A 144,179-nucleotide genomic window follows, 5' to 3' on the forward strand; every position below is an offset into this window, starting at 1 on the left:
GTGGCCAGACACCTCTTGTTTCATTTGTTTTCCCTGAATTGGTTGACAAACTTCAAGTATTTGATTAATAGACACTGTGCCAGCTTTCACTGGAGACTGGGCGCAGTTCTTCTAGTTTCCCATTCTGGGAAGCCATCCCTGTCACTCTGGGCAATCTCCTTCCAAGACCAAAAATTCCCATCTTCATTTCTTTAGGCATGAAGCTAAAGTCTCCATCCATTGCTTCAAGGCAGATTGGAAGTGTTTTAATCCAAAGGAGACAGTAGTCCCCAGGGGTAACAAAAGCCAAACAACTCAGAAGTTCCTTCCTGAGCCAAGTACCTTGTCATTCAACAGAGGAAAACTCAGCGAAATGGGGAGGAGTCTGTCACCTCCCCACCCCCATCCCACTTTGGTGCCACCCTCACAGATGAAATGTGAGCCTGGGTGGTCAAGGACGCCAGAGAAGCTGCTTTTTGCTTGCCAGAGCCAGCACCTTTGGGCGGGACAAAGAGCCCCTGCCGCAGCTCTGTTGCCAGGCAAGGACCACTGGCGCCCAGCTCCCCGCAGCCAGCCGGCTTCTTCAGGGCTCTGGTTAGGGTCATGGCCAGACCTGCTCTGGACCCTGCTCTCGACAGCACAGCCCTGTACACCTAACCACCCTGTATCCTCCTAATCGCTGCAGGGTTTCCTGGCCGTCCCTTTACTCCACCCTCTGCCAGGTCTACCCGTCCGTCCTACAGAGCAGCTTGGTGCCACCGGCTTGGATGGACGTGCTGAGGCTGCCCCAGCGTCCTGGGGTCTTGCTTCCGAAGTTGGTTCTGCTCTTTGTCTACGCAGGTCAGTGGTAGCGGGAACAGGAAGAGAGGGTGGTGGGGCTGGGGGCCATAGAAGTAAGTAAGAGTGGAGATCCCCTAGGAGGCAACTCCAGCCGCCCTCATGCTGGAACCCCCTTCTCTCCTTTAACATTACTGTTTTGCTTTCTTTTCTGTTTGCTAAACAACTCAGAAACTCTCTTTTAAGGGGATTTAATCTGACTACTATAAAAACACATCTTAAGTGAACCCTGGTGGAGGGCCTGCAGAGACTTTTTAAAATACTTGAAATTTAAAGGCGAGGTTATTAGAAAAAAACGCACTAGTGAATTTTGCATTTCATGTCAGGCTGCTCCCGTTCTGAATAATCCAGTTTTACCTCTCAGATACTTTAGACACTTCCCGGTATTCTTTAGAAGATCCACAAGGACTTGAGTCTAGACTTGTGTCTGAGCAATCAGATGCTCTGAGCTATTTCGCCAGAGTTTCTTTCGTGTTTGGTGTGATTAGGCAGGCACCTGTTTGAGAGAAGCCCCTCATCTCCTTCCTTATAATTATTCTTAGTGGCAGTTGCTAATAATTAATGAAGCAGAGTGGTATTCTTGTTCTGTGATTGATGGGGAGCCTTCCGTGGCCTTTCGCTGCTTGCTCAAGTATAGAGCTAATTACAAGCACCCTCCTTGCAACCACCTATTCGCAGAGTATAAGCTTAAAACATCTTGTGTTTCTTACTTTCTATGGCAAAGGATCACAGGCTGAATGATAAAACCGCAGAGCTGTTTACGTCGCCATACCTACGAAGACATTGCAACTAGAGCAATGTTCTTCAACCTTGTGAGTTGCAGCCAAAGAACTGAATTTCAGCATTGCAGCAAAATAATTGAATTCCTCACCCCCACCCCACCCCACACCCACTCCAGTTCTGCCAGAAAGGAGTCCTTACTTGTAGAAAATTTTAATCTATTAAGATGCAAACTAGGGCCTGAGGTTGAGTACAGGCTTTTGTAGGGCATTAACCAACTGTGGTGGCCCTTGTCAGATATCCCAGCTCTGGGGAGGTGAAGGCAGGAGAATCAGAAGTTCCAGGTCGTTGTCAGCTACATGATTGGTTTGAGACCTCTCCCCACGTCCCCGGGGATGTATGAGACTCTATTTCAAAAGTAAGCAGATTTTGAACAACAAATTACTGTCTAAAAGTTATCATATTAAAGATTCTGTAGGGGAAATGCTGACCTTCTAATATAAGAAATAAGTAGGAAGAGTGCCTCTTGATGAATATAGTTCCAATTCTAGTGATGGCAGTGTTCCTGCTGTTTAGATTGTATATAGCTTCCCCATTGGGAAGAATCAACTGCATTCCTGAAGTTTACATCAGCATCTCCCCCCTAGCTTCTTGAAATCAACGATTCGATTCTTCCCACCTCTTCAGCTTATCCATGTAACACAAACACAAGAAAATAACAAGAAGCAAATGGAGTTTAATGACCTGGTTGCCTTGACTCAGTCACTTCATGGAGCCACAGTTTCTGTGCTCGCAGTCGCTCCCCTGTGACAGGCTGAAAGGCTGGGTTCTTTCCACTTCTGCTCTTGCCCTCTCCAGTTCTCGGACTACCCACGACTCCTCCATGGTTCGGGGAACCGACATCAATGGACAGCAGTTAGCTGGCTGGTTTCTATCAGCAGTTTCCACATTAAAATGTTCTCTCCTAAGTTCCTACCTAATAAGCTACAGAGTAGTTGCAAGCCAACACTAACCTATCCTGTTATCACCTGTAAGGAATGCTGAATTGATGAGTTCTTTGGTGGAACCTGAACCTCAGAAGCCAGAGGCTGTCTTAAAGCTGCCATACTCACTTAATACTAGCCCAAAGGCCATGCTCTGAGTTTTCGGAGGGGATAAGGTGAGCTCCTAGGTCAGTTTAACATGGGAAAGCGTGTATCACAGACCAGGTACAATCTTGTACTAGCACTATCAAAGAAGGCGGCCATAATGCTATTTCAAACGAGTAAGCCCCTTCTGCTAATGCTTATTTTATTCAGCAAAACAGCCTCACACACAAGCAAGGCTAAGGGCTCAGTCAATGTGCACATAGGAAAGGTTACATGGTAAAATGTAAAATCCCAACAGTGGATAGCTCAGTTAGGTTGGAATTAAGAGATGCAATTGGATGCATGTGGTTAGATGCCTGAATATTCAATAAGTGATTTGCTAGTTTCACAACACACACACACACACACACACACATATGCACACACAAAACCTAAGTGGATACTTTGACTATGGCCTAGTTACATTGCACAAAGCAAGCATAATACATTAATGGTCTATTTGGTTAAGCAAATGAGAGTAAATTCTTCTACATTTAACACATTGTGCTTTTTCGTGGAGGGGTTTTGGAAAGAGATCCTGATGAAGTGTTTATGTTATTGTCCAACCCCCACTGCAGGTTACAAAGACAGGATTCTATCAAGGTTTTACCTTCCGGGCCTCAGCCTGTGCTTTCTGCCCCTCCTTTTCCTTCCTGTCTTAGTCTCGCAGAAGCCATTTCTAAGCAAAGACTTCTAGCCAGATAATGCTATCCTGTACTACACATTCCTGAAGGTGGGGTGGGCAAATATTCTGGGGGAGCTTTCCAGATCACACCTTTCATTAAAAACTGCTTGAAGACAGTTTGAACTGACTTTCAGGAATATTTGGATATTAGGAATGATGTTATTTTGTCTTCAGAGGGCAACTGGACTGCTCCATTATTTTACAAAGGAGAGAGAGCCAGCCTTGTGTAGTCCAAACTATAATCTTCATCATATTATCCTGAGAATATGAGAAAAAGTAACCATGATAATACAGTAAGCTTTGAAGTCTGATTGAAGCCTCCGTTAGGAGGGCTATGGTTGTTAGAAAATTCCATAAAAATAGTGTGTGACATGACATGGATGTTTGCTGTAGGAATTATCCAGTTTCTTGGCCAGAAAATCTGGGGCTTGGCTTCCTGTAAAGTTGGCTCACGGTGTTTTGATAACACTGTGTCCTTATTGCAGCAGTACCTAGTGCAATGGGGGCAACTGAATCGTTTAATTCCCGGGCAGCTTGATTGTAAGTCACTGCTACCAACACCATGAATTCATGATCTGAGTAGTTTTAAAAAAATAAAAACAGTGACACATCTCCTCTAAACTCTGAAGGTAGATGACTTGGCTAAATACTTGAATCAATTCAACAACAACAAAAAAATTGAGCGGAGAAATTCAGTAAGAACACTGTAGAATAGGAAGGCTAAAAAAAAATTATGATGTCCTAGATGGGAGAGGTGTCATAGACCTCGAATCTAATCTCCTTGTTCAGAAGGTGAAGCCAAGACATCTAGAGATAAATGTCATCTTCAGCATTCATGTAGCCAGTCAAGCCTGGGCTACATTACCAAGGTATATCTGAAAAACAAACCAAAGAAATTTTCAAAAATGGTGCATTTTTTTAAAACACTATTATTCATACAGAAGCTCCTCTCTTGGAGCTATATGATTTATTACGTTTCTTGTGTGGATTTAAGTAGAATAGCAAAAATAATTTCCCTCTCCAGTCAAGTGGAAACCTTTAAAGTTCATTTTGTTGATCTGTGATATAGAAATAAAATGAATAAGAAGAAAATATGACCTTTCTCACTTGCTCCACAAAACCCACATTAATTAACGAAGTCAGACAGGATGTACTCCATTTGGATCACATCTTAGGAAAACCTAACATAAAAACTCGCTCAAGTTTCCTTTGTAAGAGACAGCAATAAAAGAACATGGGACCATAAATATAATACCTAGTATTTTCACTATTTCAACCTTGACAGGAAACCAAAAACTTCATTTAATTTATCCCGTACAATTGGCATTGCTTTCTGTAGCCCCGTTGAAAATGACGTATTTTGAAATTCTTGAGCATAGACTGTAAACTGGGGATCTATAGTGTTTTTTAAATGTGTACCTGAAACCCAGCCACCATAGTTTATCCTGTTTGTTAAAGCTCAATGGTAAATCTATACTGAAAAATATATCATTTACGTGGAACAGAAAGCTGCTGAAGGTCAGTTAAATATTTTTATATAAATTTTCTTGTTGAAAAGTACTTAAGGAAAAAGCAATGTGGTCATATTAGGTCCAACATATCCTTTTAATCAGAAATTTCCTGCTTAGCATTATACTGTTTTATAGCTTATTGATTCTTCAATATGGCATTAAGTAAACTGTCAATTTAAAAGTTATTTATGTGAACATCTTCGGTACCCAAGTCATTATCTTCCAAGCCTAATGGACCAACAGCATGCATACTAAACTATGTAATTGTATGTATAGGAAATATGATTGTGGAGGTAAAAAAATAACAACATAAAAGGAAGCATATTAATAAATTACCGTGGCAAATGTACACATTAGTTTTCAATGGTTACTATTGGTAATTACCTATGTCAATAATAGTTTCTAATAATTGAAGTTAACAGAGAATCAACACTCTAAAGCCATGAAACTGTGTTTTTAGAAACTAGAAGAACTCTATTGGCAACTTTATTGACTGATGGGTTGATGCATTCGTTTCATCTCAATCTTGTTCACCCAAAGTAAGCTACAGTTACAGTGTTCAGAGCAAGGACTTGGGAGGAAGGTTTTATTTCTAAAAGCTAAGTTTACTGGGGAGAAAAACCAACTGAGACCCTTGGGAACATTTTGGAATTTAGAGTGTGAAAATGAACATCGATGTGCTAAAAACTGGTTGACTGACTCAGACATGAACAGAATCATTTTTCTTTAAGCTGTGACTTCACAACTCAACTGCTCTCCTTTTTCCTTTGTAGAGGATTGCCTTGCTCAGTGTGGCAAAGACTGCAGGTCTTACTGCTGCGATGGAAGTACCCCCTACTGTTGCTCCTACTATGCCTACATTGGGAACATTCTCTCGTGAGTAGCGCTCCAAATGGACAGTGTTCTTCTTCCTTTGGTCAAGTCACACTTTCAAGTAACACCAGGTTACAGGTGCAGAGAGGAGAGTGAAGGTTGATGCAGAAGATGGTGTCTCACACCTGTAATTCCAACACTGGGGAGGCTAACCCAGAAGAATTGCCACGGGTTTGAAGCCAGCCTGCATAACATAGTTAGTTCCAGTCCAGTCTCGGCTTCATTTGTTATTGATTTAAAATCTTTACTAGAGGTTGAAACATGTGTTAAAAACTTGTGTATCCTCTTACATGACAGATGTGTAAATTAATAAAAAAATTGTCTCTATTAGTAGGGAGTTTTAAAAGGATCCTTTCTCTGTTTCTCATGCGTATTATAGTAATGAGCTAAGTAGTCTTATTTTGATAATGCTTTCGTGATATGGTTTTGTCTCCTGTGTTGAAGGATGTATAAACTAACATTTGTTGTTTAATGATGGTCAACTTCTTTTACCAACCATGCCCTAATTGTCTAATACATCCACTAGTTAAGGAAAAGGAGAGGTTGTGAATAAATGAAACAGTTGTAATAGAAAATCTTAGTTATTTCCATAATATATATAAGACAACTCAGAGGAACAAATTTAGAACCTAAATGAAGGCAGGTGTGAGTAATAATATAATCATACCTCACACACATGAAAAGTACAGGTAAGTAGCTCCCTGTATTGGATTCAAAATATATTTTAGTGCCACTACTGAGCAGAGGACAGTGAAGGTAAAGCCTGCCTTTGGATTGAAAGGCTAGGAAATTATTTCATGAGTGTGGGCTTGCGATTCCTCTGCCCATAAAGTTGGCGGTGAAAAATAAAGTGTTGGCAACAGAGCCCTTCCTGCAGTGAGACTCTCCTCTGGTGTGCTCTCACTCGGCTATGAGCAGGTCCTCTGCTGCTCTTCTTTCCCACGTGCACATGGATGGAGTGGGAGGAACTCTTCCATTCTCAAGTAATTCTGCTTAGCTTCTGCCTTCTGAAGGCTCAAGAGGAAGCAGGAAAAGTTGGGCTAGGTTCAGCAGGTCCAGCTTCTCTTGGAACATGCCCACTGAGATGCTGGCAACAAAATCCTCTGTTTCTCAAAAGGGAAACCTGACATAGACACTCTCTAGAATTCATGCTAGACCTGATATTAGAGATCTGTTTGACTATAGACCTCACTCCCCAAAAATCTGGTTTGGGGTATTATTGAAGACTGTTAGCTATGGAAGAAATTCTAGGATAAAATTTTAAAAATGAAAGATTTATTAATTTTCAGTAGTAATCAAATATTCAATAAAATATAAACTAGGTCAAATTTTTGAATTTTTCCTTATGGAAATTCATTGGGAAAGCAATTAACTGTCAATCAATAATTTTTTTTACAGAAATGGGGTAACTCAAATGTAAATTGGTAACAATTTTTATGATTATAGATCTCGTCACAGAATATAATATAACGTGAAGCTTCTGTTTAATAAATTACATGTTTTAGAATGATTTCTGAATGCCATGTAGATATGTGAGTGGAAGCAGTGACGGCAGAAGTGAGCGAGTCTGGGATTCTTTGGTCCAGTGGCCCTGAGGCCTTTATCTGTGCACTCACTACTTTCTGATACGCAGTGTGCCCAGTGTCCTAGCTCCCCACTCCCTCTTAGACAGAAATAAATACCGTGGACTCAACTATTCGCCAAAATCGCTTAACATTTTTTAATTTGAAGATATGCTTTCTGTGGCTTAGGTTCCAAAAGGTGCAATTTACACACCCTTTCTGATCAACACATTTGTCTGGGTTATTAGAACCATGCGCTTGCTCCACACAGAGAGGACAGAGAATTGTGTTTTAGAAGGGAAAAGTAAACACAGACGGAATTATATTTCAGGCAGTTAAAACGGAGCTTTCTGTCAAAAATAGAAACTTCTTAGTAAATCTCTTGCTAAACAATACTTCAGGGGAGGAAAAAAAAAAACCTTTAAAGTGTTTTTCCCAGTGGAAGAAGGAGGATACATTTTCAGGGTTTCCGGTCATTGTTTCACATTTGAAAAGAGTTCTCAACTCCACCCAAGCTTTTTTCTGTTATTTTGCGGTGGAGGAATGGGAGGGGGGAGTCAATTCTAAGAATGCTCACAAGAGTTCTTTCATGCACAGATTTCCCAATATTTCTGGTTTGGAATTCAAAAACTACACTTCTTCTCTTTTAAGCATCTGGGCACGTTTGGTTAAAAAATTTGGACCGTCTTAACAGAAAGTTAAACTTTTATGTTAGCAGAAAAGTAGAAAAGAAGAAAGCAATTGAGATAATAGAATATATCTTGAATAATTTTATAAATTGATTCTGCCTCATGGTTTATTTTCAAAATAAAGATGTTGGTTTAGTTTTAAATGAACTTTAGAAGCAATGAGGGAGAGCTCAGAAGATGACTTAGGGCATTCTGTAAAGTCTGTAAATAGGTTAAGGGAGGTCTGTGGGACCTTCTTCCTGGGGCTCCCTCTGCCAATGCAGCAATCACAGGTGAGGGGAGAGAGACTCGTTGCTTTTTTAAAAACTTGTGCTGTGATTGTGTGTGTGTGTGAGGGGGGGGGGTGAGACAGAGAGAGAGAGTCTGCAGTGAGATGTTTAGAGAAAGCTGCACAAATGGCAGTTGATAAGAGATTTGAAGGAAGGGTAGCATGTTTACACAAATGGACAGTGAAGGAAGGGAAATGCCTTCCAGACACAGAGACTCCTGCACATACAGCCAAAGATAGAAGCAAGGAAATGATCTCTTGTTCAAAGTCGCTGGGGTAGGGGCTGGGGAGTGGGGGAGAGTTTATCTTGGATTCAAAGATAGAAAAATGTGGGTCCAATAAAAGATGAATTGTTATTAATAGACTCGTATTGGCTATGTCTCCTCAAATTAAGATGAAATAATCCGTATTCCACGGTAAAAGTATACATATGACTTTATGCAGTGTGAACAGAGTCTTAGATAGCAATAAGAACACAGAGAGCAAGATAATCTCCATCATCCCTAAATGAAGATAAATATACGAGTATTCCATTGATGAAAGATCAGAATGTATACTCTGAGACTGGGCATTACGTGGGACACTTTGGATAAACTACATGAGAGTTTTTCTATATTTAAGAGATTTCTGATAATATGAGCACCGACTTGAATTTTAAAAGACTCTCTATGCTTAAAAAATACTGAAAAATTGGTTTAATTTGAGAAATAAGGAGTTTCCCATCAGATTTATTCACACATTTATTCACACAGCAACTCTCCTACAGAGAAGGCGGGGCAGACCCCATGATGGATAGGCAAAGAGGTGAAGAGGTGGCAGCACTCAGGCTGCTGATCAAACCCAGCTGACATTCCCTAGAAGTGAGTCCAGGGCAAAGCTGTGGTTTGCAGAGTGCTCCTTAAAACTGGCAAATTCCCAGAGAACACAGAGGGTTACCCAGTCACTGTTTACTGTGATCCACGGTAGCAAACTAAAAACTAAAATTTTGTTGCTGAAAATAACGACACCCTGCCATGCCAGAAAATTATGGTACAATCTTAAATGTGTACAATCTTAAATGTGAGCCAGACTGTTGGGAGGCAGTGTGAGCCAACCGTCAGATATAGGACTTAAATCTCTAACTCAAAAATAGGATTTTGCTTTTTCAGTCGACCACTGTAAGACCAGTCCCAAACACATCATCTAATAGCAGTAATAATAATAATAATAATAATAATAATTCCCACAGAAAGAACTAATAATGGAGATCCTGGTAGGATTCGGTTTCTCTTCTTCTCACTGAGACGTGAAAGATGTATTATCCACAGTTTTACAAAGACAGCCAATAAATGCCACGACTGTGGTTTTAGAGCCATGCTATGCGTGAGAGCAAGAGGAAGTTAACAGATAAAGGTATTACATTTTCAAATGGCATTTGTGGTCCTGTGATCACTAAGTAGTTGAGGATGTTAATTAAACTCAGGAGACTTGTGCATCTGTTAGGAACAGATGAAAAAGTGAACTAAAATGATCTTAGTTTCAGAAATGAGAAAACTAACTCTGAAAAGTAAGCACTGAGCAAATCGAAGTTTCTGAGGGTTCTAGTTTGTTTTCTGTTACTGTGATTAACCCCTCAATCAAAGCACATTTGCGGAGGAAAGGGTTGATTTGGCGTACACAGTCTGTCGTAGAGGGAAGTGAAGACAGGAATCTGGAGGCAGGTACTGCAACAGAGATGGTAAAGGAATGGCTTTGCTGCCCATGGCTTGTTCAGTTTGCCCTCTTACACAACACAGGAACGCCAGTCCAGAAGTGGCACCATTCCCAGTGGGCTTGACCTTCCCACATCAAGCACGGATCTATGAAATGCCCTACAGAGGTGCCCATGGCATCACTCTGTTGGGGGCAATTCTTCAGTTAAAGCTCCCTTTTGCTAGGTGATGCTACTTTTTGTTTAGTTGATAAAAAAAAAATACTAACGAAGACGGTGAAAGTCTTCATTTTTGTTTTAATAATAACACCATGATGAACAACAACAACAAAAGATAATGTTAAAATAAGATGAACCTGATTGAAAGTATAATAATACCAAAAAAGAAAGTAGATGTCTTCCAGAAGACATGATCATATATTTGGGATTATTATTATTATTATTATTATTATTATTTTGGTTTTTCGAGACAGGGTTTCTCTGCAGCTTTTTTTAGAGCCTGTCCTGGAACTAGCTCTTGTAGACCAGGCTGGCCTTGAACTCACAGAGATCTGCCTGCCTCTGCCTCCCGAGTGCTTGGATTAAAGGCGTGCGCCACCACCGCCCAGCTATTTGGGATTATTTTATTAACAGGAAATGTGAATACATTAATAAATGAAACTTTTCAGTCAAATTTATTATCTACTCAAGTTGCCTTTGTATATGAAATCTACTTATCATAAACATAATTTGCTTTAAGAAAAAATAAGTGTGGTTTCAAGGACACAGTGCCAATAAATTATTTCTACAAATGCACTCCCCGCTACCAGTGACCAGTACCGTGCTCTGGGATGAAGGTCTGGCAGAACCAAAGAAAAGCAGGCTTCACTTTGACTTGAGGGTGCCCTGAAGGCTTCATTTTTGTTTGTTTGTTTGTTTGTTTTTTCGAGACAGGGTTTCTCTGCGGCTTTAGAGCCTGTCCTGGAGCTAGCTCTTGTAGACCAGGCTGGTCTCGAACTCACAGAGATCCGCCTGCCTCTGCCTCCCGAGTGTTGGGATTAAAGGCGTGCGCCACCACCGCCCGGCTCCTGAAGGCTTCTTGAAGAGGAGTTATTGTGAAATAAACCTCAAGGGCTGGGAGTGTTGCACAGCTGCTAGAGAGCTTGACTAACATGGACAAGAGCCTCACTTGGATCTCCAGCACTGCCCAAATCAAGTGTGGTGGTACATTCCTGTAGGGCCAGGCTTTGGAAGGTGGAGGCAGAGTGGTCAGGAGTTCAAAGCCACCTTCAGCTATGAGGAGTTGAGAGCCACTCTACCTTCAGGACACTCTGTCATAAAGAAATTTCAAAAGTGAAAGAAACTGATAAAAATATATTCCATATTGTTAAAACACTAATAAAACTAAGGACAGAAGGGAATTTTTGATTAGATTATCTTCATAAGGTCAAATTACCTTGCCATAATACCCATATTTACTGGTATGATGCCTTCCTTTAAAGCCAACGGTAGACAAGCCTGTCAGTCACTATGGCCACTTGACATTGTACCAGAAATCTTAATCTGTATAACTCACAGATGCTATAAAAAAGATAAAATGACTGGAAGGACAAAAACTGTCGTCATTTTTAAATAATGTGACTGTCACTATGAAGACTTTCTAAACTAACAAGAAAATTTCACAATTGTACACCGAAGTCAGTGGACTGCTAAATGCCAGCAACATGTATTAGGAATCATAATGTGTATATAAACAAATACCCCAGACTGCTCTGGGACCATAAGAGAAAGGAGTTAAAGCTCAGCAGCAGAGTACTTGCCTTGCACGCAGAATGTCCTGCCTTCCATCCCATCATTCCTACTACACCACTCCCCCCTGCCACACACAATAGACTCGAAGTAAATAGTAAGCAACTCCATATATGCTTGACATTTCCCGAGCAACACAAACACAGAAAAGATCAATATTATTATTTATTTTCGTGTCACTGTGGCCAAAACACCTGATTGCATGGCTACCCTACTTGAACAGAATCTCTGGATTAGGAGAGGCAAGAGATCTTCACTGCTCCTTGGCAGGAGGAGACAGGAGGGAGTCGAGGATAACACACCTTCAAGGACCTGTTTCTAGTGGTCACCGTCCTCCAGCTAGGTCCCTCCTCAAGTTCCCAGAAATTGCCAAAGCAGCACCATCAGCTAGGTACCTAGGCTCTAACGCATGTGCCTATGAGGACATTTCTTATTCAGACCACATCCGGGTGAGTGGGGAAGAGAGGCAGCATTCCTCTGTGGGTAGAATATTGTAGTGATGTCAATAATACTCAACTCGGCCGGTACTTCCAGGGCTCTGTCAATTCCCCGTCATTTCAGGCAAAATCCTCAGAGCTGCTTTTTATTGAGCTTGGGAGACTGGCTCTCAGGTTTATGTGTGAATAAGATCTTAGAAAAGTGGAAGTGCTTGTCATAAAAGCAAGACAAACAGTCATTCCCTGTAGACATGAGAGATAGGAACATTTATCATACTCCTACAATCCTGGTTATTCAGGGGCTCAAGGCAGAATGACCATGAGGCCAAGGCTAGCCAGGGAAACATAGTGAGATCCTGTCTCTAGAGGAAAATAGTGCCTGTGAGATATCTCAGTGGATGAATGTGCTGCCTGAACAAGGCTGGCAACCTGAGTTTGAGCCCCACAACCCATGGTGTAAAGAGAGAATTAACTTCTTAGAGTTGTCCTTTGATCTCCATACATGCTATATAGCACACACATGGCTACCATCTCTCTCTCTCTGTCTTTCTCCCTTTCCTCTCTCTCTCCCTCCCTCCCTCCCTCCCTCCCTCTCTCTCTCTCTCTCTTTCTCTCTCTTTCACACACACACACACACACTAATAATAAAAATAGTAATAATAACAATAAATTTAAAAATAGAATACACTTACTAAAAACAAATGGAGTGTTATTAGTGATGGAAAAATCAGAAGAATGAAGGGCTTAGAAGTTTGCTGGTCTCAATTTGATAAACTGGAGAAGCATCACTGACAACAGCAGGGAAGAGGGAGGCTGGAGAGCAACTGGCCCCATGGACAAACATCGGAGAGGAGGAGCGCATTGCTATCTACCCAATCAGCTGCTCTTCCCAGGCTATGACACAAATGCAGGCATTTACAGGCTTTTCAAATGGGCAGAGAGCAACTTCATAACCTATGTTTTCAAATGCTGCAGTGCTTTCCCTAGGAAGAAATGAAAAGTTTGAGAATATGATGCGTTGAATGTGATATAAATGGACTAGGATGCACGCATCTACTCATGTGTGTAATCCTCATGTGTGTATGTGTCCTATAAGTTAAAAATAAACTTAATTTATTGTGGAATAATCACAGGAATTTAATATAAACAGCACTTGGAGTTTCTGATTTTGCTCATAAGCTCGCAATGAGCAGTACCTCACGACCTCATGGTGGTGACAGCGGCAGCAAGCACAGCTCCTAGTCAGGCCACCATCAAAGCAGAAGCACCTGGTATGGACAAGGCACTGTCCCAGCACTTCCTGGGTCTTCTGTGTTAGCCATTTTCATTACTGTAGCAAAAACCTGGATACATCCCACACAGTAAGAGAAAAGGCTTACCGTGATCTAGACTTTCAGAGGTTCCCATTCCAAAGTTACTTTCTCTGCTTGCTTTGGGCCCAAAGCAGCACTGTACATCATTACTAGAGTGTGTAGGCAAGAGGCCTGTTGTCTCACGGTACCTAGGAAGGAAAGAGAGAGTTCTGGGTCACAATATTGCCACCAAGGGCACAACCCCAACTTCCATTTATTGAATCTTACCTCTGAAATCTCACATGTCCAATTGCATCAAACAGATGAACACACTTTTAACACATGGGCTTCGGGGACATTCCACATCCGAACTGTAGTTTTGTGCTTTCATATCCCATCATGTCTTCAAAGTAACCATCTCTGTGTGTGTGTGTGTGCGCGTACGTGCGTGTGTGTGTGTGTGTGTGTGTGTGTGTGTGTGTGCACATGTGCGCGCGCTTGTGTGTTAAGGGAGTAGGACTTTGTCTAGATAATTTTAGCTAACTCTAGGTTAACGTAAGTCTACAGGGCTGACTTAAGATCAGCTCAGCTGAACTTGACTGTTCTCTAGGATATAGGCATTCAACTTTCCATTACCATGACAGAGCTTCCGAAGATATGAAAGTCACAAGATAGGGGTGAATGAAGAGGATCCATCACTATCATTAGGAGGACCTCAACAGTGTACTTGGGGAGGTTCCCTTTCTTGATCTCAATATCCAGATTAAAAGTTATCTTCTCTGCTACTTCTCTACCCTAATATCCTCTGCTACTATAACACTGTTCTTTCTCTACCCTATTATCCTCCAGTTCCTAGGGTCACTTGTTTGCCCTCTATCCTCCAGGCCTGCAAGGGTAAAAAGTCAGTTTGCCCACCCACCATCAAAGCTCTCGGCTCTAGGGAACAGATAACATACCCTTTTAATGCGAGTCAATCCTCTACTGAAGCACGACACCTTGAGAGTTTGTGGGCACTGAACTATTAATATGCCTCATCTGGATAAATATTTATTTAGAAAATTCAAATCATAATTTAAAGTTGTTATTGGCTTCTGAGACTATCTTTCTATGGAATATAGATTAGGTATCATCACAGCAAAGGGAATGAGAGTCACTCATCACTCCCTAATCACACTGTTTATGATAAATTAGAATTAGATGAGAGGAACCGGAGTTGAAATGCTGATTTGATTATAATGATTTAACGTCTGTATTTGCTGGTGAGTGTGCTCTGTCAATGAGGCAAAGGGATCCACCAGCCATGGTCTGTTAGGGCAAGGGGCTCCTATGTGTCTTTATGCACTTCCATAATTTGGGGAGATGAAATGTTTTATTGAGAAGGGAAAAATTACACACACTGAGTGATTTTCTTTGCTTCATTGTATCTGAAGAATTCTGGTAGGCAGCTGTAGGCCAGAACAGCATTTCCCAGCTGTTTCTCAAATCTTGAATGTTAGGAAGAACACAATTCATAACTAATGAAAATTTCAGCAGGCAAGGATAACCTCATAAAGTCTAATAGGATTTCATCTTGAAGTACCGCGGGTGGAAGTCTGGTCTATTTAACCCATGGAATCTCTGCAACTCACAACAAACAGAATTTGTGGTTTCTATATGTTTGTAATGGAAAAAGGCAGAAAGAAGTAGACCTTAGCTGCAACAAGAGGAATCCTTGTGCTGGTACACATCACACAAATTACAGAAAACATCACAAAGTACTTCAACCATATTTCTGTACACATTTGCACTGGTAAGAAGTCAGCAGAACAGTATCTCTCTATGTTACATTTTGCAAAAACAATAACTACCTGGGGTTGCAGAAGGCCAATTCTAAAATGTTAAAATGCATTCTTCCTCCACAGATGTCAGGAATAAAGCAAGATCAGTCTCCAAGATATTACACACAAAAAATTCTAGTGTTCCTACATTTTTATTTTTCTAAGTTTATTTTTGATGAAAATGTATTAATTGCACAAGTTTGTAGAGTCCAGTGATGGACAAAGGCAGAAGACATGCAGTGGTCAGACCCAGCTTACCTTTACCCATCCACCTCCCACTTCCCAACCTATGTAATTTCTCCTCTATTCAAAAGAAGGTATTTTTTTTTAGAGCTTTTACATACACATGTCATGTTTTCGTTTCTGGCTTATTTTGCTTAATGCTCCCATGTACTAGCTATTTTCTACATATGACAGCATTTTCTATTCTTTTCTGTTGCTAAACAGTGAGTATCATTATTCATTCCTCATCCATCCATCCACCCATCCATTCATTGATAGGAAACCAGACCCGTACACCATCCATTCATTGATAGGAAATTAGACCCATACACCATCCATTCATTGATAGGAAACTAGACTGATTTCACATCTTAGCCACAGCTAATGATTAGAACTAATTTAAGCATATGCTTTATATCTAAACCCTCTACGTTTTTATCTCAAAGAATATCCATTCTTACACTAGCTGGAGAGTATTCACCATTTGCAAGGTAAAACTGAACAGCAAACATTTTTGGAGGGTGCTTGTACTTCATAACAGCTGTAATGAAGTGAAGTTTAGAAGAAAGATCATAAATGTCTTTGGAATTTTCTTAGTTTTCATAACCCCATTGATCATCCTTTGAAAAAGGCTAAAAGGGGGAATAATGGGAATAATTTGCCTTTTTTGTCATAAAGGGGCTGGACTTTATTTATATATGAAAACAATCAGGAAGAATTTGTGCATTTTTTGTTGGTAAACCTATCAGGCTTTGTAAATATCTGGACTAAGAGAGAAAGGAAAACAAGTACAAACCAAAATGACTTCTCTGAGGTCATTCAGAATTCTGGAGGGTGTGCAGGCTGCCATTCCAGGTAAGGGCTTTCCATGGCCCACTGGACTACCAAGATCTGCTACAGCCACCTGCTGACACTGGAGCATTTCAGCCACAGAGAGCACGCTCGGCCTTCATGGAAAGCAATCCTCCCTTTCCATCAAATGTGGTTATAATCTGCTGACTGGAAGGCAGCTCAGTAAGTGCTGCATCCTTCAGGTCAGTGAAAGTCACACATTCTACATTTAAATGCCTGCCATGTTACCATAGGCTGACCAGGGAGTTAGAACACAGAGTCAGAAGCAGAAAGAGGTCTAAATAAAGATACATAACTCTTATTTATGGAAAAGAAATAGCCAAAGCCAAGAGGTAAAGATTTGCTTCACAAATAGATTTGTTATAGAATTCTAATTAATTTCCTTTTCAAAATTTAATTCACAAGTGCTCTGGCATCTATTTTGAACAATTCTGGCTCTTCTCTATTGGGACATGAATGATTAATGTACGCAACAGCATTCTGGCAGCTGTGCATTTCTGCAATATGATCATGTTGATCTATAGATACAAGTTGCCTTTGCATGTAGCAGTTTAGAATTGCCCAGATTAGGCTTTTCAAAGATTGCACTAATTAGCAGTTCTCTCAATAGAAGTAAGTGCTTATAAAACTTACAGGTGTTTTAAGGACAACGATTGCCATGAAGATGTTATATATATTCTATGATCACAGCAGTCCCCAGACAGAAACCATTTCCAGTGGTAGTAAATAAGAGCCAGATTGTATGCCAAATCAAAGATATTGATTAGTCCAAGGACTGAGATTTATCAAGACTAAAACAATTTTTTTATTCATCTTGTTGGCTTTATAATGACTTTGTACAGTCAACATATTACGCATGTCATAAAGTATGTGCCATATTTATGGTAACTTTTTCCTTTCTTTTCTTTCCTTTTCTTTCCTTTTTCTTTCTTTCTTTTTTTGTCTCCTTACTTTCTACTGTAAACCTTAGTTCTTATTCTGGGCAAGATGGAGGAAAACATACTCTGTCCCATGTCGACACCAGAACCAGCTCTCCACCCTTGACAAGGTATGTGCAGCAGCTACTTCAGGGCTATGGATACTTGGCAAATTCAAGCCAAATTCAAAGTTCTTTGTAACTGGCTATACCTTTGCCAGGTTTCTTCCTCTATTTAATCCACTATGGACCAAACATAGCCCTGACAAGTGGACCTCAGTGCCATACAGAACTGCAGGAGGAGCTCTCTGTCTCTAGCTGGGCAAGCAAAGTCTCTTTTTACTCAGGTCCTGGGGGACGTTCTGTGATGTTTTTCTTCTCTCTGATCCCTTGTACCCAAGACCCTGGATTATCCTTCAAACACTGAAGCAGCAGCAGCCACACTAACAACAATAAGATCCAGCGGGATTTAAAACTAAGGCAATTGTAATGTAGACCTGACTTTCTGATCAGAATGATACAGAACCAGAAGAGTAGAATATATCTCCAGTGTTTAAGGAGTAAGTCTCAATCTCTTCCCAATTAATGCTCCCTCTCCCTTTCTTCTTCCCTCCCTCTCTCCCTTTCCTCCTACATATGAGCCCATTGAGGATATATTGAAAGAGTTGGGTAAATAAAGCACAGTTTTTGGCAAGAGATCCAAAGGGGGTTATCTCAAGGAAGCAGAAAATACTATGAAGATCATGGCAATGGGGAAACTAAAAGGGGTCCCTATAATTATATATGGACTCCTGAACAAATGCCTAGTGACCCCAGCTAAGGAATTGACAACAGACAAAAGTAAAGATACCTAAGTCAAATTGAGTGAACCAATAAGTTTATTAGAATTACTTACAGTAATGGGAATAGGTTACTTAAGGGAGCAAAAGTGACTTAAAAGCAGTTGCATCACTGAACTGCTAATGTACAGCATGGGTGCTGGTTCATGGAAGAGAAGGAGGGGCTTAGTAAATCTGGTCATCCTCAGGAATTCTTGAAATTTCTGAGTTGTTGACACCCTGAGTTTTAAGGACTGTCATCTTAGAATGTCCTGAGTCTTAAAGAGATTCCCTGAAGTATAGAACATCGCAACTTAGAGGAAATTGCTGTACAAAACTGCTATTCACAGAAGCGAGATCTCTTCTCTCAATGGGACCTAAATTATAACATTTTCTAAGAGAATTCTGTCTCATGACATGGACTTAATAAAGTCCAAGATAAAAATTTACCATTACCCAATATACAGAGTACCACAAGAAAAGGACTCACAAGGAAGAATCCAAAGAAAATATGACAGGGATGTTGGGGTTATCTGCCAGAAAATGCAGAGAAGATACTGAAAATGTGGTATTAAAGGGAAAATACTACTTGCAATTAGTGAGGAGACTCAATCTTTTTTTTTAATTGACCAACTTTTTAATTTTTTCCTCATTCTTTTATTAAAAATTTTCATCTCCTCCCCTCCTCCTCCCCTTCCCTCCCCTTAGAGACTCAATCTTTTAAAGTGCTGAAAATACAATGAACAGAATAAAAAATAATTAGAACAAAAGGTACAGCCACCATTTTTAAATAAATTCTCTCGATGTGCTCTGTGACAAAATAGAGATGTCATAATAAAGAACATGTACACCTAAACACAAACCAATAGAAGTTATCCAGCCAGATAATTCCCACAAAAAAGAAGAAACATTGAAAAACAAATGAGCCAACCCTCAGGTGCTTGCAGGGTCACATCTCACATGAATGTATCATCAGATTCACTGAGGAAAATGGGACCAGTGTGATACACTGAAGCAATGTCCAATTTGGTGAAAGACTCTCCATACTGAAAAAAATCTCTGCCAACTCAAAATAGGAAAAACCCAAATAAACCTATACCCAAGCAAAGCAGAATTCTACAAGATTTTCAAAGAACTAATACCAATACTCCTCAAGTTGTTCCACACAATAGAAACAGAAAGAACATTGCCAAACTCTTTTTACAAGGCCACAATTACCCTGATATACACAAAACATTACTAAGAAATAGAATTACAGACAAATCTTTTTTTTTAAAATCTTACTCATGAACATTGATGCAAAAATGCTCAGTAAAATACTGGCAAATAGAATCCAAGAACACATCAGAAAAACCATCCACCATTACCAAGTAGGCTTCATCCCAGAGATGCAGAGATGGTTTAACATACATAAATCTGTCAATGTAATCCACCATATAAACAAACTGAAAAAACCCACATGATCATCTCATTAGATGGTTGAAAATGCCTTTGACAAAATACAACATTCCTTCATGATAAAGGACTTGGACAGAGCAGGGATACGAGGAACATACCTAAACATAATAAAGGTAGTATACAGCAAGCCAACAGACAATATCAAATTAAATGGAGAGAAACTCAAAGAGATTCCATTGAAATCAGAAACAAGACAAGGTTGTCCACTCTCTCCATATCTATTCAATATAGCACTTGAGGTTCTAGCTAGAGCAATAAGTCAACAAAGGGAGATCAAGGGGATACAAATCAGAAAAGAAGTCAAACCTTCACTATTTGCTGATGATATAACAGTTTAAAGAAGTGACCCCAAAAATTCTACCAAGGAGTTTTTACAGCTTATAAACACATTCAGTAATGTAGCAGGCTACAAGATCAAAAATATCAGTATCCCTCCTAATATAGATGATAAATGGGCTGAGAAAGAAAATCAGAGAAACAAAAAAATTACAAACTAAGGAAAATACTTTGAAAGAACACTACTATAGAGGACCCGTGGTTTGAATACTTCTTTGATGCATTTATCTAAATTGTTCTGTTAGTATTAAAATCTCAGAAGTCAGATACTTGGCTAACAACCTGATAGATCAACTAAGTATTGGAGGAACAATCAGTTTACCCTCTCTTTCCATGCTTCTCCAATCAAAAGGGTTGATGAATCTTTCTAAGGCCATCCCTACTCTTTCCTTTTCCTCTCTATCTATTGTATCCTGGTTCATTCAAAATCTCTATGATTCATCCCTAGTCAGCTAGTCATTGATTTTGTCCCAATTCAAAGTTAACTTTATTAACAGTCTCTGAGTATCACAGACAGATCAAATATCTCACAACATTTCTCCTTTTGTCTAAATAAAAAGGAAAGGCTTTTTGCCTCTATTACAGTAAAACTATATGTTTTATATTTGGCAAAATTAGAAGAAATTACCCTATTATTTGTTTTATCTTGATGAGTCCAAAGTTTTATACCTAAGCCACTTTCTGTGATAACCTGTATTACCATTCTAAAATAACTTTTTAGATCTTAAAACATTTTCTTAGATAAACAACTTAAGCTTTTATGCCTAACCTTATAAACTTTACATTTCTTTTTTAAGTTTCTTTCCTAAATTTGGTAAGAAGGAAAACAATAACTATAACCATCTAGTCTTTAACCCCATCAGAGACCTGAGAATAATGGAATATTAACTGAATAAACAGGAAGTGCAGAGCAACTAAATTCCAAAAGTATAGAAATGACAGAGACATCTGGCTGCCTGGACAGTCACACAATGTTACTCTGCAATGTTGGGACATCCACCTACAGGTCTAGAATTTCTGACAGACTTTTCTATGAAACAGGAATTTTGAGGGACTGTCCTACTTTGTCTTGGCACAGTTTGGTGACCACCTTCTTTTTCATCCAACTTTTCCATTTTGGACAGTATATGGTCATCAGTCAAGGCAAGGGCAAGGCCTTCCCTCAGTGGCTAACTGCCACAAATGAAAGCAAATGCCATACGGAGGTTCTTCACCACCTCTCATCTTCTTTGAAATAGATTGGCGCTGCCAGGAGCAGATGTATCGGTCGCACAGTCATGGAAGGTCTTATGCTACTAAAATATCTTAAATGCCATATTTTGTAGATCTCTGTAGTATTCAAAAGTATTCAAAGGCTATCTATATAAAATATATCTCTTGTTGACTTTGGAAACATATCTAATATGACTGCAAGCTAGATTGTTATAGATGACTAACTATTAACCTGCATTTATTAATTATCCTAAATAGTTTATAATAACAGCTCTCAAGGACTAGAATTTTTACATTACATTTTTAAATGAGCTGCATAGGTACAATACCTTAAACAAGAGGAGAGACATATACACAGTATGTTATAACAAAAATAACCTTAAATTTGTATCAATATGCAAAAATTCATACCAATGTAAAATATTTGAGGTTAATATTTGCTTTTTAGTTCAAAAGTAGATTCATTAATACACCCTTTTATTCTATCCTTCCCATCCTCCCCCTTTTTTATCTTTTCAGGAAGAGATCCCTGAACCTAACCTTCTTTTCTTAGTTTCTTCCCTGACCATGACCAATAACAATTTGCAACCAACCTTCCTAAATGATGACAAACATCCATAACTGACAAAATTACCAAAAAACCATTTATCACACATCTTTGGAAATTGGTCTGTAGACATTGTATTCTTAAACTTACTTCCTGTTGCTTGAGGGCAAAGGCATCTTTAGTGGACCCTGAAAAAATTAAGATAATGACCAAGTCCTGAGAGAGCTAGCTATTGTCCAGTCTCGGTGTGATAGGAAAATTCAGGGCTTATCTGAAGCCCTGGTTGGAGTAGTTAGTCAATGAGGCTAGACTATCTTAGCTAACCACTTTGAAGTTATCTATGGCTGTAACAACCTGAATATGCCCGATCTCATCTGATCTCACATGCTAAACAGTCATGCCTGATTAGATCACCTGAAAATACTAGGTGCTGTAGGGGAGTGGACAGGAGAAGCCCGCATGGTGGGAGAGGGTGTGGGGACCCCATGACTGACAGAGGTGTCTGTGAAGGACAACTTAGGCAGCTGCAGAGCTGGCAGTGAGCAGTTGTGATTCCTGTGGCTGAAGAGCTGGCTATTGCAGAAGACACCTTGTGATCCTGTGCCCCATGTGTGGTACCAGATGAAGAGTTTATCTGAATTGTTCCATTATTAATAAAAACTTGTATTTGTATAAAAATCTGATAGGTCAAGAAAGCACTGAAGGAACAACCAGCCTACCCCCTCTCTCTCTCCACATTTCTCAGATTGGAATGGCCTAGGAATCTTTCTAAATCCCTTGCAACTCTTTTCTATGTCCTCCAAAATCTCTATGTCTAATTCCAGTCAGCTAGTCATTGACTCTGCCCCTGACTTAATGTTAACGTTATTAACAGTCACAGTGTGATCAAATATCCCACATCACTTATTTTTTCTATCAGAAATCACGGGAGATAGAAATGTGACACTTTTTAAAGTTTTGGAATAGTAAAACTATATCTCTACCATTCAGTACCCAGGCAAAATATCCTTCAGCATTTAGAGCCATTTAGAGGTTAAGAAAATCTAAGGCTGCATTAGTAAGAAAAACTGACATTAGGCCAGAAGATCTGATCAAAAGGATTACTAGAAGAAGCTAAGAAATAAAGCAGATGATCCAAGAAAAAAGTTGAAATACGGGGAAGAAACTCAGATTAAGAAAATACGGTAATATTAGCCTGCTTTTTGTCTCCTTGTAGTCTTCAAAATGCAGTTGATTGTCACATGGAAAAGCATAATGTGCTATAATGAACTTAAAGTGAGCATTGTTACATTAAGGGCACAATATCCAATGCAGCAAAGGGGGAGAGTTGATGACAGGGTTTCCTGTGAAAGGGATAACCAAACTCGTTCAAAATGCAGAGAAGTCTGTCTTTTAGCATCCCTAAGAGTGCCCACTAAAAAGCAACAGTTTTGTTAATCTATAGAGTAATACATTGAAATTCACAATCTATAGAATAGAATGGAATGGCACTGATAATGAATAATTTTCACTGCCAACTTGACTTAAAAGCATGTAGCCGTACACCTCTGAGTCAGTCTTCTTTCCAGAGAGGTTATTACCGGGAAAGGTCTGCCCTGAATTTCATCATGTCTGTCCTTAGGACAGCGGTTCTGGACTGAGCAAAGAGGAAAGGAGTAAAGGAGCTGATAATGCCATCCATCTCTCCCTGTTTTCTGACTTCTGATGCAGCATGATTAGCTACCTCATTTCTTACTTGCCTCTATGCCTTCCCCACTATGATGGGCTGTGCCCTCAAGCCATGGGCCAAAATGAACTCTTCAATTGCTTTAGTCAGCAATTTTGTCACGGCAGTGAAAGGAAGTAACTCAGACATGTTTGCATGCCAAGAACGAAGGACTGAAAAGGAAGGAAATGAAGGAGAAATAGATGGAATTAACTATGTGAATTTTAAAATTATAGACAACTCCAGAAATACTAACAGTTATGTTAACAGTCTAAATATCCCAAATAAAAGACAACAAATGAATTTTTAAAAATGCAAAATACCAGCTCAAATCTATGCTGTCTATATGAAGCTAATCTGAATTATAATGATTTAAATTTTTTAAAAAAATCAAGAGGATTGAAAGTGATATACCATGGAGCCAGTAATTGAAAGAAAGTGCCGTGGCTACATTAACCTATGCAAAATGATGTTCAGAGCACAGGGTCTTACCAAAGATAAATTAAGGTGCTGCATGATAATGCAGTAGTCAATTAATCAAGGATATGTGGCCATCCCGAGTGTACATGCAGCTAATAATAAAGACCAAAAGTTTGTGAAACAGAAACTGGAAACGCTGGGATGTGCAAAAGACAAGTCTGTCTTATGGGCTCCCTTTTCAGAACACAGAATTCCTAGAATAAAAAACCAGTAAGATTTAGAAGACTTGACCTACATTGTGGAACTAATTGATATGTGCAGAACATTCGAGTCAACAGAAGCCAGAATTTTCTGCATGTGCTGTCATTAAATGTGTGTTCAGATAGACCATATCCGTGGTCACACACTTCAAATTGAAGAGGATGAAGTGCAAAATTTGCCAATAACATAAATATTCTGGAAATCAGGAAACAAATAGGTAATAGGAAATTTGATAAAGGAAATACTTGGGGTATTCCAATCAGCCTACCTACAAAATTAACACATGGTTCAAGAAGAAAACATAAGACCAATTTTAAAAAATAAAAGCTTTAAACTGAACATAAAAACTAAGGAATGATACTTACACAGTGTCTGAAAAGAAATACATAGCATTAAAGCTTATACTAGGAAATGCATTCTTTGACTAAATAATCTTCTTCCATCTTTGGAAGTCAGGGAAAGACAAAGAAAATGAACACAAAGCAAAAATCAATGAACATGAAGATAAAAGAACAGTAGGAAAAGCAATATTTGAAAATATCAATAGAATTGACAAGCTTCCAGGAACTCTGGGAAAGGGAGGGGAGAGACATAAATTACCAGTGTTAGGAAAGAGTGAAATATTTCAAAGTATTTTACTCCTGCAGTTAGGATAAATAACCATAAAATGGAGAAACGTCATGCTGCAAAATGAACTTAAATCAAGGGATACATTATTTCTCATTCTTAACAATTTTCTGTCCATCCAGACAATAAATAATCCTTTAATCCCTTTCTCAGTATTTTTCAAACAGTTTGCTCTCTCAACTCTTTTTTATTGCATGCCAGCTGAGATACCACTACTTGACTGAAAACTCCTAAGAGGAGCTACATGCTATATTTATTTTTATATCTCTTTTTTCATTATATGACCCAGTTCGGGTGTGATAAAAGACCATCCAATTAATAGACATTTACAGACTTTTTAAATTACAGACATTTACATCTTCCCTTATAAAATCCCCAAAGAAAGAGCTATGGAGACCAACAGAGTCAGGTCCCTTCCTGGCACTATGGTATCTGTTAAGTGGTCAAATTCATTTACTCCCCTAACTCTCAATTTCATATTACTTAAGAGGAGATCATATTATGAACTTGAAACTTCCTGTAAAGTCTGCACAGTGGCAGCGCTTGACTCTGTAGCTGTGTGGATCCATCAATGGTGGGTGCTGTCACCCATTGGCATATTTTTATGGGTGGTTCCCCAACTGTGTTCACCCAAGATCTGCAAAGATGAGTCACTGAGTTGTTAGTGGGAAACCATAGAATTTATGTTCATTTTTATCTCCTCACTATAAAATGTATACGTCTCTGTGTTATAATGAACATGTATAATATTATAATATATGTATATCAGTTACACATGAAAACATCTTGAAGTTGTACATAAAAAAGTGTTTCCTATATAAGATGAATGAATATAAAGTTAGGAGAAAGTGATTCACCAGTGGACTCTGGGTAAGATATACCAAGATGTATCACAGCAGTGAAATTAGATGGCTTTAAATGAAAAAAAAATTAAAATCCAGAAATATCTAAAGCAACGGTTCTCAACCAATGAGATTTTGCCCCTACAGTGGACAAACATCTTTAAAAAATATTTAAAAAAAGTGGTGTCACTGACATCCAGTAGGTTGAAGTCAGACATGCTGCTAAACATTCACTATAAACACATGGGCCAGTGTTCACAACAAAGAATGATTTGGTTCAAAATGTCAATAGTGGCAAAACTGAGAAACCCTGACCTGTAACTAGGACATGTCTAGGGTTCTTAGTAGCTCTGTTGTGTAGACGCATTTAGAAAAATTCTCTGAGCTTTTTATAATAGATAGTTCAGCGAACTTACAAAGAAAAGATAACAATAATTTACACTAAACTAAAATGTCGCTTTCATGGAATATTGAAATGCTGATAATGATGCCGATTAATTAGTTAATTAATTATTTTGATTATACAAGACAGGGTCTCTCTGTATAACAGTCCTGGCAATCCTAGTGCTCTCTTTGTAGATCAGGCTGGCCTCAGACTCACGGAGATAGCCTTGTCTCTGCCTCTGAGTGCTGGGATTTAAAAGCATGCACCACCATGCCTTGCTGAATGATTATTATATGACTCATAGTATAAGAACCATATGTCCTATGTTGGCATAAATCTACTCAAGAGGAATATCTAACAGTTGCTTATATTTGACCAAAATGTCACTCTTGGGAGTTACTGAAAATGTGTGTTATCATATGATATCATATCATATTTGTTTCTATTAACAAATTGCCCTATAATAGCATAAACGGACAAGAAGTTGGAACTGTTACATTTGACAGGTGGATAAAAAGAAGTGCCTGGACCCATTTTGTTAGCCCACAAGACATAGTACTTGAAAAAATTCAAAAGAGAATAAATGCTGAACTACCCACTGCCCACCAAGGACACCAGGCCTCTCAGGGTGCATTACTATGGGAGAGATCCTTAGGAAAAAAATCATGATTCTTTTTTAGTAAATCAAAAGCAGAAATGTACAGTTTGGACACTGGATTTATAAGCAGCAAATGAAAAACCTCATGTTTTGAAATCATCTTCCAAGGGGGGAAAAAAACCATCCTAGCTTTGCTGAAGTTCATGTGGGCCTGCATGTGACTAATTATCTCTCTAGAAAATAATTTTATATTGCTGTTATTTTTGGTTTTTGAGACAGAGTTTCCCTGTGTAGCCTTAGCTGTCTTGGAACTTTCTTCATAGAACAGACTGTCCTCAAACTTAGAGATTCTGCCTCTGCCTCTGCCTCTGCCTCTGCCTCTGCCTCTCTGCCTCTGCCTCTGCCTCTGCCTCTGCCTCTGCCTCAGCCTCTGCCTCTGCCTCTGCCTCTGCCTCTGCCTCTGCCTCTGCCTTCTGCCACCTCTACCTCTGCCTCTGCCTTTTTCTGTATGAGCCAGGACCTCAGTAAGTAACTGAGGTCTTTGGAAGATGACTCACTCCGTACATCCACAATTCATTGGAGACCCCATGTAGTAATAGTTGAAATATCGAATTTACATGCTTTTTTGGAAAGGGAGCCCATAGGTAACATGAAATAAAATGCTGATAATTAAATTTCAGGATGAAAACAAGTAAAAATGGCTTTAATAAATTTATTAAGAGAAAATGATGTTTTGTGAAAGGTTTTATTGCTATTTGGGAAGGAAGACTGCAACATTCAAATGAAGACATACTAAATCACTGGCAAGCTTTCCAAACTATGTTCATACATTTTTTAAAAAATTCATTAAATTAAAAAAATTCTTTTGACTCTTTTTCTTGTAGCCTAAATATTTAAGAGAAGAGAGTGCTCATATAGAGTCAAGAGACTCCTAAATTCATGCATTTCTGGATGAAGGAAAAATAGGGTTCTCAAGGGAAACTTACCCTGGAACGATATTTCCAAAGCCAGTATCATCTGTTCTGCTTTTCAGATTATGCCAGTGGGCACTCTAACATCCAGGTGTCTCAATTAATCAGTGGTCTGGTTTAAAGACCTAGAAAACCATGTAAGTTATTTTTGTTTCCTGCATTACAACACTTACTTCAAGTAATGCTTTCAAGTCAGTTTCCACATATAAGAACAAAAAACATTTATTAAATGTATCCATTTCTTAAATTATATGCAAGGTTTTTAAGTGTTTTGCATTCATAAACACCAGTCTTCACTGTGTTTATTCAGCAAAAACTAAATCAAAACTTTTTCAGTATTTAAGTTAGTTTAAAGTAGAAGTTCCCAATAGGTGATATTCAGGAAACTCTACTGGGAGTGTCTTCTAAAAGTGCATTTTTTCCAAGACTTAATCTAGACATTCAGACGCAGAAGGTAAAATGTGGGCTGAGCAGATCTGTTGCCACCACCTCTTCTCACAGGAAAATCCTAGAACAAATTGTCCTGGGAACATGCCAGTTTAAATAAACCATACCCCAAATCATTTCATTTCAGAGTCATAGTAATCTACTTCATTATCAAATATGATACATAATTAAACAGTGATTTAATAAACCATAGATTATTTCCAGTTAAGTAGATTGACCCTGAAGAGGTATCTCAAATCACTATAGCAACTATATTGAAGAGTACTTCAAATACAAAGATTCATTTCTCTTTGGTCAAGGTAGTTGAATAGAGTAAGGAAAGCAATGAATTCTCAGAACCTCTGGAAAAAAAAGAGCTCAATTTATAAAGCATTGCATCTACTAAACTGAGGGTCATAAAATGGTGATGTCATTAGAATCTGCCCATTAGTTCCTACAGGATTAAACGAGTCCAGAATAAGAGCTGGTATTCAGCCATTATAACTACCACATGGTCTTTCACACAGTAAGCTTCATGCATATCCACTAATACATGATGGGTGTTAAGGTTTAAATCTAAGATGTTCCCTGCAAACTTTTTGCTTTGAATGATCAGCTCCTGGCTTGTGGCACTAATTTGAAGGTTTTCGAACCTTCAGGAGATAGGACTTGGCTGGCAGGAGTAGATTAACAGAGGTGAGCCTTAAAGGATATGATCATTTCTATTTCTGACCTGTTTTCCCTATTCCTTGCCGATCATGATATAAGGATTAGGAGCTGCATGCTTTTGTGGCCACAGACGGAGCCGCTCCCACCATCATGCATTCTCTGCTTTGAGAGACTAAACTCTGTCTACAAAAATAAACCTTTCCTTTTTTGAGATGTAACATAATTTAGTCATGGTAACAAGAAAGCAACACATCTACTGAGTAAGTTGAGAATTGATACTAGAATAACTAATACTCAAGGGCTACTTCGGTTCTTAGTGTCCTGATGCCACAAAGTTGATGTTTCTACTGGATTTTATGTGCCATTTTAATCTCCTTTGAGACAGCTTTAAATCCTATGAGCTCCCTTCTAGCACCTGCCAAGTTACTTCCTGGGGTAGAAATTACTGTTGCTGTACTAATCTCAATGGACTGAGGCTGTTGTCATATAGATCTTTCTCTTCAGGTTTCCTCTCCACCCTAAGCCCTATCTTGCCTGTTGTATGTTGCTATAACAAAATATTGAAGAACTTAGTTCTGTGAGTATAGGAACAACCTCCTACTTATCTCACTTGTAATGAGAGTAAAACTAATTTCTCTTAAAGAACTAATCACCATCTTTTAGAGACACACCATGGCCTCGATACTTTTGCACTAACATTAGTTACTTCTTTGCTGCTGTGCCAAAAAAAAAAAAAAGCAAGATTAAAGCAATATGTGGCAGGAAGAGCTTAATGACATGTAATTCCAGAAGGAGAGTCCCAAATACTGGAGCATTTGTGACAGTAGGTGGGCTGAGAGATCGCATCCATTCACATGCAAGAAGAGAGTGACCTAGAACTGGAGCGAAGCTATAAATTTCCAGAACCTATTCCCAGTGACATACTTTCCAACAAAGATTCATGTCCCAAATGTTCCATAACCCATGCCAATTAACACCACCAACAAGACAGCAACTATTTCTATATATTCCCTAGGGGGTGTTTCTCATTGAAATTATTACAAGGGGAAACCAAGCTTCTACCACATTGTGTGTGACACTCTTCTTGGAAAGACAAGTAAAAATGTCTGTTCACCCTATCTAGAGAAAGGATGACAAGACCAAAGTGACAATATTACCAAAATCCAACTTTGTAACAATGAATTTATTAGAGTCAGTTACAGGAGTTTTAGTGAGAGGTTACTTGGAGAATCGCGGGACTCTCAAAGGCAGCTGCAACACTAAAACCCACCTCGGCATGGGTGACAAACCACAAAAGCTGTAAACTTGTAGCACTCTGGAAGACTTGCTGGCAGTTCGTCAGGTAAGAGATTCTCAAGGCTCTGTTGCTTTGAGTCTCTTCAGCAATTTAACTGCTTAAATAATCTTAAAGAGGAGAAGAACCCTTGTACTTCCAGTCACTTTCAGGGACTTCCTGAGATATATGAGTTGTTTATTTCCTGAATCGCAAGAAGTCTTTTTTAGAATTTCCTGAATCTTAGTGAGCTTTCCTCTGGAATGGAATGTTTCAGTTCAGAGAAAATTGCCACACAGCAAGCTGAAACTTTGTGGGACAAATCCATATCCCACTCATAACAGTGTTGTCCTCTGTGACTAAGACAGGACAAAGATTTTTATAGCAACTGAGAAAGAGGTATTTTTATATTTTTTTCAAAACCATTGTTCCATTTATCTTTAATTCCTCTTAGGATGATGGCATGATGTAGGGTATCCTACTTGGGGAAAAGGACTTGTGATTACATTTACTGTGTATTTGTATGGGTGATAATCACTTTCATGTGTAGCTAAGTTGCTGCTGGCCATTCCAGTTAAGGGTAGCTCCAAAAATTGATAATATTCTAAAATATTGACTTCTTGCTGCTGACAAACTTAAAAGCTTAAAACAAAGTTAAGATCAGCTAAAAGCAATTGGACACATGATTATAGCACAATACTGTTTTTTCTTCTCCCCTTAGATAAAGATACTTCAGTCACATGAAAACAAGTTCAAAATGTTTGTAGCTAAACATTGCAATAAAAACATGTAGGAATTTGTGGTTCCAGGATCTGACTGGTAGTTCACCTAATGTATTGTTTTCCTTAAAGAAAGCTTCCAAATTTCACAAGAGTCAGTCTTGAAACATACCTACTACTCAGATAAGCAAGTTTCATACCTTTTAAATATCTTGCCTCAACTCTGTTGTCTCAAATTCTTCCTTTTAAAACTAATGATGTCCTAAAATGTTGATATTTTGTGATGTGGTGTGTGTGTGTGTGTGTGTGTGTGTGTGTTATTTTTATAGTCAATAGAACTGAAGCTCATAGAAACACTACTCTTTTCAAAAACCTAAAATCATGCTGCGCGAGTTACTTTTCTCTTTGTTATAACAAAATGCCTCATAGGGACAGTGTAAAGGAAGGAGGATTTATTTTGACTCATGGCTTCATTTTTACTCATAATTCTTCACACCATGCAGAGCACCATGGAGGTGACAGCATGTGGCAGAGGGAGGAACTTCTTTACCTCACTGTGGACAGAAAAGAGAGAAAGGGACAATATAGTCCAAGACACTGGGTCCCCAGTGACTGCTCTCCTCCTGCTAGCTCCTACCTATTGAAATTTCTAGAATCTACCACAATCTGGTGACCAGGCTCCTAACACATGAGCATTTGAGAGGAAGTAGCTTTTCATATATTAACTAGTATACAAGTTATTGATTTCCTGAAACATTTACTTAATTCACATTCAATTTTAAAAACTATGAGAACACATTTTAAGAAATCTCTGATATCTAGCCTGGATAGTTAGATCCATTTCCTTAGAAAATCCATAATTTGCATGCCAAGTTATATTTGTTTTGACTCTCATTACTTACAACAAATAATATAAACTATCTTTAATTTTATTATATAGTAATATGTTATTTAATTATAAATGTAATTATAGATATTTTATTAAGTAAATATAAATAATAACCATTGTGTTAAACAGGAGTTAGAAACCATTACACAATGCACTGACGTATGTGTGCTGACATTTGTAAGCTCTGCCAACTTACACATAAACCTTTGAGTTGTTTATTAGTGTCTTTCTGTGAAGAAAGGACAGATTAATGGGACAAGTGCTGAGGAGGGGACTTAAGAGCAGAGAATGGAATGGAATGAGAATGTGGTCGATGGAACGCTTTGAAGAATACCATTGAACATGGAGGAAATACTTCCTAAGATTCAGGGCAGAAAATGCCATGGAGAAAACTGAATCTGGAATAATTGTGTTTTCTCGAAACACCTAGACCATTTTATAGTGGGAACAAAACTCATGATTTTATCATTAGTAGATGTGTTTGTCTAATTAAAATTTAAAGACAGACTATGATAGGCAGTAGATTCATTTTATCATTAAATGTGCTCTAATAACATTGATCTAGGGAGGTCCCTACCTATGCCCCAAGTCAGGTCTAGACACTGGTCCTCAAAAGCTAATAAAAAGAGGCAAATTGACAGTGGTATGCAGAAAAATAGATTTATTCAATGAGACATACAGGGAAGAGAGAAAAAGAAATGCAGAAAAGCCTCAAATCCATCTTGAGGGGGTCTAAATAGAGAAAGGACCAAGATGGGTGTCTTAGCAGTCACAGTCAAGGTATGGTCCCGACCACCTCAGGCCCATCTGTTTATGTTTCAGTCTCATACTGTAATGGTCTGACACGTTGTTAGAATTGTTTGAAATCTTTTTTAGGAGGACAAGTTCCCTTCTGGCTGGTACCTTCTTCCCAACATGAGACTCCTGGGGAAATACCCATTTCTATGGCATCCATTGTTGTTTCTGAAATCTGATAGTCAGGTTGAGAGACACAAATGTCTCTTTAGAATACTTTCATTTTTACAAGAATGGTTACCAAATTACTTTAAGCATTTTATATTCATTACAAAATGCGTTATGTTAATATTAGCAAATATATTTGCCTAATTAAAATTTAAATACACACCACAACATATAGTACACTTTAGCGTTTTACATTTAATGTGTTCTGAATCATTTAACATGCTTTCAGATGTTTTAGGCATTTAGTTCAACAATTACATGCCATTTCATGTTCAAATAATAATTTATCTTCATCAGTATATATCAAACAGATATGTTTTTATTATGAAATTACTCTTTAAAATATAGGTAGGTATTATTTTATTATAAAATGGTGAATATCATTAAATAGTGTAAGACAAATGACTTGCCTTCTGACATGGTCTTTTAGTCAGTGTGTCCCAAGTGTCACCAGAAAGCATTGATAAGTATCCTCAAGCAAGGTGTCTAAATTTACAAACATCTAGTTTTGTAAACTGAAAGGAGATTTGTAAACATAGCATCCCTCTGGTCATCACTTGGTCAGTAAATACCAAGTAAGCTTGGATTTATAAATGCTTCTGTTGCCCTTGGAATTTCAGGGGTTGATTTATGAGTCGGTGTACAAACATCTATTAATTTGATTAGGCACAAATCTTACTGTACAATTTCTGCTTTAGCATGTAATTCATAAATCATGTTCAGCATGTTTTTTTTTTCTAGATGATCAGCACTTAGAAGTGAGTCTCATGTGTTTTTACTTAAGGGGTTGAGTGAAGAAAACTGATTTTCTACTTGCAGTTTCAATGGTAAATAGAGACACCAGACAGAGGCAGGTATGGTGATTTAGGATTATCATTCCAGCCCTGGAAAAGGCAAGTCAGCACAGTGATCATAAGACCAAATTGGATAAGATATAGGGTTTTTATCCTAACTAACTTCAGCTGCAGTATGAGATCTCAACAATAGAAAACAAAACAACAGAAGAAAAAAATTAACAGAATAGAACTTTCTATGTGTTCTGGTAGGTTAGTAAAGATGAGCTACAAATGCACTGATAATGCTGATGTGTCAAATTATTTCTAAGTATTCACAAGTTTAAATTGCAATTAAACATCTTCCTAATTGTATCTTTCAGTCAGTCAGCACTTGTGGCAGAGTAACCATTGGTTGATTTCTAATCTTCAGTCAACATCCTTGATAAATTTGAGTTGTAATAGAGTGTCTTGCTGTCCCAGGATAGACATCCCACTGTCTATCTTGAAGGGTATGTGACTGCCCAACTCTCAGCCAATCAACTGGTCACGTGCAGAATCGGTCCTTATTCTGTCTAGAGTGCAAAATGAGCTCAAGTCCAGCAATACAAAGAGAAGACCACAAGTCTCTGAAACAGTCGGAAATGTTTATTCGTGGACGAGTAAATGAGAGAGAATGCAATCTGGGGGTTGGGGTGGGGAAGGGAGAGAAAGTTCTTTTGGGTGCAAGTCTGCCCGTGCAATGTATGCATGTTTCTTAAGGACAGAAGCCAACCTTGTAAGCACTTTGCTGTTTGAGACAGGGACTCTCAGTGGCCCAGATTCTGCCAAGTAGTCTCCACCGACTGGAAGCATACCCCTGAGATCACCCTATCCCCACCTCACCAGCACTGGAATTACAGCCCACTCCATGATGGCTGCTTTTTTACTGGAGTCTTAGAAACCAAAATCAGGACCCCATCCTGCATGGCAGGCACTCTGCTGACTGAGCTATCTCTCAACCCAAAACTTCTAAATTTTTTAACAAACTATGAATTCCTTTGATAGCAAATAAACTGTATTTGATCTTTGAATAAATTAGTTGAATATGTTGTTTACACTCTGTCACTCATTATATAAGTAACTAAAACTTTGCCTTTTTAAAATACTGTTGTCATTTTCTTTTAAAAAATCCTTATTTTAAAATGTAATTATAAAGTTTAAAGTATAGCATAAAAACATAACATTATATGCATTACTAATTTGGTATATTAATTTGTTTCTTAACCTGCTAATACAGAAAACTGTAGTTCCTAATTGCTGATAGATTATAAAAGTGCAATGGTTTTGCATATTGTGGATGCAACAACCTTATTAAATTAACCTTGTGCTTTGATGAATGATTTGGCACATTGATAAGTTTCTCCGTGCATTATCTATATATTTTCCTACTATCTATTCTATGTAATATACATATATACCATATAAAATAGGTCTTTACTTTCCCCTTTCTAGCATATGTCTTTTCCTTCTTTGTCTTACCTTCATTACTTGGACATGTTGAATAGAACTCGTTGGTAAGACAGTCTGTCTTGTTATGGAACCTGGGGAAAGAGGTTCAGTTAAGTGTGACCTTAACCATTTAACTGAGTCTCTTTAGTGGGCAGAGGGAATTATCTGATGCATCTAGCTTCTGGATACGACGTCCGGGGCCTCTTAGAAAGGATGAAGAACTTCATCAAGTGCCGCTTTACATCGATCTGAGAGCTCACCTTTAGTTCTCTGGGAAAGTGCTTTAAATGATCGATGTTCAAAATTTACATCACTCTTGCTTTACTAGGAAAACATTCTTCCCCCGCTCTCTCTCTTCCTCCCTTTCCCTTCTTTCTCCTCTTTCTTTCCTGTACCCTCCTCTCTCCCTCGCCCATCTCCCACTCCCTCTCTCCCTCCTTCCCTTCCCCTCCTTCTCCTTTTTTCTCCTACTTTATCCAACTTTTGTGATAGGGAGTAGTATTTTATCTTCCCAGCTTCCAAATGAGTCTTTCTATTCAGAGTTCATTTCCCTGAGTTTCCATAAAGTACCAGGCATCTAGACAGCAAATAACTTGTGCTTTTAAAAGTTTCTCTGGCATTCCATACCTTTTAATTGATATTTGTCACTTCCAGTCAGTGTAATTATTGTTGTGGTTGGATCTACTGGCTCACTATGCATTTTATGTTTGCTTTGTGTTTCCTGGTTGCCTTTCTCCTGCCACATTTGAAATTATTGAAATTGCTTTTGGGATTCTATTTTATCTATTGGCTTTCTAGATTATTTCTTTCTGTGATTATTTCGGTAATGATCTATAGATTATAATATAGTATCATTAATTTTTCAGCATATTGAAAGTTAATGTTCCATGACTTCTTGTAAAGCATAATGGCTTTCTTATAAATCTTTTACACCCTCTCCGTAATTTATACAATGGTTTTCACATAATGTGTTACTCATGCTATCATTTAAATTTGAGCAGGCATAATTATTTTATTAAATGAATATCTAAATGTTGAGACTGTGAAGGTAGCCCAGTGGGTAAGCACTTTGCCAGACCAAGTCCCAGAGAACCAACAAAATTAATCTGAACTTTTATCTGGTATAATTTCCCTTCTTCTTGAAGAACTTGCATTCTTCTTTTAGGAATGATCTACTGTATAATTTCGTCTGTTTCTCATTTTAAAAATGGAACTGTGTCACACTCCGTCCCTTGGTTTAGTAGCCATTAAGGAAGAGGGAGCAGATAGCATGTAAGAGTCAGTAGTAGGGAAGACCAAGGCAAAATGGTGTCTGCAAGTTATGAACATGTGCTGCTCATGAACTGGAGCAGTTGTCTGCACAAGACCAGCAGAAGACCAAGCCAGTCAGAACCCCGGGGATGGATCATATGCACACACCAAGTTTTGAAAGAATTAATTAAAATATTTTAATTTTTTTAAAAAAGGAAACTCTTATGTATTACTTAGAAAATCTTGTTCCTGAGCATGTTTTTGTTCCATGTGAGTCTGGGTTGGTGGTTTGGCTCACCTCCAACTTCCTCTTGTGTTTGGTCTCCTATGATGCATTGTGCCTGTTTCCCTTTTAATTTTCTACTAAACCACAGAGGAAGAGATAAACTCTTACTTGGGACAGGAATACAATTCAGGTGTGATTTTTAAAAATAAGTTATTTATAAATGCACCAGGCTTCTGGTTACTTTGTGTCGACTGAATGCAAATGTCTACCTCTAATTCCCCCAGAATCTTCACCAAGCTCAGATGGCAAAATAATTAAACAAACAAGCACACTCAAGGACAAAATGAAGACAGCAGATGGAACAATAACATTTGGAAATCAGGAAAGCAGTGCAACTCCTTGTGTCTGTTTCAGACTAGAGAAGGCAGAATGCCAAAACGCTGAATACAATGAGACAAAAAGCTAAAGACCTGAATATCTGTGTGTAAAATCCCAGAATTATGTAGGTTAGAATCCACTGGTTCTTTGCAGGCAGTTATACCTGCACTTTCAGAAATTGGAGCTAGAAACTTAAGTGTTGCTGAAGGATCAAAGAGAAGTTGGATTCTCCAGGTCCCCTCTGAACCTCTGCTGCACCAGGAAGACATTTGGAGTCCTAGAGGGCTTTGGTCAGTCTCTGAACTTGGACATGGCTAATGTATTGGAGATGGAGTGCGGTGTAAGGGTCATTAGAAAAGCCTTTCCAATGAGAAGAAGTTTATTTTCTGCATGGTTCTTGAGAGGCTGGAGGTTGATGAGCTGTCTCCTGGAAAAATCGATCCACTCTGAAGAAAGATCCTACAGCAGGGATTTTAACCAGTGAGTCTGTGAACCTAAAGGAGAACAGTAATCCAATCCTGTTCTCACAGCCTTTAAAAGTTACCATTTCTCTCATTTCTCATGCAAGCAGCATGCCATCACAATGTAATCACACCTGAGGACTCTTTGACGAGCAAGAATCAGCTAGCTTTTTATACAGGACTCTTTCTGCATTTCTCAAAATCACATCATTACTGTATAAATTACAGCAATCTGAATACATCGTTTTGTAAGAGCCCATGAGCTTCCCCAGAGTGCCATAGCACCAAAGACTCTTTGAACAATAGGCATGCTATTAGAGTCTCCCTTATCAAAACAATGATCTCATGGTAACAAACACACAGGGAGGCTGATAAACTGATAACCTCACTCAGGCTTCCCCATAGAGTTCTTATGACCCATCTCCCTTTTCTTCCTCCTATACTCAGGACTGAACACAAAGCCTTTTACAGGCTATACAAGCAATCCACCTTGGAACCATGCCACTATCTTTGCTCCTATTTCTGTGTTCATCTACGTATTTATTGAGACACAGCCTTACTAAATTTCCCATGTGGACCTTGAACTTGCGATGCCCCTGCCTCAACCAAGCAAGTAGGTGGGATAAGAGGAATGCACAAACAGGTCCAACTTGGGGCTCATTTTTAATTATAATTTGACACCTAAGAAAGAGCTGGCATTTGAGGAAAGCCTTGCTATGAAACTTAGAAGAAGAACAGATAAAGAAACAAACAAGGACAAAGAGGAGACAGACAAAGTGGTAGAAGAGTAAAGTACCAACAGAAACTTAATAATTAATATCCTAAGAAAAATACAAATGATATTGCATCCATAAAAGAAAGCCAGGATAATACACACAAACGAACAAAGAGCCGTAAGTAGCTCTTGGAATTAAAGCCAATAGTTTCAGCTAAAACTTCAGCAAATGACTAGAATATCAAACAAGATTGTTCTTGACCTAGAAAGTAGAGCAAAGGGGTGGAATGGTATTGTATATGTTATGCTTATTTTACATCATTATGCACCCCCGTAAACACCTTCTGATCTCTTCTGTATGAAACCCCCTGCCTGCAAGTATTTTTAAAAACATACTATCAGAAGTAAAGAGAGGTCCCCAAATGGCTTAGATACGTGCAGGGTATAAGTATCAGTGATTCATTCTGTATCAGAACATCAATGTCTGACAAAGGAAATGCTCATCTCTGTGGACGTTGCTACTGTTCCTCGATGATTCAGTCCATTCAGACAATAATAATGAGGACCATCAACTGGATATCATGCAAACAACAGAAATTGATTTAGCGTAGCTTTGGGAGTTGGGAGATCCAAGATCAAGGCATTGGTAGATACAGTGTCTAAAAACAGCTTCATTTCACACACGTGTTATCTTTTCCCTATGCCTACATGGTGCAAGGGGTTCGCTACATGGCTTCCTGGAGCCTCTTCTATGGGAGTGCTAGTTCTGTTCTTGATGACTTAACCTTCAGAAACTAATCACCTCCACAGAGGTTACCTTCCTTTTGGCACCATCAGAGACTCACTTTCAGTAAGAATCCAGGGGGTGGATAAGCACTGGATCTAGAAGTATTGTCATATAGTCCCAGTTTTCTATTTAACAGACTCATTGTGGGATTGCTCCACCCTTCTCTAATTTGAACATTGCTCTTGGTTTGCTTGTGGCATTACTTACTTTTCTCATTGCGGTGACCAAAGACTTGATAAGAAAAAAGTTACGGGAGAAAGAATTAAAATTTTCTGACAGACCGTGCAGGGTATAGGCCATTAAGGTGGGGCGGGCATGGTTAAGAAGCATTAAGTGGCTAATCACATGGCATCCACTGGCAGGAAACATGAGGAGGACTAAAAGCAGGGCTAAGCTAAGAAACCTCAAGGGCCACTCTCAGTGACCCATTTCCAACAGTGAGGCTCTTCCCTGGGGTCCTCCCTCATCTGGGGACCACATGTGTAAACAAATAAGTCTATGAACATCACATTCAAACCCCAGCAGCCAGCAAATGCACACTGCTCCTGAGGAAAGACGGGCTCCCAATTTGGTCTGGTACCATTTGTGAGGTCTCCACCACAGTGAAGGAGCCTCCTCCAGGCTGAATAGCTGGGTGCGAACAGAGGACAAAGAACTCCTTCCTGCCAGCTCAGACTGCACATAAAGCTTGAACAATACTAGATAAACCTCCTTTCCACCCACGCTGGGAGCTTAAGGTAGTTTGTGTTTCACAAGAACAACCATCTATTCCAATGTATCCACTCTCTTTGTGTTGTTGGTTATGAATGTGCCTGCCCTTAGATTCTTTTTTTAAAAACCCAACACCCAAATCCATATGAAAATATTAGCATATGAGGCTTTTTGGAGACATTGAGATGAGATCAGTTCATACGGGTTTAGCTTCTAGAATAGCACTGGTGATTTTAAAACACAGGATGAGAGACATGAACTGCCTTGCTGAGCCTCGCTATGCTGTGCTATGATGTGATCCCTTATGGTATATTATGACACAGCAAGAAAGCCTCGGAAGATACTGGAAAGATGTGTTTTGACTTGCCAGATTCTAAACCAGAGCAAAATAAATTTCAATATAAATGTCATGGTCTTAAGGTCTTTTTTCTTTCTTATTTTAATAGCAACAGAAAATAGGTCAAAACATGAACCCAAGGGAATTGCTTCACACACACAAAAAAGGAGAGTAGGTGAAAGTAAACCCAGATTTTTTTTGCCTGGGCCTTTACCTTAGATATTTTTACTTGTAGTCCAGCACAGCAGATTTCAGCACCATTCCCTGAGTGAAAGGACTCTTTAGAAGCTACCTTTTCTCTCTGATAAGCTCTTGCCTAAAACGTCCTTCTCCTATGCCTCCCTGTTCTTCAGTTCTCTTCCGGACATCTCTTTCCATGAAATGCCTCTGAACTCTGTTCTTTTAAGGAAGCTTCCTTTATTTAGGCTCCTAAAATGTGGGGCTGGAGAGATAGCTCAGAAGTTAAGAGCACTGGCTGCTTTTCCAGAGGGTCTAGATTTGATTCCCAACACCCACATGGTGGCTTATGAACATCTGTAACTCCAGTCAATACCCTCCTCTGGTCTCCATGCATACTGCACACATTTGGTAAACATAAAAATAAAATGTTCATGTACATAAATTTTCTCAAAAAAATAATTGCAAAGAAACTCCTACAATATGCTTTCCTTTACAAATCTGACTCATTTTTACCATCGCTCCTTTAGGGAAAATTTTAAAATTGCCTTTCTTTAGTTATGAGCAGATGTGTGCTTATGTGCCAAAATACATATGGAAGTCATAGGACAACTTGCAGGAGTCCACTCTCTACCATGCGCATCCCAGAGATTGAACTTGGGTCCTCAAAGATTGACAGCAAGTGTCTTTACCTGCAGAGCACTGAAAAGTGCGTCGTCACTCACGCCGTTGGCTCTTGGGCTTGGCCAGAATGTCCACATTCAGTATTCAAAGCCACTGCTTGGGTCGCTGCACAGTAAGACCTCGATGAGCAAATGAACAAGCAAATGGAGCATCAAGAAAGCTCCGAATAAGTCTAAAGAATACAGACATGATGTGGTTTAGGAACTGCAGGCACAAAGATGCTGGAATGGATGAAAGCCACTAAAAGACTGTCTGGTAGTGATGCTCTGGTAATGTCATGGAGCAGACACACTTCCTCCTGGTGTCTCGGCTGGCTAGAGTTATAAAAATAGAGAGCAAAAATATCAAAGTGAAGAAAAGTTACCATTTCCTTTCCATCTGAATGTTAAATTTTCAAAGTGAGCTCCAGGCTGTTTCTAATCACATCAGAGTGGCTCCCACCCTGCCTTTCAAACATGAAAACCCCGGAGCGTTGCAGGAAATGGTGTTCAAAGTGGACTAACATGACTTATACCTTCTAAAAAGGGCTCTTCAGCTGCTGCCATTCCTGATTTTGAAATGTTATAATTTGACATCGCCTTTGTTTGATCCTGTGCACTGTGTCTTCACCTACATGAGTTAGACGCCCATTTGTTAAAAGTATAATAAGGCATCTTTCATAGAAGCAGCACTTAATACTTATGTGGATTTCCACAATGTGTTACCCTTCCTCTTTCTTATGCTCTCCTGGCAACATAACAATTTATGTTAATGGATGCATACAAACTTGCTGATCCTGGATGGAGGGGTGTAGTAAGGAGGGCCCTCTTGTTCATTCTGGCTGCCTGGCTAGCTTAGCCCCAAAATAACAACACAGAAATTGTATTAATTAAATCACTGCTTTGCCTATTAGCTCTAGCCTCTTATTGGCTAACTCTCATACTTGATTTAACCCGTTTCTATGATTCTGCCATAAATGTATGTATGAGCCATATGTAAGCCACATGGCAGTGGCTTACCAGGAGATTAAGCATGTCTGACTCTGGTGGCTCCATAGCAGCTCTCCGACTCTGCTTTCTTTCTCCCAGAATTCAGTTCTGTCTTCTCGGCCTACCTAAGTTCTGCCCTATCAGGCCATGGCAGTTTCTTTATTCATTAACCAATGAAAGCAACATATAGACAGAAGGACCTCCTATACCAGAGGGGTCTGCAAAGCATGGGACTGTGGAGGCCTCAGGTTTCCTCTGATTTTGAGCCTGGTAGGACTATAAAATAGTCTCGGAGGATAGGACTCTGAGAGAGGCCACTGATGTAGGAATTGGCCCAGGCAAGAAGAAAAACAAGCCAGAATTTGAACAGTAGAAAACTGTAGATCCCTGATTGCGATGATGGAGAAACATAGAAATGTTTGTGAATGGGCAGTGAAGTATTTTGCAGTTCCCCTGTTTGAGCTTCTGGTTGACCAGTTTCTTAAACTGATTAGAAATGAATGGGATGACAGTGCCAGAAATGGCAGAAAGTGGAATGTCATGTGTACTTGGAGTGTTATATCCAAGGTACATTTTGACTCTAATACTGAATTTTATATCTTTGAATTGCCCTTACTCATATCTGAACTCTAAATTCTAAACAAAAGTTTTTAAGCATTTTTTGGGAAATAATATGTGGCCTTAGTTGGTTGGCATACAAAGTAGTATTTTCATTTACTCTTATTATTTAGTTTGGTTGTTTTGTTTTTGAGACAGGGTCTCATTGTAGTCCAAGTTGGCCTTAACCTTGTTATATTTCACACTATATTTAGGCTATATTTAGGTTATATATAGGCTATATTTCAGCTCCTTATCTTCCTGTCTCCACCACTCAGTGGTGGAACTAGGGCTCAGGTGAGCACCATGACACCTATTTGTTTTTTAAAATAGTATTCTGTAGCATTCATTTTTTTAGTCTTCGTATGATACCAAATGTTGAACAATGAACAGGCACACACATACACACAAACACATGCACACACAAACAACAACAACAACAGTAGCAGCAATATCAACAACCGGATTGAGCAGGTTGATACCACATGCTTGAATCACTAAGGAAAGTTGGGGCTGTGCTCTGTGGACACTTCGGAACAAGATTAGCATTTAAATTCTCATCCAGAGTAAGGGATTCCTCTTGTCAGAGCGAGTGGGCACCTTTTAACCCATTGAGGGCTCATCCAGAAAAAGGGGCAGAGGGAGAACAGGGTTGTATTTGGTCCTTGGACTTCAGTGTTCATGATGCTCAGACCTGTGGATGCTGGGACTTACTCCAACCAGAAGCCATTAACTCCTCCCCAACGTGGAGTTCTCAGACTCTGGTCAAATCTATCACTGGCTGTTATTTCTCTCCGTTTTGCAGATGTTGGTGGGACATCTAGACTTCCATAATCCTGTGAGTCAGTGTTTGTAATTTAGATACCGTTGCACTAAAGTACTATGTGTACTGTTGGCTCTATTTCTCTGAAGAACTCTAATAGAGTAACTAATACTTTTATATGGACAGTTTTGGAATATTTGGTCTAGAATACCCCATTCATAAAGGATACTTTTATTATAGACAAAGAAATCACCCTTTCTTGTGAGCATCTTGAGTTCCAGAAGCCATTTCTCAAGTTTAGTGACTTTCACAATATACAAGCGCAGGCAAAGAGCATGGCAAAGCTAGGCTTCACAGTGCACAACAATCCCTGTTTAGGCTGGATATAGCAAGTGCCCAGAGAATATGCTCCATTCTGATGCCCCTACTCTTGCCGATGCATATTAGTGTTCAACACAGCTCACTACTGTCTCTAGAAGAAGATAGGACGGACAACAGTAAAATGAAATTGTCAGAACAGGAGCCTTAGAAGACCAGTTTTATTTGTTATCACCTAAGATCGAAGGGTCAACCCCTTAAGCCCTGGATACATCTTTACCCGCCTAGTCATTGTAGCAAACAGCTAAGTTAGTAATAAGATAAAACCCAATTGCAGTGAACCATGGGGACCTTCGTCAAAAGCAGCACCGCCCACAGCTGGTTACTTTAACTTAAATGAAATTAGGATCGATGGCATTGTCCTTAGCCATTGCAAAAGGTGCTTGTCGGTGCCTTCATGATCTGTTTCTTAGTGCCATGCTATTGAGCCAACCTCCAGTTCTGCACAGCAGGGCATATCTTCCAAGACCATGCTAATGGTTGTTCCCACAAAACCATAATGTATACAGATTTAGTCCCATTCTTTCAAAGTCAAGATGATTCACTAAATTTTAAAGCCGACAAAATACCCATATAGACCAGTATTCTTCACAAGCTGAGCACTTTCCAAATCTAATGTCTGGCATTTAGTAAGTGTCTTCAGTATATTCTAAAGGATCTAGGTTTTAAAACGCTACTTTATCTAATTTCCCAATAACTCAATTAGTTCCTAAAATACTGTAAATAAGCAAAATGGGCATATATGTGTCCAACACAGAATGGACTCTTAACTAGGCATTCTACAAATCAAAATGCTTCATTAACAGCTATGTTACCTTAGGCAAGCTACTAAACTCTTTTGAACCCCACTTTTTCTATGTTTGTCAGCAATGACAACTTATACTTACAAGATTGTTCCAAGACCTAAGTACTATGAATGAGTATTTATGCCAGTGCTGTGGAGAAGCACCTAGAACTGCTGAGAAGGATTCACGGTTATTTTCACCATACCTTTGGCCCTTTGCTTGCGGCCTAAAATGGGTGGAGAAAGGGCAGTAACCAACAGAATCTTAGAGGGCTAGCCCATCTGCCCAGTCTGGGAAAATCTTTGTTAGAAGGCTTTAAAGAGATTTAATGGAGTGTTCCTTCTCTAACCTTTTCCTTCACTGATTCCCACCTTGAGTCTGTAGTCACACTTTTTAGTAAATCAGATTGATTTCTGATCTGAAAATGATTCAAGTTTAAAAGATAACACCATCTCAACAGAACAACTAAAGCTTAAATTTTATGTGCACTTATTTCTCCATTTAAGGCCATTCCAGCAGTACATTAATACATTTCTAAAAAATATTATTTAAGATAGATGTCTGAAAGAAACCCGTGAGATTACATCAAAGCTTCACTTATTAACAAAATGATAATGCTTTGGTGTAAAATAACTATTTATTTCTACTCTGTCAAATCATTTTTTTTCTGTAGTTCCTCTTGATCCTCTTTCACTGACTGACAGCTGTCGTGCTTTCTAGGAAAGAACATCTCTGGATTTTCAGTCATTAGAAATTATCATTTTCCTTTATTTACAAGAATGGCTCTAATTACAGAGTTAGAGTTTGTTTCTTGAAACTTCTGTGTTGTTTTATGAGTTCACTTTTTTGTCTAAACTTTAAACAACAAAACAAATGATGTTGTTTTCACCTTCATTATTTCTGACTTTGTAGAATTTCTAAAGACCCAATGAGTGAAAAGACCAAGTGATAGCTGAACTGCTGTATTATTTCAACCAAATATCCTCCAGATCCCTGGGAAAGATTCTGATACTTCAAAATTCAATTTAGCAGCAGCATTCTATGGAAATAGCCTTTTCCAGATGAGCTGTGAGTCTTACTGGTTGTGTGACTCATCATAAAAAGGGTACAAAACTGTAACAATGAAATGAAGTGTGCCCACGCCAACACAGACCATCTTTACTTGATGATGGAAATAAATCCGTTCCATTCTTAGTAATTGCCTATATAATGAAAAGATATCTAAAACCGAAAGAGCATTAAAGGCTACTGTTAGGCTTTTCTTTCTGGTCAACTTTCTAGGTTTATGTGACAGTCACTGAGTCAAAATTAAAACAAAGACACTTTATTTGTTAAATGCATGGCTGAAATTATTTTACATAAAACATCATGTACATCAGCCATAATATCAAGTGGGGGCAGGGGAGAACTTCAGAAATTATGCTGGTTAGTTATAAATTCCAAACCCTCATTAATTGACAAGATTTTTATTTTCATAGAATTTTGGTCTGAAAAGGGGGGGGGAGGACAAAAAGTGTGGAACCTGTCAATGCTTCTGAACTTCTAGCTCTATTTACTATCTGGCTTTAACTAGTTCCAAATGTCTAAATTGCTTTTGTTTCCTATGTAGCACAAATACAAGAGGGTAGCCATCGTCTGATTTCTGAGCATGCACATCTGAAGTAGAGCAGACACTTGGGGGGTAAAGTTTTAATCCAAAGTCTCTCTGCATGTCTGGAGTCAGGTCACTTTGTTTTCTGTTTCGTCCTTAGTGATTGATATAAACTCCTGGCTTCTCTTATGCAGAAAAAAAAAAGAGTATCTTTTCTCAGGCAGATAAAATGAACAAAGTCATAGCGTTTGCAGGTCATAAGACACTTCTGGAGTGAAGGTCCTGAATTTTAAAATATTTTTACCGTCCTTATTCCCTTTGATACCTAGGACCCTGGAGCAAGTACAGGAATTATTCTACAACCTTAAAGATGAAAAAAATGCAAAACAAGAATTAAAAGCATGGAGGAGGCTTATGAAGTTTCAAATACACTCAATTAAAAGTGGTTACAGACGGGAACTAGGGGTTTTCAAGATTCCGCACTTGAATCCCAAGGTGGAATCATGTGCTGATGTGTATTTCCCCTCTGTATGCTGTAGATACCATTGGTTAAAAAAGAATCTGCGTTGGACCTATTACAGCCCAGAATAGAGCAGGGCAGAATTACATGCAGATAGAGGAGGAGAGAGCAGGCAGAGTCAGGGAGAAGCCATGTCGCCATCGCAGGAGACAGACACCAGACGCTGAATAGAACCTTACCGGTAGGCCACAACCACATGACAATACACAGATTCATAGAAATGGTTTAATTTAAGGTGGAAGAGCTAGCTAGGAATACGCTACAGTCATTGGTCAAGCAGTGTTGCAATTTATATAATCTCAATGTGCTTATTTCAGATCTGAGCAGCCAGGAAATGAACTAATAGTCTCCACCAACAGTGTGCTCTTGTTGGTATTGGAATTTTTTCCTTTCATTTTAAGCATAGTTGTATTATATTTACTCAGTTAACTTAAATGGCTTTTATGAGCTTAACAAGAAAGTAGCTTCTATCATATAATACTTTTAAAGTATATATATGCTTTATAAAGCCAGGTGATAGTAAACTGGAGATTGTTTATAAAAAGAAAACAGTTGGGGGAAAATGAATTCTTTAATCAGTGGGGACTATCCACATAGACAGTCAGTAAAACGATTTAAATGTAAGCAATGATTATAGTGGCTCAGGGAGGTCACAGAGCCAATCACACCTTTAATTAACAAACCAATCTTTCAGGAAGCAGAGAAGTTTCCATTCAATATACTGCTGTTAATTCCCTAAATAGCCCATATGCAAATAATAATAATGTCATTTTAATTAAGAAACTGCACTGCTCAATAACAACATAAATATCTCTGTACACAGACACATACACACTACACACCACTGCATAGAATCTCATATTGTCATAATTATAATAAAAATGAACCTATTAGCGCACATTAGATGTCAGTTATTTACGATAGATTCTACTTACATATTGATTTTTTTAAGATAAAAGAAATAAGTGGTGAAAAATTTTGACAGTAAGAGAGTGGAAGAGCTATATCACACAAATGTTAATCAAAAGAAAGACTTGCAAACCATCTCAGTGAAAACAACAGCAATAAAATCCCTGCGAGGCATACCTGAGAGCAGAGGCACTATTTATAATATGATCGCTAACTATGGGAGGAAAGCACAATCCCGCAGCACAGCTAGCCTTGCAAAGGCACAGCCCTTATTCATTGCAACTGGAAACATTTCCTTAGACTGAAATAAAGAAAAATTGACCGACTATTAAAGAGGAGTGTGTTGCCCCCCCCCCCCAATGACCATGAGAGATGTTAAGAGGCCTCATAGACACCAAAACGTTACTTAGATAAATGAGAACTATTTGAAGAAATAGGGTAGGTAAGAATTTTACTAAAAAATTCTGTGAAAAAACAGGATATTTATATTTCTTTCAAGAACTTATGGGGGCATTTATAGAGTGCAACAACACAGAAATTGAACAGTAGTGAGAAAGTGGTATCTTACAGACCAACCAATGTAAAATTAAATTAAATCCTAAACACATCAGGATAGACCACTTAGGGTTAGACAAACACCTTTTGTTCCCATTACTAGTAGAAATGTAAAGAGAAACTATTGATCATTGATGAAATCAAGTTCAAAGACATTCACTGGAGCATTATTTGTCATGGGCAGGTAAATTTCAGTAAACTCACACAAGACCATCCACTTAAGAAAGTATAAATGAAGTATAGATTGTCAGGCAATAGAATTCAATACAGTGATAAAAGAAAAAATGAGTTAACTAATTTGTAGAAATATTCATAGATAAAATTTTGATAAAGGGATGCTATTACATAGGGATATAGGCCTTTAGAAGGACAGAAAATGTGGCCCAGCTATAATCAACATTTATAAGAAGGTTGACTTGAAAGAAAAATAGAAGGAAGAAAGAAAATAAATACTTGAGGGAAAGCAATAAGATGATCAGGTCGGTTCATTCCAGATGGTAGGTATAAGATTGTTTAAAAATCCTTGTTTGGTGAAGCAGAATGTTAAAATGCCCAGATTTTCAAAGAAAAAAATTACAGAAACTTTTGTCACACAAGCATGCTTGTAAAGAACTGTGGCTCAGGTTGCCAGCCAGCACGAAGAGCAGTCAGAGGAAGACACGGGGGTTTCCCAGGGAAAGCTGGCTAAATAGACCAGAAGAAAGTGAAAAATTCTAGGTTCACCAAGAGACACTGCCTTGATTTAAATTATTTTTTTTAAAAAAAGTGTAGAATGGGGAAGATATCAACCTCTGGCCTATAAATGCAAGTGTATACATATGTACACACATGTAAACATACACACACATACATATGCAAAAATTAGAGTCTTCTAAGTTGATGATGGAGCACCTTCAGTTTCCAAACATCCTAGCTCCACTGAGTCTGCCAAAGCCTGCTTAAGCTGCTTTTTCTCCAGCAAAATAGTTTATTTGAGACTGTCTGGTAGAGTTTGCTGCTGATGAAAGAGGATTAGGGTTTCATATGTGCTCAAATCAAACATATTTCTCCCTTTCCACAACATCGACTTTGATGGGAGTGGCCCAGACATTCAGGGTGAGATGTTTGGAATTGCTGGGTGAATGAAACAGTAACAAATTTGAATAGTTATGCTTCAAGGGATAAGATTCATAAGCATAAGAAGCATAAGCATCTCGCAGCCTGCAAAAAAAATTATGTAAGGTGGAGCATGTGTTTGTCTTAAATATCAAATCTGAACCTTAGAAAATACTTTTTGTAGTGATTAGCTGTGGGCCGGCTTCCCGCCACCCTGCTCCCAGCTTATACCCCGAAATAACAACACACAAATTGTATTCTTATAAACACTGCCTGGTCCATTATTTTCAGCCTCTTACTCACATCTTGCTTTAACCCATTTCTAATAATCTGTGTAGCACCACGAAGTGGTGTCTTACCAGAAAGATTCTAGCGTACGTCCATCTTGGGCTGGAGCTTCATCGTGTCTGGTTGCAGAGGCAGGGCAATTGTCTGAGCCATCTACCTCACTTCTTTCTTCCTGTTCTGTCTACTCCACCCACCTAAGGGCTGGCCAAGGCAGTTTCTTTATTAACAAATGAAATCAACAGGTAGAAGACACACCTACATCAACTTTTAATATAAATTATTTAAGATAATTTACTTATACAATCCTAGTTTCCCAAGCTATCCCACAAAATCTCATTAATCCAACTATAAATTTATCAAAATTTTCCATTCCTACTTTTTGTTCTTATGTGAGAATAATCCTAATTCCAGTTGAGAGAATTGGACATTAATCTTCTGTATTATAAATGCTGTTAGAGGAATCAAGTGGTTTCTTTTTTCCTGTTATTATTTATTAAAGAACAAAATAGATTCCTTCTCCTCCTTCCCTCTTTTCTGATAACCAGAATGGAGCTCTCTGTTCTCCCTGACAGTCCTAACAGTGGCGAAAAGACTGTTTTTCACACACTCACTCAGGGTGGCTAACAAGGGTATGGTTTCCTATGACCAAAGCAAAACAACGTATACTGTCCAAAATTTGTTGTCTTCATCACTCAGACTAGTTTAACAATCTACCAATTAGTATACATTTCTCACTAGTATTTGATCTGGACATACATAGTTAAGGTGCTGGCTGATTGAGTTCATGATGAGGCAGACTTTCTGGCTTATAGAGACCTGTCTTAAAACTATGGTCTTGTCACCCAGCAGACACACAAGACATTGGTCTTGCTTCTCTTTGTACACAAACACTAATTTCATAACTTCATTTGTCTTCCCACAGGCCCATTTAAAAATACCATCATACTGAAAGTTTGGGCTTCAATACATGAATTTTAGGGGCATATAAAACATAGTCCATAATAGTTGGATATTAAGGGCTAAAGAGATGTTCATCAGGTAAAAGCACTAGCTGCTCTTGCAGAGGACCAGAGTTTCATTCTCAGCATCTATGTCAGACAGTTCACAAGTGCCTGTGACTCCAGGTCCAGGGAATCAGACACTCTTCTGATCCATTCACTCAGACTAACACACACATGTATGCGCATGAAGAAAAATAAGCATTAGCAATAGTTGGCTATTCATACCTTAACAATAATCTATATTAAAGCCATAGTCTTTTGACCTTCTTCTTTCCTTCCTTCATTACTCCTTCTTTATCATTTTCTTTTATTTCCCTTACATAAGCAAGAAATAGGGCTTTGACTGATTCTTGAGAAGTAAGTAGCCCCTTACAGCTACATCAAGCTGCAGTAGATGGCAGACCTCTTGGGTATTCATTCAACTATTTACCTCTTCCGCAAGTATGTGTTAGTTGTCTGCCACATGCCAGGCTTCACTGCAGTGTTAACAATGCTATTTTTGCCAGCTACAATGTGTTGATTGCATGTGACTCAAGCACTGGAAATGTTTCTAGTGCAACAAAGAGAATGAATTTCTAATTTCACTAAAAATTTCATAGCTGCCTATGGTTAGTTGTTACTGGGTTGGACAGCACAATTAGACACTCTTCTACACTGGGAAGAGAGGAGGGAATGGCACAGGTAGCACACCCTGCTGTAAGGAAAGTGAGTAAGAGGGGAACAGGGAAAAGGGTGAGATTCTGAGCATGCAAACACAAGCAAGTAGAAAAGAGAATGAGAGTGATGGTAGTAAAGGATGTGATTGGACAGCCCTATGGATGACCACAGGGTCAAAAATCCTGTGTTCTGCCAAACTGATCCTACATACTCTTAAATCTGTTGCTGTTTGTGCCTAGAGTGCCTTTAATTTCTCTCTATTTCTGGATAAATTTCTTAACCTTTCCAATTCAATTGACTCTTCAGAAACTTTGATTATCCTTAGTATTAAATTATTCTTTAATTTGCTTTCCTAAAGGATCTTTCATGGTATATACTCATTAGTTGTATCAGAATCTCCTCTGATGAACAAAGACTCCCACAAATCATCACCAGCTCTTTTTTTAAAAATCATTGTAGCAAGATCCTTCCACCAATGTAGAGTGGTTGTTCTACATTGAACATTAATTGAAATAAGTCATGGTCTATCTTAATATGAAAAAGGTGCATTACCTTCACACAAGTTCAGGAACAAACCCATCTGTCTATGACATCAACCCTTTCACAAAGATGGAACCTCTACTCTGTGGCTGTGTCCTGTCAATCACTGGAGGTGTTGAGATTCATTGATTGAGGAGTCAAGACCTCAAGTCTCAGTGAGAGCAACAATTACACACCTGCAGGTCTCAAACAAATACTGGTCTTCCCAAGAAATGCCTGTCTGTGTTCGTGTGAAAGCCATCTGGAGTTTATTACAGCTTCGAGAAAAAATATCATCTAGGCTATTGTAAGTTTTTGGGCCCTCCTTTCCCTTTTAATAGCATTTAAACATATTTCTGATTTCCCATAAACCTGTTCTTTTAACAAAATAACATTCTTATATTATTTGAATAATATAAGTTTTCCCCTGCAATTTTCTTTTACTCGCACATCACTGAAAAATAATTAAGTTTATCTGATAGAGTGCTTGAAAGATTAGAAGTAATACCATATTAAAACCATATTTAATAACATGAAAAGTGAAAAATAGATTCTAGAAGGGACAGATTTGGGCATTCCTAGCATAAGGTTGTTATTCTTCCACAGCAATTTACTTTATTGAGAGGCTATTATTTTTTAACCTTGATTATAGACAAAGTTATAATTGGATACATTAGCCTAGTAAGTTCTTAATCCTGGATAAACTTCCTACCTATTATTTACTAGGACCCCTTCATTAATTTTTAGCTTATACATGATTTTAATATTATGGAAAGGAAAACATTTGGAAGCAAATTCTGCCTCAAATGTATAACACTCTCTAGTGAACAATATAAGCAACTTGGACTTTGAACATTATCATGCACAGTACAGTCAGCTACTGTTGCCTAGTTAGGTGGATAATTAAAAATTGATTTTATCTTGGGAGACATCTGTAAATCTATCAAAAATAAAAAAATTATTACCTAGTAGAATATTCCATCCAGTCTGCCATTGATACCTTTTAAGATACAGTTTTTAGAAGGATGTTGTTGTAATGGTGGTAAATATTCCTTTGGACACTAAAAATGAAGATGATTTTTTATAATTTAGTACCCATTTTTCACCTGTTAATAAAGATATAAATATTTATCAAGTGAGAAGTAAAGTCTCTTTTAATATACTTTAAAACCTCCGCAATATGGTTTGCCCTTCAGTTCAAACTGTCTTTCAAAGGGTAGCTTAAGTTCTCAGACTGTTACAGCATTGTAAATTATGTGGTAGAGGAAATTATGCATGGATGTGAATAGAACTTCTTGGCAGCATCCATTAACCTGGGATGCAATCAGTATAGAGTTTCTTTTTTTGGTTTATTTTTTTATATTTAAAAATTTCCATCTCTTCCCCTCCTCCTCCCCCTTCCCTCCCCTCCCCTCCACCCATACCCCCCCTCCCTCCCTCTCCAGGCCAAGGAGCCATTGGGGTTCCCTACTCTATGTTAAGGCCAAGGTCCACCCAACTTCCCCCAGGTCCAGGAAGGTGATCAACCAAGCTGGGAAGGCTCCCACAGAGCCCGTCCATGCAGAAGAATCAAAGCCCAGTGCCATTGTCCTTGGCTTCTCAGTCAGCCTCCACCGTCAGCCACATTCAGAGAGTCCGGTTTGGTCTCATGTTCCATCAGTCCCATTCCAACTGGAGTTGGTGATCTCCCGTTAGTTCTGTCCCACCCTCTACATGGGTGAACGCACCCCTCAAGGTCCTGACTTTCTCATGTTCTCCCTCCTTCTGCTCCTCATCAGTACCTTGGGAGCTCAGTCCGGTGCTCCAATGTGGGGCTCAGTCATTTTCTTCATCTATCGCCAGGTGGAGGTTCTATGGTGATATGCAAGAAATTCATCAGTATGGCTATAGGAACTGGCCTTTTCAGGCTCCCTCTCCTCAGCTGCCCAAGGAACTAGCTGGGGGCGTCTCCCTGGTTTCTTTAAAGACTGAAAATGAGATTCCATGCCAACACACTATACATACTATTAGCAGTGAGAAGCACTTGCTTGACTTAGTTCTCTCAAGATCCCTGCACTCTGAAGGCTAAGACAAGTGAATCATTCAAAGCTACATAATGAGATCCTACATCATATAAAAGAAAGGGGAAAAGAGGAAAGGAAGGAACACATACTCTAACTCATTCATGCCAACTTCTGCCATCTCCTAAAACTGCTTCATTCCACAAAACTAGTCAGAAGAAAGACCACCATGAATGGCAAGAATGTAGTCAGAAAAGAGGAGTAATATGAAAACAACCTCAGGATTCCATTTTAATGTATTTCAAAATACACTTTTGGGGAAATAAAACTAAAAATATTAAGTGGCCTATATTAGTTACTTTTCTATTGCTGTAAGATGCCATGACCAAAGTAACTTACAGAAAGCAAGGTTTATTTGATGTTTGTGGTTACAGAGGGATGAGAGTCCATCACCATCATAGCAACAGGCAGGCATGATAACAGGCAGGCATGATAACAGGCAGGCGTAGCAATAGGCAGTCATGGCAACAGGCAGTCATGACAAGAGGCAAACATGGTAACAGGTAGTCATGGCAACAGGCAGGAGGGCAACAGACAGGCATGATAACAAGCAGGTTTGGCACCTGGAGCAGTAAGCTGAGAGCTCATACCTTAAACCACAAGCAGGAAGCAAAGAGCAAACAGGGAATGACACATAATTGCTAAATTTCACAGTCCACCCCTCATGACATACTTCATCCAGCAAAGTTACACCTCCTAAACCTACCCAGAGTTACCAGCTGGTGACAAAGTATTCAAATAATCAAGACTATGGGGACCATTTTATTTAAACTGCCACAAGGCCTAAGAAAGTGATATTTTATTTATACATTATTGTTAGTACCTAAGACTTTTGGAAACACTGATTTTGTATAAGTGGTGCTATAAGAAACATACACAAGATTCAAAAAATGAGTCCAAACTATTGGATGTTTACAGTATGCTTCTTGATGTTTGTAGCATATGTACTATTTCATATCAAGTACATTACCACATGAATTGCATAGGCAAACCCAGTAAGAGAAGGAAGAAAAAACATTTCTGAATTCAGAGACAGGAGTGGGTTCTACTGGAGACATGACTTTCAATGCTGAGGATGCACAATGACAGCAATTAACTGAGAAGACCCTAAGGTGGATAAACAAAGTAGCAAAGGCACTGAAACTCAGTGTAACTACTTTGTCTAAGAGGTTGATGGCCAGACATCTAAAGCTGTTCCCCCAAGCACTAATTATGTTCTTTTACTTGGTTTTATTTATTGATTGTTTGCTTGGTGAAGTAGAGTCTCCTTATAGATCCCAGATGGACCTTGAACTCATGATCTTCCTTCCTCAGCTTCCTGAATGTTGAGAGACCATGCTTAGATCCAGTATTTTTTAAATTACTCCCTGTGTTTTTTGGGAACATAGGACAGAGTACGCATGAGTTGTAACCTACATGGGACAGCTATAGAAGAGACACAAGCTATCTAACAAAGAAAAACTTAAGGAAACCTGGTGGGGAAAGTAGTAATATTATCAGGCATTCTATGTGGGACCTTTGCAAGTTATCCATTCCTACATTTTTGTCTTCCTTATTTATTTATTAGAATTTATTAATGAAGTATAATATTGTAGCAAGATGCATATAGCAGAACTGATTTAGGTTCGTGCTTGCCTGCCTTTAGTTCTCTGTTCCACCAACTACTTAATCTCTGTTAGCCTGCATTTCTTTGCCCATAGAACATGGGAATATAGCTTCCTCGTACAGTTATTGCATGTGTATCATGAGACATTGTGATGGTCGGCCCGTGGGCTCTGGTAAGTAAGTAGCAAGTGCTAAGTCAATTTCTTCCACTTGAGCCCTCTCCTCACGCTGCTTGCTTCTCTGCTCGGTGTCTTTCATCTTCACCTGTAGCTAAGGTTCCTCTCATCTCCAGGCTCTGGGTTATATGTATAAGTAGAATCAGGAGTAATTTAAGGAACCCTTAGTGTTTAGGGCTCCATTCAAATGAGTTTCTATAGTGGATTCTCTCTAATTCATCATATGATCTCATATTTTAGAGTCTAGCTGCTCTTCTGTGTACCGTCTGTTGGATTCACATCTGGGCTCATGCCTTTCCAAACTCTTTTGTTTCTTGTAGAACTCAGCCTGCCCATCACACCTTTATGACAGCACTAATGTGTGTTTTACAATGGCACTGGCATTTCCTTGGGACCTTAAACTAAAGAAGGATGGAACTGCGAGTTCACTAAGTGTTTGACTCTTAGACTCAATCTCAGCCTATGGAGATGGTACAGGGCCTGCATACATCTGAAACGCCATTAAAAGTACAAAGATGACCACGTACAGTGCCAACACTTAAGGACTATATCATCCAGGAGCAGATAGGAGCTGGGTGCATGACCGTGCAAGACAGGATACAGAAAATACGTCAGAAAGGATGGGATACAGAAGGTACGTCAGGAAGTTCAAAGTACGTGTGAATTCCTTGCATCAGAAACTTAAGTTAGCTTGACATGTTTCTGAACTACCGTAAGGAAAGTAATCTTTGAACCTGATTTTTAGCATTAAGTATCAGGAGGTAAAGAGCAGGGTAACATTGCAGTCACAGGGCTGGTAAAGTGGCACCATGGGAAGAATAAGGTGTGAGTGGAAATGTTAAATAAAAACATTCTCGACTCGTCCAGATTCTGGAAAACCAGAAATGGTTGAGCGAGGAAAACACTTAGGATGACAGATGTTTGATGGTGGGACACAGCCAGCCACACAAGTTACACACTGCCAACTGGCGGGGGCTTGCTCATTACACTGAGGCTTTGACAACTTTTGTGTGTTTTGTGTGGCCAAACAGCAGACATTTTAGGCTGTGGAGCTTGTGTACTCTAGGGCGCAATTAGTCAGCCCTGCCCTTGTAGCTCAAAAGAAGTCATACTCAGTGTCTGGGTAAATGAGAGAACGCATCCCCCAAATTTATTTATGAACAGCAAAACTTAACTTGACAAAATGTCATTGTGAATTAAATTACCACAACTATTTGACAATGTGAAGAAAAAATGATGTTGATAGCTAACTAAACATTCCAAAAAAGGAACAAGTCCAAATTCTTGCCTTCTCCAGCTGTAGCCTAGTGAGTCCTGGTATATAGGCTCAATGTAAATGATATGGCTGGAGTTGTAGGATGAAAGGTCACGGTAGAAAGTCATTGAGAGTTTTTTCACTAAAGTCTAGTACATTGCTGCTTCTCTGGATAAGAGCAGACCAGCAGGAAAATGTGAGTGTTGAGAAAGGAAACAAGTTGTGCTGCTGTCATTATTCAAGCAGTTTGTGTGTGCTGTGTATGTGTGAGGGTGTGTGCGTGTGGTGTATGATGTATGTATGAATATATGGTGTGATATGGTGTGTGTGGTGTGTATGTATGCATACCTATGGTGTATGTGTGGTGTATATTATATGTGTGAGTGTGTGTGTGTGTGTGTGTGTGTGTGTGTGTGTGTAGCTACATTTCTAATCTTGGAGTTTCTATTTTTACATAGCTACTTTCTTAATCTTTTTATTCTAAACCCTCTTTACAATGTGCCCTCAACTGGGCGCTGTAGCCATCTGGCTGAGTATTGTTCTTGTCACAGAAGATAGTGGAAGCATTCTAAAGAGAATAAAAGAAGAGATGCAATCTTTCTCAAGGTTACAATCTTTTGCATGGAGGAGTAGCTCACATCCTTGAATGAGAACAGTAGTATATGCTTTCAGCAAGTGAAAACAAAGAAGCAGTCACTTTGCAGCAACCACATCCTACTGCATCGCAGCACCTTAAAATGCACCCTGTGGAACACGCTGCACTGGGCTCTGTCACTTTGCTTTAAAAGTCATCCCTTGGCATATTTCAGGGAACTGGTACAGTGACCCTGTGATGTCCATGTGCCATCTGACTGCCCGTGCCTGGCTGAGAGTGTCTATTGATGTCTGGACTGGCTGATTCCATCCTATTTTAAGCAGCACAGCTGGGCTAGGTAGACCAATAAGTAAACAGGAAATTTCATGACAAGGTTTAATTAGAAGATTCTCATCTGTATTCTGTGCATTGCTTAACCTAAGCCACTAGTTTATGATCTCTAGTACTTTAAGCTCCCTATCTGTGGCCTCAAGTGACTTTGAAGATATTCCTAATGTTTAGTGTATATAATACAGCTACTAGCAGCAAGGAACTTCTTTCAATGCAGTAACAGGTAGAGTTTCCACAGAGCAAACATCAACTTTCTACATGAAATATTTACTGCTGGATACAGACGGACACAAACATGGTGAATAGATGAACTGTTCATAGAGAGGATTTATTTGCTTTGGAAGTAGCTGGAGCAGATAACATATATATACATAGTCTTACGTTTTGAATTGAATGTATGTAAAAGACTGTTTTCTTCCTTTTTCTCTTTACTTTTCCAAATATAGAAACATGACCAACTGAACATCATTACTGCTGTTATTAATATTAGCCTTTTTTCATCAATAACCACCTTGGAAAGACTGACAAGAGTTTAAATAAATTTACTTTCATATTTAGCAATAAATGTATCCATTAATCATCCAGATCTATAAAATAATACCATTAAACAATGTTGATATATCTCTTAATACAACATAATAAGACTTTTCAAATACCTGGCATGTGTTATCATCACACTCTGTGCTAAGCAGCCAGGAATCAAGAGCAGTTGAAGTACATCGTACCCGTCCATCCAGAGCTCACACACAGACTTCCAGTATTGACTGCATTGAGAGTCAGAGGCAACGTGGAGAAAAGTCCCCTCATAGTCTCTAAACATGTAGTCTTATATTCTTTAATTACTCTTCCTGTGCCCCATAAGTACAAAACAAGCTAATGTCAATTTGCAAATACAAAATGGCTAATGTCAATTCATAAAACAAATCAAGCTAGTGTCAATGCATGAACTTATTCCACTGCGGAAATAACCCTCACATCTGGAAAGACTAACATTCCCTATGGTCCTAATTGTAAGCTAACTTTATCAGTCTTGATGTAAAATGAAAACACAATTTGTTTTATCTTATCTGAACATATTTGTCCTGTGTATTAAGGAGCTTTCTCTGTGTACTTGAATTTGAATGTCAGCCTACATTTGGAAATTCTGCCTACGAGCTCTGTGATGAAATGCATCTATGTATGTGCAGCAAGTTCATATATGTGGAGGTCAAAGGTCTACATTGTACATTTTCCCAAGATTGTTCTCCACTTTTAGTTTTTGAGCCAAGGCTACTCACGAAGCCTAAAATTCATACCCTGGGCTTCCCTACATGGCCAATGAGCTCCAGCAATCTTCCCATCTCTACTTCTCCCAAAGCTGGGGGTGCAGGCACACACGGGCATACACGGCTTTCTTTGCATTGGTTTGAGGGATCCAAATTCAATTCCTTGCACTTGGAGAACAAACACTTTAATAATTGAGCCCTCTCCCTGAAAAACAGGATTTTGAAATGATTCAGAAATCTCCTAGAAGGTTGATCTCGTAAGTTAATGAAATACTTGTACAACCCACAATTGACAACCTATGACAACTCACATATGGGATCAACCTATGACATATATGCAATGCTGAATATTATTCAGCCAGGAAGAATAAATTTCTGCATTTCCAACAACATGAGTGAAACTGGAGGACATGTTACCTAAAATAAACTAGGCATAAAGCAGTCAAATGTTACATGCTCTCATGTAGGTGTAGAGGCTCATAAGTTCAACTCTAAGAAGTAGAAAGTAAAATTAATTACTAGAGCCTGGGAAGGGTATTAGGAAGGAAATAAAAAGAGTGTGACCCAATACAGAGGCATAACTTTGAAGCAGAAAAAAACTTCTAATCCTGTGCAGCACAGTAGGACAAGAATAGGTGTTAATAATAAACTGTAAACGTCCACACAGCTTGTGCAGGAGGTTGTGAATGTCCTTAATACAGAGCAGTAATATAACCAAATAGATGGCCACGTCAACTATCTTGATCTGACCACGTGTCTTCATTACAGACATGGCTTAAGGTGAGAGAGGTAAGGAGTGAGGCACAGCACAGGGGTATTCCAAGCAACTGACAGAACTTTGACCCTTATTATGAGTTAAATTGTAAGCCAATGAAAAATAAACTAAAATGTAGTAACTTACATGAGTTTAGATATTTTCCCCAGAGGGTATTTTTATTAGAAAAAAAAAACTCATTCAATATATTTTGATCATCTGTCCCCTCTCCAAAACCCTCCCCAATCCTCCTTACCTCCCCATTCTCCCAACTTTGTGTTCTTTTTTTTTTCTCTCTTGGAAACAAAAATAATGAACAAACAAAATTTTAAAAATGCAAAAAAAACCTGCAAAAGGTTTTTATTTTTTTATTTTTTTTATTTTTTTGGTTTTTCGAGACAGGGTTTCCCTGTAGTTTCTAGAGCCTGTCCTGGAACTAGCTCTTGTAGACCAGGCTGGCCTCGAACTCAGAGATCCGCCTGCCTCTGCCTCCCGAGTGCTGGGATTAAAGGCGTGCGCCACCACCGCCTGGCGCAAAAGGTTTTTATGATACTTGCATTAGTTGCTATGCATTAGTTACTTACATTGGTTACTATGGCAATGTAATGCTGTCGTTTTATCATGTGACACTTGACTCAGAAGTAATTCTAGCTGAAAGTTCACAATGTACATCATAGTAATGATAACAAGGCTTCTAAGTTCCCTATAACCTCAGTTGCAGTTTCCTGATTTGAAATATTTGCCAAACAGCTGTCAAAGAGATCCTTGCCAGAGTATTCTCTTTCAGAAATTACAAAGATAATCAGAAAATAAAATTCCATAACATACAACACAATCTCTTGGCATGTCCTAGGTTATGACATAGAAGTGTTGATTTCACGGTTTACTGCCATGCCTCTAAATGAATACTCAAAGAACTCTGGGATTTATGAGCATTGGATGGCTCTTCCTGGTGTGGAAAATTCCCTAGACTTCCTGAATCAGAAGCTCCAAACATTACTAGAAGTTTTTTCTCCATCATGTCTCTCCAATCCCCCTCTCCTACAACCTACAGCCTCACAGTTTGCTCTTGCTTACTGGCATGGGAATTGAGGAAACTGCTCCCAGGCAGCTGCCCTGGCCTCTCCATCTCACCGCACCCTGTGACACACAGTATCTCTCCCAAATCCCATCCCCCTTCCTCTTGTTGGGCTTAAAGACTCCCTCAAGATCAAATTCCTGAATGTATTTTTAGCTCATTCTTTGTCGCTTCTAGATTGCACCGGCTGCCACAGCCATATAATGTCATTTGTTTTCCTAATGCCATAAGCTATTTCACACATCTGTGACTTTACAAACACCATGCCCTTCAATGGAAGATTTTCACACCTTGTCTATCTCACAATTTCCAACTGCTTTCAGCTTCTGTTTATATGTGAAAACATTTGGGAAGTTTCCCTCGGCCTCAGCTTCAGGACTCTTCAGATCAGAGGTGACTTTGAACTTACTGGCCTCAGCACCACAAGACAACTCTTTGAAAGTCAAACCTCTGAAGCAAAGGCAAACAGTAGGTGCTCAATCACTGTTGAACTCTAAATACAAAACTACTCCCTTGCTGGGTGTTGACACATCTAAGAGAATATGGTGAGTGTATTTAAACACACAATAATGATATCGAGAGACAGAAAAGGGCATCGGGTTCTGATATACTGCCTTAAGGAAAATGGGCATTTATTTCAGTCATTTATTGGATAACTTAAAAGTAAATAGAATTTTAATGCCAAAGTTGGTGTTTTACAATGTAAGGATTTATTGATGCTTTGTTGGTTGTTTATTTATCAGCATTTTGTTGTTCATTGACATTTTGATGCCCAGAAATAATTTCTCTTTGAAGTTCTGATTGGCCTGCAGTGGTTATTATTAAATAACAATTCTTCTATGGCTGACTTTACTTTATCATATTGTGTGACTCTTTGACTATAAAGGAGAAAATGGTTAGGAAAAATTATCCCCTTGGTAATAAAATTTGTGTAAGGAATGATTTCTCTTGAGGGAGCTATCCCAGAAGCAATGATCAAGTACTGCACATAAAGATACCTAAGATGCCCAACTGCAGCAATGCAGCATTGTTTGATATTTATATTTAGCCCCGTGTTTCTTATTACAGGGTAGCATATGTTTTGGGATGGGACAGTGCTGGGTTTTGCCTCATCAACTTGAAGCCTCCCTCTAGTCAGCATAAGGTTGACTACTGCAATAACATGCTTTTATAGTGGTGGCTGAGTCATCTGTTTTCACACGGTTGGTACTGTAAAGAATTGAGACATATGTCTCATGTATCAAGATTCACTGTGAATCTGAAAGATGAAAGTAAAAAGGACCTTGAAGCACACTCAAGTGGAGCTAGATGCAACCTGTAGTTTTCAGAGTGTTTTCAGAGACACTGTGGCTTTTTTCCCCAGACTTTAGGGTTATATTATTGTTTATTTTTTTCTAGCAGTGCATAGAAAAAATTCTAAGTTCAAGGCTTGTTAATTCTGTAATAAAGAATAAAATGTTTCTCTGTGATCAGTTATAAACTTTGATCCACCCTTATTAACAAAGGCTGTATTTATTTACCAAGCAAATGTAATCAAGTGGCCAAATGAGGGTTATTTACCAAATGGGCACACACCTACATTGAATAAGAACCCAACAGGAGTCCATGCAAAATTTTAATTAAGGCAGTTTCTCTTTCTAGAATGGAAATTCACAACATAAGCATGTGGGTCATATCTCCAGAGTAAGAGCCAGGGCACTGATTGCCTTGATATGGAATCATGGACAGCAGCATCCTGCTAAGTTAACCAAGAGTGCTGCATGGTGATTTTAATCCCAGACTGGAACCAGGCCTTCATTAGAAAGGCTGGGTTGGAGAGTGTAGTTGTCCCTACAGTTTGCCTTCATGTCTTCTTAGAATTTATTTTCTCCCAATATATTTTCTGTGCCTTTGGGTAAGTTGCTTTACAATGCATAATATTGCTAAACTAATATTCATAAACTTTATAACTAAAAACATGTTTATAACCAAACCTTAGAAATTAATTGTTCAGAAAAGATCCTATTTGTCAAAAAAACATCATCATGCAGAACTAGAATTAGCATACTGGAAAGAGGATGACTTGAGCATGGAGCCAAGGTGATCTAGGATGTAAATAAAGGAAAATTAGTAGATGAGGGCTAAAAGTTAGCCATGGATGAAAACTGTGGCTTTGAGTACCACAAAGTCCTTTTATTAAAGGATAGATTATAAACCCCGAAATATTCAACAGAGGTGATACCCCTTTGAAAATAGACACTGTGGTGACAAGAAACTGAATGGGTATGATAACCCATAGGCACACACTCAACTCCATAAAATTCATCAAACAACTTATTTAATATTTAGGTACTATTAAAAACAATAGGAAAATCGTAGTAACTAATATTAAAACTGTCAGGATGTTAAAAGCTTGATCATTTTTTTTAAAAAAAAAAAAAAGTACATAGAGAGTTAGAGAGACAGAACCTTGATTTCATCCATCTCCAAGAAGGAAGAGGTGGCCTTCTCCCTCATGCCTACAAAATGAGATACAATTTTTTTTAATTTTTCCTATTTACCTACATCCTCAAGGAGGATTAATCCTCTTTAGGTGGTGTTATGTAGACAGTGACTTCCTTTCATTTTCTGAGCAGAAGTTTGTGACTATCTGGGCCCCATGACTGCCCTGAACAAACTAACTGTCTTAGAAGTTCAAGGTCTTAGCAGCTCAATTAACCTGAACGTAATGCTGACGGTCATAGCCAAGGTAGAGCAAGCCTCTGTGATGCTCTGGGCATGCCGTATTCACACATACTCTCATTTGATTCTCGCACTACCCTCCAAAATGAAGAACATCAAGAAAGTGCCTTTTCCTTACACTCAAAGAAACCTTGAAGGTTGGTGAGATTACACAGCTGATGCATGGCTGCACTGTGACACATAGAACTGAGATCATTAAAACTTCATCTTTAGCTCCCGGGGAAGTAACATCCCCCAGCATCTCTGAATTCTTATGTTGAAGCTTATCTTTATTTGCATTATAGGCTTTTAACTATTCTTTTTTTTTTTTTTTTTTTTTTTTTTTTTTTTGGTTTTTCGAGACAGGGTTTCTCTGTAGCTTTGGCGCCTGTCCTGGAACTAGCTCTTGTAGACCAGGCTGGTCTCGAACTCACAGAGATCCGCCTGCCTCTGCCTCCCGAGTGCTGGGATTAAAGGCGTGCGCCACCACCGCCCGGCGGCTTTTAACTATTCTTTATTTACATAGGGATACAGTCTTTGAAGTAAATTTTAGTTTTGAACATTTCCCTGTACTTTGGAAACCATGAACATTATATGAAGCTCAAAGCGTACAGAGTCAAAATAAATGCATCAAAACCATAAAAGTTTAAAAATGAGAGGTCCTGTTTTCCCTCTGATTTCATTGTTGAGTTGGGTTGAAATCCAGAGTTTCTAGATGGCAGGATTATTTTCATTGCATTTTCTCATAGTACCGTGAGTTATCTGGATGAAATGTGGGTGGCCTGGTTTCTTGGATTCTACTCCAATATGAAATTCTAGGAAGCCATGCAGTATGCAATTCTTATAATGGCATTTTGTTTCCTCGATCACTGTCCATGCCCATGGCTGTTCTTGTTCCAGTTCATGGAATTGGCTGTTTCAAAATTCCTTTGTATTGAAGAGGATGGTACTGAGCAAATAACAAAGCAGAACCAGAGAAAGCAGAGATCTACAGAGCACTGTGGAAAGTCAGGATAAATAAGTAACATGGAACGGGAGGATTGTCTCATAAGCAAGATATAGATTTTTGTTTTTATCTGTCTCCGCTCCTCTGTGATGCAATAGAAATTTTTAAAAAGTTCTTTCTTCATACATCTTCTACTGTATTGTTACATATGATTCATTAATCACTAATATCTGGACAAATATTTTATTCTATCTTTTAAAATACTGTTACATGCTCATAAGTAAACCAATAATTTTTGTGACTCCTCATTGGACATCTTAAATCTCAAACTCTCAAAGAGGAAGCAGCAGTGAATGGTCTTCAGCAGTGGTCTCCTGGCAACAGAGTTTCCAGGCAAATCATGCTGAGAACAGAAATAAGATGAAAAATGGTAAGTTTGAAAGAGGAAGAATATATATACACACACACACACACACACACACACACCTCTTTGTTAATGTGTGTGCATGACTTTAAAAAATTAAAATGAAAGATTTTGACTTTCAAATAATTTCTTAAAGTAGATTATGATATTTATAACTATCTTAATAGCATTTTACCTTTTATCAAAATTATGTAATATCCAATATTTTTTCAAATGGAAGTTTGATTTAATTTAATTATAAAATAGTTTTACTAATTTTTTTGTATATTGACAGAAGTGGTTAAATATTTAAGAGTGGGTCCTCAGGACCAGATTTCAAATGCTCTAGAAAAAGGGATTCTCCACAAATTGCTTCTTATAATAGAATCTCAAAGTTCCCTTCATAGTGTTAAATCGCTATACTGAAATTAGGGTTGTTGTCACAGTGAGTGGCTTTGTATCTGTAGGGAATCAAATAAAACTGTAAACCCGAGCCTTCTGAAAACAAGAGAAGAAAATAACATTAAACTTCCCACAGTTCTGTCCACTTTCATTTTCCTTGGCCCACTTAACTCAGAGTTAATTATTAAATAGATGTTTTTTTTTTTTAACTGCAACAAATATCTTCAGACTATCTCTATCAGTCAGGGTATAAATATCTTGGAAAAAATAAGATGTCATATGTGAATAAGGAATAAAAAGAAAAAAATCATCCTAAAACTATTCAACTATGGTTGAATTTCCACCTGTTGCACGCGGTTGTGAGGAAGAAAGAACTAAGTGACTCCTCTGTAGTGTCCATTACAGTGCACTGGGGTATTGCAACCCGCAAACAATGCGAAACACAAAACACACTCCGAATTAATTCATGGCTTGACATGGATGTCTCTTGTATGTACACAAGAAACTAAGTCTTCTACAGGAAGGAGGAGAGGGAGAAGGAAAGAGGAAGCATGAATTTATTTCTTACCCTTATGAATGCAAAGACCTAGAGAAACTTGAAGGGCAGAGCAGTTTATGTTTTTCAGGAAGGTTATAGATTGAAATAATTAGTGTATGGTAGGAACCTGGTAACTTTTATTTTCCTTAACACTGTCTAAGATTCACAAATAACACATTCTTATTCTTTTACTGCAGTATTGCTCTATAAATGTAGCCAAGGTAAACTTGCCTAGTTTGTTTTGCATTCCACATGCCCCTGAGATATCTTTCTAGGAAAGCTCCATACATATCTTCATTTCATTCCCTTTTATATTATTATAAACAAGGCTGTAATCAATTTGATGGTTAAATGTTCACTCTTCTATGGTGTGTTTTGAATCCAGAGCACCAGAGTGTCCCTGTAGTCTTGTCTTGATGCTGCTTCTGGATATCTGCCTTCCATTTTTGCTTTCCTATGCAGATAATTCCAAATTTTCCAGGCAGGCTGGTGAATTTCATCTCAGTCTGAGTATACAGACCAATGCTGTGATGTAAAATCTGATGCTACCTGTTCAGGATGCAAAGAGTACTTTACTACTAATGTCTTGGATTGCCATGCCTTGTGACTGCTCTTGTGTTTTGGTTATTATACATATTCTGTTCTGCCATGAGTCACTGAGATATTGGGCCAAACAAACCAAAGTGCTCTGACGTATGGTTTTTCCACATTCATTAAAATATGCATATCCCTTGACATTTATTAATACTATCCACCCCCCCTTCTCTCTCTCCCCGCCACCATTTTCCCCTTCTCAGTATGTTCTTGAGTAGACTTTTCTTAATTCTTATAATGCTTTAGAGAGGTACATAGTGGTCAGAATTTTATTTAGTCTAACTGTGGGGATCCTTCCATCAAGATAACAAGAGATGAAATTGGGACTCATTGTCTCCTCTGAACACAGGTGAAAAACATGATGCTGAGATAGCTTAGTGTGAGGTGAGGGAAAAGATAGCGTGTGGCCAAATGGTGGAGAGGAACTTCAATCCCTCCTCTCCATCCTGGGTTATTGCATGGACCTTGCTACAGAGTTGTCCCTTGACCTTGGAAAGCAAACAGAATCCACATGTGATGCTTTCGAAAGTTCTGTGTAAAATGTTCTCTCCCAGTCAGGAGATGAGATTCATCTCACAGGCTGCACCCTGTGATTTACTCGTCCTGAGCGCAGCACCAAGGAAGAGGAAAGCAACCATTCAGCAGGAACCTTTGCCGCCTCGTTGGCTGTCTTCTAAACAAAGGTTTCCCTCACGAACATCTCTTAGGAGGAAATGTCTGTCCTTTGCTCTCGGTGTCAATACACATAGAATAAGCATGTAGCTTACTGGAGGAGCAAGTTGCAGTTGTCGCACTACTGTCCCCCGGAAGTTTTCCCCATCTGCTGGTTCACATGCAGCAGAACCTATGAGTTTTTGGCTCACACTTAACCCTTAGGTCTTATAAGTCTCAAGGTACCAGTGCTCAAAAGATGTTGGAGCCCGCATGTTTGTTCCTGGCTGCCCAGACTCTAAATAATCACATAGAAACTGTATTAATTAAATCACTGTTTGGCCTATTAGCTCTATCTTCTTATTGGCTAGCTCTTACATCTTAATTTACCCATTTTTATTAATCTGTGTATCTCCATGTGGCTGTGGCTTACTAGCAAGGCAAGCAGGCTCCAACAACAAAACGAATTTAAGTATTTAATCTACAATGTCAGCAAACATTCCAGATATCAAGTGAAGCTTCTCTGCACCTGCCACCCAAAGCCAACAGTTGGTGGGCCACATGTTTTGGAAGAGAGATGCAGATAACTCTGTAGCTGCCTCAGCACTATGAGAGCTGGGGGCAGGGTATGGGAGAGAAGAGGAGTTGAGAAACACACAGGGCAGCAGCTCAGCACTGCTACATGCTTTCCTTGGCTGCTATGCTTCTTCTATAGCTGTGTCTCACTGCAGAGCCTCTCCTTTTCTGAGTACATGAACTTGTAGACAGCTACAAGTGACAACTCTCCCTTTGTCCATGTGCCACCTGCTGGTCTTCCATCATACATATACAAACTCCCCTGGAGTGGTCCTATTACTCTTTCAGGAGAGTATGTTAGAATCTGTCCCACATGCTACTTCTATGTAATCAACATGTGGACCACGGGACATCAAATTTTTCATCATGAAATGATTATTTGCCTCTCCATTAGAGTGCAGCTTGCAAAGTGGTGGCATTATGGTGGTACTAAAATGCTGAAGTCTTCGATGGACTTAAATGAGAATAGAAAGGTAGAAGCCCATGATGAGATGAATCAACATAGGGAGCAACAGGCACATCAGAGATTCCTCTCTCTGGCATGTAGATGGGGGAAAGCGGCCATCTGCAAGCAGACATCCCCACCTTGAACTTTCTGGCCTCCTGGAGACAGAGGCTGCTTCTTCATTTCCCGGCTACCCTGATCTGATATAATCATACAGAAACTATATTAATTGCAACACTGCTTGGCCAATGACTCTAGCATATTCCTAGCTTGCTGTTACATCTTAAATTAATCCACTCCTATTATTTTGTATTTTACCACAAGACTCATGGTTTACCGGTAAGGTTCTGGTGGCGTCTGTCTCCTTTGGCAGCTATATGGTATCTCTTTGACTGCACCTACTTTTCTCCCCATCTCTGCTTGTAATTCCTGCCTAGCTCTATTCTGCACTGCAATAGGCCGAAAGCAGCTTCTTTATTAACCAATTAACCAAAACATATTCACAGCATACAGAGGGGAATTCCACATCAGTCTCCAGAACTGTAAGAAATAAATTTTAGTTATAGCTACCCAAGCTGACTGTTCTCCATTTGAACAGAGTATAAATCCTGCCTATTCTATGGTAGAATCACTACGCTGCTATGAACTCTTACTCTCCCAAGCAAATACTGAGTTCTCTTTAATTTTATTCCCTTTCTAGTTTTGCTTTCTATTACTCAAAAAAAAAAATCTTCCTCTAGCTAGTCTGATCCACTTGCTGATCTTCCAATAGGAGCATTCTGACCCAGCAGCTTTTCACAAATGTAGCTGCCTGCATGCCTGCTCAAACTGGCTTCTAGCTATTCATTTATCATACAGCTGTGTCCTGCTCTGCTGGGCTTGCTCAGAATCCCCACTTACCTGAATTGCCTCCTTACTCCTGTGGATTCCCTTGCCTTACTATAATACCACCAACATGCAGCGGACATAGCAAATGATCTTAAAGAAACCTTTCTAATTTAAAACATCAGAAATGTGTTTCCTGAAGGTCTGGAGACCAGAAACAGATGTCAAACAGGACCCCAATCCTCTAAGCCATCTCTAGTGTGGATGTCCAGATTCCAGTGTCGATGTTATTCCTCTGCCTGTACTGAGACTTGTCCCAGCACTTAGTCCATCATGATCATGCTGCCTTCTTTTTGGTCTGTCACATCCCCCTTGTGTGTCCTTATGACAATAGTTGCCACTGGACTCAGTCCCTACTCAGATTGCCCAAAACGATCACAATACCTCAAAATCCTTAAATGAACTGCATCTGCCAATGGTTGTTTCCAAACACCATAGCATTCCCAGGATCTGGGGATTAAGACTTTAATGTAACCTTTGTGGGGACCCCTCCCCTCACTGAACCACTATACTAGGCATTATCTTCCGTCACCCCAGTCACTTAGCAACATCTCAGCAGGTGTCCTTACCTCCATTCTTGCTCCTGCAATTTATTTTTACTTCTGCCTGCATCCTTCATCCTTCAGAAACACGTTGACCACTGGCACCTAACCTCTTCTGTTACCACCCACTCAACTATGGCTCTAAGCCTCTTGACCATGAGCTAATTTCTGTGTAGGCTCAGCCATTAGTCAATTGCCTTCCTACCATCAAAGACAGAAAGAGCATCTACCGTGTTGAACTCTGTGCTCTTAAAACAGCTCTGCATCCTTTCATGCTTCTATCAGCTTTTAGTTCCTTAGTTTTCTTCCTTAAAAAAACTCATATTTTATGTCTGATTTAAATTAAAAGGTTTTAAATACCTTATTATCTCATATATCAGATATAACTGCTATGTAATAGTCCATCTTCTCTGGTGGAAGTCAAATGTATTATCTTCTAGGCCACCTTATATCAACATAAAAATACTTAGATAATTGTATGAAGAGATGGGGTCCTCACTACTCTGTGGAAAGTATGTAGGGATGACTCACCAAATTTAACTGCTTCTTGAAATTTCAAACCAAATAAAATGTGCGATGTAAATGACACAACAGGACCCAGTTTGAAACCACATTCAGTCAATTTAATCCAGCAGAAATGTCAGAATCAATATCTCTGTGTACGTCCACCAAAGGAAATGTTCTGCTTTTAAGGAAGAGTACTCCATCTCTTTTTTAAGTCTTTCAATGTGTTTTAATTAACAAATGAGAAATATAATTAATGTATGTGTTTACAGTGATATTCCGATACACATATACATTGTGAAAATAGAAAATGGGGCTATTGATATCTTGGCTCTTTAATTATCTAAAAATTAAAAGAAGTCATATACAATATCTGCCATCATAGTGTAGGCTTTGTTTTTTTAATATCTTTGAGATAAAACTATATCTTTCTAAGGTAAGAATTATTATTTTAAGAGCCATCTTGGTAACATGCATAGTGCTACCTACCTGTAATTTCAGCACTTAGGAAGCAGATGCTGGAGGAGTCTGAGTCTGATGCCAATCTGGGCTACATACTGAGACTCTCTCTGTGTGTGTGCATGCGTGTGTGTGTGTGTGTGTGCGTGTGTGTGTGTGTGTGTGTGTGTGTGTTTGCGTGAGAGAGAGATATAAAGACAGAGACAGAGATGGAGAGAGACAGAGAGATAGGGACAGAGACACAGAGAGAGAAAGATTAAAGCACTATCTAGGCAATAACAACATACAATTATAATTATTCATATGAAATATTTATTGCTTTCTATATGATTATCACATCTCCACAGACAAAGATTGTTTCTTTCTTTGAGTATAAGTGAGATAAGAATTAATGGAAAAAGGTATTTTTCCCTCTCAAAATTGGACATATTGCCAAAGAATTATGTGAATAAATACAGCTTGATTTACAACTAGTAATGTGCATTGAATTTTGTTCCTATTGCTCCATAATTAATCATCACACTGAAATTTAATCCCATTCCAATCTTTTTTTCTTTTTTAGTGCTCATTAGGTTAAGATTTTTCTATCTACTTTGTTTTCCTTTGCTGACCTGCAGCAACCATGTTACTAAAGTAGAATTTCTGTTAATTAGTCAGGGTGCTGAGGAGCTGGAGGGAACCCCAAACATCTCTAAAATAATTAGATTCTAACTGAACAAAGATCTGGGTAGCAAGATCAGACTGCATGATGTTATATAAGAATGACTCAAAGACTAATTTTTAATTTATGATTCACAGAAGTTTAAGCACACAGAGGTCATTTGCCAGGTCATTGATTAGAGACTGAAGCAAAGTTCCTATTGGTATGTTCCTGTTATCTTACAGTTCTACTGAATACAGCTAAAAATAGATGTCTTCTAAATATACATTCACCTTTGGAAAATACACTATTTTCCAGCTATTAAGCAACAAGATGGACAAGTTTGAGCCCTGGCATCCCTCTCTGAGTCTGACCCTTCTTGTGTGTCCTATAAAAGGTCAGAGCACCCCTTCTGTAGAGCAATTTTCTTTGAGAGGTATAAGAGATCTGATAGACTAAATTCATCCTAAAATCTTATAGTCAGATATAGACATATGAGAGCATTTTAAAATCCTACTTTTTACAATAAGATTCATGTTACCTCTAGGTTTAGTAACCTTTAAATACTAGGGTTATTCAAAAACTTTGAGTGCCTTAGTGTACCAGATGGTTGCAATAGGTTTCTTGGAGTTTGATTTGATGAGTCAAAGACAGCCCTCACTGAATTTTCTGCTTTTCCACTCCCACATCCTCAGCCTCTTCCCTGGACCATTGTCAAGCTGAATCTTCTGTGTTATTTCCCAAGATCACTGTACAATTCTTTTTACTAGACTTTCTTGGTGTTATCTACTATCCATGAGTCTACACTCCAATCCGTACCCGGAGCTCTCACACTATTTACCATCCTTTCCAGTCTCAAATCCTTTACAACATCATTGAAGAGTTCCCTAATCTTCCCACCCAAAAGCCAGCTTGGAATTTTGGTATTACCAACTACACAAATCTACAGTGTATGTGTGTTGTGGGATAATAGTTTTGTACATTGTGAAGGTGAGTGTCTGCTAAAGACACCTGATAGGTTTAATAAAGCACTCAATGGACAATAGCTAGGCAAGAGTGGATAAGTAGGACTACAGGGAAGAGAGAGGAACTTGGGGGATTAATCAAGGAGGTGCAGATTTCACCAGCAAGACACAGAGGAAGTTGGATATACAGTACAGAGGAGAGGTGACCAGCCTCGTGGCAAAACATACATGATATAAATGGGTTAATTTAAGTTATAAGAGCTAGTTGGAAACAAGCCTAAGCTAAGGCCAAGATTTCATAATTAATAAAAAGTCTCCGTGTCAGTTTTGGGGAGCTGGCAGTCCAAAGAAGATCTAACTACATATGTGAACATTTATGCCTTTGTTAGCCAACCACTTACTTCTGCTTCCACACCATCTTCATGACACTTACAGCTTTCTTCTGTGGTTACAGATGACAGGGTTGAGGAAGGCAAGTGACCCAAGTTGGGTCATTCCAAATAACCCTGGCCTTGGCTATGAGTAGTGATCTAAAGATTGTTCTCTGACCCCAGCTAGCTAATCACATTCCTTCTCTGCAACTGATTCCTATTGACATGAGCAAAATAAAAATGGAAATTTTTTTGCAAGTAGATAATAGTAAGATATAAACCCAGGAACAATTTGAATATAGATATAATCATCTATACTGAGAGCAAATGAAACAGCGGCCTGGGTAGAATGGATTGCTTATGAATGACTTTGATGAGAATGAGGCTAGATCCTAGGAAGAAGCCAAAGATGACGGCTCCAATTCATCACAGCAGGCTGGCACAGGTGAGCCTGTGAGCAAGGCCAGGAGAGAAGTGTGACAAGGCAGCATCTGCCAGGTCTCGGCAGTCTCCAGCTCATATGAGTGGCATCCAAAGGATAAGTGTCAGATCCAGGCACCCCGTAGACAGGAGACAACCTCAGTAGACAGTGATCAATCACAGGTTTGTCTAGGCACAGACAGGGTCCAGGAAGAGCATCACAGTTGTTTGGGAGAGTGGCCAGGTTTGAATGTATAGCCAGGCTGTAAGCATAACCGTGTAAGCAAACTCTAGCCAAGGCTCCTAGGCTCATTATCCCATTGAAATCTGTCACCTGCTCTTTCAGTTCTTTCAGGAAGCCAGGCTTGGAGACCTTGGAGACCCTTCAGCTGTAGGCCACAAAAGCCAGCTGCTACCCTGTCTGGGAGAGGACGGTGAATGTGCAAGTAGATTTGAAATTTTTCACCCTGCAATCAGTGAAAAGTAAAAAAAAAAAAAAAAATCCTTATGAAATCCAAATATGCCAACACAATTATTCTTTTTCTTTTTTTTCTCTTTGGTGAATCCTTTCATGATTTCATGTAGCACTTTTCTCCTTGGGAATTTATAGTAACTTATCTCTGTTATTCCCAGAGTAGTAACATTGGTGAAGTGATGTATATTAGTGATTCTAACCTTCACTAAAAGTTTCTTCATAGAGTAATAATGGCCATACACTTCATAGGCTTCTAACATGGTATTTATGTGTATATGTAGCTAGCTATGGAGATGAGAATAAGAATGCAGCTTGGAGGCCCTTCAGTCTTTATTGGAAGTTATGAAAGCTAACGCTGTTAGAACTGAAAACTGTTCTCCACTGACTTGTGCTCCTCTGTGTATCCTATGGGGATTTGCTAAGCTCAGCTTTGCCACAGCAATTTAGTACAGATATCTTGACACTGTTTTCCTATTAAGTGATATTTATGCAAAATAGTAAATATGAAAAAATGAGTAATGTTTTCCTTCCTCTCTGACATGACTTAATGTGCATGAAAGTACGTATGGAGGCCAGAAGAAAGCTATGGATTCCTTGGCATTAGAATTGCAAACACTTTGGGGTGTGGGGAAAAGAACCTGGGGCCTCTGCAAGAGTAGCAAGTGCTCTCAGCTGCTGAGTTTTGACTCTAGACCCTTGTCTTTCTAGTCTTACAACAGTGTGATTACCTAGTAATATATCATAGAAAAATACATCCATTCCTTCTAAGTTAAGCAAGCTGAAATTTTATTAAATTGTATACCTTATTAGAAATAACTAAAATGTCTTGCTAAAATTTTGGCTTTGAAGGGTGTTATTCTAATCCATTGTTCAAAACCCCCAGACTATTGGGCAACTGGAATATTGCATTGGGTAATTTTGTCACACTTCATTCTTTTTATGTATATACCTTTCTTTTTCCTTTGTTGAAATATGATTTTCTGCATTGTTCTGCCACAACATGTATTGATTACCATAAATAAGTTGGGCCACTTAATTTTCCATGCCAAAGGACTAAACAATTTAACTCACTTTTAATTTGTTATGATAACAAATGAACTCATTATAAATTTACTCTTGTGAAAAAAATTTCTTTTAACCAGCAAGCCCACTCTTAAAAACCCTGTCTATTGCTATTGTTACACAGGCGTACCCTCCGGCTACACTGCTGCCGTCAACCTGAGCTCAGCTGTGTTCACTTGCAAAGGATTACTACAGTAAGACTTACTGATTGTTGTCTTTTCCTCAAAGAAGGAAAGGATGGCAGGGTCATGGAACCTTATCCAAATACACAGCCCTCTGTCCAACCAGTGGAAGGCAACTCTGCCGTAATTGCATGTGGTCTCAGGGAAGGTCCAGAAGTGTAAAGCTGGGAAGAACTAGGCGTGGGGCTCTAACTACCCAACCATGGGAGAGTTGTCCTTCATGCTGGATTTAGACCCTCCAGTATGGCTCCTGTAAGGTCTCCCATGTTACTGACTATAACGCCTCACCCATTGCTCTGTAAATAAATTCTATAAACTTATTACTCCTCCCAGAGAACTTTGGTGTAATTATTCTGTGTTTCGTCAGGAAGACTTAGGAAAAAATGAGGTAGATTTGCCTAGTCCCCCTGCACATACACATACTCACCACCCCCCCCATACAAACATACTCCCACTCCCAGAGAGTTTCTCACAACAGTTCTTAGAAACTCTTATATCTATATGAAAGATTTCTCCTAACAGAATTTTTATTCTGATTTTTAATATTTTCATAAGGGCCTTTGGTTTTCTAAGGCTTCCCTTTACCCTCCTGCCTTGTTGTGATTGAAGTCATTAAATCACTACACAGAACACTCATAAATATTGTATTATGTTATAATATAATATGTATTTACAAATTGAGTCATGTCAGAGAGGAAAAAAAATACTATACAATTTTTTCATATTTACTATTTTACATAAATATCACTTAATAGGAAAATAGTGTCAAGATAGCTGTACTAAATAGCTGTGGCAAAGCTGAGCTTAGGAATAGTGAATTGTAAATACTATCACTGTAGCATATTATCAGATTCTATTTTAAAATGTCACTTTGTTATAAACTTTTAGTCAATAATTTTGTTCTAGGGTTATTGAGTTTTGTTGTTGGTGCTTGCTTTGTTTTTAACAAGGTAAAGAAGAAAGTGTATGATTTTCTATTTCTCTTTCATACACACACACACACACACACACACACTCATGTATCCATGCACCCACGCATGTGCAGTACTGGGGACTGAACCCGGGCCTCCTCCATACTGAGAAATCGTTTTGCTGAGCTTGTTAAGATCAGTCTTATTCTTAAGTTTCCTTTGGAGAACAAGTCTCACTCGGTCACTTAGGCTGTCTTGACTCACTATATGGCACAGGCAGGCCTTGAAGTTTGACCTTCCTATCTCAGCCTCCAGTCCAGATGTGGAGATAGCCCAGTTTGCTGTCCTACAATGCCATTCCATTGTCATATTAACTAACTGGAATTAGCTTCAGATTCCTCAGAGTAAGGACTCACTCCCATAAGCTTTTCCTCCCCTCAGATGCCAGATGCAAATATCCAGTCATCTGGTTATCAATACTTCCTTGTGCCTTGGCTACAAAGCTTTCCTACTTTCTCACAATGGGCCTTGAGCATTTGTAGGAATGACTTGCAGGACTCAAGAAAACCCATACTTGCTGTTATTGGTGTATGCTATTGTTATTGGCTACTGTCAGAAAGAACCAAATGTAAGAAACATAAAGTGTTGGGAAGGGGTGTTGGCACTTTCAGAGTTTCATGCCTGTTAGGTGTCCTACAAAGAAGACCACTCAGACATGGGTTCAAGTCAATAGAAAATCGTTATTAGTTGGCCGGCCATTATATTGGGTGTTCAGGACCCTGGTGCAGTCCCCAGCCCTTTTTAGGGTGAACTTTTAAGCACAAAGTTCACATCCTGGTCCGACACATCCCAGTCAGCAAGAACAGTTAGCGGGAATCAGAACTCCAGAAGCCAAAAAGCAAAGTTCATATGTTTAGGGACTTTCCCTGAACAATGAACTTTGATGGATTAGGTCTTTCTACTGATTTGGCAGGTGGTGCTGCCTATACATTGGATTCCAAGGCCTGAATGATGTCTCCATCATGGAGTCAGTTGTGCTAAAGTCTGGGGACCTGTAACAATGCTAATTCATGACATACCCCTGTTCCAGTACCTCAGTATGTATACCAATCTAGAAGTTCTCTGAATCTTTTTTTGTTCAGGAGGGTGTGTATGTGTATTCTAATTTACTTATGTAATTAGCACATGAAATAGTGGATTTCATTATGACATTTTCATATAAACATATCAATGTACTTCAGGCATGTCCAGCCTCATCCCCCTCCACCATTCTTCCTCCACTCCTCCACTCACTTTTCTCTTTCTGAATAGTTTCTTCTCTGCTTTCTTGTTTATAAATTTTTAAATCTCTCTCTCTCTCTCTCTCTCTCTCTCTCTCTCTCTCTCTCTCTCTCTCTCTCTCTCTCTCTCTCTCTGTCTGTCTCTCTCTCAAACATTCCCAGTCATATATATCCTTAAAACCAGCAATGCCCCAGCCCTAGCAGGTTCCAGGGCCAGCATTCTTTTGCCCCATAGAAAATCAGATAAGAGTTTTCACACACACACACACACACACACACACACACACACACACACAGAGAGAGAGAGAGAGAGAGAGAGAGAGCTATTTGAGTGGCTAGTACACATCCGGTGAACTTCTTAATGGAGAAAGTTAGTTAAGAAAGGAATTAAATCACCAGGTGTTAAAGGAGGCTGCTTGTTCATTCCCGGCTGCCCAGAACCAAAATAATCACACAGAAATTCTATTAATTGCAATACTGTTTGGCCAATAGCTTAAGTGTATTTCTGGTCAACTCTTATGTCCTAAACTAACCCATCTCCATTAATCTGTGTATCACCGTGTGGCTGTGGCTTACTGGGTAAAGATCTGTCCTCCAAGTCTGTCTCCGGTGGAGCTATACGACATCCCCTAACTCCACCTACTCTCTCCTCTTCTATCTGCTGGGAAATTCTTCCTTGCCCTACTCTGCTAAGCCACTGGCCAAAGCAGATTTATTCATTAACCGATAAAAGCAACACATAGATAGAAGGACTTCCCACACCAATCAGGGAATTCTAGAAGGAAAGGTTTGTGTACACTTCAATTTTAGGTGCTTAGTAAAGAACTAAGGAGTTTATTTTCAGTAAAATTATAAATAGGGCACAGACTATTTAAATCGAATGTAATTTCTATTCTCCCAGTAAGCGTAGAGGCTTTGAGGTAACTAGGCAACCTAGGGGAAGCTGATGGCTCTTGATCAGAAAGCACATACACTGGACACTGTAATTTCTATGGACCTAGGTCTGCAGTCAGACTTACTAAGAGAAGAGACCCAGGCCTCTAAATTATCAGTTCTGGCCTACGCTGTTATCAACTGTTCTGATCGTGGGTGTTATGGGGTAAAACCAGAGCAGCAGCTTGGGCAGGTAGTAATTGTATGTCCTTAGAGATATGTGAATATCTTAAATGGGATGCTTTATGCCTGGACCCAAATGCCTGCTGATAAAGATAATTGCAGGAAGGCAGATCTCTGTGCTTACCTAGGAGATAGGAACAAGGCATGGTAATGGAAAAGTCTTTTCTGAACTGTGAGAATTAATTCCCAAATACATAACAGAAAAAGAGTTAGCTACAGCAAAAAATCTACAGCAAAGGACAGCTACTTATTCACAAAGCAATAACGCCAAAAAGCCTTACTTTTTGGTTTAGTCTTTATCAGATCCCTTGGTTCTGTTAAGTTGCTTGTGAAAAGATGGCTGAGCAATTCCTGTATAATGTTGAGGCTTGTGGCAAAAAAACTTGAAGGGAGAAGATATGTGCTCATCTTGCAAAGCATTCTTTCAAAAAAAAATTCCTAAAAGTTTTTTTTCAAGTAATAATGATGCTAAACTTTGCAGACTAAGTTTCTCTCTTTTCTGACCGAGTTATTTAAATACCAAAGATTGCAATGTTTATTCTTTCTTTTAATTGATAAATGATGCTATAAATTCTATACTTAGAGTGTATTAGGCACTAATTTACAATTGCTATTGGACAGCAAAGGATCAAGAATACCAAAATTAAGATTTAATCCAGAAAAATATAGCAACCTTGTTTAGCACACTGCTACAACCCACATGATCTTAGTGGGATGCGCCATCACTAGAACTGTCAACAGAGGGACAAAATGAACCTCATGTCCCACTTTCTTCTGTTTTAGAGAAGAGGAGTAATGAATATAAATTGGGTCCAGTTTGATTTGGAAACTCTTTGCTTACATAATTGAGCCATTGATTATTTCAGGGACATAAATTAAGTCCTCCAATTTAATCTTATTAAAACCTGAAAATTATAATACAAAGGAGATTTCCAGATAACTTTTCATTGTCTTTCATCATATTACCTCTGCCTACAAGTCTTTCTCTTTGCAGTGAAACGTTTATTAAATGACTAGACTCAGCCTTTCTTTAACTGCTTATAGAAACACTTCCAGATTTGCCACCCGTTCAACCTCTGTGATTCAAAAACAAAATGAAAATTCCTGTAAATAAGAGTGTTTTGGATTCCTCAGTGGTGTTCTGTTTCTTAAGCGAGTTGGGTAAGAGTCTTGGAGATGAAATGTCTCCTGGGTAACACCAGTTCAAGTCCTTTGTCTGTACTTTTTATTTTTTAGAGCATTCAAGGATTTCAGAAGTGTGCAGAAGGGTTGATTGGTGCAAGAAGAGGCTTTGAAGCAACCCAAGGTTGTCTAGCGGTCTCTAGGCAATGCGTGCATATTAACATCCAACCTACACTGTAGAAACACGAATGCTTGCAGAATACAAGGTTGCCTCAGGGACCGTCATACAATATGCCACACACATATTGTTCTTTTCACCATTCCAATCTTTCTGGTTTGTAAGATACCTTGCTTTGGGGTGGAGGTTATGAGCTAATCATAGACGATGTGGGATCGATGTGCACAGAGCCCTGGCAGTAAGAATCTATTTATCTGGTAAATGAGTCGTGAGCACAAATCCAAGACAAGAAATCTGGCAGGAGCGACTGATAAGCACCAAGCCAGCTGTCATTTCAAGAACAACAAAACTGAGGTGAAGAGAGGCTGTGCAATTTGTTTGAGTTGCCCAAGCTGGTTAGAAGAGAGTCTGGCTTCAGAAGCCATGGTTCTAAAGGTAAAAGGCGGCAGTAATGGCAGAACAAGATTGTGTGCCTGGAGCAAACACATGAGGGCCCTGTGAAAATTCAATACCTCTCCATCCAAAAGTTCAAGCTTTAGGGAATTTCCAGTCAGATTCATGTTCTTCCAGAACAAAACTGGAAAAAAAAAAACTGCTTTTCCGGAGGAAAAGAAACTCTCAAGAAAAAGAAATATGAAAACTGACCTTACAAGTTTCATTTATCAAATTCTGCCTTTCGGCCTTGCTCACTAAGGTTACAAGTGGCTATTCAGAACCTCTTTTTTTATATTTTGTTTTTTATTTTTTTAAGAAAACAAACTGTCTTTTTTCCTTTTACATACCAATCCCAGTTCCCACTCCCTCCTCTCTTGGAAGAAGGGTTCATTAGTCTGCACTTCATTTCTGTAACAAAATACCTGTGCTTTTATAAAGAAAAAAAAAGAAAGGGGTTGTTTATCTCACAGCTTTCAAATCCAAAAGTCTAAACCACACGGCTCCACCTCTATCAAGACCCCGTCTAGCTGTGCCTATCACATTAGTGCTGATGGAATCACGGTGAGAACAAAGGTGAGAGGGAACAAAGAAAGCGAGGGAAATCCTGAAGGGGCTGAAAACTCCGCTCATCCTTTCTTTGGGTACACCCTCAAAGACCTGACCACCACCCATCCGGCTCATCCTTTCACTTCCTCGCCTTCCACATTGGTGAGCGAGCTCCCAACGCATGTGCCTTTGAGTAACAGACCTTAGCCACATCCAAAATAAAGCAGGGAGGATTCATAGATGACCAGACATTGAGTGGAACCCTAAACATGAGAGCCATCAAATTGTACAATGAAAAGAAAGGAATTCAGACAGGGCGGATAAAACACAAGGAGTGTAGAAAGCTTCAAATGACACAGATGGCATCAGTACACTCAGAGGTAAGGAAAGAGGCTGAAGATGATGTTTTAAAAGAAATGTAAAGAAAAGGTGCACCATTTCCGTTTAACCAAGTTGGAACCATCCTGAGCAGCTGGTACCCGAAACCAGTCTTAATGTAGCACTATCAGCATCATGACGTCATATCAACTAGGTGGAGTTCTTGTGGGGCTGCATCTTCTTCCTGGAAACTTCAAAGTTTACTGCAGGAAAATCTACTGTTCATTGTAAAAAAAAACTTAAAGATTATTCATATACACATATATTCAATGAAAGATATGATATAGACAAAATAGGTATGGAGAAAAGTAAAATTTTTCCTGAGATCTTTCTTCTTTCTCTCCCATATTAATGACTTCTAACATGAAAAAGAAACTCTGAATTTTTCTTTTAACAACATGCTTGGATTTGGAGAAGGATAGCCATTGTCCAACTTCAAAGCCAGAAGCCAGCTTTGATTTTTTTTAAGTGAGTTTATATTTCTACTGGGATATATAGATACATACACACACACACATATATATAATATATATGTGTATACATATATATATGTGTGTATATGTATATATGTGTGTGTATGGGAACAGAGAATATACATATGAAATTTTAAGTTGCAGATGACCTGTCCTCAAAAGTCACATTTCTCTTTGTTCAGTGATCCTTTCTGAATAGTAATCTTTTCCTCTTTAGACATCCAAAGTCCAAGGTCTCTTGGGTTTTTGAAGATTTTCCTGCAAAGACAGTAACAGAATCCTGCCCCAACCCTTATGAGGTTTTCTTACCACCCTATAATTGTCACTTCTGTGGATGAGCTGTCATTTCTCTGTCTAAAGTGGTTCTTCTTTTCAAATAGAATCTTTATTAATTTTGATGTTATCCATAGCTTTTCTTCTCCTGTGAAAACAAGAACAAAATCCCTTCCCCAATGTAGCACATCTTCTGCTTTCTATTCTGAGATCAATTACATCCTTGAAATATACCAGCTGATTTAATTCAGACGTCTTTTCTATTATCCTATATCTCTCTGCTGCCTTTGTTTCTTTCTCATTAACGTTAGGAAAATTCAAGGTTAACAAATCATTATGCAGTCTATTTCGGGGTAATTTTCCATCCCTTTTTGTGTGTTGAACATGTCCTTTATAGTTTAATTTGACCTTTCTATAACTACCTGACCTGCAGGATTGTTTGGTATACCTATGGTATAATATGCTTTATATTATAATATGCAAAAAAGTTACATTTTCATAGAGACATACTGGACCTTTGTCTTTATTTGTGCAAGAGCACAGCTATTGCATTCAGTTTTCTTTGTTTTACGAGGAAACATTTTAATAAAGAATAAATTTTAAGTTGAATTTAAGGTTTTTTTCATTGAAACAAATATTCTCCTTGCTCAATATACTTAGTTTTGACACTTGTAGCATGATTAATAAAAACTGAGAAACAGATATTGGGGTTCAACCTGAAGATCAGAAAAGCAAAGAAATCAGTCCCTGGCTTTTACCTCAATATCAGTCTAAAAATAGTGATCCTGCCTCCAGGAGACTGAGAGCTATCTCTTTCCATTTTATAATCCTTTGTAGTTCTGGGATTAAGGCCATGCACCACTATTGCCTGGTTTCTATGGCAAGCTAGTGTGACTACAGGACTAAAGGCATGTGTCATTGTGGTTACTAGGATTAAAGGTGTGTGTCATTGCTGCCTGATCTGTAAGGTTGACCAGTGTGGCTGTTTTACTTTTCTGATCTTCAGGCAAACTTTATTTATTAAAACACAAAGGAAATTCCACTATAGCCATTCACACATCAAATGACTTTAGATTATTTTTTTATTTTAAATTACTATTTTATAACTGGAGATTCTTATTATTATAAATTTATAAATTCTTTAAAGATTTCTGTGTGTATGTAAGAATGTGTGTGTGTACGTGCATGTGTGTGTGTGTGGCAGGGTATGTGCATGTAAGTGTGTTGTCTGCAATGTCAGAAGAGAGCCATATATCCCCTAGAGATGGAGTAACAGATGCCTTGCTTGGGTGCTGAGAAACAAACCTAGGTCCCCTAGAAGAACAGTGTGCATTCTTAACTGCTGAACCATCTCTCTAACTTAAAATTTATTAAATAAAGGCAGAATCTGAATGGTGAGTTTGTCAAGGGTACCATACAGAGCTTTTTTATAGGCTTTCAGTTTTTATTACCTATTGAATACAAGAGACCAATTGTATAATTAATTTAAAGATTTCTCTTAATAAATAAAACACATTCCCTTAAGCACAACAGTGAAGAAACACTTAACTTAGCTATGAGCTGTATTTGAGGCGCAACTCCTTTCAGACTATTGAGGCAAACGTGCTTTTGTTTTCCTTCCTAGGGGCACTGCGATTGCCGGTATCGTGTTTGGAATCGTGTTCATCATGGGGGTCATTGCAGGAATCGCCATATGCATCTGCATGTGCATGAAGAATAACCGGGGGACCCGCGTAGGTGTCATCAGAGCAACCCACATCAACGCCATCTCCTCTTATCCTGGTAAGCAACAAGGCTCGCTTTTGAAGGATGGAACAGGTTTCTTGGGCTCTACTCCTTAAGAAACATTAAAAAAAAAAACTCTCACTGAAACAATATCAGATTTTCAAAGCATTCCCAAATAAGTATAGATTGAAGCTGTGGCTTTGAACGGAGATCTGGGTAAAAAAGAAACAATTCATCTTATCTTTAAATATACTCATACTCTCAGTGGCTGTGTCATTAACTGCAATAGCTAGGCAACCAGAATTAAGATAAATAGAAATTTCACATCCACTGTGTCTACCTGCCAATGAGTTTGGACAAGTAATTATGGAGAAAATGTGCAATCTGTCTCAATAAACTGGTGTTAAGGCAGTAGGTACATATGTCTCTCGGAAAAGTATTGAAAAAAAGTTCTTAGAGTCCTCATTAAACAAATAGTACAGCTTCCACATAATAAAGTTCTCAATAAAGAGCAAAGGTTATATATATTAATAATTTGACAAATACAGGTTAAGAATCTTCTAGAAGGTCTACATATAAATATATTGAGTACAGAAGATATTACATACAAAGCCCTTAATCTTGAGTTAGAGAATATTATTAGTGTTTCTATGTTAATTTGTATATGCACCATACAACATAGAAAAGGTAAGCAGTTTCATGAAGTCACAGCAACTGTAATTATCTGTTCAAATTCTGATATAGATGATCTCCAGGCTCCTTCCCTTGCTGAGGAACAGTTGGGAATTGATAGATAGGGAAAATCATTCTTCTCTGAGAATGTGGCCACTTTTAGGTTCCCCATATCCATGCACATATGAGCAGCACTAGCTGGAGTTTAGTAGGTGGGATTGTTTGGAATTGGTTCCAATAGTCTCATAGGCAGTGGCACTACTAGGAGGTGTGGCCTTGTGGGTAGGTATGGCCTTGTTGGAGGAACTGTGTTTTAGGGGTGGGTTTTGAGGTTTCAGATGCTCTCAAGTCAGGCCCAGTGTAACTCTTTATGCCTGCTACCTTCAAATCAGGGTGTAGAACTCTTGGCTACCTCTCTAGCACCATGTCTACCTAAATGCTGCCATACGCCCCACCACGATGATAATGGACTAAACCTCTGAACTGTAAGCCAGCCCCACTTAAATGTTTTCCTTTATAAGAATTTTTGTGGTCACAGTGTCTCTTCACAGCAATAGAAACTCTAAGACAGTAGACTATCAGAAAAAGATGAAAAGAATTAAAATTGGAAAAGGGGCATGTTGGGAAGATGTGGAGAAACTGGAGGAAGAAAGAGTGAGTAGATACAAGTATATTTTTGTATACCTGTATAAATTAAAAAAATAATAAATTCATAGAATGCTCAACAGTAAAAATATGGTGAGTAAATTCTAAATTTGATAACTTTGTAGGATATTATTTTCACATCCATACTCATGTTCCTTCTACCCATCCATTAAAAAAAAGAACAACACAATATACTTTCTAAGTACATCCACTACCAATCCTTCCTTTATCTTTACCCTTTTCTGCTCAACTTAAAGAAACACATTTCAGATGGGTGTAGGAATAACATCTCCATTTGTCCTTTCTTCTTTGGTATTCACTCACTGTTGTGTCTTCTTTCGCTTATCTACTCTTATTTGGTTGGTTATTCACGCCGCATGTTAAAACAAATTATATGATAATGCTTCCCAGAGTCACATATCTTCATTTCCAAACTGCTTTTATGCACTTATGATTTATTTTTATCTCAGTACTCATTGGATATAGATTGTCTAGTCACTACGCAGAAATGAACATGCTGAATGATACATTTCTTTTCTTTGCTCACAACACATTTTCTCATCTCTCTTACCTCAAGGCTTTGCCTTAGTTTTGGCTTGCGCACTTCCTTCAAGTCTTAGATTAAAGGTCAGTTTGCCCTTTTTCACTCCAGCATCTGACTCCTTGTTCTGATCTACTTTTTCCTCATGGTACTTTTTGTCTTCTAAGAGACCATGTATTGTACTTTTGACTGTCCATCTCCTTCTAAATTGTTAACTCTATTAAAAAGGGATCTTGATCTATTTCTTTTATATCTCAGACTGAATCCATACTGAGGACTCAGTGAACCTGACCAGTAAATTGATACAACTCACAAGACTTGATCTTGTCATTTGCCAATATCCAGGAAGCTGACTTAAAGCTCTGCCTAGGAATATGTAGGTTTTACTCACGTAAAAAAAATCATTGTAAATTCAGATATTCCCTTTTTGCCAATAATATTGCTGTGGATAGTATAAATATATGAATACTAAGAAAACTTTAAATGAATTACATTTTATTCTTCACTCTCTCCATCAGTGCTCCCCTCCCAGGCCAATATATAACCCAGGAAAACAATGGAAAGTCAAACAGAGACATTCATTTGAGAGAAAGTAGAAACTGTTTTGCAGGTAGGCATTTTAGGCACACATTGGCTTGGTCAACAAAGGAAGACACAATTTAATTAATGTTCAATTTTAAAAAAAGTGTCAGATTCAATATTCTATTGCTGTGAAGAGACACCATGACGGCTGCAGCTCTTACAAAAGAAAGTATTTCATTGGGGCTCGCTTATACTTCCAGAGGTTTAGCCCATTACCAACATGGCAGGGAAGCTGGGCAGCATGCAGGCAGCAGGGAGAGCAAGTCACTGGGCCTACCTCAGACGTTTGAAACCTCAAAGCCCAACCCCAGTGACACACTTTCTCCAGCAAGGCCACACCTGCTCCAACAAGGCCACATTGCCTAACACTTTCAACTAGTGCCACTCCCGGGCAACCAAACATTCAAATATATGTCTATGGGCCTTTTCTCATTCAAACCATCGCAAACAGTTTAAGATATTCCATGAAGCATTTTTTATTTTGTCCTTCTGCAAATTGAAACTTGGAATAAATTGTAAGATTTTAAAAATTTTTATTTTTATCCATGTGTATGTGTGTAGAAAGGGTATTAAATACCCGTAAATACAGGTGCACAGAGGCCAGAGACTCTGGGTTCCTTTGGTGCCTCCTGACATGGGTGCCGGGAACCACCATTTGGAGTCTCAGTCACTGGGCCATCTCTCCAGCACCGACATTTTAAGATGATTTTGAGATGTCATTTTAGCGCAAAGGCATGTGTTCATTACCTGGGGTTTGAGACATCTGTTTTGTGCTTCATTTATACTGGGGAATCACAGCTCCTTTGTGTGTGCCCCTCTGAGGATAACACACTTCCATACATGTAATAATACTCTGTCTGGAGGTTCACAGCCTGAGTCTTAGGATAAGAGAATATTTAGTATCTAGCAATCTCAGGTGGAAGAGCATTCTTGTTAAGGGGCTGAGGGGTGAAGCAATCACTCTGTGAATAGAGTGAATCAATTACTGGGGAATTGTTCTGTTTTATTTGTGTGTTTTTTAATTCAAGTTTCTGCAAAATGTTTGCAGGGACCAGTCATTGTTTGCATATAATCTCAAACCCACTATGATTGGTTAGTTAACTGAGATACTCCAGCTGAGATGCTGATGGTGAGAGAGGCTCACCCTAATTGTTATCCAGCCTTCTGGAACATTCTCTGGTTTGGTTTTTAACAGGTGTGAGTGCAGTCATCTCCCTTTTTCACAGTTCCAGAGAGTATGAGCTTTCCTCTTGGTTCCACAAATTTCTTTCATGCTCCATAAAACCTCCAGCCTATACTCTTTAAAATCCCCTGGAATCACTGAGACCTCAACACTGGGTGCTAGAGAGATGGCTCAGGAGTTAAGAGCACTGGCTGCTTTTCCAGGGAACTGGGGTTTCCATCCCTAGCATGTGTGTAGCAGATCACAACCCTCTGTAACCCCAGCTGCTAAGGAACAAATGCCCGCTTCCAGCCTCCATGGAACTCTTGTGGGTCACAGTCATTCATGCAGGCAAAACACGCATTTACAGAAAGAGAAAAAGAAGAAACCGCTGTATTGCACTTCCTCACTCACACCACCAAGGGCAGCCCACGAGCCTAGCTCTTTATGTGGAAAGCTCTTGTTATGCTTCCTTAGAAACCATACACTCATACTAAAGGAATTTTCTGGGCAGGCACCTTGGCTCTGTAGATAAGGGCATTGGCCAAATAAGCCTAATGACCTGAGTTTGCTTCCCAGGGCCTGAGATGAAAAGAGAATCCTGGCTCCTGAGAGCTGTCATCCAATAGCTGCATGTGCTGCGCCGTGACAAGCACACACACACACTCAATAGCTAACAGAATAATTTTAAATGAAATATTTTAAATAGGTAATAAATTTAAATAGATAAAAGAATAATGTGTAATTTTTTATAGATACTGGAAATGTTCTGTCTAAGATAATAGTGCTACAATGAATTTGCAGATGCAAGTCATACAAAGAGAAACAAAATTGATACAGTGATGGTCAAGAACTCACCCTAGCAACCTGTTTAGCTGTGTAAGAGCCAAAAGGTGAAGTGGAAAAGCTTCCATTGTTGTTCTATTAATTTTACAAACAAAACTGATGCTGCAGCAAGGTTGTTTGTGTTGTTTAATGTATTAGTTACTTTTTTCTATTTATATGATAAAACATTATGGCCAAGGCAACATGCAGAAGTAAGGGCTTATAGTTCTAGAAGTATAAGAGTCCATTGGGTTACAGAATCATGGCTGGAGGCAGGAGACAGCAGGCACAGCTGAGAGCTCATTAGCCACACACAGGAAGCAGAGACAACACACTGTTAACCACAAGCAGCTTTGAAACCTCAAAGCCTGCCCTTGCAGTGATACACTTCCTCCAACAAGGCCATACCCATGGCAAGGCCACACCTCCCAATAGTATTACTCTCTATGAGCTAATAGTGTAAACTACATTCAAACTACCACACCTGTTCATCCCCTCCTCTACCCTAAAATCCCTCCAGCCTGTGGATTTACCAACACTCTCACCCAGCAACTACTCATCCACCTTATAATCTGGCTCTTCTCTAGGCTCCTACAACCGCTATTTTATGTTTTCTCTCTTCTCTATCCCCCATTGTTCTTCTCTCTCTCAGATAGCCCTGGCCATGTGCAGTCTGTTGGCCATGTTCAGCCGATTTCTTTCTCTCTCTGCTCTAGACTCCTCCAGATGCCTATAAATGTTCTCTCTCTCTCTCCGTCTCTCTGTCTCTCTCTCCATCTCTCTGTCTCTCTCTGTCTCTCTCTCTGTGTCGTTCTAGCTCTCTCTTATATCTACAATAAAAACCTTCCCCTTAACCAGACCATGGAAGAGTCATGCCATGAGTTTATATGGGGGTGTCTCATATTGGGTACCACATATGAATTGTGTGATGAAGTAGAGAAACAGACTTTTACTTTAAAGTGGACCAAGAAAATAGAGATGGAACTAGATTTCTTCCAGAAAGAACTATAGTTCATGAAATCTTGTATTTTAGCAATAAATATACTTATATAATATAAAAGGAGGAAATCGGTAAATGTAGAGCACAGGAGGCACTACTAAAGATCAGAGTCTTGCCTGGAGGGATGACTTAGTGTGTGATGGGCTTAAGGACCTGAGTTTGATCTCTGCGACTCAAATAAAGTTGGAAGGAGAGAACCAACTCAGTTGTCTTCTGACCCCATATGTATGCCAGAGCCCACAATGCTCAAATATACATCACGTACACATAATTATGTTTTTAGTTTTTAGAAATAAGAGTCTGAACATGAGAGAGTGGAATCCCATATATAAGTAAGGAGTACTCTCTTTTTGTTAGAAGCAGTAGATTTGGTGGTCAGATATGAGAACTTTTTCTTCACTTGTTCCTGTTTTCTCCATGAAATAAGAACCCAGGGATAAGTATATGCTTGAGGGGAAAGAGAGTGAGGAGAGCATGAAACCCACCTCAGGATGTGGGGTGTATGAAATGCCTGCTGTAGAACATGCTTTTAAGCAACACCAGCAGACAGTACATCTAAGAAAAGGTCACTGTTTTAAACTGAGATCAGGCTGCATGGTTGTTTTCTTGTCTAGCAGTATTAAGCTCCTACATACACATAAGCGTAATTTAAATGTTGGACTTAATCAGAGTCTGGGTGCTGCCAGGCAGTCATGTTGCTAGAACTGTTATACTCAGAGCCTGTGCCCTGGCAGCCCTAACAAGCTATGCTCAGCCATCAGTCCTCGATGGGCCAATTAAATAGACAATCATGAAAAGCTAAACAAGGGTATCTAGTCATTGTGACCAGACTGGGAAGAGGGAAAAAATAAAGGGAGCCAGGGATCTCCCCACTCACCATCAGTCCATCCTTATACATCTAATATGAGGATTAGATTTAAACAGAGAGCAAGAATTATACACAGCTTAGCAGTCCTGGCCAAGGTGTGGTCTCACCCATCATTGACCCATTCTTGTCTTGGCTTCAGTCAAGGTGGCATCATGACTTGTCAAAATTGTGTGAAACCTCTTTTCAGGAGACAAGTTCTTTCTCTGGCTGAGATCAGGCTTCATCCTTGGGCTCTCAGCTAAGGATCCCTGGGGTGAAATTCCAATTCCTAGTGGTCCATGTTTTGACACAGTGATAGTCTAAGAAGACTCACACATGTCTCTCTTTTATCATTCCTCCCACCAGGGTTACTATAGTGACAGGACAATATAAGAGCCTGGACAACAGATGCAAAGGAGTCATTTGAGTAATGGTGCATAAATACCAGCTGATAAAGGACAAGTGAGCAGAAGAGAGGTGACATAAATTTAAATAATTTTCTTTAATTTGCCCTCAATATGTTGCAAATCAGCATAAGGACCAAGCTTAGTGGAATGAATAGACCAGGAAAATAAAAAAAAAAACAGAAATCATATTTTAAAATAAAGATTTATAAAATATGACTTCAATTGCTAATGACAAGGGGGAGAAAAGGATGACTAAAAGCACGAATGTCACAGGGATGAGAGGCAGGCTCACATGGACATTTTAGAGGCCATCACTAACCATGGATCTTATGCTAAGTCCTCAGTAAACACATACATGGGACAGGACGGGTTTCGGATATCTGTAAAATATAGAAATAAACAGAGGTAGAAAGTGTTAGACTCCCATGGCTTGTGTGGTTGAAAAGAGCTCAGATGTCTAAAAAGAAAATAGGATCATGATTTGAAAAATGGCTTTAACATCATAAGCGTGTATATGTTCTGGCCCTGCAGGTTGTAGGATGGGAAGAAAAACCATAATTCTGGTTTGATAGTGGGGCAGAGGAAGCCATCTTTTGCAGAAAAATCAGATACTTAAAAATATACCAGTATTGTTATTATTACTTTTATTATGATATATGTTTCTGTGATATTTGTGGGTGCTCGTGTCTCTTTACACATATGAAGGCCAGAGGACAACTCTCCTAGTTTTTGGTGGGTTCTGGGGATCAAACTTAGTTGCCAGGTTTTGGGGGCAAATACCCTTATTACCTTGAGCCATCTTGTCAATGCAAAAATCAAATTTTTAATTTGAAACAAATGTGAAGCCATTGTTCACATCCATACCCTTCAGATAACAGTCTTCCATTCCTCTTCCTTCCCCAAACTCAAAACTCCTCAGAGCCACTGTTAGGACTGTGAGGTGGCGGCAGCTGATAAAGGGACAGCTGTGTGCTGGCCAACCAGTCTAACCCAGTCATTGGTGAGCTCCAGGTCCTAGTCACAGAACCCATCTCAGTGAGTGAGGAAGAGACACTTTTGGTTGATGTACACACACATGCATGCATGCACACAGCACAGAGCAGACACGGCTGGAAAAGAATGTCTTCACTCCTTAGCTGAAGGGATGAAGAACCAACACCTAGGACTTTTCTATGCCCAGCTCTGTTTTCCACAGAGCACACAGCAAAGTGGGTGTGGGGAGCTTGGAAAATGGGGCAGACTAGGTGTGCAAAGCCCTCCTGTATGTATGGCATCCTAGGAGATTGTCCTTCTCATGGTGACACAAGGATTCAGGACATGAGTTGACTTGTTCTGATGTTATCTGAGAGGAAGGGGAGTTAGCATCCTGGACTTCTGTGGAGCAAAAACAGCTGTATTTGTATGATGTGTCAGAGGGTGGGGCTGTGGGAATCCTGCCAGCGTCTCAGGAGCCTTTGTGTAAACTTTCTGCTCTGGGTGGGGCGCATGAGGATGGACTAAGGAAGAGCTGCCTTGCCGCAACAGTACTAAAACTTGCATGTAAAAAAGTGTATACAAGTATATAAAGTATGTGCATACAACACCGCACATACACACAAACACACACATACACACATAAAGACACACATGTGCATACACACACACATAGACACTCTGTGATTCACTAGTACTACCAGATAGTAAGCCCATTTAAAATCAATAATAATTATGATAAGCCATGTCTGGTACAGATACATCTGGTCCATAGGGACAGAGCAAGTAGATTATCTAACAGATATATAACAATGTGAATGGTAAGGATTATTTCATAGGCTTAGATATTTAGATATTTGGCTTAGCCAAGATAAAAATCTTAAAAGAAAAACAAATTTCACTAAATCTACCAAACACAAAACTGTGACCCACACCTCGATAATCCTAGCCTTCAGGGGAGAGAGAGTTGAGGCAAAAGGATCAGAGCTAGCCTGGTCTATGTTCTAAGTTTCTGTCAGCCCACACTTCATAGAAATATCCTGCCTCAAAAAGGTATAATTATATAAAATAAGCAGGGTAAACTCAGAAATAAAATGGTTATGAATCAGATATGTGAAAATAAGACTGATTTTATACTTTCAAATCACAGATAACTAAAGGTAAAAAAAACCCACTTTGTTATATACAACTTTAAGCTTTCGAATGTCCAAAATTATGTAGTAAAATAAGCAGCCTTGATAAATTACTCTGTTTTGTAGTTTGTTTGGATTTGGAGATAAAGCCTCACTAAGAAGTCTTGATTCAACTGGAGCTCCATATGTAGACCAGGCTGGCCTAGAGCTCCCTGTGTAGTCCAGGCTGGCCTTGAATTCACAGAGATTTGCCTGCTTGTATCAACCCTTTGGATTAATATCACCCAGTTGACAAATTATTCTTAAAATGAAAACGTGTAATTTATATGTTTGTTACTTTATTATTCTTAACTCTAAGGGGTCAATTTATAGGTTACTAGACTGAAACAAAGGTGAGCAAATACATAAACTACCCAGTCTGAATTACAAGGAACACAATAGAATATGCGTGCTGGAAACTTCAGCCTTGATCAGAGAAACGAAGGATAAAATAGCCACGTTTCCTCATTTATGAATTTTCTAATACCAAATGACAGACGGTCTGTGCCATGTCAGTGTCTTTCGTGAATAGATTCACCATGGCCTGCATTTGCAAATAATAACACGTAGGCACTGTTTAATCCAGAAGATTCCTAGAATTTTATTCCAAAGGAACCATTCCCAGCAATAAAGTCTCCTGTGCGAAGATGCTTGTCAGTCATTTATAATCATAAAGATGTCACTCTCGGAGTAGGTAATGTAAAGTGGAATAATAATAACAAAACACTGGTGAGATTACACAGCAATCCAAGCTGCGTCATGATATGAGGTGGGGGCACAGATGGCGCCATTGCATGTGACTGCAAAGGCGTGAATGCCCCAGAGGTATCGGGGTGACACCTCATTATCAGGGGACAAAATTCAAAATTATTTTCTTCTGCATCCATATTTTCTGCCCCTTTTGAAATATTGTTTGAGTATGCTGAAAACACTGAGTTTCTTCTCTGAAATTCATATATTCCCTAAGTATCTATATGCTTACTCATCTATTCATTTATTTAGCCTGTTATTTTGAGACAGGGTTTAGCTGTATATTCCAAACTGACTTGGAACTCTGTTTATATCCCAGGCTAGCCTCAAATTCAAGATCCTTCTGCCTCAGCCTCCCAAATTCTGGGATTACAGATGACCATATTCAATGTATGTTTTTAAATATTATAGACACCCATATTTGACATTAAAGAGGAATAGCATATTTATATTACTTACATGAGGGGTTGGAATACCATCTATGCAACAGTTTCAAAGTCTCGCCTCTAGAAAGTCATCCCCTCATCTTCTAGAAATCATATTCCCAACTGAAAAGAACCAAACCCCTTAGGATTGATTAGGAATTCCAAAACTGATACCTTGAATATTTACTTCCTCATGGGACCTTACTCTCATGAAGAAATATAACGCCATCAATTATACACATTTTCAGAAATGTCCCCCAGTGACTGTGTTACAAAAGATGTGCTACAATCATGATTATAGCACTCAAAGTGCCAGGCTCCAGTGCTGTGGTTATTTTATCAGAGCTCAAAGGTTTGTGATTGAGAGAACATTGTTTCATAGCAGAGACTGCTATTTTCAACACACAGCAGCATGAGCCCTAAGGATTGTCAGGAAACTCTCCATGAGCAGCATTATGCCATGGCAGAGCATATGTGCACTGTCCCAGAGGCACACACCATGGGTTTGTGACAAAGAAGAAAGGAAGGCAGTCTGTGGACTAAGTCAATCTGTTTTCCTCATGCCAGGGTGTTGGAGGAGACCTCATATTTGTCCCAGCTGCCCAGAACCAAAATAATCACACAGAAAACTATATTAATTAAGACACTGCTTGGCCCATTAGCTCTAACTTCTTATTGGCTAACTCTTACATCTTAATTTAAACCATTTCTATTATCTGTGTATCACCACGAGGTCGTGGCCTACCAGCAAAGTTCCAGCCTGTTTGTCTCCAGTGGCTCCATGGCTTCTCCCCTACTCCACCCTTCTTTCTCCCAGCATTCAGTCTAGTCCTCCCCACCTACCTAAGTTCTGCCCTATCAACAGGCCAAGGCAGTTTCTTTATTCATTAATGGTAATCACAGCACACAGAGGGGACTCCCACATCACCAGGGGTGGAGGAAACTTTAGCATAATATCAAGATGAAACCACATGTTTACAAGATCCCAGGAACCTCCTGGGATCTGCTAGTTCACGTGAAGTCTGTAGAGCCTCCTTTCTTGGCATGCACTAGACCATTCCATAAACCTTTCTATCAGCCCTCTTGTATTTAACAGAGCCAGGAAATGGGCACAAAATCCCACGAGAACGTGTTTGCTCTCCCTAGGAATTACTCTGTTTTGTTGTAGAGACAGAGTGTACTGTCAGGCCAGTCTGAAGGAAGGTTAAAGAAGCTTAGAGCACCTTTGCTGGTATTGTCACTTAGCCCACTTCCCTGACTGATGAAAGATCTTGTCTCCCCCATGCACTAGGGAGCACCTTCTCAGAAGAGCAGGGCTCTGTCTGGGAATAAGTCACTCACTTGGGTGCGTCCATATTCCTGTTTTCTCTTTTCCTTAATTCTCTTTTCTCACTTCCTCTGTCTATAGGGAGGTCAGTACACAACTCCAAAGAGCAGGGTCTTTGTAAAAAAAGGCACACCAGAGGGATCCAGGAGAAGCATTGATTCCATGTTCATAGTGGTTGAGGCCTCCTGTGTGCACACACGTGCCTGTTAGTGGTTGAGGTCTCCTTTGTGCACATGTGTGCCTGTTAGTGGTTGTGGCCTCCTGTGTGCATGTGTGTGCCTGTTCATGGCTGAGGTCTCCTGTGTGCACACTTGTGTCTGTTAGTGGTTGAGGCCTCCTGTGTGCCTGTTTATCGGAAAGCTGTCAAGTCCTTGGGGGAAGAGCAGTTTGCTGAAATGCTAGCTATTTTCTGCTGTCACTGCAATGCCAAAAGCTTGGTGATTTCGTCTCATTACTGTGACATTAGTCTTGAGATCCATGCTACATTCACTGTGACCAGTTAAGGCCTGTCACTTCCCAAGTAGGATCTGGGTCCTGGGGGTGATTTTATTTTTGGTTTATCATCATGAAGACGTGGATGAATTTCAACTCCCAGGTGGCCCTCTTCCTCCCCTGGAGACAGAATTAGGATCACTACAAAAAAGCATGCAGGAGAAATCACTATCAAGTATAGTAAATGTGATTATTTAATGTGGTGACACACATTGCAGTAAATAAAATTAAGACAGATTTTCGGGAAATACTTTATCTCCATTCCCAAACTTGTTTGACCTGTGAGTTCTGGAAGCCCTTGTGCTGGCTGCCCAGTGCTTTCCTCTCTGCTTTTGCTCTCTTGTGCCTTCCTGTATTCTCAATGACCTGGACTCAGCCACTTGGTGTTGGTGAACATTTCTTCCGTGCTGTCATAAAGGTCTTCTGATTCCCGTCACCTCACCTTTCTGCAGTCTGCCTCTGCCCTCTGAGGGAGTAATTTCGCCAAAGCACATTCACTGATCTATTTTTCTAAGGACCACAGAGATGCTTTCACATCCATGTTACGCAACACTACACCTTCACAGCCATGGTTATGAAACCAACCAGCACCCAGCACCACACAGGTGGATGGAATGTGGTCCACAGACAGGAGAATCGCATCGAGTCACAGTGGAGAACTAGGTTACACTGTTTGGGAGGAAATGGTACAACAGGAGAGCACCCTACTAAGAAAATTCAGCCCATCTCAGAAAGGCATCGTGGCTCCTATTTGTGATTTCTAGAATTTATATAGAAACCTAACATCATCTGTGACATAAAAGCAGAACTCAAACAAGGAGTGTTGACAGAGGTTTCTGTCCTGCCTGGTCCCACAGTCATTCAGTCCCAAAGAAATATACAGAGGTCTACATTAATTATAAACTGGTTGGCCGATTAGCTCAGGCTTTCTTATTAACTCTTATAACTTACATTAACCCGTTATTTTTGTCTATGTTAGCCACATGGTTTGGTACCTTTAATCAGTGAGACATTTTTATCTTGCTTTTTTTTTTTTTTTTGAGTCTGGGTTATGACTGTAGACTGACTTTTTTTTTCCTAGAATTTTTTGGTTTTGGTCACCCTGCCTGGCTACTGGCCAATCAGCATTTTATTAAAATAATACATGTGACCGAATACAAGACCATTGTCCCTCAGTACAGCAAAGGAGAATAAAGGGAGGGTGGAGCTATGTAAGAACATGTTTGGTGTACCATATGTGTTTGTATGAAAATGCCCTTTTATAAACAGTATTGGGCTCGGTGAATATATACAAGGAAAAAACTGTAAAGAAATAAATTTTACAATTTCTTTCCTAAGGATGCCACAACACTGAATCTACCATAACATCAAGCCCAGCATGTTAATGGTGAACCCAGCTCCTGGCCTCCTTTTCCAGGTCTCCCTTTCTCCATATTCTGCTGAAATACACATACCCTCCTGCTTCTGTGCTTTCAGCCAAGCTCAAACTCCCTCTGTGTCTCCACTCTTTGCCCCTTCAGCATCCTATTTCCAAGCAACTTTCTGTAATCTCCAACTCCAAATGCCCTCACCAGGGCACCACCTTACAAAAACGCATCTGTTCAGCTGTACCTGTGCACATATTAATATTAATAGTTTGGGAAGCAAAGTGTATTTCCCTTCTCAAAGTAGCTAGCACACTGGTTTAAAACAGTAACTGACGTATTTACTAAATGCCTGTTTTTTTTTTTCCTTTTCTTTCCAGTGGCGCCACCCCCCTACACTTACGACCACGAGATGGAATATTGTACAGACTTACCTCCACCGTACTCTCCGACCCCTCAAGCTTCAGCCCAGCGCTCCCCACCCCCTCCTTATCCTGGAAATTCAAGGAAACATTCCTCCTCCCACAACAGAATATGTGCTAATTAGCAATTTTTGCCAGAATGGAATGCCTTAATTTAGAAACATGCCAAACAAATGATTGTCTACTGGTTAAGGACAGATAATATCTCAGGCAGAATGCCCATGTGGATACAAGGGTCCCTACCCTGCCCGGAGTTGACCCTAGGTGGAGATTTATGCTTGGTTCTCTGCTGTCACACATAAAGGGATCTACTGATCCACACAAGTACTATCAGATTAGAGCAGTGCACTTGGCAGGCCATCTGCTAATCATGCTGCGTTAGAACTAGCTGAAGGAAGTTTCAACATTGAACCTGGAATAAAGAAGAAAAGAGGATAGTCTGGGTTATATCAGGAAGCAGGTGTATTCCATATAGCTTTAGTAGAACAATAATTACTCATTATTTTGTTTGTCCACAAATATGCATTATGTGCCTTCAAGTCTATTCTGTGCCGGCACCATTAGAGGCACTGGATAGAAGAAACCAGAAGGAACTTGTGGTTTTAGCACAGGCTTACCTCATCTTGTTGCACTTTGCCCTTTTGCACTTTTCAGGTGTTGCATTTTTTACACCATGAAGGTTTATGGTAACCTTGCACCAAACCGTATCGTTCACCCAGCAGTAGGAGCTCACATCCTATCTTTGTATCACATTTGGTAATTCTCACAAAATTTCAAATGCTGTCGTTGCTGTTATTATGTCTGCTATGGTGATCTGTCATTGGATAAGAGTTGATACTGTCATAGTAGTCTCCTGTTTTGTTTTGAACTCTGTCCCTATAAGACAGCGAGCTTAGTACATTCATAAATATTGTGTGCACTGTGTCTGCTCCACTGAAAAACTCCTCCCCTTACCCTTTCTTCCCCTTCCCTTACCCTCTCTTTTCTGATAACAGTATTGAAATCAGGCATATTATTAAGCCAACAATGACCTCTAAGTGTGGAAGCTAAAAGAAGAATATAGCTCTTGCTTTAAACTCAAAGCTGGAAATAATTTATCTCGGTGAGAAAGGCTTGGTCAAATCTGGGACAGGCTGAAAGGTTGGTGTCTTATACCAGTTCATAAACTAAGCTTTAAATATAAATGGGGATTTCTTGAAGGAAACTAAACTTATTTCTTTCCAAGCACATGTAAAGAAAGAGAAAGGTGACCCATTGTTCATAAGGAGGACTCTTTAGTGGTATGGGTAGCAGATCAAAACATCCACATTCCCTTAAGTCATAAAGCTTAATCCAGAGTTAGGACTGAGCTCTCTTCCTCCCACAGAGGTGGGCAGGAGAGAGAATTGAAGGTCTCAGATCAGGTCCTGAAGTGGAGTAGCTACCTCTCCAACAGCAAAGTGAACAGTGAGGCAGCAGACACTGATGTGTAGGCCTCAGCCTGTTCTCCCACAGACCAAGTTAGGATCGCACATAAAGATGGTTACAGTAAAACAAAGTCTAGATGAAAGTAAAGGGCTCTACTGTTGGCAGACAAGGCCTTTAGAACTTCCACACTCAGCAGAAAAAGTCATCCTAACTCCAAAGCCTTAAAACATAGGCTGCCTTTCTTGTTAGTGTCTATGACACAAATGGCAACCTTCAGATAAAGCCAATACCCAATGTTCATTTACTAGCCAAAAATCCTTAAGAATATACTAAATCTACTCAGTCTATATAGAGAACAAGCAAGTCAATTTTCAGTTACAAGAAGTGTAGTCTAATAAATATTTTAAGCCAAGTGTTGGAATTTACTGCTCAGGGGAAAACAAGATTCCTTTCAAAATGTTACTGCTCACTGGCAAGGCATTGGTAATCCAAGAGCTCACATGGAGATGGAGAAGAGACAAAGATATTTCCATGTTACTCATGTCCGAAGCCTACTGTGTCCCATAGACTCTGGGTAACTTCACCTTTCAAGCCTTACTACTTAGGAACTGTCTTTTATAAGGTCATGGCTGACATAAAAATGGGATCTTCTGGAGGTTTAACAAAATACATTAGAGGCATCCTGGAAAAAAACTTGCCATTGTATAAGACATTAAAATCATCCATGATTCATGAAAACAGATCAGGATATCAATATTAATATTCATCTCAAAGAAGTTGCTTTCAACGTCCGTGCATAATTTTGGTAGTTTGAAGACTTTGGTGGAGGAAGAACCTACAGATATGGTAGAATCATAAAGAAATTGAATTAGAGATAGAATTTAAAGATTTTTTAACTCAATTATACTTTGTAATATCACTGCCAGATGAGCAATTGCTCCTTAAGAGTGAGCCCTGCAAAGTGGTTTCTTTGGGTGAGATATTCTCCTGGAGAAAGGTGCTGTGGGCAGAGATGAGATGATAGGAGAGGGTTTGCTTTTAAGTCATTTGATAAGTCAGCAGCAAAATTGGAGATGACTACAAATTTGAAGGAAGATACACTGTTTATTAAAAGCTACCAAAGGGCATCACACGCTGCAGAGAAGCCTTTTGTAGACAGCAGGCTGCACTGTCATTTGAAAGAACTAACAGCCATCCAGCGTCAGCAACCACCAGGCTAGTCACTAAACAACTCTCACATCACCAACGACCAAAAGATGTGCGTCCGCTGAAAGCTCAGTTGCCTTTTATCAGCAATAAAAAAAAATTTTAATACAGGTGTCTACATTACTTTGAAGAAACTTAATAAATGCAGTCTAAGCATAACTTTAATGTGCTCTGGGAAAGCGGAAAGTATTCTTTTGTGAATTTTGTGATTCTCCTGTGACTTCACTGGGAACGTGGGAGAAGTATTACTCATATGGGTGGAAGATGAAAGCAATGCTGCCTCTAAGACACACCTGTAAAAAATAAAAAACAGTTGCAGCAGGATTCTTGTTGACTAGAATTTTGTGACGATCCCTGCCATCCCATCAAGATTCCAAACAAAATCTAGCTATGCAGTAAAGAAATATTCTAGAAAGGATTTCTAAAATATAGAGCAGATTAGTCCTTTCAGCTTCAATTTTTTTTTGCTTATGATTTAGGAGGATGTAAAATGACCTATTGTATCTCCAGTAGATTAATCTTATTCACTAATTTGATTATTTAAGCAAAGATGCCCAACAGGTTCTGGGAGCTAAAATCTCCTTACTTATTACAAATCCATCCTAAAATCCCCTTGGCTTTAGTCACTAGTGTGATGAAGTTGCTCTAACTATGGAATAAATGTTGAGAACCATATTCCCAGAGATTTTATATCAGTAATAAAATGCCAGAATTTGACCATATACTTTTTAAAGGCGGAAATAAAATTTGATTTCTTTCTATAGAAATATGCTCAAATGTAATAGCCAATTTTTTACATTTTATAAACTTTAAGTAATCTGTTCTTTTAGAAAAGTTACATAATTAATGGAAAACGTAGGGAGGCACCCTTATCTTTTACGCAAGTACAGATTTTTATAAAGTGCTTACCTTTAAATGTAAAGGCAGTCAATAAATAATTCAAATGTGCTGTAGTCTACTGCCAGTGGTCTTAACATTTGTATTTTTATGTAGGTCCTTCGATGCGCTTTTAAACTGTTTGCCGAACACTGGGTATAGATGATGAGGCCTTTCTGTCTCTTTAAAAGGTAGTCTAAAATGTTTAATCCAATATCATGATTATAATTCATTGACATTCCAAAATTACACTAAGGAACTTGGTAAATAACCAAAAGAAATAGTTAGGAAACACTATGAGTGAGCAGTGGCTTTTACTGTAACAGCTATCTATATTAGAAATGTGTTGATCTGACTGAACCTGGTCTGCAGTGAGGCATTAAGACTCAATTTGTTTGGAATGACTTGCTCGGCTTAGGCGAGAATAATCTTAGGAAGATGAGAAGCCTTCAGGTGCTCCTGACTGCTCTAGTGAAAGGCTCCATGTCTCGCAGGAAGTATTAGCATCGTGTGAACACTCCACAGGCTTTAATTTATTTTTCCCATGCAAATGTGATTAGTCTCTACTCCTCTACAGCTATAATTCACAATGCCAAACTCTCTGGGATTTGACCATGTTGTTTGCAAATGCACTACATGTTCCTAAGGAAAAATGAAGAGGCAAGGCTGTTGAAATGGAATATTCATTGTCGCGCTAATGTAGATCCACCATGTGCCTCCTATTTTCTCTAAGTATTACCTGCCCGGGAGCCATTTCTGTCCACACCATCGCTCTTTGAGTGGTTTATGGCTTCCCCTAAGGTATAGCACAAGCCTATACATTTACAAAAGATGAAGGATTTTACTGTTTTTACTTAGTGTCATAATAACGTAAACAAATATATCATAGATGTTTAAAGTTCACTGATGTATATGGAGGAAAACAATATTTGATGTAAAATTTTGGATTATGATTATTTAAAAACTAACATTTGCTATGGCTAAATTGTTTATCATAAGGAATAAATGAAAGAACTTATTGTAGCAAGAGCCTCATTTTAACTGCTTTTTGTCGTTATCTTCTTTTCTATTTCTGCTGACTTGGTCCTTTTTCTCTGCACTAGAAAAAGGTATGGACCCACACTGACTTTTTAATCCTGTCCCTCACCTTATTTGAGGAAGCTTATTTTACCTGTGATAGTTAAATTTCTATGAAATATAAATAATATAAAGGGTCTCAATGGGTTTTCTGAAAACTATATGAATATATGCAAAAATTCCAGTTTGGAGCCTGAGACTTGGAAAATATACTCTCCATATGAGCCCAGATTAAATTTTAAAGATGCAATAAAATAACAGCCTCTAGACCTGTGCATTTGGAATCAAATGAATTAAAATTAAATTAAGTGAAAAAAAATTCTTCAGTCTCACTAACACTATTTCAAGTGATGTATAGCCTTGTGTCTTAGTTTGGGTTCTATTGTATTAAAGAGACACTATGACCATGGTGACTCTTATAAAGGAAAACATTTAATTGGGGTTGGCTTAGTTTCAGAGGTTTAGTCCATCATTGTCATGGTGGGAAACATGGCAACTTTAGGCAGGCATGGTACTGGAGAAGGAGCTTAGAAATCTACATTTTGATCCTCAGACAGCAGGGACTGAACTGACTTGAGCTTCTGAGACCTTAAAGCCCACCCCCATAGTGACACAGTTCCTCCAACAAGGCCATACCTCCTACGAGCGCCATTTCCTATAAGCCAAGCATTCAAACACGTGAGTCCAAGGGAGTTATACATACTCAACCCACCACACCCGTATGACCAGGTTCTGCCCTTCTAAACAGTGGTGCACTAGAAATATCTGTGAAAACTGTGAGGTAACAATGAGATTCTATCTAAAGATTTCAATCACCTCCAACTAGGGAGCTTGTTAACTTTGTCAGTTGATTGTAATGTCCATAAATATTGTTGGAATAAAGTACTGAGATACTTACAGGCTGTGCTGTGCAGAGGCCCCATGAACAATGATACCGTCTCAGCTCCTTCCTGGAATGGAGATGGGAAAGCTATTGCGAGGGTTAATGAGCTAATGGCCAGAGCATGGATCTCATGTTGGAGTTGGTCAGACAACCTCAGCAACTACTCAGAGTCAAATAAATTCTGCAAATGCCAGCTCATCTCTAGATATGACAGGAGTACTCAGGGCCAGCGTCACCTTCTTAAGGAACATCACTATATCATTTCTTCTCTTTTCTATACTCCTCTACAATAAAACAGCAAAGTGGTGCATCTATACTACTCCAATCTTGTCTTTGTCTAGCCACGCCCATTTTGACAAATCTTGGCTGTAGATGATATAGATCTGGCACCCACGATACAATATCAGTATCAAGGTATGGAGTGCTGGATGCTATTATTTCTTTTTGTTTTTAAACTTTTGTTGCATGTATTCATTGTTCGTCATACTTTGTTCTATTTGTTAACTTCATGAAAACAGACTAACACAGATTCTAAAGTCACAGGATGCCTTGCTAATCACCACAGAAGTGTCTAAGGACTTTCAGCTCTTCAGTCAGGGGCTCCTTAGAAAGTGAAGTACATATTAACTGTTTATAGACACAGTCTGTATGTGATAAGGCTGCATTTTCATGATGGTCAATTCCTTTATGTTAGTTTTCATTTCAAGCTGTTCAGATCTCTAAGAAAGGAAAATGACCTGGGTTACTAAAAAGACCCTCCCTCAAGAAGCCTGCTTTCTACCTTCACTAACCCTGCCCCCAGCTCTTATCTCCCCTTCAAATTGAGAAAAGAGTCCAGCTTGAAAATGAAGACCTTTTGATTTCTGTTTCAGTCTCTACCATGTATTAGCTATATGTTTTGAACTCTGTGTGTGTGTAAAATGTATATATCATCACTCTGTTTCAAAATATAATCAATATCACCATTGCCAGGTTGTTGCAATTAATACAAGCAGAGATAGATAGATAGATAGATAGATAGATAGATAGATAGATAGATAGATAGATAGATTCACTTTCCAGCTTTGTGGCCCATGCAAAGCCATGCTACTTCTTTAATCAATGATATAATTACCTGTGGCTGTGTGACAAAGCATCTCAAAGCTGAGTGGCATGAAATATCATTCACATCTCCATTTCAACAGATTGGGACTCCAGGTTGCCTTCCCTGTGTCGTGGGGCACAGGAGCTCTCCAAACTGCAGCGTATCAGTGCACAGCTAAAGAGGTCTGCTTCAAGCTCTCTCCCAGGCAGAGATTATTGATGAGAATAAGTCCTTTGAAGGCATTTGGATTGAGGACCTCCTTGCCACATTGGCTATTGGCTAGAGGCTGCATTCACTTTCTCACCCTATGGGGCTCTCTACAGAGCAAGCAAAAGAGAGAATTAAAGGGATAGATAAATACGGAGTACCAGGAGGACTGAAATCACAGGGGTTTGAAACTTCCATATCTACTATAGCTATTGCTTAGAATCTGGGTACTGGGTTTAGTTCACATTGAAAAAGAGGAATCACACCAGGGCCCAGAAGGAAACAGGTGAAGAGTGCCAGGGGCCTTCTTTCCCACAACTCAGGTATTTTATCACAGTCCCCTGTGGCGGCTATTTGTCCTTCAGATGACGCGGGAAAACAAATGTTTCCTGCTAACAAGAACATAGTGAGTCAACAGCTAAAGGAATCCCAGGGCTGTGTCCATCTATAATCAAATTGCTTTTATTAAAGTGACAATAGTAGAAAGATCTGGCAACAATCAAAGGCCATGCTAACTAAATGCCATGTTCCTAAGTAATATTGAAGGAGACACAGGAGGCTTGTGTGTCTTGTAAATTTCATCTGCTCTGCACGTTGCACTTGGCAGAGGACAAAGTACACCACATACCAGCTCACACACACCTCTACAGACACGTCTCAGCACAGTCCCAAATTCTAACCTCTTGTTCTCAGTTCATTCCAGGATGCATATGTCATCTTTACCGAGCAAACTCGCAGACAAGCTTCCAGATGGAAGTTCATGCATCAAGTTGTTCCTTAGCCTAAGCCTGAATACCATCCATAAAAATAAATCAATAAGTTGGGAAAAGGCTTGAGACTGTACAAATGTGGTAGGAATCTTGGCCTTCTCAAGCAGCTTACAAATCTGGTTCCTTCTAAGCCATGATGAGTGACTTCTGGGTGTGGAGAGACATCATTTTTTACAGGTATTTGGCTGTGGGCGGTAAATGAATGAGAGATTTGGACTTGTTTCTATGGACTGAAACACAGATATTTTAATTTTTCCTGACTAAAATCCAGAGACATAAATGAGATGATTCCCCTTTCTGTATCTTCTCGTGAATCACTCTCTTATGATCATGGTGGAAGCTGATCTGAAATTCAACACCTCTGAACACGCTTTGGAAAAGAATCCTCAGAGCCCTTCACCACCATGCGAACATAGAACATTAGTTTCCTTACATGGTGGCCTTGGAGACAGATAATTCTCTTGCTTATTCTGTGGAAATGCCTTCATTCCTCCAGATGTAAATAAAAGGCCCAAGCTCTGAGAAGACTATAGTAGTTTTGTGTCTGTTTTGTCAAAATTCACTGTGTTCCTCTTTTGCCACTTTTTTTCTTGTTTTTTCGAGACAGGGTTTCTCTGTAACTTAGGAGCCTGTCCTGGAACTAGCTCTTGTAGACCAGGCTGGTCTTGAACTCATAGAGATCTGCCTGCCTCTGCTTCCTGAGTGCTGGGATTAAAGGTGTATGCCACCGCTGCCCAGCTCTGCCCACTTTGTACCCATTTTGTATTCTTCATCATCAGGATTATCTGTCTGTCTTCCCTTTGGTCTATAAATTCTTTGAAAGCAAAATTGTCTCTTGGACATTGTCTGTATGTTCCTGGAATAACCATACATTTAGATCATGAAGCAACAGAGTGCTAATATCTCGTTAGAAAAAGATTTAACATTTGAAAATGTTGATATTGAGTTGGAGTGAGATCTCAGTTAATAAAGTACCTGCTGTGCAAGCGTGAGGAGCCTTGTTCCACACTCACAACCAACATAAAAGAGCAAAACTAGACATCATAGCAAAAGGACATGATTCCAGCACTGGGGAAGCCGAGGCAGGCAGATCTGATGCTCAGGGGCCAGCCTACATTTCCCAAGTTACAGATGAAAGCAAAAGACCCTGTCTCAAACACAACAGGGACAGCTCATGAGGAATGACATCTGAGATTGTCTCTAGCCTCCCCATATAAAAAAAACGTGTGGGCATTCATTTTATATGCACTTGGGCACCCCCACACATGAACACTTGTACACAAACACACAAAAATTGAGGTTTCAATGGGGCAAGCTAATAGTAAATAGAATATTCTACATGGTGTCCAGATTCTGAGGTGTGGATCAAAGAAATGGACAAATTCTGGACTTTGGTAGTCTCTAGCTAATGATATATCTACCCAGACATAAGTGAGCTGTGATGTTAACTACAATGTACATGCCTGTCCATGTAAAGGAAGGTACTCATCCTGACTAACTCCTTAAAAAGGGGGAAAAAAACTACAGGCCAGCTTGGGAGAATCACTTATCTAATTCTCTACATTGAAATTGAGTTTCCGTATTTCACATTAAAAAATTGCTTCATAAGTCACATTTCCATAGAATGGAATCTGGTGTCACTCAGACTTTAGCGACAGTATACAAGTGACAAGTGACTCACTCTGCAGCATTTGCACGAAAATGAGACACCATGATTCACTCATTGCCATTTCTTAGGGATATAACTGAAAAAAACTGAATATTATGAAAAGAAGCAAAATCAGTTAAAACAGGCTGGAAATGAGGAACAAATGTCAATCATCTTTTGTGCTATTACTGAGTATATGGAGAGCAATAGTGTATCGACCCACATTGTGAAGTGCAGAACCCCCCTTGCAAAATGATTCTCAATAGACTCATCCTTACAAATGTCACACCAAACAACCACAATGACAAACACCTGCGTGTGTGAATGTGGGCAAGTGTATGCCAAGCACTATTCTAACACACTTCACATTCAAATTACATTTGACCCTGCTCAACTCTATGTGGTAGGGACTACGAACATCCTCAGGTTTTCACAGTTAAAAACTGCACTGACTTAGCAGTTCAAAAGAAAACACATTTCTTTCAGTAATAATAAATGTTCTGTAAGAATAAACTGAAAGAATAGGTTCTTTCAGTAAGAATAAATAAAAATAAATAAATCAATGAATACATCGAGACTTGCTCCTGGGAAACTTTGCCTCTGAAAGAGTCTTGGGCCTGGTGGAGAGGTTTGAATTCCAAGTAAATTCCTTCACATGTCTGAACAGTCTTAATGACTCACATCCTTCCGTTTGTTCATCCGTTGTAAATCTTCCTTTTGTTGCACTGGTTCCAATTTTTATGGCAATATGGGCAAGACAAGAGAGTGATTGGACTCTTACCTCTGAGACAGCATCCGGGTCCAGCACCCAGGTTTAATAGATTATCCCCCAGCATGTCTAATACCTGAATATTAATACCACAAAGAATGAATGATACATATGCATGTATGTATTTATAGGTTAAAAAGAAAGACTATATAGTTTAGTGTTATCCTTACTTTCAGACATCTAATGAATGGCAGCTCTACTTTGTCCAAATATTCCTGTGAAATCTGTAGTTGGCATTGTGTTATCCATTTTTAGAAGTTCAAGATCATTACAGAGTATTAAAGGAAATATATATGTATGTGTGTATAGATATATACCAAAAACTGGACATGCTATAAGAAGTAACTTTAAAATAAGAGTAATAGCTAACTAGTTTTACACAAATAGCAGAGTTCAAAAATAACCACATTAGATTGTCTTCTGCTGCCAACACAGAATACCTGAGGCTAGGTAATTTGTAGTGAAAATAAATTTATTTGAGTCACAATTCAAGAGTCTGAGAAATCCTAAAGAATTGCCCCAGTTCTGGTGAGGGCCTTCAGATACATCAACTATGGTAGAAGGTAGAATATGAGAACAAAGGAACAATGGAAGAAGAGAGGGCATGATCCACTATTATAACAAGCCCGGGACAGTGACCTTAATGCATTCACTGAAGTCAAGACCAAGGCTGAGCAAGTCCTGGTGTGGTATCTCCAGCACCTGACTCCTTTTTCTACTCCATTTCTTATTTACCTCGTCTTTAACAAATACATAGCATTTAGTATTCAACAAGCATCATCTCATTTAGTCATAAAGCAATCAGTTGTCCATGGGTGAGAAACTGGTTCATGGAGTGTTCAGAACAGTAGCAGAACAGCTGAGAGGGTAACATCTTCACATGAAATGATTGCTCTAAGTGGAAAATGAAAGTATACGTTGATAGAGACATGCCCAATCACAAAGCTTCTACATGTTAAATTTCCATGTTATCTTTAGCTAAGGTTGAAGTTGAGGCTGGGACCAGAGAGTCTTTTCAGTTATCCACTACACTGTGAGAGAGACTTTTCGACTAAATTTTTGGCTCTGATTGTGACTGCCACTCTCTTTCAAAACTAAGGACTTCTGTGTATTTGTTCCCTCTCTAGTGTTGTCCTGACCTGAATGGGGAGGTGAAGAAAAGACAAATACAAGGACACATGGAAAAGTTAGAACTAGGTAGACTGGCCTCTCTAGGGGAGAAACACACCACCCCCAGAAGCTCAGCATGCTTTTTAATATAGAGTTTATCAGGGATGCAGGGTTATTACATGCGGCTGAACAAGGAGGCCAGTTATTGCATACAGATAAATATGGAGGCAGGATTTACGGTATTTGACTAAACAAGGAGACAGGTTTAGGCTAATCTCAGAAGGAGCAATCTCTGTAGGCACACAGAGTAGTCTTCAGGCCATAAACATCCAGGGGAAAACCTGTGATAGACATTTTCTGCAAATGCTGTCAACACCTGAACATGGCCCAGAGGAAACCTTTGCCATCCCTCAGAGTTGCACCCAGGAGGGAAGACTTTGCGTTTTCCTGTGGCCATGCCCTGTCAGCATCAAATATTCCTCCAAGACTTCATTCACTCGAGACTTTCTCCACTCCCTGTAGTCTGTACACTCCATCTGAATAGGTCTCCAACAACTTTCTGTTCCGTTATGCACTGCCCAAAGGCATAGTTGTTTAACCAGATATGCAGCATTTATTTGTTTTTATCCTGTATTCTTTCTCCACTGGACTCTGAATTCCATGAGAATAGAATGAAAGTATGCCTGCTGAGTGCATAGATCCAAGGACCCAATACAGGCACTCAAATAACAGAGAGCATGCTCAATTAATTATTTAATGTGTCTAACAGAACTATAATACAGGCTCTAATAGAAGCAAAGTTGGATTTAAGCTCAAACTTCTTCCATGAAAAGTTTTCCATCACCGGCTGGAGAGACGGTTCAGTGTGTGAAGCACATGCTATGTACCTAGGAAGATCTGAGTTTGGATGCCCCAGACCCAAGTTAAACTAGGTGTGGTCACATGGGTCTGTAATGTCCAGTCCTTTAGTAGAGAGATAGGAAGTCTGACATACGCAGCTGTGAACAACAAAATCTGTTCCAACCAAGGGCAAAGGCACTCATATACAAATGCATACAAGCACACATACTCAAAGTGTTTATCGCGAAAAGATCTCTCCCTTCCCCTTCTCTTCTCCATGCTGCCTTTCATCTGGACATAGCTCACAGGGAGGGATTGACCAACCCACACAACCACAGGTATTGGAACCCTATGGTAGATCTTTAATGGGTACATTACCTAGAGAAATACTACTGATTTATTTATTTTTTATCAAAAACACTTTATTTAAAGGAAATGGATAAATGATACATTAGTTATGAAAAGAACCTCATAGCAAAATATGCATTTAACACACAAATAGAACCATAGCACTCAGGAAGCCAGAGTATGACCTGAACCCAGGGCCTACCTAGTCTATATATGTAAACACTAGGTCAATATAGCGATATATTTATATAATTATTTTGTATATCACAAAACTTAGTCAACTAAATGGGGGAAGTACCTGAGGAATTGGTAATTGCTGCCCAAATTCCAGTCAACACATCTATTTCTAGTATTTAGGAGACAAAGGAGAGTTCACAAAAAATGTTGGGCCATCTTGGTAACAGAGTTGTAACCACTGTCAAGAAAGCAAACTGATCCAGATGGGCTGCTGGCTAGTACCTGTAACCCCTACACTCTGGAAAGGGGACTAAGAAGTGCCAGGAGCCTCAGGACAGCACTTTTCATATTAAGAAAAAACTAAAGAAATAAAAGCTCAGCCAGAGCACATTAACTTGGCAGTGGAACTAACTCTATTGTTCCAGTGAGCTGCTGAACTCTGCAAACCAACCACAGGATATGACCTGCAGTCCTTAGGAAACAGAAGCAACCATTACCCCACCACCACACATTCAGAAATGCCATGGCTCTTCTCTCAAAGGCCACCTCTTCCCTGTCATCAAAATTCCTTGGTTTAGACCAAGAGTTCTTGGTTCAGGTGTGAAAGGGTTTGTGTGAACCTGGGATGAAAAAAAAAAAAAAAAAAAAAAAAAAAAAGAACCAACGGGCTAAGTACAAAGTAAGAATCTCCAGAATGTTCCAGAAGGAGTCCTGGAGATAATTGGAAGCTCTAAAGTTGTTTGTGGGTCAACTCGGTTCCCATGGTCACTTATCTGCTAATGGAGAGTCCATGTCTCCAGATGCAGCTACCATCCTGGCCAACCCAAAGCAAAAGAAACACCAAGTGACCCAGCAGTAGCAGAACGTGCATCCTCAGCTGACGCTCACTTCCTATGGAAGCTGCAGCCCAAGAATCACAGGGTGCTCAAGACTCAGGTCTATCTTTTGAGGACCTCTGGGAAAAAGTTCTTGAGGACTTGTGATGGAGGAGTGTCTATGTGTTACTTTTATTAATAAAAAAACTGCCTTGGCCCTTTAAGAAAACAGAAAATTAGGTAGGCAGGCGGAGTAGACAGAACAGAATGCTGGGTAGCAGGAGTGGGGAGATGCTTCAGGCAGTTGCCATATGCAGTAGCCATGTTTCTCCTCTCTGAGATGGGCGCAGATTAAGATCTCTCCTGGTAAGCCACACCTCGTGGTGCTATATAAATTACTAAATATGGGTTAAAGCAAGATATGAGAATCAATCAATAAGAAGCTACAGATAACGGGCCAGGGGCCAGGCAGTATTTAAGTGAATACAGTTTCTGTGTAATTATTTTGGGTAAAGCTAACCGGGTGGCGGGACACAGCCCGCTGATCCATTCTACAGACTTGAATACTACTGATTTATAATAGACCATAAAACATAACCTTATCTAGGTACCAAGGGGTGGGGGCTTCGTTTTCTTCAAGATTTGATTTCTGAAGATACCATAAAGAAAGCCTGGAAGTTTAACAGTTAATTCCTAAGACATCTTTGCTTTAGAAATGTTACCAGTGTGTAATGAACGGCCATAATGTGTGCCATTAGTAACCATGTGCTTCTCTGGTTGTGCTGATCTGGAGAGCAAAGGAGAGCTGAGAGAGGTTCAAGCTCCACTCTCGTCTTCAGGCTTCAGTGATTGGCAGTTAAGTGGTGAAAATGCCCCTAGTGGTGCCTTCCCCTCTCTTGCTACAGTTTTAGCATGACAACTACACTTCTCCCAAGTCACGGCTCCACACCACTACCTCCCAGGAAAAAAACAGAGTCCCATTGATCAAATGAGGATCTTTTTTTTTCTTATAGCTCTACATTCTACTCCAGGAAAAGCTACACTTTACTATAGAAGAGATCCTGGAGTATGAATAGCTGATACTGGAAAAATATTTGGGGATTTTCATTTGTTAAAAGGAATTCCAACCCAACAGTACTGTTTCCTGACTCCAGATCTGAAGTATGCTTCTAGGAATAGGCTTAAGTGACTTAAGCCTGGCAACTCTAAGATACCACTAAAATATAAAAAGTCACATTTTTATTTATATTAGGAAGAAAAATTCAGTAATATACATCATTTGGTAAAATGAAATCTCTGAGAATAAATTTAAAAATAAAATTGATGGAATCCACACAAGATAAAGCCTTCTTCCAAGAAAGTTCACAAAAAGTAAGTCTGGTACCTCTACAGACAGTCTCTTTAAGCTTGTATAATTCATATCATGCCATGCCTTTGAATGATGATTCAATCAACAGATTTTAGTCTAGAGCCTATTTGATACTAGACCTTGAGACTAGAGTTATAGCAAAGAAGAAAATGGTCATGGCATCCTGACTAACAGAAATAGAACATGTATGAGTTATACACAAAATAATTACTAAAAAGTTATTCAAGTCAGTTGCAGTGAAGATCTGTCAATCTACAATGCAGCCTCAAAGGTCACCAGGTCTCAAACTATGATCTCCAAGGCAAAAGTGGTAAAAATGCTGTGTGTGTGTGTTCGTATGTGTGTGTGTGCACGCACACGCTTACATATGTATGTGCATGTGTATGTGTTGGTGGTTTCACTGCAATCCCTAGGAACTCCATTCACAATATGGCAATTTGACATTAACAGGTGACACCCTGATAGCTGGGACCTGGTAGGAAGGAAGAAAACCTCTGAGCACTATACTAAGTAGGGACTAATGCTGATCTCACAGAAGGAAGTCTCACGAGGGTGAGTTGTTACAAAGTGTGGTACTCCAAACATAGACTACTCTGCAGGCAGCTAGCTCTTCTTTTTCTTTTTTTCCATCTTGGGATTTAACCAAGAGGCTGAAAACTTCAAATTGTTTAGACAGTGCAGGAGCCAGAATGTAAGCCAAATAAATTTCATTTCTTTATTAGCTACCCAACATTAGATATTTTGTTATAGAACAGAAAATGTACTAATGCATGGGCATTGGGGAAGAAGACAATGGAATACTCTGTGTGCATGCTTGGCAGGACTCTGAAGGCAAAATAGAGATTTCTATTTGTTTTAGCTAATGGTCATTTAACCATATTCTTACCTGACAATTTTTCCACTTTTTATTGTCTAAATATAATCAAATAATGTTTCCATTTCATTTATTTAGATGTTGATTACAAAGCTATAGTTTGCTTGTTGATTGTCTGGGTGGGTAGATGCTTACTTGTAATAAGGATTTATCTACTTTACAGGTTATGAAAAATTTTTATAAAGATTGAAACCAGACAAGCAAGATGTATCAGTGATAATGATGCTTGCTATCAAGTCTGATCATAATGAGATAAGTTTGCTCTCCAGATTCCAGAGATTACAGAAGAGAACTGACGTCCCAAAGTAGACCTTTGACCTACCCACTGACAAGCCTTAGTACACATGCTTTTACACACACACACACACACACACACAATTAAATAAAAAATTGACATAAACTATCATCTCAGCAACCAAAAAAGAGATACAAGTACTACATAGATGAATCTTCATTAACATTCTTTGATTTATTCAAAAAATACCAAGTGAGGGCCTTGTGTGACAGTTGCAGCTGTGAGCTCTGTGATCTTCCAGAGAGCAAAAATCCTTAGCACTTCATTCTAAAAAGAAGGATAATAGATTAAAAAAAAAAGTAGCGTATCCATTGTGAAAATATCTAAGGGACAAAAAGTAATGATGAAGAAGAGAGACCACAATTGGTGTAAAAAATAGCAGGCCGTATTTGGTAGGAAATTGGAGAGACTTTCACTGTCATACTTTTGAAACAGAGAACTAAAGGTGAGGAGAGAGATATAGTGGTGTGAGAGCCCACAGGAAGAAGGAGCAGTACATGCTGAGAGGCCTGAGGCTGGGACACAGCTTATTTAAGGAAAAGCAAAGAGTCCTTTAAGGCTGGGATGTAATAAGCTGAAGACAGTAAGAGAATGGCAAGCATTTAGGAGTTTACTCTGAGTGAAATGAAAAAATTAATGGACAGTTGATGTAGGATTCCCCTCTGTAATTAACACTGGTTAATAAAGAAACTGCTTTGACCTATAGCAAGGCAGAAGTTAGCTAGCCACGGAAAACTAAATTGAATGCTGGGAGAAAGAAGGCAGAGACAATGAGAAGCCATGTAGCCCTGCCCAAGACAGATACCAGAACTTTACATGTTAAGTTACAGTTTCTTAGTGATACACAGATTAATAGAGATAAGTTCATTTAAGATATGAGTTAGCCAGAAATAAGCTTAAGCTATTGGCCAAACAGTATGGCAAATAATATGGTTGGTTTCTGTGTGATTATTTCGGGGCTGAGCAGCTGGGAACAAACAAGTGACCTCCCACAACAGTGATGGCAGAAGATGCAAAATAATCCCACACTAGTTCAGAATTACATATAATAGAGGCTTCTTTATTCAGGGTTGACTCACAGATCACTGTCCTAAATTACAGTCCTCTGCATGAAGAGGAACAGAGTCTAGCAGCCAGAAGCAAGAGCCTGAAACAAAGAAAGCAATTGCATATTTTACAGCTGCATTTATAGTATAAGAGACCACACCAAAGTGGGCAGGTATCTTAAAGGCTATTGGCTGAAGGAGCAGAAGAAGATCCCACAGCACATTCCATTCTGTTGGTGGAGGTTTCTGTCCCACCTGGTCCCGCAGCAGTTCAGTCCCAAAAATATACACAGAGGTCTACATTAATTATAAACTGGTTGGCCTAGTATCTGAGTCTTCTTATTAACTCTAATAACTTATATTAGCCCATGATTCTTGTCTGTGTTAGCCACGTGGCTTGGTACCTGTTATCAGTGAGTTATTCTCTTCCTGCTTCCTTTGCATCTGAGCGACAGCTGCAGACTGATCATTCCTCTCCCCAGAATTCTCCTGTTCTCGCCGCCCCACCTCTACATCCTGCCTCGTCGCCCTGCCTATATTTCTTGCCTGGCTACTGGCCAATCTACATTTTATTAAAAATACAGGTGACAAGATAAAAGACCATTGTCCCACAGCAAGACACTATTGAGATGAAAGATAGATACATGAAAGATATATATATATATATACCTATTACTAATAATGTGTTCAATTTAATGATAAAATTGGAAAATACATATTACTTCATTTTAATATGAAGCATTTGTATATTGTTCTTCAGATGCCAGTGGGGTTCTATTTATAATCACCACTATCCTCATAGAGGTGCTAGATAATAGTGAGAGAAGAGTAGATGATAGGGAGTAGGGAGAAGGAAGAATGAAAGGGAGAGTGAGAGTAGGAGGGAGAGAGAGAGAGAGAGAGAGAGAGAGAGAGAGAGAGAGAGAGAGAGAGAACAGAAACTGAGTTAGTGCAAATATGTAGTCAGGGACTATTTGACAGAAGATAAAGGAAATTCAGTGAGCTGGACCTTGAAGAGGTTAGAGACACGGGAAGATTTTGGAGTAGTGGTTGAGGATGGAATATAGGAATATATTCCTGTAGTAAACTAAGGAAATCTTAACAAGAAGAGTTACAGCTCCCTGAGAATAGATTTTTATTTAAATATCCTTTAATGCCAAATAAATAATGGTATAATAATTTAATAATAAGCTTTCCATTATTTCTGAGCCTACTTCATATATATATATATATATATATATATATATATATATATATATATATATATTATGTGTGTGTGTCCAGCAATAAAATTCCAAAACAAGACAAGACTAGTTGGAAAATTGTGGTTTGTGTGTTTTCATTTTTTTCAAATTTCTTAAAGGGAGCTGGGGAGATAACTCTGTGGTAGAGAACTTGCCAAGTACATCCAAGGCCCTGGGTTCCATCTTCCCTGAGACAGAAAGAAATGAGGGAAGGAGAAAAGGGAAGACAGGGGAGAGAGGGAAAGGAAAAAAAGAAATTTTTTTAGGTCTTCTCTCTGAAATGTCTGCAACCTGTTTGTTGTCTCTGGACCAAAGACCAGGTCTCTTCCTGTGGGTTTTACCTAGTATATACTTGTGTATGGGCAGTTTGCTCCTGAATAAAACATGTGGTTGGTTTCATTCATTTTGTCAATGGCAGATAAAGATAATAAAGTTTATGTCAGGTAAGATAAAGTGAGGGATGATAATTCTGTGGCTTTTATGAATGTTCAAATGGAATATTTTTGGCAACTTTCTGATAGAAACAATTTATAACTCTGGTCCCTCATTTACACTGGTTTTGTGATCTGTGATATCTTTAATATCTTTTGTGCATATCTTTGGGAATACATAAAGCAAAAGTGGAAAATATTATTGACTGTGCACTGCTTACCTGCTTTCCTACCCTGTGACGCAGAACACACTAGCAACAAGTCACAGGAAATAAGGTATATTCATACAAGGGAAGCAAAGGACCGCAGAAACCTAGGAGTCATTGAGGTCTCAACACAACTTGAAAAAGCTCCTGTGGGCAATGGAGTCAGAACTGGGAATTTGCACTGTGAGTAGGGGACTTAGGCAAGTAGCCTGGATTTTATACCAGGGTTATTTATATGGCTAGCTAGGATAAAGTGCTTCAGACAGCTCTAGTCAACTCCTCCCAGAGGCATAGTGTGGGCTGTTGCCATCCATTGTTGTAAGTAGTATTTTTTTTTCTCTCAAGCTCTGTGCCTACAAGAATCACCTCAGCTAGAGAAACTTGAACTATTTCCATATTTGTCAGAGGGGCTTATAAAATTAGGACCCAAACAAAATGTGGATGTGGTGTTATCCGTGACAGTTATCTTCCTCTCTGATTCAGTTGGTCCACACCCTGTAGCACCACCCCACCGTTCAGACATCTGTAGCAACAACAGGCAGTCTGGGACAGGTTTCTTCTACTCTTACGTGAGCTCTGCAGGAAGTAGTTGAAAGCAGGCTAGAACCGAGTGTATTGCTCCATGCGCATCAGACTCAGCACATGTGAACCAATGAGCACACCAGGATATCCAGAATCAGTAAAAGATGAACTCAAACCTCTGTTCCATCCCTGAGATGCTGCAGGACCTTCCTGAAGTGACAAAACTTTCCAGAGCCTCAGTTTTTCCCTCTGTGAGTTATAAACCAAATAATGTGGATTGTAATCTTGCTTATATTTCTAACAGCTATCTGTGATTTCATTTTTCCTGGCTATGTTTCTCAGGTCCTCCTGTAAGTGGGCTGATGGAATTATATGCCTAGACCACAATACCCAGCTGTCTGATATTTAATTTTATATGATTTCCATCTATTTATGGTACCCAGTTGTTTATTCAAGCACTAATATATGTCACTCTGAAAATATTTGTAGATGAAATGGACATTTATAATAAATTGACTGTAAGCAAAGCAGATCATTAGGTGTGGGCAGGCCTCACCTAATCTGTTGAAGAAACAAAAGCAAATAGGAATCCTGAGGAAGAAGGAATTCTAAGACTTCAAGATGGAAACTTGAAGAGTTTTTAACCTCCACATGGAACATTTTAAACTTGGCAGCCCCAATAATCACATGTTCTTGTATTTTTAAATACACACATTGTCCCACCAGTACATAAAGAGCTACAGGGGGCCAATGGCTCCTGGAAGAAGCCAAATCAGTTCCCTTCTTTGATTAGTTTCTGTTTATAATGTCCAACTGCAAGTAGCCAGCCCTGGACACATGCACATTTGAGTAACATGAAATGAAATCAGTAAGTTTTCTATACACATGTATATGTACAATAAAAATTTACGAGTAGATTGTAAATTTGGGGGGACACTGCAGGAGGTGAAGAAGAGAGGGGGAGCAGGAGTGGTTACAGATACAGTGCTCACATATGAAGTTCTCCAAAAATAAATGGGAAAAATACACACATATACAACAGCATCTGTTTCCTGTAGATGCAATAATACATTGATCTTGCTGTTTGATCCATATAATATAAGAATATCATAAGTGCTCAGGGTTGCTCGACTGCCTACTCCTAACACAAATGAGACCATCTCCACATGAAAACTGGCTTTGCCTTTTTTTCTTCCTAGGGGAATCAAGGGAAAGTGTGAAGAGGAGAAAGATTCCATTCTAGGGAGTCCTATGAAGAAATAACTACAGGGATCGATCTGTCTTTTGCCACTGTACTTTCACAGGGGCTGCTCATGACAAAAAGTAAAAATAACAATGAAGTCAGTGTGTCACTAACCATCATTTGACCCGGAAATCAGCAGCCCCAACCAAGGTCTCATTCTCCCATAAGAGAGGGCCTTAGTCACTTATTTAAAGAGATAGCTGTTGGCCCAGTTTCTGAAAATCAGCTCCCATCAAGTTCAGGACCAAGCTGTGCTTCACTTGGGCTCTGGCTTTTAAAAAGAAGCAGAAGAAGAAGAAGAAGATCGAAGAAAGACAGAAGCAGAAGAAGCATAGGCGGAGGAGGAGGAGCCGAGTGGAGGAGGCGGAGGCGGCGGAGCGAGGGAGGCGGAGGCCAGGAGGGAGGGGAGGCGGCGGAGCCGAGGACCGATGAGGGCCGGCGGAGGAGGTACGAGGAGACGAGGAGGATTTCAAAACAGCCCCATCAGAAGGATGTTGCGAAAGTGAGGTCAAGGGTTTTCTTTGTTAGTGAATGCAATAAAAATATACAGTTCCCTGACAACCCTCCCTCCCTCTCGACATTGAAAATCTCCAAACTGAAGTTATCTCCCTTACAGGGTTGACACGTCTTATAAGATTGAGTGGATGCAGTATGACTACCCAATAAGCACAACCTGATTCTCTCCTCACTTGACAACTTCCTATTGTCTGTTCGACTGAGGAAATTCCAACTGAGAAAACACTGATGTAATCACTGTTTTAGAACACTGTCACAGAACTCTGCAGTCGAATTAAATCAATTCAAAACTTCAGTTTGCGCAGTCTTCTTAACGCTAAGAAAACAAATTTCCTGCCAATAAATATGTGTCTAGAGAAGCGGGAGACAGATGCAGGCAGCATCTCTTAGGAGGACAACAAGGCAGCTCTGAGGTGCAAAATGTGCCATCCTCACCTCTATGGCTCCATTTCACGTAGGCAAGCTACAGGAAACAACAGGACAAATATGCAAAGACGTTCTCATAAGTCCTGTAGTTGCAATGTTGCATGTAACATTAAATCAGCATAGTTACACAGTATGGTGAACCATACCATAAATAGTCTAATTCTACCACCATGGAGCTATATAAAACTACATGATGGCCATGCTTCACAAAACAAAACAAAAAAGGAGAATTTACTGGTGTTTAACAGAAATTCTATCATCTGCCTAAAAAGACAGGAACATATAGGTGTCATGCAAGCTCCCAAAGGGGGGAAGTAATCAATACTTCTACCTAGCTGTGATGCTTTGGTCAACAATGACTAGTATGGCAAGACAACACTAAGGGTGCAATAGTGGCACTTACAGCTTGGTAGTAACCAACCACTGTCTAAATAGACTTAAGCCTGACCCAACAGAAGGTAAAGCAAGCCTCTTACTGGAAACTAACCCAACTTTGCCAGGCTAGTGAAGTCATGGATCTTAGAGAAGACTCTTTTGTCACCACTTTAATAAGCCAACATAATTCCTTATCCTATTCTACATATTTTTCCTTATACCTACAGATAAGTGTAACTCTTACCCCTCATCAAAGAAATTTTTATTTGCAACAGATGGAGAACATTACAGAAAAAAAAACACAACTGGTAAAAGTGCAGAAAACAATTGATATAGGAAATCTGGCCCCAAAAGATACAATATTAGTCTTGCATTTAGGGCTCAGGGAACATTGTGGAAGAGGAGGTGGAAAGATTGTAAGAACACAAGGACCAGAAAATGTGTTTATGTTTCTCAGATACAACAGGAAAGCTACACTAGAATACCCCAACAATGTGGCTACCTAAATAAGAGCTGATTAAATACAAGACCTTGCTAACATGTGTTGTGAAATATTATTTTAAAATATGTTACATTTGTTTATGCTGTGGAATAATTGTTTAAAGACGTGTGCGTTCTTTTATGTTACATTTGTTTAACTCTGTGAAGTCCCATTACTTTGCCTGTCTAAAACACTTGATTAGTCTAATAAAGAGCTGAATGGCCAATAGCAAGGCAGGAGAAAGCATAGGCAGGGCTTCCAGGCAGAGAGAATAAATAGGAGGGAAAATCTAGGAGAAGAAGATAGAAGGAGAGAAGAAGAAGAAGAAGAAGAAGAAGAAGAAGAAGAGGAAAGAGGAAGATGAAGCGGAAGCAGAGGAGGAGGAGGAGGATGAGGAGGAAGGGGAGGAAGAGGGGGAAGAGGAGGAGGAGGAGGAAGAAGAGGAGGAGGAGGAGGAGGAGGAGGAGGAGGAGGAGGAGGAGGACATTAAGGACCTGCCACCCAGCTACACAGCAAGCCATGGAGTAAGAAGCAAAAAGAGATATGCAAAAATAGGTAAAAGGAAAAGGTAGAAAAGGTAAAAGCCCAGAGGCAAAAGGTAGACAAGATTTTAAGTTAAGAAACACTGGCAAGAAACAAGTCAAGCTAAGGCTGGGCATTTATAAGTAGGAAAACATTTCCTGTGTGATTTATTTGGGAGCTGGGTGGCAGGCCCCCAGACAGTAGAAAGCCTAAGGAAAGAGTAAAAAACAACCAGCAACAAACGTGGAAGGAGACAATTTCACAGAGTGCCACCCCTAAACATAGGAATCCCATCGGCAACTAAGGAATTCTTAGAACAGGAGAATGAGTCTTCCCCAAGGAAGAGTTGCCCAATTGGTTATCCAATCCTAATTAATAGGTCAGCCTTGAAATGATATACATATACATATACATATACATATATATGTGTGTGCATACATATATATACACACACACAAGTACTACTAAATAGAATGAACAAATTGTGTTTATATACTTATGCATGTAACAATTGTAATTAAAGAAAAAGAGGCCATGAATTTGAGAGGGAGTAAGGGGAGTATGGGAGAAGGTTGGAAATATGAAAGAGATGTGAGAAAATATGCATTTATATTTTAGTTTCAAAAAATAAACAAAAAATGTTATATCTAGACTATTGGAGGAAATGTCTTTTTAACAAATAATTTTCTAGATAAAAGCAACCATTAGCACTTATTATAAAAAACAATAGATCATTACCATTTCTTTACTCAAATAAATGCATTTTTCACTTTTAAGTACATTAAACAAATATGTTCATTTGAAGAAGATTCAAGATTTAGAAAATAATTTATAATAATGTCTTACAGGAGTAGAATCTTTTTTCCGATTAAAACTAAACAGATTTCCCTGAAATCAAGTGCTTAATAATCTTCCGAATGAGAACACAGTCTGACATCACTGAGCTCCCAAGCACGTTTGTCAGTGTCTCTGAAACTGTGGAGGAGCCTGAGCGGTTTGTCAATGAGCCAGTTAGGGGTCACGAGGACCGACTCCAGGCACTGTCTGCTGTGACTCTGCTGTACACTGTGACAAAGCTTTTGTTACCATTTCAGCTGGAGCTGCTTTTACATTGTTAGCTGGTGTAGAGATTTCTCTCTAGATATTTCCCCACTGATTTTCAAAACAAAGCCTTCTTAAAAAAAATGAACCTCAAGCCAGATATGCCTTGTCATGTATCGGATGATAAAGAGCTCAGTCGTTTTAGAAGAAGGATGCTTGCAGAACCAGGGAACACCTGCCGAATCACACCAAGCATTTTCTGCTCAAGGAATTCAGATGTGAATGGACTAAGGCAGTGAGTACAGTCGATTCAGAGTTACAAGAGGGGGAGATGATGTAAAAAAAATGTGAGAAATTGTACTAGAGTGCTTTAGAAACATAGAGCAGATATTCCAACAAGAAATTTGGTAAATTGATGTGCACACCAGAGCTGTATGCACACTGCCCCTTGTAGCTGCTTATTCTGTGAAGTTGATGCCGTGGCAGGGCCAGTCTAGTGGGGAAGGTCTGGGAGATTCCTGGAGAATCCCTAGTCTTAATTTTATGTTAGAAGACTGAAGAAGCTGGGTTCTAAAGGATTGTAGCAGTAGCAACAACAACAAAAAAATGGATAGATGCACCAGCAAGTACAAAGGGGAACAGAAATCAACACCACTTTTCTCTCATGCACCTCTGTACCTGGGCCACAAACAAAAGGCTCTGTCCACTCTGGGGGGGTGGGGGGGAGGTCTTACACTCCCTCCCATTAATCCTTTCAGGATTAACTCTAGACCCACACAGAGACATTAGTTGATTCAGACCAATAAAGTTGGCAATCAAGATTAATCATAACATGAAAAAATCAATAAATATGAGTCAATAAAACAGCAAAATATAAAAGGTCCTGTGCTTCATCCAAACTTCAGTCTCTGAGTTTGTGTACTTAGAAGATGGTAATGAACCTGGACTGGAGCCAGGGGAGAAAGCAAGAAGAATTTGTTGGGCTCAGAATAACATAAATGAGAATGAGAGCCCCTCATTCTCACTACACATTTTGGTTTTTGTAACTAGGGTTGTGGTTAGTTCTGGAAATTCCCTAATTCCTGGGTATATTTTCTCAGGCTCAATTGTTACATGTGTGCATTTCAAGACTTCAAAAGAATATTGCTCACACTCGAGAGGGAGCTATTAGCTTTCAGTAGGTAGGGACAAGACTCCTGCTAAACATATTATAGACTACACAACCATCATCTAACCCCAAATGTCAACAATCCCCAGTTGAGAAACACTGCCTTCAGCATTGTATAGAGAAGCTGTAACAAGGACTTCTAATAATAGTTCTTGTTGAATTCATTGATATCTCAATGCCAAATAAGCACCTCAATACAAAATGACAAAACACGAAATAACTTGGAAGGTGCTAACATCCCTGTTCACCATAAACATTTTCTTCTTTCCCACCAAAAACTTTCTTATTCTAGAATTTAGATTTATGTTCTTGGAAATGACTGATTGTTGTATATTGTCTAGATATTTTTGCAAAAACCACTTTAAAGAATTGTACGTTAAGATTTTCTTTTTAATTTTCATTTTACATATAGGTGTTTGTCTGCCTGTATGTCTGTTTACCACGTGCATGTCTGGAGCCTGTGGAGGCCAGAAATGAGCATTGGATCTCTTGAAACTAGAATCACAGATGTGGTAAGCCACCATGTGGGTGCTGAGAGTTGAACTTAGTTCCCCTGGAAGAGTAATTAGTGCTCTTAAACTCTGAGCCATCTTTCTAGCTCCCAAGAATTATCAATTTAAAGGAAAAAATAGTGTCTGTACCAATCAGTATATAAACTTAGAGTACACAGGTGTGAAGGTTAACAATAACAACTTGACTGTACCTAGAATCACTAGAGAGACAGGCCTCCATGCATTTCTGTAGTGGGTGTTCTATATTAAATTAATTGAGATGAGAAGATCTACCCTAAGTGTAGGTTGCCCAATTTCTTGGTCTAGGAACCTAGAGTAGATAAAATAAAAGAAAGGATAGAAGGAAGGAAGGAAGGAAGGAAGGAAGGAAGGAAGGAAGGAAGGAAGGAAAAATGAAAGCTGTGTATCAGGCTCCATCTTTTACTTGGGCATGATTTGTACACAGTTCATTGTGTTCCAAAAGTTAACACACCAATAACACATCCTAAATATTAGACCCAAGATAGTCACTCTTTGACCTTTATATTTTGAGTTATGTACCCCAAAAGTATAGCAATTCTTTCTCTGTACTACCAGCTTCAAATAACGACATAGAGACTTATTAACTATGAAAAATTAGCCTTTAGATTAGACTTGTCTCAAGTGGCTCTTATGACATAAATTAACTCATTTACAATAATCTACATTCTGCCACATTGCATTATTTCGCTTCCATTTTACACCTGCTATTTCCTCTCTGTGTCTGGCTGGTAACTAACTCCACCTTTTTTCTGTCCCTGGGAAGTCCCACCTAATCTCCTCCTGCCTCGCTACTGTACAATCAGCTCTTTATTAAACCAATCACAGTGACGCATCTTCATACAGTGTAAAAATATCCCACAACACAAAAGACACATCTTAATTTGAACATGTTGTAAGTTGAAAATATATGTAACATGCATAAACTTTCAAATAACATCATAACTTAGCAACACAGCACACCATAGAATAATGGTCATTCATATTTATGCTTGTGAGGCTGATTCCTTGTTATGGCTGACAGCCACTTTGCATCAACATTAGAAAATATGTAACTACCATTCACTAGCTCAGGAGATCTAAACTCAAATTCCTAATGGATATGACTTTTACACCATTATAAAGTCAAAACTCATTAAGTCAAATCATTGTGTATTAGGAACAATTTGTAATGAATATTTTTCAATTATTTTGCTCCTAGAGATTTTAGTCATCTCTGGAGATTTAGCACTGCACACATAATACCATCTATTAGCTAGATATCTGTAGAATGTAAATTAACAAAACTCTTCAAAGCTATATCTTTTACATAATAATGTAAGTGACAAAGTAAAACATAAAACAGCAGGCTTCAGTGTTAGTAAAATTTTGAAAACTTCTGCCATATTATTCAACTGCAAATGCCCACGGGGTTGCAGGATAATGTTCATGTACTTCCTGCTGCTGACATCTGAGCTTAAAATTGTCAAAATGATCAATTCTGTATTATTTATAATTGCCAGGAAAGTTCAAGCCCAAAATTGAAACTTTTCAAGCTGAATATCTTTCTAGAATTATTTGAGTTTAGTAATATTTTTCTCTGCCAAAAAATCTAAGTAAAGTCTAAATGAGGAGCAGAAGGAGGGAGAACACGAGCAAGGAAGTCAGGACTGCGAAGGGTGCGTCCACCTACTGAGATGGTGGGACTGATCTAACGGGAGCTCACCAAGGCCAGCTGATCTGGGACTGATGGAGCATATGATCAAACCAGATTCTCTGAATGTGGCTGTCAATGAGGGCTGACTGAGAAACCAAGGACAATGGCACTGGGTTTTGATTCTACTTCATGGACTGGCTTTGTGGGAGCCTGGTTTGTTTGGATGCCCACCTTCCTAGACCTGGATGGAGGGGAAAGGACCTTGAACTTCCCACAGGGCAGGGGACCCTGACTGCTCTTAGGACTGGAGAGGGAGGGGGAGGGGTAGAGGGAGAAGGAAATGGGAGGTGGGGAGCAGGTGGAAATTTTTTAATTAATTAATTAGTTAATTAATTAAAAATATATAAGTAACTGCATTTTCCCATCCCCTCTTTAACTTTGTGGACTCTAATCATACCCATGTCCCATGTAACTTCTGCCCATGTCCCATGTCCCTTCTGGCTTAACTTTCTAATGGCAGTTGTTACTTCACAAAAACTCATTGCAGGTGAGAGCTCTTGCTGCCTCTTCTCAGTGGTGCCATTCCCCATGATTTTATGGTGAGAGCTTCACTTTTCTTGAATTTGAGAGACTACAAAGTTGGCTAGGTCAGGCCAGGAAACTGTGGACTAGAATCTGCTTCTGGTACTCTCAACATTTATTATACATCAAAAAGCGGAAAGGCACCCATCACTATTACATATCCATGTGAAATGCCCAAGCAGCCTTGAGTTTTGAATACTTGATGCAACAGATAGTGATGCAATTTTGGTCATTTATTGAAACTTTTCGGGAGGGGCCTAGCAGGAAGAAATATGTCACTGGGGGTATGCTAGTCTTTGAGTATTGGGCGAGGTCTCCAATTGGCTCCCTTTCTCTCTCTGTTTGTTGTTTTCAACAACAATTTGCCCCACTACATGTCCCTGCTGTCACGATTGCCCAAGCACAACCGGCCAAGCATGTGCAGACTGAAATCTCTGAAAATGAGACAAAACAAGCAACCCTCCACTTTCTTTTGTTTTTCTCAGCTATTTACCACAGGGATAAACAATGTAACTAAAACAGCTCTGTATCACAATGCTAAATTAACAAAGGTATTACACACACACACACACACACACACACACACACATATGCTTGTGTATGGAAACCTTAGTCTGGAAAGTATTCAATTCTATCCAGAAAAAAATCTGTCTGGTCAAGTCAGAGGAACAATTCTTTGTTTCAGGTAGACTTCTCAAAAGAAAGGGGAAAGGAGATAAAGACCCAATTTGCTTCTAGCAACATATCAAAGTGTGAATATAAAACTCACCATGAGTCAACCTTAGTTAGAATTTATATGACCTGGAATAATGATTTATGTAGGGCTTACATTCTTCTTCCTCTCCTTTTTAGTATTGTTCTTGCTTTGAATATGAAAAGTTTGTGGCTAGGAAATTTACTGTCATTGAAGATGAGCTAGTCCAAAAGCTGAAAGACTTGTATCAACAAGACTAGCTGCATTATTCATTCTCCCACACACGTATACTCAGAATTCCAGAATGAAAGTCAGTTCTATTGACCTGCTATTAAAGCAATGATTCAAAATTTCCAGCATTCTATTCCATTCAGGCTTTAAATTACAAGGAACTTTTTGTTGGTTTTTCTTACACACCCCTCTCCACCCCAGAAGATATAGGCTGGAACAAGGGGACTTTTTGAACTGTCCTAACAATGTATCTTCCCTTTTGTGGTCTGTTCAATATAAGATTAAACCACCATGGTAAGTCTGCTTCCTCCCTGCCCACATATTGGACTTGTTTTCTTCCTTGATTGCTTTGTTTTATTGAGATAGAGAATGCTCATCTACTTCAAATCTGCAGAGCAATTATCATAGATCTACACAAGCTACAGTGTTCTGGATGGAACAGGAATGCAGGCAGTTTGATCAGTTCCTGGGAAGTCAGCATGATTGAGGTCTCCAGCAGTAAATGACAGTATTTCCTTCTATGAAAGCTAGACCACTTCCTGAAAAGATCAGCTTGCCCCACAGAGCTCACATTACAGTAACTAGAAAAGCAGGGTGGAAACTCTACAAAAGCCCTGGGACAGATATGATAGGTGGTTGAGTGTGGCTGCTTCAGGGACGTGTAGGCAAAGTTGTATCTAGAATGCTGGTTGGGACTGGAGAACAGCTTGGTTGGGAAGGAAACAAAGAAGTCTTCTCTCACTCTCCAGCCTCATGATTAATTAGAGAACTGTGTTCATTTAAGAGGCAGAACAAATCAAAAGGAAAATAGGGAAAGGACATACCCTCACCAAGTCTACAGTAAGCACAGTGGCTTTTTTTATTAAAAATTTCTCCTATGTTTTAAGCAAAAGCTGTAAGGTCTAAAAAAATCCATTTTATATGAAGATTAATCAATATGGTCTCAAATAGATAGTTCACATAGTGAATTACATTTTCTATTCACTTTACAATAAATTCTTACAGGAATCTATTAGGACTCACAACGCTGTAATATTGGATGCTATGGTAAATGATTTTCTTGGTGGTTTTGCAGTATCCATTCACCTAAGATGACATCATCCACAATAGTTTTCATTTCAAAATATGAGAAAACCGAGACTAAAGATTGTCTTTGTTTTGTCCTTATGCATCATGACAAGGTAAGAAAACAATGTTTTTCAACCTGGACTTTGACACAAAAAAGTGCTGTGTATTCTTTAACTACTGTTGTGTGTTTTATTCTTCTTTTGTTCTGTGTTTTACTTATTAGATATGGATTTATCCTTAATAAAATTGAAAAACTGATTTTGATTCAAAGCAAAGTAAAGAAAACTGATTAAACTAGCTAATCAAGCACAGCAAAGAACCAGCACATGGTTACCTACATCAAAAGTATTCCAGCACATGCTGTCCAGATTCTTGTCCTCAACAGACCATGGAAAGTATTGTCACCTTAGAAGAAGGATCATTAGCATTACCTTCTGGCATCGCCTTGTGTGGAATCATGTGTGTTTTCAGGGGCTTCACTTTGCTTCATACCATAAAATATTGTAAATATTATATAAAAATATTTCTAATTATAATAATATTTTATTAGTTTTTCCTTCATAATGAATATTGGAGTAGTTTATTTAGGTACTGATTTTTCATTAAAAATGTAGTTGACATTTTCATTGGGCCACCAACTAGTCCCAAATAAAGACCTGGAAACTTATTAATCATGTATGCTTAGTCTTAGTTTAAGCTTGTTCCACTAGTTCTTTCAACTTAACCTGATGTGGGATTTCCCTCTCTATGTTGTGATTACCATTAATGAATAAAGAAACTTCTTTGGGTCTAGCAAGGCAGAAATTAGGTATGAAGGGAAAGGTAGGCTGAATGCTGGAAGAAAGTAGGGTAGAGTCAGGGAGAAACCATGAATCCTCCACTTGAGACAGATGCTGGGAACTTTCCCCGGTAAGCCATAGCCATGTGGCGATATGCAGATTAATAGAAATGGGTTAAATTAATATAAGAGTTAACCAATAAGAAGCTAGGGTTAATAAGCCAAGCAGCGATTTAATTAATGCAGTTTATGTGTGATTATTTTGGGTCTAAGCTAGCTGGACGTCTGGGAACCAACAAGCGACCTTTCTCCAACATTAACCTGTTTCTATTCATCTACATTTTGCCTTGGAGCTTTTTACTTTTATGTATGTTCTACTTTCCTGCTTCCTCTGTGTCTGGCTGCCTGGCCCCAGCATCTCGCTAGTGTCTCCTTTTCTTTTTTCCTCCAAGCCTAAATTGCTATTACTACTTACTCTCTCTGCCAAAAAGTCCCACCTATGCCACCTTCCTCACTATTGGGCATTCAGTTTTTTAATAGACCCATCAAGGGCCTTAGGCAAGCAAGGTAAAACAGCAACACACCTTTGCATAGTTAAACAATTTCAACACATCTTTGCATAGTTAAACAAATTTTCTACAGCACGAAAACAGTGTTTTTATAAAGAAAATATTTTACTCTATCTGAGAAAATAATCCCCCAGTTCCCCTGATGTAGTGGGGAGCTGTGGGCCACGTTCCCACTGCCCTGTTCCCAGCTACCTGGCTAGCTCAGTCGGTAGAGCATGAGACTCTTAATCTCCGGGTCGTGGGTTTGAGCCCCACGTTGGGTACCATTCTGTAGTGAGGAGCTGTGGGCTGCGTTTTCGCCCAGCTCCCGACCGCCTGGCTAGCTTAAGCCCCGAAATAACAACACACAAGCTGTATTCATTTAAACACTGCCTGGCCCATTAGTTCCAGCCTCTTATTAGCTAATTCTCACATCTCTTGCTTTAACCCATATCTAATAATCTATGTAACACCACAAGTGGTATCTTACCAGGAAAGATTCAGCATGTCTGACCTGGTGGCTGGCTTCATGGCAACTGGCTCAGAGAGCAGAGGCATGGCGATTGCCCGAGGCATCTGCCTCACTTCCTTCTTCCTGTTCTGTCTACTCCACCCACCTACATTCTAACTTATCAGGCCAAGCATTTCTTTATTAATTAACCAATGAAATCATCAGATAGATAGAAGACACACCTACATCACCCTGATGAGTTTATTAACCACCTAAACTTTAACTATTCATGAGTTAATTTTTAGTTGCTTCTGAAAAGAACATGCAAGACCTTTAGTGCAAGAAATGAAGGAAGTTCATTACTTTAGGTCAAACACTTACTAAGTAGCAGAAGCAATGAACTTTCCTTACTTTGTGTTTAATAAGCTTTATGTTTACTGAAGCCTAAGCCTCTTCTAGTTATTCCCAATTATATTACCCTGAATGTTGTGTTTATAGAAGACCATGAGAGAGGTTCTGCAACCCAAATTAAAGAAGAGAAAACTCCAATTTAGAGATATTCTACTTTTAAAACTACTTAGGGATTTGCTGTTCTAAGGGATATTTCAATGATGGGGAAAGAGTCTAGAATTTTGATAATAAGTCATTTAGCTTTGAAATATCAATGCCCCATCTGTGACTTTTATATGTCACATAATTATTATATTGTGTGAGAATATACTTTTAGCCTGTAATAAGCATTCTTCTTCAGTAGCAATTATTTTCTTTCTTTACCATTTCCAAAGTCATGTTTCCTAAGAATGCTCACACAAATGTAAGTGCACAGGCACACACACACACACACACACACACACAAATGTTGACTGATGTTTCTGCCCCACCAGGTCTCATAGCCATTTAGTCCCAAATAAACACACAGAAGTCTACATTAATCATAAACTGGCTGGCCTAGTAGCTCAGGCTTATTATTAATTAATTCTTACAACTCACATTCACCCTTAATTCTTGTCTGTGTTAGCCACGGGGCTTGGTCCTTTATCAGTAAGGCAGTCACATCTTGCTTGCTGTGTCTGAGTAATGACAGCAGACTGACTTTTTCTCTTCCCAGAATTCTCCTTTTCTCATTGCCCCACCTCTATTTCCTGCTTGGTTGCCTTGCCTATACTTCCTGCCTAGCAACTGGCCAATAACAAGTGACAGGGTAGAGACCATTGTCCCACATCATGCAAACACACATACACACACACACATACACACACACACACACACACACACACACACATTTACTTTCTAAATAATCTGAACATTGTGTTGAACAAGGACATAAATAAATTCAAGCAAATGAAAGATGTGGTGTCATATAAACAAAACCAAGAGTCTGCTGCAACATTATCCATTTAAGCTGTCATTTCAAAATTTTACAAGTTCAGGTATCAAAATATGAGACGCAGTCTTTAACGAACTACTGATTTATTCTTTATCTAACCTCCCAGGAGCTTCTGAGCTACCAAGAAATAGTCTACCAGCCTAAATTTTTAGAAGTAGAAAATCAGAGATGGTGATTTTTCTCCAGTACTCACCCAAAGCATTTTAAAAGTACAAATAAATAATACCCATGGACTTGCTCAGAACATTTTTATCCTAGTAACTCTCTGTAGGAGACAATCCGTAAGAAGCTCCTCTGGGCATGTTCAACATCACAGACCTGACAATACATGGAATGAAAAATGGCAAGCTGACCCTGCAGTTGAAATCGATCTGTGCTGTTAAACTTTGCAGCTGCAAGGGATATTTGTCATTCACATTGACTCTGCAGGGATAGCCTGCTCTCCCAACAGTTCTCATGTCCCTTGTGGCATCCTTTTTCTTTTCTTTTGGTAGGGACACACATCCTGAACTTAACTTATAGTCTAGATAGTAAGCAAAAAAAAAATGACATGTTGCAGAGAGTAAATGGAATCCAGAGTCTTACATCAAAAGTCATAGCGAGATCTCAGGCTGTCAAGATATGCTGATGGGCCCTTAAATTCACAGCTTGCTGCCTTTCAACCCATCTATGGAACAGGGTCATTACAAGTATTATCTGGCATTTTCTTCTTTTCAAGTAACAGTGGTTGTAATCTAACAGGAACACTTTTATTCATATTAGTAGTCATTGTAGAAGCATTGTGACTTGCTGTCCTTCTGATGGCATAGTAGAGTTCATTATAGCCATCTGAAAAAAAAAAACTAGAAAAACAATCAGCCTCCAAAGGTAAGTATCTTGTCAAAAGGACAAATGAAGAATTTTTTGGTCTAAGAGAAAGAATTAATGAGGGCAAGGAAAGAATCTACACTCCAAAGATTTGTCCCCTTAACTACCTACCCAAATTTAAATGATCTCATTTCCATGACTCAAGATTATTATTCACACAGTGATGAATAAAATGATATCTAAGATCCTTCTTAATTCAGATGGTTTAAGATCAACCATTGCACATATATCAGTAAGAAGTAAAGGAATCTATCACACAGATTACTGCAATTCCGTAGAATACATGTTTTATGTGTGTTTTTGTTCTCAGTGTTTAACCTTGAGCAGCACTTCATTAAAAAAAATAAATGACATCTCTTTATTGAGTGACCGACATACCCCGCTTTACCCATAACTATATCTGTTTTGCAGCTCCAATCTTACATCCCAGAAAGACACTTACTGCAGAAAAATCAAGAACACCAGCTACCCAGTGATTCCATTATATCACCACATTAAGTTGCCCCCTGCCATGTCTCTCTTCTCTGTGATTACTGCTTCCTCAATCAGGAATTCTGTTCCCTCCAGCTACTCATTCAATCCCAGCCAAAGTTGGCTTTATGTAAGAAACTGTAGCTTTTGTCATTTAAAAAACCCAGGGGAACTTGGCCAACTTATTGCCTACCTACAATCTATTCTTGTGCTAGGTCAGAAATCCTGCTCTAACCTCCAGACCTCTTAGTTACAGCCTTGCTAATTTGCTGTAGTTTTCCTCTGGTCTCCCCATGGGGTGGGTATTAATCTGTCCTTTGCTCTCCTTAATGAACTCCAGAGTTCTCTGTTTATGAGCTAAACTTCCCACCTCTCATGAACTCTCCTGCTCTCCTAACTTCTACGGAACCCACTAAACCAGTATACTTTCACTAAGCCAAGATCAGATGGAAAAGTCTTTTACCCTTTGGGCCCTGAAACTATAGTCAGCTTTGTCTTAATCACTGGTTATTTTCAGTCCTAGATTTTCCCATTAACTGGAATTGCTAGAAGTTTTAGTGTGAGGTTAGCATCAAAGTCTTCCACTCTGGAATCGAACCCTGTCATCCCAAGCATCACCATTTATCAACTTTGCCTCCCTCATCTTCAGTTCATTGCTAAAGTTTGTGGTATAGCAGGTAGATTAACAGGCTTATTGCTAAAACTTGTGGTAGATGCTCATCATGGCTGGGCTCCTCATGCATACTCAGGTCAGCTGTTCCCAAGTGTCACTGGAGCACCTCTATAGAAATGACCAACTCAGTAGCAGGGTGAGAGGCTAATCTCCTGAGTCTCTTCAAATGCTTAACGGCAACTAGAAGTTCATGAGTCCTTATTTACATGGGTTATATTATTACTTAACATAGAAAAAATTATCTAGGAGAAAACAGAAGTTTAAACTTCAAATTACGTCTTCAAAGAACGTTACCAACAATAATAACAGTAATAATTACTATTATTAATGCTCATGATAGCATTACTGCCATTACCATTACCACTACTACTATAGTAGAGGGCACCATCACAATGGGAATCCAGTTGGTTGTCAATAGATACTATAAATGTCGTAGGGTTTCTACTGCTGCTATGAACCACCATGAACAGAAAGTTAGCTGGGGAGGAAAGAGTTTTTTTAGCTAACACTTCCACACTGCTGTTCATCTCGGAAAGAAATCAGGACAGGAATTCGAACAGGGCAGGATCCTGGAAACAGGAACTGATGTAGAGGCCATGAAGGGGAGCTGTTTACTGGATTTCTCAGCCTGCTTTCTTACAGAACCCAGAACCACCAACACAGGGAAGGCACCACCTACCAAAGTGGTCTTGGCCCTCCCTCACTGATCACTTAATTGGGAAAATGCCTTATAGCTGGATCTCATGGAGGCATTTGTTCTCTGATGACTCTAGCTTGTGTCAAGTTGATGGACAAAACCAGCTAGTACAATAAATCAAGACTCTGTTTGAATCTAGGGCTTGGAATGTTTGCTCCATTGGTAAAGTACTTACTTGCTACGCACAAATCTTGGTTCCCCCACCTCACAAACTGCTTATTAGCTGACCCACCTGTAATCCCAGCACTTGAGAGGTGGAAGCAGAAGGAACTACTAGTAGTTTAAGGTTACCCTCAACTATATAGCAAGTTTGAGTTCAGCTTGGGCTACAAGAGAATCTGTCAAACAAAGGAGTGGGGATAAAAGGGAGGAGGGAGCAGAGAAGAGTGTACCTAAATCTAACTCACATTTGTCACTAGACCTTACCAGGCCTCAGTAAGAGGCCCAGGAGTAGGCCTTTTGTGGAGCTAAGCTTGCTTTTCTTTTCTTTATTTATTTATTTATTTATTTATTTATTTATTTATTATGTATACAATATTCTGTCTGTGCATATGCCTGCAGACCAGAAGAGGGCACCAGACCTTATTACAGATGGTTGTGAGCCACCATGTGGTTGCTGGGAATTGAACTCAGGACCTTTGGAAGAGCAGGCAATGCTCTTAACCTCTGAGCCATCTCTCCAGCCCCAAGCTTGCTTTTCTTAATTTAATATTTCTCCCTTTATTGACACACTTGCCTCCCATCTTTTGGAGAAACTGCTGGGAAGAGCCAATAGTTTCCTTGCCCCTGAGAAAGTTCAGATGGTTGCTATGCTACTACTAAAGGGAAAGTCAGGGTCCTCACCCTAAGCTGCATGAACCTTATAAAATAATGCTGTAAAGCCATAAGGAAAAGTCTGACAGCAAATGTTGCTCACTGGCTCTTCCCAGCAGCTTCTCCAAAAGATGGGAGGCAAGTGTGTCAATAAAGGGAGAAATATTAAATTAAGAAGAGCAAAGAGACTTGTACTTGCTACCTCCTGGATAGAAAATGTCACATACATTGGGACATCGGGAGGGAGAGCAGAGGGCAGGGACAGAAGCATTAGAGAGGTGAGCCACCATAGGGTGAGAGGCCAAGAGCAGCTGAGGTCAGAAGCTGCTGAAGAAGCAGAATTGGCAAACACACAAGAACAGGGCAGTGGAGCAGAAGGGAGAGACAAAGAGGGCCATCCATATCAGAACAGCAGCCAGCCGAGACAAGGCAAGGCTGAGCCCTGTGTGCACAAGACAAGGTCAGACTGGGACATGTGGGAATGGGACAAAGGAGGCACAACAGTGATACAGGTACGGGTTCATGGAAATGGAAGTGTTGGGTTATTTGCTGCTGTGACCACATTCTTCAAACTTACTAAAGGCAGACATTGCTTAGTTATTGCTCTAACACAGCTCTACTGCACACGCCACTTTAACCAGGAAACTTATGGACTTGCAACACCTCTGTGAAAAGGAAGTAGTTAAATATTCAACTTAAGTGTTCTCAAGACTTATCCAATCAGCAACAGCTGAGAAAGGGGAAGATCACAGCACTGTGCCCCTCCTGAAAATTTACACTGTCTGAGACTGAGGGGATTTGGCTGAACTCAATATAACTCTGCATATCAGCTCTATCTAATTCCGAGGGTGTGTGACAGAGAACCAGGGCAGAAAACAGCTTAGTAAGAAATGTGTACCTTTCTATGACCACTATAAATGATTTTCTCATCACTCAGTCACCACCTCCCAGCACACACATACACACACATGCACACACATGCACACACATCACTATACATATGCCATGTACATACACATGCACACACACAGAGGGGAGAGAGATACAGAGAGACAAAAAGACAGACAGACAGACAGACAGAAATAAGCACTCTGAGCTAAGGAGAAACTCTAAAGGTCAAGTAAGTTACATAAATTTGAAAATTTTAAACATTACTTAAGTATTTAAAGATAATTTCTTTATCTTTAAAATTAAGGCAATAATGTTACCTCGGTTTTATCATGAGTGTCAAATAAGGAAATTAAAAGGAAAAAGAATAATTGCTACAAATGTACATTATAATTACCTAAGGTAATATGATCAACATTTAATTTCCATAGTATTGCTGTTTCATTTTCTTTTATATTGCCTCAATTTTCCTTATATGTATTGATTACACACTCTAACAATGTTCAGTGTGATATTTCAACACAGTGCAGTGTACATTGGAAATGTTATAAGGATATGTGTACTATTGAGATGTATATACTAGGCTATTATTCAACCATAAAAATATGAAATCCTATCATTTTCATGAAAAATGATGGAACTGGAGGATATCACATTAAATAATATAAACCAGACTCAGAAAGAAAACCCTGCATGTTCTCTATCACCTGTGGCTCCTTGAACAATTTCAGACCAAATCTGTATGTCTTTTTGTAAACACACATGCATCTTCCAGACTGGATACATTGGCCATCCTGATAAACATGATGAAACACAGAAGAGTCAAAAGGAATTTTGGACAGCAGGCGTAGCAGAAATATTATTTATGCAGAACAATTTTGAGGTGGAGTTTACACCAGAAACATCAGCAGAGAAGTTCATGATGCTCCCCAAAGTTCTGACCCACTATAGACCCACTTCTTTATCTATGCTCCTTCCCAAAGGAAATATTTTAATCTTCTCTTAGATAGCCTTTGACCTAGCTATCCACCAAGTAACAGTTCTTGCCCAGAGGATTTAAAGTCATAGGCATATGAACAGAAATGTTATGAAAATATACCTCTGCTTTTGATGCTACATAACACTGTGACAGTATCTATTTTTTTTTCAAAGTTTTCTTCCTTTAAAGATAATTCTGAGACCATTGTTCTTGCTTTATGCTCTCTTTGCATTTAAAGGGGAGAGTAGCTGGTGAATCAGGGAATTGGGAACTTTGATGGTTCCCCGCTTTGTCCAGCTTGATTTGATTAAGAAACACCTAGGAAATTAACTAGGATCATGGTGGGTGTCTGTGATGATTAGAGTTGTTGTTTACAGAATCATGTAGGTGCATCTCTGAATATAACTATGGGTGAATATCCTGACTGCATTAATTAGTATAGAAGGAACTATCTTAATTATGGGTGAGACCACTCCTTGGTAGGGGATCTTGGCGTGTATAAAATGAAGAGAGGACGCTGCTTCCTGATCCACCAAGAAGTGAGCAAATTGCCTCATGCTCCCACCATCATAGACAACTCGATCAGTCCCCCGTACCTTCCCCACCATGAAGATTATCTTTCTCCTCAAACCATGAGACCAAAGAAATCCCATTTTCCCTTAAGTTGGTTTTTTCTTGATTTTATTACAACAGTAAGTAAGATAACTAATTTAGGTAAGTTATAAATCTCTGTTAGTTCTAAAATCTCCCTCTCCTACATCGTTCTATCTACTTGGCCATTAAACCTATCTATAAAATTTATTTCCATTCTGACTTTTTCCTCTTTAATTACTATCAGTCTGTTCTAAATCCTAATGCTCAGAGTTTTCACAACACTCTTTTAACTGCCTTCTTCTTTGAGATCTTCATTCATTCTGGCCAACCTTTAGCTGCCACCAAGTGCTCCCTTTAAAGGCCACCAACACTAATGGTCCCCTGTTGCTAAATGATTGACACCACATCTCTCAAAGCTTAAGTCAAATCGCATGCCCAGGAGGACACATGTTATCACCCTTCACCTTTTTTTCCTGACTCAGAGAGAACTATAAGTAAGTTCTGTAAGTCTTACCAGGGTGTGATTTTCATTCACCCATGGAGACGGTGGGACAGAACTAACGGGAGATCACCAACTCCAGTTGGATTGGGACTGATGGAACATGAGACCAAACCAGACTCTCTGAATGTGGCCGACGGCGGAGGCTGACAGAGAAGCCAAGGACAAAGGCACTGATCTTTGACTCTTCTGCATGGACAGGCTCTGTGGGAGCCTTCTCAGCTTGGTTGATCACCTCCCTGGACCTGGGGGGAGTTGGGAAGACCTTGGTCTTAACATAGAGTAGGGAACCCCGATGGCTCCTTGGCCTGAAAAGGGAGGGAGGAGGGTATGGGGGGAGGGGAGGGGAGGGAAGGGGGAGGAAGAGGGGAGGAGATGGAAATTTTTAAATATAAAAAAAACAAAACTTTGCTGACAAATTTGATGAGAATGCCAAGACTGGCAAGCTACTGTGGCCTCTGGTATACCTGCTGGCTGGATGGGCCTGGGCTGTGGTCCTGAGAGCAGCAAGAAATATGCTGAGGCTGTGGCTCGAGCCAAGCAGATTGTTTGGAATGGACCTGTTGGGGTCTTTGAATGGGAAGCTTTTGCCAGGGGAACCAAGTCCCTCATGGATGAGGTGGTAAAAGCCACTTCTAGGGGTTGCATCACTATCATAGGCGGTGGAGACACTGCCACTTACTGTGCCAAATGGAATACAGAGGATAAAGTCAGCCATGTGAGCACTGGGGGTGGTGCCAGTCTAGAGCTCCTGGAAGGTAAAGTCCTTCCTGGGGTGGATGCTCTCAGCAATGTTTAGTATTTTCCTGCCTTTTGGTTCCTGTGCACAACCCATAAGTCAACTTAGTGTGTTTTCCGCATCTCCATTTGGTGTTAGTGCAAGATTCAGCAGTGACCGAGATGCAGCACCAGGAACCCTTAAACAGATGCACAGCATCTCAGCTGGTCCTTACTTCATCGGGATTTGTCTACATTCTTCAAGGTCCCATTTAAATGCCATAGTGACTAAAGCCATTGTGCATTCTAGAGTGCATCTATTTATATTCTGCCTGTAAAAGAAAGTGAGCTATAAAAGCTTAGTCCTCTTTGAGTAGCCTCTGGTTGGCTTTGTCACTGTCCATGACTCGGCATGGAAATAAGATGAAATTCCAGCTGTAGATTTGGAGAAGTTGATGATCTATTAATAAAGATGTCCGCCGAAAAAAAAAAAAGTAAGATCATTTTAAAACCCCTTTGAATGATCATGTAGCTCAAATTCTGAAGATTACCTTTCTTCCTAAAAAATCTTTCTACTCTATGTAAAATTATCTTTCTCTTTTCCAAACTGACAGCAGGGGACATAACATTACCAAGTCTCAAAGAGTGCACTAAGAGGGTATATGCATATAAGGTTTGCTCCATTACATGCTCTTTACTGTGATGAGTACAGCAGACCAAGTGATTCCAAAAGTAAAGGGCCACAAATGGAGTTGATTGAAAGGCAGAATTGGATGCTGAAATCGAAAGCCAAAGTTTTGGCTGGGCCATGCTCCCTCTGAAAGTGGTAAGAAAGATCTTATGGCTCTGGTCACTGGTTGTCTTACAGAAATATGAAATTCTTCTCCTTACAAGGCACTCTCCCATACCTCCATCCAAATGGTCCCCTTTTATACAGCTACCAGCCATACTTGACTAAGGTTTATCTTAATGACTCTTTTAGTCGGACTTTCTTTAGATGACCTGCTCCCAAATAATTACAGAGATTTCTTATTAAGTACGAAAGTTTGGCCTTAGATTAGGCTTGTTCCCAACTAGCTCTTAGAACTTAAATTAACCTGTTTATATTAATCTGCCTCCTGACTCATTACCTCTCCTCCACACCATACATCCCATTTCCTCCATGTCTGGCTGGTGAATTCCTCCTCTCTTCTTCACAGAGTTTCTATCTCTTCCCAAACATCCTGCCTATCCTTTCCTGCCTATCTATTGTATGTTCAGCTTTTTATTAAACCAATCAGAAATTGCCTCAGAAGATAGACACCTTCACACCTTCACATTGTACAAAAAGAATATTCCACAACAGACCCCACTTTTAACTTGAATCTTCAATGAAGGTCTTATACTTAACACAGATCACATTCTGAAGTGTTATGAGTTACTGATCCAATATATCTTTGGATATATATATTCAACCCATATACTATACATGGTTAGAAATACAGCTCAATCAATTGTTTGCTTTACAGCATAAGAACCTAAGTTTATTCCTTAGAATCAGAGCCCACATAAGAAAGAAAGAAAGAAAGAAAGAAAGAAAGAAAGAAAGAAAGAAAGAAAGAAAGAAAGAAAGGAAGGAAGGAAAGAAGGAAGGAAGGAAGGAAGAAAGAGAGAGAGAGAGAAAGAAAAGAAAGAAAGAGAAAATAAAGAACAGGTATGGAGATATGTGCTTGAATCCTGGTACTGAGGAAGTGGGGACAGGCAGATGCCTAGGGTTCACTGACTATCTACTACTGCCTAATCAAGGAGCTCAAAACCAGTCAGAGACCTTATCTCAAAAAAAAAAAAAAACAAGAAGGATATCACCTCAAGTATGGCACTTGAGATTGATCTATGACCTATACACATACACATGCACAAAATAACACAATTATACATTTGCTACAACTCAGAAGAGTACACTTAAAATATGTGCATTGTTTTATATATAAATTATCTTCATTAAAGTTATTCTTAGAAAAGTTGAACAGGCCGGGCGGTGGTGGCACACGCCTTTAATCCCAGCACTCGGGAGGCAGAGGCAGGTGGATCTCTGTGAGTTCGAGGCCAGCCTGGTCTACAAGAGCTAGTTCCAGAACAGGCTCTAAAAAAGCTTCAGAGAAACCCTGTCTTGAAAAACCAAAAAAAAAAAAAAAAAGAAAGAAAGAAAGAAAAGTTGAACAGATGTATATTAGAAAAGGCAGACCATAATATGCTCGCTTGTGAGTACCGTAGTGCACAATAATGACATTTCCTTCATTCTTTTTAACTGTGTTACATCTTGGATGTTCTCAGCAAAAGAAACTCTTTGTCCCAGCCATTGTCATACATGAAAATTCTTCTGGAATGATGTTCATATCTGAAGCCACTTGAGTCCCCAACAAGAACTGAATCTTTTTTTGGAACACAAACGGTCAATCCAGTTAAGATGATATAATGCGGTGAGAGCAAAAAGAACCAACGTCAAGGACAGTACAGTATTTTAAGCCACTCGACGTTGGCCTTATCAGTCAAGCGCAGTGTTGGAGAGGAAACCTTGGAGTAGATGGTTGGAAACGCTGTAAATCCAGGAACTTAGAATGCAAAGGCGTTCTAAAGGCCGGTGAGCTCCTTTTCAGGGGCTTAAAGAGGTCAGGAGCTTTTTGCTCAAGGCCACACTAAAATGGGGACTAAACATTGCGCTTCCTGACACCTGACTCATGCTCTGGTCACCAGCAGTTCTTGTTGCTAGGCACTTCAGAAAATTTAGAAGGAAAGAAAAATTGAAACTGGTTACCATATAAAGGGAGGGACAGAACTTCATATCCAATGACGTCAAATCTTCTTTCTTTGTTGGAGAAAGATGCAAAAAGGCAAAGAGTAAGCTGCATGGAGACAGAAAAAATCGCATTCCTCATACTTGGAGCTACTTTCATCACTAATACGATTCTTCAAGAAATTTCTGTCATGTTCAGTTGTGTGAAAACTTGGGAAACCCAGATTTTTGTCTTAAATTGTTTTCAAAGCGTATTTTAAATATATTTATAAGAGTGCATGCATTTAATTAAGATATATTCATGTTTGTCTTCCCTTATAAAAACAGTTCATTGGCTTTAAGGCTAGAAAACAATGACATAGCTTTCTAATAGAATAAAGTAAAATGTATCTTATTTGCCTCATTTAGTAATATGTTTAACATTAAAGTCATAGTCTTGGCCTCATCTCAAGGTAATTAACTACCCAAAGATCTAGTCATTTGTAATATGACCTTTGTATATCTAGTATATATACAAAATACTTGTATTTGTTCTTTTTGCAAGTGGTTCAAGGCAGAGTTTCTTCAAGCCTGCATAGCCCTGACTGTCCTGGAACTAGCTCTTGTAGACAAGGCTGGCCTCGAAGTCACAAAGATCCACCTGCCTCTGCCTCCCGAGTGCTGGGATTAAAGGTGAGTGCCACCACCAACTGGCTATATTCAATTAATTTGTAAGAAATAAGGTTTTATAAAGTATTTGTTTCAAATCTGGCTTGCCACCATAAAGTTTGAGAAATAAAAATATAACATGACTTATTTTTTCTGTTTACTTATCAGAAAGTTCTGTTTACTTAGACCTTAACTCTTAGAACAATAAAAAAAAAAAAGCAATTCCAGGCCAGCTCTCAAATCTTCATCATCACAAAAAATCTTGGATGGGTGTCCTCAGTTCATTTTTTTTTCCTTGGGTTGTGGTTATGGTAATTCCAGACACATCACAGAGAAATAAAATTAAGCCCCCAGACTCCCAAGAAGCTTTCTTTTCTTTGAAAAAATAAACTAAACTACAATATAAATATGCAGGGAGATATGAACTAATAAAGGGCTATAAAACATAGTAGAGATTGTGGTAGTAACTGATGGGAGTCGATATTTAGATAAGACCTAGAAAGTCCTTTCTGGGGAGACGTTTGCATGGAGCCCTGAATAATGTCAAGAGCGAGGCTGTCTATCTGTTGTTGGAAACTGCTGGACAAGGACAGAGCAGAGACAGAGGACCCGGTTGGAATTCAATATTTAGTATTTTTAGTGAACAGAAAGAAGATCCATGTGGCCAGGGCACATGGAGGTGGAAACACAGAGCTTGTTCTTTGCATTTTATAATAAATGGGTCGGGAAGTCTCTGGGATATTTCTGAGATAAGAAGGAATGTAATGTAATTGGCATTTCTGAAAGGTCACGTTGCTTTCTGTTTGTAAATGAGATGTCGGAGAGCAAGAGCAGAAGACAAGCTGTAAGGCTTTGGTGGCAGCCCAGGTAATGACGAGGAACTTAGAAGTAGCTGGTCAGGGCGCTGAGTGGCCAGGTGGAGAGCAGTGTCATCTACTGAGCTGCAGAGCGTTGCAGAGAGGAAGCAGCCTGATAATGTATTCCTAGCTAAGAGTTTGTCAGCATTTAGTCCTTCTCTTAAATCATACATTTTAATTTTCATAATGGCCATAATAAAATTCAGCCCAGAATGCACTTTTTATATTATCTAGAAATGGTCTGAGAGAAAAAAAAAATGCTGAGAAATACAAAGCAAAATTCAGTGTCCCTTGACCCACCAAATCTAAGAGTGGACCGACATTGTACAGGGGATGGAACCAATTACTGGGCACACTGGAAACACTCAATAAACACGAGATCCATCCAGTCTTGTGCCACAAAATCCAGTTACCAACAGAACAAATTTCCACCCATACATTTTAATAGCCCTGTGTATAGCACAGCACTAAATGAAAGCAACTATTATTACACAGATAGTTAGGAAAAGAAATATTTCTTTAAAGGTCAGTAACAGCTAAGAAAATGAAAATGTTAACTGGTTGTGAGGTAGGCAAACAATGGGGATTTCCCTGATATTTCTGTACCATTAAGCTCTTAAAGCCGGAGCACAGAGCCTCCTCTAAATGCTGCGTACTTCCTCTGTGAAATTATTTTAAGAGTTTTCTCTCAGGCAATCAACATTTGCAAGATCATTTCCTCTAATTGAAGTACTTTGGGCTGTGCACTCCAGGTCAGGCAACTATTCCCCTACAGCCAAGACTCCATTTCTAGAAGACTAAAGAGAGCCACTTGCTTTCAGACTAAGCTTTCCTCGGCCCAGCCTCAGAAAAAGAGTGGGGGTGAGGAGTCCCAGAACCCCATTCTTCCCTCTCTCCTAACTTCCAGTCTTAATAATAATAATACGTCTTGTCCTGAGACCACAGAGATTAATCAGTTCATGGTTCATTCCACTTCTGATATCAGCTACTGTAAGAAGCTGACCTTGAGGTAACCAAGCATTTGCTCTGATCTCTAGAGCTCTCTATGCATACATGGGTTTCCCTCATTGCTGAACCCCTCTCTCTCTCTCTCTCTCTCTCTCTCTCTCTCTCTCTCTCTCTCTCTCTCTCTCTCTCTGTGTGTGTGTGTGTTTGTGTGTGTGTTTGTGTGTGTGTGTGTGTGTGTGTGTGTGTGTAATGTGTGTGCTTGCATGTGTGTGTGTGTGAAACCTGGATCTCCCAGAGGACTATCACCCCTCATCCTCTAAGAAGGGAGCTGATTTGTTCCTACAACCCCTAAACCCTGCTAGGAGGTTAGAAGATCCTCTCACTTCTCATTGCCACTTTCAGCCTATATCCCCTCAATCTTTCCTAAACCTGTAGGTTTGAATCTCTTTTATATATCAGAATTCTTAGCATCATGAATTGCTATCTTCAAAAACTACTTCTCTTTTCTGCTATTAATAATGTCTATAGGTATATATTTGTACCATTTGTGTGCTTGGCACCCACAGAGACAAGCAATGGTGTCAGAATCACCTGGGACTGGAGTTACATGCAGATATGAACTAATACATAGGTCATGAGAACCAAACCCAAGTCCTTTGCAAAAACTATTAGTTGCTGGACCATCTCTGCAACTTGTCATCTATAATCTTCATCAATACTTCTTCAACAGCAAACTCCCATGGGGATAAACCATACCCTGTAATATCAAATAAATACAAACTCTCATTTTTTGTCTCTCATTTTCTATTCTCAGCACTGCTCCCCCACCCTTCCTCCAGCTCTTACATTCATATTGTCCCTTCTGCCATAGTCCCTGAAGCCATGGACAAAACAGCCATTCTTAGGAGAGATCTAACCAGGAGAGAAAGAAAATTCAGGTCTTTGAATTAGAGGAAATTAAGAGAAGGCAGTTCAGCAAATCTTACAAATAATAAAAACATTTATGCTATTTTCAGATCCCAGAGAAAAAATGGAAAAAGGCCCAGTCAGCCACTGGGAAGGAGGAGCTGTACAGGGTGTGCAAACTCAACCAAAGGGTGGTAATGAATGCGTGTCAGAGAAGCTGAAAGCAGCCACCTCATACCCACATAGTCCACAGTTGGTGTGCTGTCAGCAGGATGAGTCTTGTTGTTTCCCAGGAAGACAGTCAGCAGGAGGTGGTTCTGTAAGACAACCCATTGAGAAACTGGGAGGAGGCAGAGAATGGCAGACATAGCAGGGGTAACTTAGCCCTGCTTCTTACCTAATGATGCTATGGCATCAGAGTCATAAGAATTCACTAGAACATATCTCCTAAATGAAAGATGCAAAAGGTCAGCTTCTTATCAGGCCCTGTGAGTCTCTGATGCATCTGAATCTGATTAGTTACTGTTCTGAAGAAACACTGCCCTACCCCCATCTACCTCCGGATTTCCCAGTCAATCAATGCCAACTTCACCCTTCAACTCAGATTCATGTCCAAATCTTTGACACTTCTTTCTCTGACATCTCCCTTCGATCATTCAGAAAATTCTATTGTCTTTATTTACTTTTTAATAGGGAGGGTTTTTATTTGGTATACATTAATTGTACATAACAGTGAGTTTTTATACGGCATTTGCATATACTAGCAAAAATATGTTACTTTATTTGTTTTTGTCTCCCAAATGACTCCCACTTTCTCTCTCACCCCCTGCTTTCCTTCCCTCCAATTTCCTGAAACACTTTCCCTTCTATTTGCATGTCATTTTTAGAGTTGGACGCTTTTATTAAATTTTATCTCTTTAGTGGAGGAGATGGCTGCATGCCACAGTGAGCTGTGGAGGTTAGGGAACAGAGGACAACTTGTGAGAGTCCGTTCTCAGCAGTCAGAGAGACTGGGTATGTCAGCTCCTATCACCTTCTCACACAGAACTCCAGCACACCCATCTCCCTCGTGGCAAGGACTATGAACTTTCCAATGCCCAGAAGTGCCCATGAATTCTAGTCTGCTACTTGTCTGATCTCATCCCCTGATACTCTCCCCTCTGTGGCTCCCTCATAATCACAGTGACATATTCACCGTTCCTGTCACTTGTGAGCTTGTGTCTGGTGTCCACTGTTTGCCCCTCCAGACATATTCTCCTCTCTTCTAAACTCTGTTCTGTGTCCTGGAAAGATAACTCTACACATGACTACAATAGTATTTCTGACCTGCCTCCTCCAGTGCATTCCATGGCTTGGCACTCCATAGAAGGTGTGAGGGAGCATGACTGTACTTTTGCAGCATTTGGTAAGATACTGAATTCATCGAGGTCGCAGCTCCTGACAAGGAGACTCTCCACCAGCGCCTCATAGTCACACTCCCTTAATCCATTCTGTATTGGAGAACCAACTGGTGGTCTCATTCCTGGAGGGGCCCATTCTCCCTCTCTCATCAGTCATTAGCTGCCTGTAGTGTTTTGTCTATAAGTAGGATCCCGATGTTTTTTCCTTCAACGTTAGCATGTCTATTGATATTGTCATTGTTCTGGGCTTGTTTATAGAGTCATTTCTAGGAGGCACACGGTAGCCTTCTTGACATTCCAGCTCTTACATTCTTTCTGCCACCTCTCCTGTCGTGTTACCTGTCCACAGATGCAAGAGCTGTTCTTGAGTCCTATGTCCTAGAGCTGGCCTCCCACAATCTGATGACCTTTGCATCATATCCACGTGTGGTTTTCTCTGATGGTCGCCATTTGCTGGAGAGGGGAGCTCCTTCATTTGGGGGTTAACCTGTAGTGATTAGCGGCGGGCTGCATCCTGCCAGCCGGCTCCCACACTAGCTTTACATGTGAAATAACAACACACAAACTGTATTCATTTAAACACTGCCTGGCCCATTAGTTCCAGCCTCTTATTAACTAATTCTCAAATCTTGATTAACCCATATCTA

General features: G+C 39.3%; 1 protein-coding gene across 2 annotated transcripts; it reads left to right on the plus strand.

Annotated features, from left to right (window-relative positions):
* Positions 1-426: 426 nt before the first annotated feature.
* Cyyr1 (cysteine and tyrosine rich 1) lies at positions 427-98,699 on the plus strand. 2 transcript variants are annotated; one of them, XM_038346554.1, is made up of 5 exons: positions 427-819; positions 5,633-5,735; positions 17,320-17,397; positions 82,216-82,373; positions 95,880-98,699. In XM_038346554.1, exons 1-5 carry the CDS (start codon positions 747-749, stop codon positions 96,044-96,046), a joined length of 579 nt encoding a protein of 192 aa, XP_038202482.1. In that variant the 5' UTR covers positions 427-746; the 3' UTR covers positions 96,047-98,699. The 2 variants fall into 2 exon arrangements, with proteins under 2 accessions (XP_038202482.1, XP_038202483.1); XM_038346555.1 differs by lacking the exon at positions 17,320-17,397.
* The last annotated feature ends 45,480 nt before the right edge of the window (positions 98,700-144,179 follow it).

Source organism: Arvicola amphibius, chromosome 10, assembly GCF_903992535.2.
Source record: "Arvicola amphibius chromosome 10, mArvAmp1.2, whole genome shotgun sequence".
In the NCBI taxonomy this organism is placed as follows: domain Eukaryota; kingdom Metazoa; phylum Chordata; class Mammalia; order Rodentia; family Cricetidae; genus Arvicola; species Arvicola amphibius.

Bases quoted from the DNA above. Each gene is read 5' to 3' on its own strand.
- Cyyr1 (XM_038346554.1), top strand. From the start codon at position 747: ATGGACGTGCTGAGGCTGCCCCAGCGTCCTGGGGTCTTGCTTCCGAAG. The intron at 17,398-82,215 runs GTATGTGCAGCA...TTTCCTTCCTAG, and splicing joins AGCTCTCCACCCTTGACAAG to GGGCACTGCGATTGCCGGTA. The intron at 82,374-95,879 runs GTAAGCAACAAG...TTTTCTTTCCAG, and splicing joins CGCCATCTCCTCTTATCCTG to TGGCGCCACCCCCCTACACT.